The sequence below is a fragment of the Salvelinus namaycush genome, chromosome 5, assembly GCF_016432855.1.
Source record: "Salvelinus namaycush isolate Seneca chromosome 5, SaNama_1.0, whole genome shotgun sequence".
Lineage (NCBI taxonomy): Eukaryota > Metazoa > Chordata > Actinopteri > Salmoniformes > Salmonidae > Salvelinus > Salvelinus namaycush.
The window spans coordinates 24,208,841-24,344,991 of NC_052311.1; the positions used below are offsets into that span (position 1 = coordinate 24,208,841).

The 136,151-nt window shown below is 43.0% G+C and overlaps 7 protein-coding genes across 11 annotated transcripts; 2 read left to right on the forward strand and 5 right to left on the reverse strand.

Moving 5' to 3' along the window:
* Nucleotides 1–9,049: 9,049 nt before the first annotated feature.
* On the forward strand, nucleotides 9,050–15,399 carry LOC120047440 (calcium-binding protein 2-like). The gene is made up of 6 exons (XM_038992968.1): nucleotides 9,050–9,094; nucleotides 14,154–14,184; nucleotides 14,334–14,468; nucleotides 14,671–14,780; nucleotides 14,968–15,115; nucleotides 15,374–15,399. Exons 1-6 carry the CDS (start codon nucleotides 9,050–9,052, stop codon nucleotides 15,397–15,399), a joined length of 495 nt encoding a protein of 164 aa, XP_038848896.1.
* A 5,978-nt stretch (nucleotides 15,400–21,377) lies between these two features.
* LOC120048084 (zinc finger and SCAN domain-containing protein 21-like) lies at nucleotides 21,378–27,380 on the reverse strand. 5 transcript variants are annotated; one of them, XM_038993780.1, is made up of 4 exons: nucleotides 27,109–27,380; nucleotides 26,838–26,953; nucleotides 24,167–24,241; nucleotides 21,378–23,065 (listed from the first exon to the last, which is right to left on the reverse strand). In XM_038993780.1, the coding sequence occupies exon 4, from the start codon at nucleotides 23,058–23,060 to the stop codon at nucleotides 21,888–21,890; it is 1,173 nt and encodes a 390-aa protein (XP_038849708.1). In that variant the 5' UTR covers nucleotides 23,061–23,065; nucleotides 24,167–24,241; nucleotides 26,838–26,953; nucleotides 27,109–27,380; the 3' UTR covers nucleotides 21,378–21,887. The 5 variants fall into 5 exon arrangements, with proteins under 5 accessions (XP_038849708.1, XP_038849711.1, XP_038849709.1 ...); XM_038993783.1 differs by lacking the exon at nucleotides 26,838–26,953; XM_038993781.1 differs by lacking the exon at nucleotides 24,167–24,241.
* A 6,735-nt stretch (nucleotides 27,381–34,115) lies between these two features.
* LOC120047441 (beta-crystallin B1-like) lies at nucleotides 34,116–36,492 on the reverse strand. Its single transcript, XM_038992970.1, has 5 exons — nucleotides 35,925–36,492; nucleotides 35,671–35,789; nucleotides 35,358–35,490; nucleotides 34,989–35,131; nucleotides 34,116–34,821 (listed from the first exon to the last, which is right to left on the reverse strand). The coding sequence occupies exons 1-5, from the start codon at nucleotides 36,012–36,014 to the stop codon at nucleotides 34,650–34,652; spliced, it is 657 nt and encodes a 218-aa protein (XP_038848898.1). The 5' UTR covers nucleotides 36,015–36,492; the 3' UTR covers nucleotides 34,116–34,649.
* A 2,276-nt stretch (nucleotides 36,493–38,768) lies between these two features.
* LOC120046977 (beta-crystallin A1-2-like) lies at nucleotides 38,769–40,031 on the forward strand. The gene is made up of 5 exons (XM_038992527.1): nucleotides 38,769–38,848; nucleotides 38,971–39,089; nucleotides 39,295–39,436; nucleotides 39,610–39,752; nucleotides 39,884–40,031. Exons 1-5 carry the CDS (start codon nucleotides 38,774–38,776, stop codon nucleotides 40,029–40,031), a joined length of 627 nt encoding a protein of 208 aa, XP_038848455.1. The 5' UTR covers nucleotides 38,769–38,773.
* Nucleotides 40,032–52,118: 12,087 nt separating this feature from the next.
* On the reverse strand, nucleotides 52,119–94,403 carry LOC120048086 (catenin delta-1-like). Its single transcript, XM_038993785.1, has 21 exons — nucleotides 94,390–94,403; nucleotides 93,322–93,400; nucleotides 68,769–68,920; nucleotides 66,841–66,909; nucleotides 66,536–66,658; nucleotides 66,167–66,429; nucleotides 65,741–66,037; nucleotides 65,414–65,648; nucleotides 65,027–65,249; nucleotides 64,305–64,497; nucleotides 64,077–64,194; nucleotides 63,824–63,980; nucleotides 62,108–62,176; nucleotides 61,913–62,040; nucleotides 61,630–61,780; nucleotides 61,312–61,504; nucleotides 60,986–61,185; nucleotides 60,819–60,860; nucleotides 60,653–60,729; nucleotides 60,367–60,458; nucleotides 52,119–53,934 (listed from the first exon to the last, which is right to left on the reverse strand). Exons 3-20 carry the CDS (start codon nucleotides 68,913–68,915, stop codon nucleotides 60,399–60,401), a joined length of 2,745 nt encoding a protein of 914 aa, XP_038849713.1. The 5' UTR covers nucleotides 68,916–68,920; nucleotides 93,322–93,400; nucleotides 94,390–94,403; the 3' UTR covers nucleotides 52,119–53,934; nucleotides 60,367–60,398.
* Nucleotides 94,404–98,523: 4,120 nt separating this feature from the next.
* On the reverse strand, nucleotides 98,524–101,308 carry LOC120047442 (zinc finger protein 436-like). Its single transcript, XM_038992971.1, has 4 exons — nucleotides 100,972–101,308; nucleotides 99,966–100,060; nucleotides 99,775–99,862; nucleotides 98,524–99,670 (listed from the first exon to the last, which is right to left on the reverse strand). The coding sequence occupies exons 1-4, from the start codon at nucleotides 101,258–101,260 to the stop codon at nucleotides 98,823–98,825; spliced, it is 1,320 nt and encodes a 439-aa protein (XP_038848899.1). The 5' UTR covers nucleotides 101,261–101,308; the 3' UTR covers nucleotides 98,524–98,822.
* Nucleotides 101,309–117,687: 16,379 nt separating this feature from the next.
* LOC120046978 (smoothelin-like protein 2) lies at nucleotides 117,688–118,479 on the reverse strand. The gene is made up of 3 exons (XM_038992528.1): nucleotides 118,405–118,479; nucleotides 118,171–118,322; nucleotides 117,688–118,048 (listed from the first exon to the last, which is right to left on the reverse strand). The coding sequence occupies exons 1-3, from the start codon at nucleotides 118,477–118,479 to the stop codon at nucleotides 117,688–117,690; spliced, it is 588 nt and encodes a 195-aa protein (XP_038848456.1).
* Between the last annotated feature and the right edge of the window lie 17,672 nt (nucleotides 118,480–136,151).

The following is a 136,151-nucleotide window of genomic DNA, read 5'->3' on the forward strand; positions in this document are numbered from 1 at the left end:
ACCCAATTTACACATAATAGATGTAGGTGGTAATACAAAACACAGGAGGCTGCTGAGGGGAGGACAGCTCATAATAATGGCTGGAATGGAGTAATGGAATGGTATCAAACACATGGAAATCGATTACCATTCCATTTATTCCGTTCCAGCCGTTACCATGAGTCCGTCCTCCCCAATTAAGGTGTCACCAACCTCCTGTGGTACAAACAGTATGTGGCTAGGTTACATTGATAGTCCTTGTTTATTGAACTGAAACTGATTGGAGATCGGCCGAAGTGATGGAGAGTGATGCTCATCATTTATTTATCCTTGAACTATTTGTGGTCCTTCACGATCCTATAGACTAAGGGCTAAGTACTGTTCTGGAATGAGAAGGAAGAGCAGAGGTGGTTATTACTTCTTTCTAGAAAGCAGATGCTTTCAGTGGAATTAAATATCTGTGGTGATGTCATACATGTCCATGTAAGGAAGAGCTTAGAGTTATGCTCTAAGCCAAGCTGTGATTGAGCATAGAGTCTGTGTGCTGGTTTAGTTCACGGCACACAGGTATAGTACCAGTCAAAAGTTTGGACACACTCACTCATTACAGGGTTTTTCTTTGTTTTTACTATTTTCTACATTGTAGAATAATAGTGAAGACATCAAAACTATGAAATAACACATATGGAATCATGTAGTAACCAAAAAAAGTGTTAAACAAATCAAAATATTTTTTAAATGTGAGATTCTTCAAATTAGCCACCCTTTGCCTTGATGACAACTTTGCACACTCTTGGCATTCTCTCAACCAGCTTCATTAGATAGTCACCTGGAATGCATTTCAATTAACAGGTGTGCCTTGTTAAAAGTTCATTTGTGGAATTTCTTTCCTTCTTAATGCATTTGAGCCAATCAGTTGGGTTGTGACAAGGTAGGGGTGGTATACAGAAGATAGCCCTATTTGGTAAAAGACCAAGTCCATAATATGGCAAGAACAGCTCAAATTAGCAAAGAGAAACGTCAGTCCGTCATAACTTTGAGACATGAAGGTCAGTCAATTAAGGAAAATGTCAATAACTTTGAAAATGTCTTAAAGTGCAGTCACAAAAACCACCAAGCGCTATGATGAAACTGGCTCTTATGAGGACCGCCACAGGAAAGGAAGACCCAGAGTTATCTATGCTGCAGAGGATAAGTTCATTAGAGTTAACTGCACCTCAGATTGCAGCCCAAATAAATGCTTCACAGAGTTCAAGTAACAGACACATCTCAACATCAACTGTTTAGAGTAGACTGCGTGAATCAAGCCTTCATGGTCGATTTGCTTCAAAGAAACCACTACTAAAAGGACACCAATAATAAAAAGAGACTTGCTTGGGCCAAGAAACACGAACAATGGACATTAGACCGGTGGACATCTGTCCTTTGGTCTGAGTCCAAATTTGAGACTTTTGGTTCCAACCGCCGTGTCTTTATGAGAAGCAGAGTAGGTGAACAGATGATCTCCGCATGTGTGGTTCCCACCGTGAAGCATGGAGGAGGAGGTGTGATGGTGTGGGGATGCTTTTTTGGTGACACTGTCTGTGATTTATTTAGAATTGAAGGCACACTTAACCAGCATGGCTACCACAACCTTAAGCAGCGATATGCCATCCCATCTGGTTTGGGCTTAGTGGGACTATCATTTGTTTTTCAACAGGACAATGACCCAACACATCTCCAGGCTGTGTATGGGCTATTTGACCAAGGAGAGTGATGGAGTGCTGCATCAGATGACCTAGCCTCCACAATCACCTGACCTCAACCCAATTGAGATGGTTTGGGATGAGTTGGACCGCAGAGTGAAGGAAAAGCAGTCAACAAGTGCTCAGCATATGTGGGAACTCCTTCAAGACTGTTGGAAAAGCATTCATCATGAAGCTGGTTGAGAGAATGCCAAGAGTGTGCAACGCTGTCATCAAGGCAAAGGGTGGCTACTTTGTAGAATTTCTAACATAAATTATGTTTTGATATGTTTAACACTTTTTTGGTTACTACATGATTCTATATGTGTTATTTCATAGTTCTGATGTCTTCACTATAATTCTACAATATAGAAAATAGTAAAAATAAAGAAAAACCGTTGAATGAGCAGGTGTGTATATACTTTTGACTGGTACTGTTTGTGTGTGTGTTTTTGTACCCTCAACTGTGTGTGTGTTTAGTCATGCCTACATGATGTATTTATCCATGCATGCATGTTCATGTTTGATGGTGATGACATGTCATGTTTGAATCTGTACTCATCCCCCCTGCCCTCCTCCTGAAAGGCTGACCTGAACACCTCAATGAAAATCCAATTAGCGTTCCAACAAAGGCCAGGGCCTGGGCAGACACAACTTATCACTACACAAAACCGATCACAGACAGACAACATGAGAGAGAGACAGGGAAAAGGGGGATGGACAGAGAGAGACAAAGTGTTTGTGTGTGTGTGGGGGGGGGGTGATGGAGAGATAGGGAGAGAGAGAGAGAGAGAGAGAGAGAGAGAGAGAGAGAGGGAGAGAGAAAGAAAGAAAGAGAGAGAGAGAGAAAGAGAGAGGGGCAGGAACTCAATCCCTGAGTTTCAGGACACATGATGATAAAACCCCCTCACCTGGACAAACAGGACGAGAGATAGAGAGAGGCACGCACTAACAACCATTGAACAGGGATAGAGACAGAGGAAAGGGAGTAAAGAGAAGGGGAGGGAAATCAAGGGAGTACAAAGGGAGAACAATTTTATTTAGGAAAAGTTAGCTATTTTCTGATTTTAAACTTGGGAGAGAGATAGCAAGTCAAAGCAGAAATTAGAAGAGTCCAGACAAAGTGACTTTAATAGATACAGAACTAGTCAGTTTGAAGTGTCTGTTTAAAAAAATCCACTAGGAAAACTAGAGAGGAGAGGGAGGAAGTGAGAGAGAGAGTGAGAGCGAGAAAGAGAGGGAGCGAGAAAGGGAGGGGGAGCAAGAGATAGAGTGTGTAAGAAAACAACACCGAGATGTTCATGATCATTCCGAAGGATTCTTCCGCCGGAGGAGGTGGTTCAGCAGGGATGAGCTCGCAACACGGGAAAAGCGCAAAACAGGTGTGTGTTTGTGTGTATGGGTGTGTTTGTGTCGGTTTGTTTTCATGTGAATTAATTACACAATGTATAATTTTATTATCTTTTAAATTTGACTAATTTCTCTCTAACTCTAGTGAACAAACATAGATGTTATGAGAGGTTTTAGCATCTCTTGGAGTTTAAGATAATATTGTGTGTGTGTGTGTGTGTGTGTGTGTGTGTGTGTGTGTGTGTGTGTGTGTGTGTGTGTGTGTGTGTGTGTGTGTGTGTGTGTGTGTGTGTGTGTGTGTGTGTGTGTGTGTGTGTGTGTGTGTGTGGATAACCTTCGGGGTAGGGGGAGGGGAGGGGAGTTGAGGGTGAAAAGATGAGTGGATTGATATAGAATGGGGCGGGGATAGGGATCACCTTGCAGGTACGGTATATGAAAAAAGTTCATCTTTAGGGTTTTGTCAGATGTTATGGGATAAAATTAAGAGAAAAAGATTAATTGATGGAGAATACTTGTGAATTTACCTGTGACTTTTACCTCAAACACCAATTTGTTCGTTAGTCAATTATTTTTCAATTTGAAATAATAATATCTGATTCATTTCTTAGTTTGTATGAAACACTTGTATGGATCTGACTCAGTTCCTGACTATCAGTATCAACGTTGTTATAATGGATCTCTCATCTGTACTTTCCCCATGCAGGTAAAAGCAGCGATCAGTAAGAAGGTTCAGAAACAGCAGATTAAGCAGAGGAGGCGGTCCAGTGAGCAGAGTGGAGACTCAGAAGTCTCAGCGGCTGGAGTCAACCCCCCCCATGGTAGGAGGTACAGCCAGACCCCCACCCCCTTCCCCAGAGATAGAGAGAGAGGTACAGGGGATGAAGAGGAGGAAGAGGAGGACCTGGATGTGGAGGACAAGGTGGCAGATGTGATGAAGACGAGTGGTCAGAAGCAGGAAGAGATGGAGTCCATAGACCTGCTCCCTATAATGGACCCAGCATTTGGACCGGTAAGAGCCGGGTCTGCCCTGGGATAGGCCTTTTTTAGCCGTGTGTGTGTGTGTGTGTGTGTGTGTGTGTGTGTGTGTGTGTGTGTGTGTGTGTGTGTGTGTGTGTGTGTGTGTGTGTGTGTGTGTGTGTGTGTGTGTGTGTGTGTGTGTGTGTGTGTGTGTGTCCGTGTGTGTCCGTGTGTGTCCGTGTCCATCCAAGGCACGATTGCAATCTACCAAGGTCCTGATTGAAGTTCTAAGGCCCCCTGCTCCAAATAAAAACGCTGACTCTGTCCCCATACTTTACGGTAGCTGCTTATCCTATATCCCATGTTTAAGTGTTAGCCTTGATGCTAACAGAGTTGTGTTGTTTATCTGTGTTCAGGGTTTATGTGGTAGCGTGTGTGAGGGTTTAAGCTCTTCATTGGCATCTGCTACAATAGGAAACTATAATTCGTAACAGATATCATTTTAAGCCCCAGGAGTAATAAACACCAAACAGTACGCTTCAGAGTCTTGGGGCGGGGGCAGTAGGTTTGCCCTCAGGAGTCTGGTTCCTCCCCTCTCCCCTGGTCTGGCCTGTCCTGCCTGGCCTGCTCTCCCCTGGCCTAGCCTGTCCTGCCTGGCCTGGCCTGCTCTCCCCTGGCCTAGCCTGTCCTGCTTGGCTTAGCCTGTCCTGCCTGGCCTGGCCTGCTCTCCCCTGGCCTAGCCTGTCCTGCCTGGCCTGGCCTGTCCTGCCTGGCCTGCTCTCCCCTGGCCTAGCCTGTCCTACCTGGCCTGGCCTGTCCTGCCTGGCCTGGCCTGCTCTCCCCTGTGCCCGTATTCGGCTCTGGTTCTGACTCACTGAGGCACTGCAGAGTTCCTGTAGTTGACAAGTTGAGTCACTGGATACTAATATCAGTATCTGACACCTGATCAGAACACAATACATCTACAGAATTACCGGCTCTTACACGCATATCACCATAGCGACCAGAGCCTTACTTCCAGTCAGGGGTAAGAGTCAGGTTACATGATGCGTGTCTACCTGAGTCTGTCTCAATACACACACACTTACCACACACTCCGTCCTCTAGGCATGCAGAGCAAACAAAGTGTGTGTGTGCATGTGCTTGCATGCGCGTGCGTGTGTGTTGTTGTGGGGTTGAGCTGACACCCATACTGGTCGTGTGACAGAGAGGTCTAATACTGATACCTGATCAGATGCTGTTCAGAACACACAGAACCAGAAACCCAACAGAGTGACATGATTAATTGACATGATCGATAATAAAATATCAATTAGATATGTAATCAGTTTTAATGGCAGTGGTTGCAACAATGTTTATCCTATCAACAGCATGAGTGTTGTTTACCAGACTTGTCCTGGGACTAGTCCTGATTTACCCTGTGTGTGTGTGTGTGTGTGTGTGTGTGTGTGTGTGTGTGTGTGTGTGTGTGTGTGTGTGTGTGTGTGTGTGTGTGTGTGTGTGTGTGTGTGTGTGTGTGTGTGTGTGTGTGTGTGTGTGTGTGTGTGTGTGTGAGAGATCTTGTTCTTCTTTCCTCGTGAACACCTGAAATCCACAAAAGGATAGTTAAAACCTCTTAAGTATTTTTAAATTTTCGCCTAAAATGACATACCCAAATCTAAATGCCTGTAGCTCAGGCCCTGAAGCAAGGATATGCATATTCTTGATAGCATTTGAAAGTAAACACTTTGAAGTTTGTGGAAATGTGAAATTAATGTAGGAGAATATAACACATTAGATCTGGTAAAACATAATACAGAGAAAAAAACATGCGTTTTGTTTTTGTATCATCTTTTTTGAAATGCAAGAGAATGGCCATAATGAATTATTCTAGCCCAGGCGCAATTTAGACGTTGGCCACTAGATGGCAGCAGTGTTTGTGCAAAGTTTTAGACTGATCTAATGAACTATTGCATATCTATTCAAAATGTTGTATCAAGACTGCCCAAATGTGCCTAATTGGTGTATTCATACATTTTCAAGTTCATAATTGTGCACCCTTCTCAAACAATAGCATGGTATTCTTTCACTGTAATAGCTACTGTAAATTAGACAGTGCAGTTAGATTAACAAGAATTTAGACACATCAGATATATCTATGTCCTGGGAAATGTTCTTGTTACTTGCAACGTCATGCTAATCACATTAGCGCACATTAGCTCAACCGTCCCGAGGGTGGGACACCGATCTGTAGAGATCCTATTTATTAAACAAGGAAAATTTTCCCTTGTGGCTATATAAATAAAATACAATGTGGTTTTAAAGTGGCAATCTGCAGTTGCTACATACATTTTGTGACTTATAAATGAATTATATATACCCATTGATTCTTGAATAATACAACTTCTAAATGCCTAATGAGCTTCAGAACCCAAAATATAAGCTTGTTTTACTCCAATGATTGTTAACAAAGTAAATGTAAACAAACACTATATTGCCTGAAAACATGGTTAAAACAATCATTTTGATATCATGGATGGTCAGTCCTTGCATCCATAGCTCGGTCTATGAATTTGAGAGTTGTTATATTTCTCCAGCCCCATCCGTCAGCTTTTTACTTTTTTACCTTTTTTTACAGTACGGGGAGTACACTTTTTTGTTGTTTCAGCTGCTGATTGCTGCTTTAAATTCTGCCAAATACTTATGGAACACTATATTTTGTACTATATTTTGTACTATATTTTGGACAGAAGCTGTCCTCTAGTGGTATTAAATTGACACTGCAGTGTTGAACTGCCCTAGAACTGACCTAGTACTTGTTAAAGATTCCGTCATGACATGAGCCAAAATGTTCGTTTGATCTAAATCCAAGTCTGTCTCCAAAAGTATAGAGGAAAAGCGGTCGGTTGATCTTGTAACAGACATCTGTCACTCAGTTAATCTTGGCACTCATACTTCTTATCTGCTACTATCACCATACGTCTGGGTTTTAATGGGTGTGAAAGAGAGAGAGAGAGAGAGAGAGAGAGAGAGAGAGAGAGAGAGAGAGAGAGAGAGAGAGAGAGCCGGAAGGGGTAGAGAGGGACATGACCAAACTACAGTATCAAATATTAAATAAATATTTGGCAGAATTTGATGCCAAGTTACATCAGGTAAGCCTCATCTTTGAGTGGTCATGGAATGTCACAAAATGTATATCCTACTACAAATGTTATTTATACAACACACACATGCACACGTACACACGTACACACACACACACACACACACACACACACACACACACACACACACACACACACACACACACACACACACACACACACACACACACACACACACACACACACACACACACACACACACACTCTCTGGATAGTAGTTGGGGCCATCTAGGCACCAATGGGCATAGATCTGGCATCACTTTACCTTCTCCCAATCCTAACCTTAACCATATGGGGGGGGAAACACAAATCTGACCTTAGACGAGCGTCTATGGAACCTAACCCCTAGCCTTATGCCCCCAAGGTTCATCATAAGGAGAATGGTATGCATTAGTAATAAGCTCTACAAAGTCAGGCTACCGTATATTAACATCTGCCCCTGTTGACAATAAATAAATCCTGTAGGTCTCTCTCTCTCTGTCTCTGTCTCTGTCTCTGTCTCTGTCTCTGTCTCGGTCTCTCTCTCTTTCTCTCTCTCTCTCTCTCTCTTTATACAGCATGTAATTCCCGTCAGTAGTCATAGTATTTATTTAGTCATGTGAGTCAGTGTTGTGGCACAGAAACACAGTTTAAATGTTGTCCTGGAGTGTCTGATATTATGTCCTGTGTCTCTGGATTAGACAGCCTTACAGCTCGGATTAGAACCTCTGTAATGCTTTTATCATGCACCAATCAGAGAGAATATTATATTTGACATCCAAGGAAAGCATGAAGATGTGTTTATTGATTTTAAAAACAGACCAATTAGAGCAGTCGCCTGTGATGCGCGTATTTGGTTTGGATATGATTAACACACGCATACAGTTAATGGTGTGTGTGATTCTAACATACGCACATACACACATCTAATGGTAGTCCAAAACAGCAGCTTGCTTCCAGGCTGTTTGAGCATCAGTCTCACTCTTGGCTCTTTTCTTCCTCGCTCATTTGTTGTTTCTTTCCCTGTTTTGCTTCTTGTCTTGTTCTCTTCCTGCTTTCCCGTAGATTTTTATCTCATGACCAGTTTGATTTTCTTTCTCCCTGTCTCTCTGAATGTTCCATCCTTTTCTCTCCATCACTCCTCCTTCTCATCATCTCTTTTCATCTTGTATCACCTCTCTCTCCAACCTGCCCTCAATTTCTCCCTTTCGTTGTTTCTCTCAATCTCCTTACTCTATCCGTTTCTCTTCTTACCCCTCAATCTCTCCCTTTAATCTGAAATGGAGGGATAGGAATTTTTAAATCCCTTGCGTTTGTCCCCTCTAATTCTCTCTATCTCTCCTCCCTCTCTCTGTCTATCTCTCCCCCTCTCTGTCTGTCTGTCTGCATCTCACCCCCCTACGTAGATGTAGTCATTTGAATGGTGTAACAAGCCTTGCTCCAGGGACAGAGAGAAGGAGAGAGGGAGAGGGGTAGAGAGATAGGGGATTTAAGAAGGGGTCAAATTGAGACTTGATGAGTGAGTAGGAGCGAGAGGGACAGAGTAATGCACCGCATTAACTCTTTTCTGTTCAGACATAGAAGTGGGCTAGGTTAATGTTTGTTTTAGGCGACCTTAAACGCAGATCAGGATGTTGTTTATGGGATTTAGGATCTTCTGAGTGTGGATTAGAGGTTCTACTGTATGTTTCATCTCTGATATGAACATCACTTCAGACCACGATGTGACTGGGTGATAGGACCTCCTGGACCCCACCTCAGAACTCTAATCTCGGGTGGGACCTTTGGAACTCCAAAGAAAGGGGGAAGAGAGAGAGAGAGAAAGACAGAAAAAATAGGAACAATAAAAATAGAATAGAGAGGGAGGGAAAAGAGAAGGAGGGTCAGGAGTGTTACTTCACACTCCGAGGAAAAGGGATGGGAAATTGTACTAAGCCATCCATGAAAAACAAAATGAAGAAGGTAAGAGCAGTTATTAGCTTTTTTTTAAAGATATGGGACGAGAGAAGCCTTTGCTTGCTTGCTATTTCCTTGTCTGTGTGTTGATGTGTGTAGTATCCTGGAAATATTGGCAAAATGTATTTTTTCTGCAAAGTACTCAATTTAGAATAGGTGCTGTGCATTTTTAAACAACATTGATCTGAAACAATTCAACGTGATTATTCTGAAAAACTCCAGTAGAGACAATCTATGACGTTTCCTTTTCACTTATATGCATAATGTCTCTGCATCTCTGTACAATGGAGATCTTTCTTTGATTATCTCCGAGCCTGATAAGCAGTATTACTCCCCAGAGATCTTTATCCTTGTGTTTCCTAAAGGGCAGGCCCAACAACCAGATCAATCTTGTACCAGACGTGGATTTTGATTCTACAGTTATTCTCAAGCGCATACAAGCATTTTGTTTTTATAGATCAATGTTGTTGATTTTTTTTAAAGTGTTCTCAAGACACAGAATTCTGTGGCCCACTGAAAAACAGTAAATGCATTTTCAAAAGGTAGTCGCCTTCTCAAAACTTAAATATATTCATCAATTCTATATGCTACTGTCACAATCGCTAATACATTACTCAAAAGAACATGACTGTCTGCAAAAAGATTAACACAAACATGAATTTCTCTTGAGTCTAAGCTGACAAAGCAGAAAGTTAGTGTGTGTTGTTTTTGATTCTAGTGATCAAAATATTTGCTTTGCAGTCACTAAATCATGAAGATCAAAATTGGAAATACAACTATCAAAAGGTGCATAATAATGGGAAATTACAATATTATTCCTGATCAAAAAGAAAATAGAAAATAAGCACACCGCTCAGGAATCCTTCATCAATATCTTCCCAATCCAATGCCATGTATTCAGTACTATACCTTCCATCGGCTGCAGAAACACAATCCAATGCCATGTATTCAGTACTGTACCTTCCATCGGCTGCAGAAACACAATCCAATGCCATGTATTCAGTACTGTACCTTCCATCGGCTGCAGAAACACAATCCAATGCCATGTATTCAGTACTGTACCTTCCATCGGCTGCAGAAACACAATCCAATGCCATGTATTCAGTACTGTACCTTCCATCGGCTGCAGAAACACAATCCAATGCCATGTATTCAGTACTGTACCTTCCATCGGCTGCAGAAACACAATCCAATGCCATGTATTCAGTACTGTACCTTCCATCGGCTGCAGAAACACAATCCAATGCCATGTATTCAGTACTGTACCTTCCATCGGCTGCAGAAACACAATCCAATGCCATGTATTCAGTACTGTACCTTCCATCGGCTGCAGAAACACAATCCCCAATAGAAATAAGGAAGGTGAATACAATGGGAGAACACAACTGATATGAATGTATAGGCCTCAATCCACACCAAAGTAAAGCTCTATAATGGAAGGTCACAACCCACTGGGCATAGACCCCAGTTCAACGTATAGTTTTGATTCACATTTGGTTGAGCTGTCAACTAATGTGAATTCAAAGTGAAATCAACAACAAAACATTACCCATGTCATTGGATTTCGGTTCAAAGTTGGGTGAAAAAAAACGATTGGCAAATTGATTTACCACATTGATTCCACATCATCACATAGATTTGTTTGGGGTTGAAATGATGTGGAAACAATGTTGATCCAACCACTTTTTACACAGTGGGAATGTTTAGGAGTAACCCAAAGTCCCTTAGAAGTCACTCCACTTTATTTTCTGCATATCTGCAATGTTGTAAAAAATCGTACAAATTTGACAGTCCCTGTTGCCTAGAGCTTTCCCTATATTGTACCTTCCATTTCCAATGTTGTGTAGTCGTATTTACTGATTGCCAGAAACAGTGAACACATTTGCAACCTTTTCTCTTCTGATGAAAACAACATGTTAATATTCTGTAAACAAAACACTTTGCATTGAATATTGCATTCATTGATGACAACTGTATTTACAGTTTTGTAAAACTGGGTCTAATACAGTATATGCAATCCAGGCATAAAGGCAAGAAACTTATCAGACATTCTGCAAATGTACTTAAGCATTTGATCATTGTTGGTTTGCTGTAGGTTAGTTTAACCACACTTCCAAAAAATGTTTGTACACAGGTTGAGAAAAACTGTAACTAAACACAACTCTGGTATTATCATATTGACTAGATGTAATCTGTAAGTGTGTTATGTAACACTGTGTTGAGTCTCTGAGTTGAGCAGAGTGTCTGAACACTTACCAGAATGAACGCCCCAATCCAACTCTGAGCCAAGACTGAGCCTCGGAAAACAGAGCAGAGAAAGAGATAGATGAGAGAGTGAGAGATGGAGGGAAAGCATAGGTTCTTGTAACCAATACACAGACCAGCACATAAACAGACAGAGAGCTAGACTTATTGGGCTGATGGTCTGCTGGCTGATAGGGCTTGTCATGTAGATAGAGTTAAACTTCTAAAAGTCTGACAGAGATTGCCAATCCTCCGACCGGGGCCAGGAGGGGCCCCGGTCGGAGGGCGAGGAGGAATCGGGTGAGGACGAGGAATTTAAGGCGCCACTGTCTGCACTGGTCCAGAACTGCACCATGTTACACAGGATCGTGGGACCCGCCTGCATCTTCCTCAAACAGGGCTTTGCAAGCAGCCAGATCGTACGTACACACGCTAGTGAACACATACACACACATACTGAGACACATGCATGCAAGCGCATACTCAATCACACACACACACACACACACACGTACACTTACAATTACATACTAAACTATTCACACACACACCAACACACACACATCATGATCATCTTCCCTTCCTTCTCACCACATAACATTCTCTCCCCAATCATTTCATTTTCATCATGGGACAACCAATCAAACGTGCTATATAAAGTACATACTGCAGGCAGAGAGGAGTCCAACCAAACCTTGATGTGGTGTTGCACTGTGTTTATCACATACAGGGAGATTCCAAGAAGAACATCCATAGTAAAGAGAAAGACATCTACAGGGATTGTCTCTCCCTATATTTCTCTGCCACCAAACAAACTCAACCTAATGACCTACTACACCAAAACAGGCACGACCTACAGTGTGTGGACGTGTGTGTGTGTGTGTGTGTGTGTCAGTAAACAATTCACATTATATGTCCAAGGGTCTTACTTACACTAAACCACCTACATTTCCTAACCCCCCCCACACTACCCAATAATCTGGTTACTACAGTGATTTATGTTTTGTGAAAGTATTTTACCGGGTCCATAATACAAACATGGCTCATACAATGTAATCTGTGTAGATTTAGGTTCAGATATACAGTACCAGTCAAAAGCTTGGACACACACCTCAAGGGTTTTTCTTAATTTTTATTACTATTTTCAACATTGTAGAACTATGAAATAACACACATGGAATCATGTAGTAACCAAAAAAAGTGTTAAACAAATCCAAAATATATATTACATTTTCGATTCTTCAAAGTAGCCACCCTTTGCCTTGATGACAGCTTTTCACACTCTTGGTATTCTCTCAACCAGCTTCACCTGGAATGCTTTTCCAACAGTCTTGAAGGAGTTCCCACATATGCTAAGCACTTGTTGGCTGATTTTCCTTCACTCTGCGGTCCAACTCATCCCAAACCATATCAATTGGGTTGAGGTCAGGTGATTGTGGAGGCCAGGTCATCTGGTGCAGCACTCCATCAATCTCCTTCTTGGTCAAATAGCCCTTACACAGCCTGGAGGTCATTGTCCTGTTGAAAAACAAATGATAGTCCCACTAAGCCCAAACCAGATGGGATGGCGTATTGCTGCAGCATGATGTGGTAGCCATGCTGGTTAAGTGTGCCTTAAATTCGAAATAAATCACAGACAGAGTCACCAGCAAAGAACCCCCACACCATCACACCTCCTCCTCCATGCCACACATGCGGAGATCATCCGTTCACCTACACTGCATCTCACAAAGACACAGCGGTTGGAACCAAAAATCGCAAATTTGGACTCATCAGACCAAATTACAGATTTCCACCGGTCTAATGTCCATTGATCAAGTTTCTTGGCCCAAGCAAGTCTCTTCTTCTTATTGGTGTGCTTTAGTAATGGTTTCTTTGCAGCAATTCGGCCATGGAGGCTTGATTCACGCAGTGTCCTCTGAATTGTTGATGTTGAGATGTGTCTGTTACTTGAACTCTGTGAAGCATTTATTTGGGCTGCAATCTGAGGTGCAATTAACTCTAATGAACTTATCCTCTGCAGCACAGCTAACTCTGGGTCTTTCCTGTGGCGGTCCTCATGAGAGCTGTCATCAAGGCAAGGGGTGGTTTCTTTGAAAAATCTCAAATAGAAAATATAGTTTGTTTTGTTTAACACTTTTTTGGTTACTACATGATTCCATATTTGTTATTTCATAGTGATGAGGTCTTCACTATTATTCTACAATGTAGAAAATAGTAAAAAATAAAGAAAAACTCTGTAATGAGTAGGTGTGTCCAAACTTTTGACTGATACTGTATTATATCTTTAGAAGCAGTGTACTAGATAGATATAATATTTAGTCTAACTTTGCAAAGCATCCTGGTTTACTCTTTCTAATAATGTGTGTCTACTGGCACGCTACAAATCACATGTACCACCTCTGCTATTAAATGAATCATACCATAGCAAAAAGATGTAGATTTTATCAAGCAAAAACAAATGGCAGAATTTCTCTCTCTTCTTTTCTCTCCTGCTTTTTCTACCTTTGGCTGATTGGTTCCCATTGTCTTTGTGATTGAGGCCCATTGTGTATTTTCTAATATCAGTGGTTGAACATTTTGTGTTTGTTGATCTTTAGATTTACATCTGTGTGTTTGACGGCAGTTTTTGTATCAACATGAAAACATGCACGTACGTTGTTTGTCTTGTCGCGGGTACATGAGCAAACAGATTTTGTCGTCGTCGTACGTCTCGTGGGGTTGTGATGTAGTGCGTGTGTGTGTGTTTGTGATGCAGTGTGTGTGTGTTCATGTGCCACTACCAGTCTGCTTATGTGAGTGCCTCTGCTACCTCCAACAGGACAGGGACCTACGACCAGAGGAGATTGAAGGTAGATTTTCCCCTTCTATCTCACACAGTCAGAATCGTACCATGACATGTTTTACAATGTACATTCTCTAATTCTTACCCTGTGAGTGTACTTGTATGTTTGTGTGTGTGTGTGTGTGTGTGCGTATGCGCGTGCCTGTGTGTTTGCAGAGCTTCGCGAGGCGTTTGTGGAGTTTGATAGGAAGAAGAATGGTTATGTCAGCCACAAGGACCTGGGAGAGTGCATGAGGACCATGGGCTACATGCCCACAGAGATGGAGCTCATCGAGCTGGGCCAGTCCATCTGTGAGTCGGATGTCATCATCACGAGACAGCGGAAACCACAGAGTCATGGAATATCTGAAACTCTTGAGTGCTATGGCGGAATTTAGGTTGATTATTGCAATGAATTATGAACCAAGGAAACACAAAATCAAGGAATATTTAGGCAATGAAAGACATATTGTAACCATGAGTAATAGTAGTAATGTTTTTATGTGGTCTGTAGGTGGCGGCAAACTAGACTTTGAGGACTTTGTGGAGCTGATGGGCCCAAAGATGCTGGCAGAGACAGCAGACATGATCGGAGTGAAAGAACTGAGAGATGCATTCAAGGAGGTCTCTCTCTCTCTCTCTCTCTGTCTTTGTCTCTCTCTCTCTCTCTCTCTGTCTCTCTCTCTCGCTCTCTCTCTCTCAGATTGTGTGGTTTCAAAGCTTACAGAGGTGGTTGCTGTCTTTCTCAATGTGAGTAACTGTCACTTTAGCCCCCTTTCTCTCTGTCCCTTTCTCTCTCTCTCACACACAGTTTGACGCTAACAGTGATGGTCAGATCAGTATAATGGAACTGAGGGAGGCTATGAAGAAGCTGATGGGAGAACAGCTGACCAACAGAGAGATCGACGAGATCCTCCGAGACGTGGATCTCAACCGGGACGGACTGGTCGACTTTGAGGGTGAGAGATATGTGTGTGTGTGTGTGTGTGTGTGTGTGTGTGTGTGTGTGTGTGTGTGTGTGTGTGTGTGTGTGTGTGTGTGTGTGTGTGTGTGTGTGTGTGTGTGTGTGTGTGTGTGTGTGTGTATGCTCAACTTCAGTACTGATTTATATTTGTTAGAAGCAGCGACTTGGGTTTTTTGTTGGTCTGTGTATGGGATAATCATGTCTCCTTTTCATTTAACTCTCTTTCTGTCATGATCTCTCTCTCTTTTTACAGAATTTGTTCGAATGATGTCACGCTGAGATAACCATATGGCGTTGTTGTGTAACAACTGGAAAAGGGACCACTACATTTGTAGTGAACAACTGGAAAAGGGACCACTACATTTGTAGTAAACAACTGGAAAAGGGACCACTACATTTGTAGTGAACATTCTTGTTCTACTGACTGGACCTCGGTTTGTTATTTTTTGTAAAGCAGCACTTAAATTGAGTGAACACTTAATAGTAGTTCTACAAATCTTCTAACTCAAGCTGTGACAGTTAAATTGAACATGGATTGGTTGTGACATATCAAAATCCTAATGCTTGGCTGTCATGAGTATCTCTTATCTTTTTAAAGTGTCTTTTTTTTAAGTGAATGTTTTTACTCTGATTGTATGTGTGTTCAAAGGTTCAACCTCGTTTGTCAAATGTGACGTTATTTTCAAGTAAAAAGTTGTCTGTGTTGTTTCTATCGCTGTTTTTATGTGCTATCTTAAATGTAATCATTTCTAAGAAAACGTTTGACTAATTCATTCATTGATGATCATTTGATAATAAAATTAGACACATTTTAATGCAACGTAAGACTAAATAGGGACAGGAATTTAGTTAATGAAAATTATAATTAATGTCTATGATAAATTCACATTCTCCACACACATTATGGCACCTCTTCTGTTCAAGGCAAAGATCACGTGGTGGCATGGAATAGATTAGTTTCAAGGCAAAGAACACGTGGTGGAAAAGATTAGTTTCAACCAACTCAACTGAGCAATTTTATGAACTTCTATGACAATGGAAAACATGGAACCAAGTCAAACGTGGTTTGACACAATAAGCTGTCCTCCTATAGCTCCTCCCACCAGCCTCCTCTGCTATGTATATGCAAAGACACTAGGTTTATGAGCAGCACTGTGGCAAGTTTGAGTCCGGGCTGATCACCTTGAGCTGCTGGGTGTAACAGAAATGAATCAGAGAAAGGGTCGTAGTTCATATGGTGCATGGACACGAACCGAAGCGAAATTGCATAGAACCAAGAGAGAGCTGAAGGTTTTCAGCCACGAAGGGAGTAGAACAGAGTTGAGTTTGGGGGTCGTTTTTCTGTGTGTGGCCACTGCTCATGCTCTCAAAATGTTGGCGCCCGGAGAATACACATTTCCAAGGTGAGCAGGATGATTATGAGATGGAGTTAAGTTGGACTGCCACTGGGCCGCAAGCAAAGTCGGGAGAAGAGGAATGTTGGGACAGGGACACAGAGATCTGGATTTTTGAGGAGCAATGGAGGGGGGAAAAGAGGAAAGTATGAGGAAAGCAGGGGTTGGATTTTTATTTGAGGAAGATGGTGGTAAAAATGGAGATGGGGTGAAGAAGAAGAGTGGTGTCAAGTGAAAACAGAGTGAGCAGTGCACCAGACCGAGTTCTGGAGGTGAAATGGAAGTGAATGAGGGCGAGTTAAGTGAGGTAGAAGGTGTGGTGAAGAGCTCGGAACCCGAGCCTGGCGATCAATGGACATGATAAAGAAGAATCTTGTCCAGTAGGATTTACATTTTTTAAGAAAGTGTATCCTTGTCTTTTGGCAGATCCATTTGTGGTTTCAGGGTGGGTGAGAAAGGAGTTGGGTGCAGTTGAGCCAGTGAAGGTAACCTGTAGCAGACTTGTGATATTTGTTTGTATTCTTCTGACCAGAGGGAGCGGGCGCTCCGTGTCACGCAACTTGAGTCAAGATCTGTTTCTTGCTTTGTTTGCTCTTAGGAACAGGGCACCATTGAAATTAGTGATTTCTGGGGTAGCATTAAGTATGGAGATGGAGCAATTGAAGTTGAAGATTCCTGGTGTTTGTGATGCCCGCCGTTGTGGTGCTAAGTAGACCTGGTGGTGAGTGTGGTGAAACAGAGGAGTCACTGCCGGTCCTGTGTGTGTCAACTGTAGGGGTGCCCACGTTGCTGGGGATCAGATGTGTCCGGTGAGAGAGAGGCAGGTTGAGATGGCTAGAGTCAGAGTAGTACAGAAGGTGACGAATGCTGAGGCAGTGAAGAAAGTAGAGGAGAATGGGTCAAGGGTGAGGGATCCTGAGAGGATCCCTGTGAGTAGTAGATCTGTGCCAGCACAGAGGGAAAGGACAACAAGCGATATATGCATCAGTATGGTTGGCTTCTTAGCATTCATAGGTTATCAACTGTACTGCAGAAATGGTACGTAAATCACCGAAAATAGATGTTGTGGTGGCAGCTGCAGAGAAGTATTGGGTATACAAAATTTGATTTCAGAAAAGTTAAAAGGTGTGTGTTGACTGGTGGTGTTCCATACTTCCAGGCCATTGGCCGGAGCAGATAGGGTCAAAGTAGTGGAATGTGGTGGTGGGTTTTTAAGGTTAGTTGTTATATATTTGCATATATATATTTTTTTGTGGGGGTTAGTTTATTTATTTTTCCACTTTCCCCTTTTTGTATCACTAAGTAAAATGGATTTATATTATAGTCCAGTTGGGGGCGGTAGTGCAACATGTTGGATGCCAACCTCCGTTTTAATCCAAAGAAGAAGAAGCATTTTCATTCAACACGTTACTGGTAATGGCGGGGCCGACGACAAAAGTGTTTTATCAAAGAAAGGCAGCACAGAAACTGTGGTTTCACTCATTTATAGGGGTCTAAACGACTGATGGATATAAACTTTATTGCTAAAGCATACATTACCTAATTTAAACTGCAATGATGCCATCAAAGACACTGGAAGCACAACTGTCAAAGCTACCATCATAAAACAATCAGGCCTCGATAACATGCAAGATTTTGAAAGCCATATGAAAGATTGCATAGACATGTCACGGCGAAATCCTGTCGTGGTTGAATAACAGTGTGGCCCAATTTGTCAGAGAGAGATCAGAGAAGGAGTCTGAGATGGGCAAACCGAGAGACCTGCAGGGAGAATGAACCTGAGAGCCTTCTCAGCTCATTCACAGACCAGCTCAATAACCATAACACTGCAGCTGCGGTACCAAATACAAACCATGTTCCAGGTGATGCTGTGCATGGTACATTTGTCATTTAATTTCTCCGAATTTTTCTGTTTGCTTTTACAGAATATAACTTGTGCTTGCTGAATGATACAACATAACATGTTACTGAATTTACTTCGCTAACGTTAGCTACTGTAATTACATCTCTCCACTGTAGGGCTAATGCAGGCGGTCCAAGAGAAGAAGCAGAGCGATGAGGAGAGCACTCTGGAGTTTGATGAAGAGTTGACAGCTGTATCTTGTTTCGTGAAAGCAGCGCATGACTTGGAGTATGAGCTCACTATGGTAAACGTCAAGCTTGACAATCATCTTCAGGGAGGCGTGTAAAGGTGTGGAGGCCAGCCAGCGACCCTCCAGCCGGGGCACACTGGAGCTAGCTAATCCCAGAAAGGAGGACCTGGGGCTGGGTGATGATCAGGAGGAGCTGGGTGATGATCAGGAGGAGCTGGGGGAGGAGGGCCTGGAGACCCAGGCAGAAGGGACAAACTAACTGTTCACAGTACTGCAAGAACTTCAGTAAGGAGTGGGTCCTGCGCCGCCATCTTAGAAGACACAGAGTGAGGCCAGGGGAGGAAGGGTCTGGCCTCCCACCTGCTGACTCATAGTGGGGCCAAAGCCTACGCCTGCAATGTGTGTGACCAGTGCTTTACACGCCCTAAATCTCTCAGCAAGCACCGACCTAAGCCTAAACTGTTCATGTGTACTGACTGTGGTCAGAAGGCTTTTTCCATTCAGGTGCAGCTGGCCGTTCATGAGAGCACACACACTGGGAAGTGAGCCTTCGAGCCTCTTCCCCCCTCTATCTTCCACAAACGGCTTCTCCACGTGGAGGTACTGGGCGGTCACCAGATGACACACCAGGTGGACCGGACGTTTCTCTGCCCGAACTGCTCCAAGGGCTTCCACTGCGCCAAGCACCCACCGGTGCAGCCTCTGTATCATGACCTTCCACACGCCCAACGAGCTCCGTCACCGGCTGGAGCGCGCACACACCCCTGCCCCTACAGCGGGAAGAGCTTCAAGGCGGACTATGAGGTCATGCTGCACTGCCGAACGCACAACGACGAGTGCCCGTACCCATGTGAACTCTGCTCTTTGAGTTTCAAGCGGACGCATCTCCTGGCATCCCACAATCTCACTCACACTGGAGATCGTCATGTAAATGTGTGAGCTGTGCCAGCGTAAGTTCTCTCGGCCCACTGGTCTGCAGATCTCTGGAAGTTACACCAGAGTGAGAAGCCATACAGACTTCCCTAACCTGGCCCTCCTGGAGGCACACAACCGCACCTCTCACCCTGACCCCCTACAGACGAAGCAGGCCGAGGTACTGATTCAGAGCCGCAGGTGCCCCAAGATTCTACCACGACCAGAGGGGGAGAGAGACCTGTCCACTTCAGCTGCTCTACCCAAACAAGGGAACCCCCAACACAGCAGGCAGCACCTGGTCAGGTTTTGTATCGGGTTCCAATTAAAAGGTGGGTATCATGATTGTGCTCACCCAACAACCTGACACACTTCCTATCCAGTCACCTGCCACTGCCGTATTCCCCGCCCCCATGACGAGCCAGACCACAGCCACACCAGCAGGACCCCTCAAACTACAGATGCCACTTACACCAAACACACCTACCACCACATTGCAACACAAGCCACCAAACCTAGACAGAGATACCCCACCCAGACCCAGGAGGCTTCGCAAATCTGAGAACAAGAACAAGCCGTCAGTCAAAACCCCAGAACCTCCTCCACAACATGACCTTACTGCACTAAATGTCAAGGGTCATCTCAGTCCTAGACAGCAGGGCAGCCAGTGACTGAAACTACTCCTAATTCTGCCACCAAATCCAACCACAAGTCCTTTACCAAAGTTCCGGTCCTGACCTGAGCACGTCCCAATCAGAGAATGAGCCTGCGGCTCCAGGAAAGACCACGGCCAACAGCAGAGCCTCTAGTATACTTGAGGTAGGACTAGAAGCAGGATCAGGGAAAGGGGTAGAGGAAGAGTGGCAGGTGGGAAGAGCGAGGGGCAGATGGGAAGAGAGGGAGAGATTATGTAGCTGTAGTGAGACTCCTGACTATAGCTCCAAAACCAGTTGTAAAGATGTAGGATCTTAATTTGATCACTTTTGGTGGCAAACTTGTAGTGTATTTAAGGAAATAAAAAGGCAAACGTTTGTAATTTCCACTTTAAAATGTCAGACTTGATTTGCATTAACGAAAAATGTCAGCCCCTACAAAAACTGTCCATTAATTATAATCCACATTTCCTGTTGCTGCAGAGTTATTTTCCTGCTGTAGCAAACTGGCTCAAATTAAGATCCTACATCGGTTATTGTACAGGCTCCCTGAGTGATGACAGACTGCTTTTTAGGGTGGATCCTCTGCGTGTTTTCGTGTTTGGATGGGTATGATCGGTTGGATACGTTTGACAACTCGGGGTTGAAGAAAGGACAAATAGGACAACACGGGGAGAGACCAATATTGAACTCTTTTTGTTTTCCGTTGCAAAATGTTTTGCTACAGTACTATGCACTCATTAATATACGACCCAGCTCCCTACTGATCTACTTTTAGACAATGTAGGACCCTTTACGTGACTGTTTCAAATAAAGTATCTCATGTTTGGCTGAAGCTAATGCACTGGTTAGTAATTCATTCCACTTTTCTCTGGTACCTCGCTTCTCACTTGTGGTTGTGTAGATCCATAACTCATAAAACCTTTATTCTCTTTCAGTGTGTACCTTGTTCCAGGAGTGTATAGGCAAGTTACCTTTACCTTGTGGCCATTGGAAACAACATTTAGGCCAGGATTCAATGCAAGGGGTGTTATAGCGCAGCCCACTAGACAGAAGCCGACAATGTGCCTTTCAAAAGGCACTTATGAAAAACGCTGTGCATCTCAGTTCAAGCGTAAACTGCACTTTAAAGTCGCTTATAGTGCACTGCGCTATAATGTACACTGAATTCAGGCCTTAGACTTAAGAAACACACAAATACACAGTTCTTGATCCATGATTGTTTACTTTAACAGTGAAGTAAAGATCATCACATTCACAAAGCACTTCTCTACTCATAAAGGCACTCACGGAGAAAGCTATCTAAGGGAGGACAAACGTTAAATGAAATTCAGTTATCCATTTCCATTTGTCATTTTACTGAGTATTGTGAAAAATAAAATGGCTAAAAATATATATATTTTTTAGGTATTGATAGGAAGTAGAATACAAATATAGACTAGATCATCTCTTCATCTATGATATAGATTTTTCTACACAGCTCCTCAGTTCATACGCACTGTTTTTCATAATGTCATTATTGTCTCTCGATTCATGAAACTTCCAACCCCCTAATGCTGCGAAAAATACCTTCAGTAAGGAATCACCGAACTCTCCCAGCGAGCTCTCTAGTCACCGGCCGTTAAGTCGCAATCCATATTTGATAGTTTGATCGCTGGAGGTAGTACTTGCTGAAACTGGACTGTTATTGTAGGAACCTTTTTCATTTATAAATGTCATGTTTTTCTTGTTGCAGAGCAGGCTCCAGATCTGATGTGGCGGTCCAGACCTCCTTTCTCTATGTAGGTCTTCCCACAGTCTTCACATTCGGACTTGGGCATACTGCCGTGGATGTGGGCCCTGTGCCTGCTGAGATTCCCCCTCTCTGAGAACCCCCTGCCACAGTCTGGACAGAGGTGGGGCCTTTCCCCCGAGTGGATCAGCATGTGTTTACGCATGTTCCCACTGTCGTTGAAGCGTTTGTCACATCTGGGGCAGGGGAACGGCTTCTCCCCGCTATGAGTGCGAATGTGCCTCTCCCGGTCACGGCGGGATATGAAGGCCTTCCCGCACTCCTGGCAGGAAAAGTTTTTGGGCTTCTTTTGGGGTTCTGGAAACGAGGAGACACCACCTCTTCCTCCCTCTCTACCTCTTTTGCCTCGACCTCGTGACGATGATGTTCTTTTCCTGTGCCACAGTGGGGACGCCTCTCGAAGAGCGGGGATGTCAGCATCTGGGTTGTCCTGGAGGGTCTGGGGGTCGGCAGGGGCCCAGGTGGGGTCCTCTTCACCCTCCTTGTCGTCTGACTCCGAGTCGGAGCCCAGGATGGAAGAAAGGGAGCGGCTGGCGGACTCAAAGCCCCGTCGACGCTGGGACTCACCCAGGGCCTCGTCGTCCTCCACGGGGGCTAGCCAGTCTCCAGGGTGCTGGTCCTCCTGTACCCCTGGTTCCGTCTCATCTTCCTCCCTACTCAGAGGACTGGAGCCTGCAGCTGCCGAGGGCTGAGAGGGGGCCTGAAGCTTAGGGAGACTGGAATTCTTTGGATGGAACACTCCTCCAGACTTCTTCAGCTCAGCTTTCTCCTCCTCTCGGGCTGTACATGTTTGGCTGGCTGGATCGTGAAGCTCAAGTTTCATTGGTTTAGAGTCAGGAATCTCCTTGTCTTCACTCTCCTGTTTGGTAAGTAATAAAAGGGATGTGACTGTGGTCTCATACTCCTCCTCTTTGATGTGCGTTGGCCTCTGAAGCTCAGGGTTCGTAACAAATAATTCTGTCCTCTCCTGTTTGACACATGAGGTAGGGAGGGATTCCTGACCTCTGGAGACCAGTTCGACCTTGGAATGTTCCGTTTTGGGCAGAACTCTTTGGGGTGACCCTGGTCCGTGTGAGCTGTCCATCTCCCAGGCCATCACCACTAGGACAAAACAAATGGTATTAGAACACATGACATAAGCATCTTGTTTACATTTCATAACCACAATCAGCTGTCAATTTTTTTTATTTATTCAATGGTGGAGTTCCGTTTGTTTTGCATGGCCAAATTACCAGGTTGGATGGAGATTTCACTTAAAGGCCAATGGAATGGTCCAAAATGTGCAACCCAAAACGAACTCTACCTTTGTAGAAAACCTGTGGTAGCACCAAGTATGCATATAAACCAGTGGAGGCTGCTGAGGGGAGAACAGCCCATATTAATAGCCAGAACAGAGCAACTGGAATGGCATCAAACACCTGGAAACCATGTGTTTTATGTATTTGATACCATTCCACTGATTCCGCTCCAGTCATTATCACAAGCCCGTTCTCCCCAATTAAAGTGCCACCAAACTCCTGCGATATAAACCAGTGTTGGGTTCAAGACCACCTAAAACCAAGACCGGAGCGAATCAAGACCGAGTCAAGACCGAGACTTGGAGGGGGACGAGAGGTCCGAGAGAGTCAAGACCAGAAAAACGTGAGTTCAATTCAAGACCATGACTGTAATTTTGTCAAAGGCATCTGCCATTCAACATTTTGGAGTGACAGTTGAATCAACCAATTACATTTTATTGTAATGGGTGGGATGATTTTACAAAACGTATGGAAACTTCTGCCTTTTGGAAGGCCAACAGGCCACTGTGCAATAGCGAGCAGTAGTTTTACCACGGTCTAGCTAGCTAGCTTTTGTTGTAGGATAGTTTGCAGCGGCTGCAGCAGGTGTTATCAAAAAGAATGTTGTTGCTAATTTGTTAGCTTCCCCCTTTAAAATAATAACTTTCAACATGAAGTTAAGTTTGAAATGATCATCTGGTGAGTGGAACTGTGTTTTTTATTGCAGCGCGCTTGCTGTTGTTAGCCATCTCTTTGAAAATAACTTGTGTGTGAAACATTGTTGCATTTAAACTTTAGATCACGGGTTACTTTGTGTGCTGAACGTGAAATGTTTTTTTGCAATGGTAAGTAATAGTTTTACATTTCGATTGGGAAATGCTTAGCCTAATGGTTTTGTTTTTGTATTCTTATGATTGGGACCTACCGGCTTAATATGTCAGAGTGAATGGACCGGTGTCTTTCCATCGGCCCTATGCAGTGGTGCCTGAAGAAGTGGGTCCTGTGTGACGGAATTGCACCACTTGTTAAAAATCTAAAATCACACTTTAAATACATTAATAAAAGGACACAAATGGGATGTTCTAAGTCCACAACAATGCTTAAACCACATCAGGAGACTATCTTTTAGGTCTGGGAAAAATCAAAAAAATATATTGTTGGAGGGTGTAGTTGCCCTTTAATTCAATTGAGAAAAACAAATGCTTTCCCATTGATACAAATCAGCATTACATCATTTTGTCAGGTAGGCAAGTAAACATTTAATTGTAAAGGTTTTTTGGGAAAGCCTTCATAAATATTCATGCAAATAGCATATGATGACTGAATTGCACATCGTAAATAGCCTACTAACCAAGACTAAGGACCAAATGTTTTCAATACCTGGTTTGCATACCCATTGTTGCCTTAGTTAGCATTTACTGCTAGATATCATGAATTGAAATGTCTTTCCTACCCTACCGGCTACCAATGTAATTCTTCTGTGAGCTGCTCCATGCAACAACCAGTTGGAAGCTGTGCGCTCTTGCTGCCTGCAGATTATATTCGGCTGAAACTAGGATATGTGTAAGCAACTTTGTGCATGATTTCTCTATTGTACTACATAATTAATACACTGTATACCTCCACTACACTACTTTGATATGCAACCAAAGGGATTAAGAAGTGAGTTTAGGCAATGCCCACTGAAAACCCCTTACAAAAAGATTGCAGTTTTGAAACTGCAGTCAACTGTGGTATTTTGGACGCAGTAATTGCAGAATAACTGCAGTTATACTGCACTCTGACTGCAATATTTTTTCATAAGGGACAAAGTTGGTATAGGGCGTATACCTGTGTATAGCCTCCACTACATCATTGGCCCTTTGTGATTTACAAAAGTGCACTCTCACTGGTATTACGGTTGCTGTCCCTTCAGCATCACCAGCCTGTCACACACTGAAGGCCTAGGGGTCCAATAGGTTCGCCACTGCGCAAACATGTCTACTATAGATATAAAGACTATTAGAATTTCTCCCTGTCTCCCCTTACTAATAGTAAGCATGCAACATAGTAAACAATTTACCCCACTCTTCCCTACCAGAGAGTCAAGGAAATTCAGACAAACTTTGAGGATATTTTTCAATGCAAGTAAAGTACAGTAATGTTACAAGTAAAGTAGGAATCCCAGGTTTCAATAGGCAGCAAGATATTGTTTCAAAAAAGGAGTGTATATATTTGGCCTGGCATAGCGTTTTTATGCGCTGACTGAATGGAAGCTGTTAATGATGGGCTCTTTACTCCGCTGGTCTGAAATTACAAGTCCTCACTGTCCGAGACCGGGTAAAAATGTAGCTGACACAGAGAGAAGACCGAGTAAAAATGTATCTGACAACTAGACAAGACCAAGACACTCAATGTGTAGTACTACAACACTGATAAAAACCCTGGACTGCTGATTAAATGTGTTGTCCAATGAGAGGCTTTGAAGACACCGGTCGGCCATATTGTCACTCCCAGAAGGAGCAGTCCTCCATCGGAATGAATGGAACTCAGTACAGTATTTCAATTAAATGTTTCAAGGACAAAATTACATGAATACTGAACAAAAAAATATAAACAAAACATGCAACAATTTCAAAGATTTTACAGAGTTACAGTTCATATGAGGAAATCAGTCAATTGATTAGGCTCTAATCTATGGATTTCATATGACTAGGAATACAGATATCCATCTGTTGGTCACAGATACCTTGCAATTGTGTTTGTTGTCCGTAGCTTATGCCTACCCATACCACAACTCCACCACCACGGGGGCAGCAAAGCGCTCGCCCACAGGACTCCATAAACATGGTCTGCGCTTGTAAGGCCCGTTGGAGGTACTGCCAAATTCTCAAAAATTACGTTAGAGGTGGCTTATTGTAGAGAAATGAACATTACATTATCTGGCAACAGTTCTGGTGGACATCCTTGCAGTCAGGATAAGAATTGTACGCGCCCTCAACTTGAGACATTTGTGGCATTGTGTTGTGTGACAACACCGCACATTTTAGAGAGGCCTTATTGTCCCCAGCACAAGGTGCACCTGTGTAATGATCATGCTGTTTAATCAGCTTCTTGATATGCCACACCTGTCAGGTGGATGGATTATCTTGGCAAAGGAGAAATGCTCAAACAAATTTGTGCACAACATTTGAGAGAAATAAGCTTTTTGTGCATATAGAACATTTCTGGGATCTTTTATTTCAGCTTATGAAACATGGGACCAACACTTTACATGTTGCGTTTATATTTTTGTTCAGTGTATTTAAGTATTTTTGTTGTTGTAGTGGGGACATTAACATTAGTAATCAATAAAAAATGTGCTCATATAAAATAATTTACAATTATGCATTAAGTTACCTGTAATATAAAAACGTGGCGAAAACGAATGTAGACGTTAATAAATGCATGTATATAGCTTCCAATATATGTTTTACAATGGTGAGGAAGTGCGAAGATGGAGGCACGCACGTCGGCTTCAACATAGCGCCCACAATCAGTGTTTTATATAAATATTTTGAACACAGCGCCCCCAATCAGTATTCTAGTGTATATATAAATATTTGGGTAAGACTCACATGGTTCTGGCTTCAAGTGGACTTGTTGTTAATTATGGAAAACGCACTTTCTCCACGTCTTGCTGAGGCTGCCGAGAGAGGGCGGGGTCTTCTAACAACATCCAAATTGCGTGGAACTGCGCGGAAAAGTAGTAAAGTTGTAAACTACTATTATCGCGCATGTACTTAATTTACTAATACGACAGAAAGCCGTAACCGTTGTATATTTGTCATAATGTCGCTTAGCTAAATGTTTAGAAACTGCTAGTAAAATAATTTATTCTCGACTCACCGCATCGTCAATTGACCTTGTTTTGATCAGCTGGAAGATAGTCTGTTGACTTGTTAGTTGCTGGCTAGCTAGATTGCAAAAAGATCCACACGAGAAGCCTCAAGCGTAAACAAAACTGACGAGATCCGCATGACGAAACCACCTGTCAAATTTGATTGTTATTGTTTCCAGTGAATGGTTAGCTATCAAATTACAGGATTTCTGAACCTTCCGAAGGCATGAACATTCCGGAAACGATACTGTTTGGTGGGTGGACACGAACCAAAGAGGAAGAGGCCCAACTCCACAAAAAAAAAACAGTCTCCCTCCAGCAGGTGGCGTTGTTTCGCCCACCAAGCAAGGGGTTTTTGTGTGGAGTGTCGAATTCGGCATCAACAACAAAATAATGGCTTATTTTCTACTTGAGGTTTATTTGATTGGAATAGAAGCTTAAGTTGCTACGAGTGTACTGATATAAATAGGACACGTGACATCCCGGCAACTGAGAAAAAAAACTATTTCGGAGTTGTCTCGAGATTGTTATGCATATTCATGTGTTGAGGCTAGTAGCGTAGCATCTCTCTCTATTGAATACAAGCGTTTGACGTGGAACAACGTCATCGAATATTCAAAAATGTTTACAATAATGAGATGTATCCACCAATCCTAAGAAAGGATGGGTGGGACCTAGACAACCCGCTGTGCCCCTTTGTGGACAACGTCTCCTATTGTTAGGCGGAGAGACATATATCTTGTCAGTATATCCAGAATCTTTACTGGGCCTTCTTCATCTTTGGTATCATGGCGTTCGCTCACTTTGTTTGTACATGCCGCCACCTACTGTACGGTAATTTAAAAGGAAGGGGGAAAGGAAAAAAATCGCACCACCAACTAACCCTATGTCTATATATCACTATTTTAATAAATAATACGAAGAGCCCCACCTATTTTGAGCACCACCTGTTTAGCATGTTATTTTGGCATTAATACATTTAATCTAGAATCGGCTTCCTATTTCGCAACAAAGCATCCTTCACTCATGCTGCCAAACATACCCTCGTAAAACGGACCATCCTACCGATCCTCGACTTCGGCGATCTCATTTGCAAAATAGCCTCCAACACTCTACTCAACAAATTGAATGCAGTCTATCACAGTGCCATCCGTTTTGTCACCAAAGCCCCATATACTACCCACCACTGCGACCTGTACGCTCTCGTTGGCTGGCCCTCGCTTCATACTCGTCGCCAAACCCACTGGCTCCAGGTCATCTACAAGTTTATGCTAGGTAAAGCCCCGCCTTATCTCATCTCACTGGTCACCATAGCAGCACCCACCCGTAGCACGCACTCCAGGAGGTATATCTCACTGGTCACCCCCAAAGCCAATTCTTCCTTTGGCCGCCTCTCCTTCCAGTTCTCTACTGCCAATGACTGGAAAGAACTGCAAAAATCCCTAAAGCTGAAGACTCTTACCTCCCTCACTATCTTTAAGCACCAGCTGTCAGAGCAGCTCAAAGATCACTGCACCTGTACATAGCTCATCTGTAAATAGCCCATCCAATCTCCCTCATCCCCATACTATTTGTTTATTTATCTTGCTCCTTTGCACCCCAGTATCTCTACTTGCACATTCATCTTCTGCACATTCTACCATTCTAGTGTTTAATTGCTATATTGTAATTACTTCGCCACCATGGCCTATTTATTGCCTTACCTCTCTTATCCTACCTCATTTGCACATGCTGTACATAGACTTTTCTACTGTATTATTGATTGTATGTTTATTTATTCCATGTGTAACTCTATGTTGATCTACGTGTCGAACTGCTTTGCTTTATCTTGGCCAGGTCGCAGTTGCAAATGAGAACTTGTTCTCAACTAGCCTACCTGGTTAAATTAAGGTGAAATAAAAATAAATAAATATCAGTTTGCAAACAATGTAAAAAAAAAAAATCATTGAGTTAATAAAGACAACACAAACATGGTCTTGTTTTTGCTTTCTTGAGTAAGGCAGCTCCAAAATGAAGGTGTTTCAGTCTACAGTAGCTCAGTGCTTTCTGCGGTGGTGGGGTAGCCAGCGGAAAATACGGAGTGTAGGGGTTGGTAATGTTCTCTAGTTGCGCCGTGATTGGCTCAGTGTTCTGTCACTCATGGGGACACTACGTCACTGCCAAATCTAAGGGTAGAGCTAAAAAATTCAAGCCCCTTGGGTGCTGCCATAGAGTTACATTAGAAGTGCTCATTCAAGAAGGCTCAAGGTCGTTGGCCACAGATAAAATTATGTCAAATCACATTATATTTACTGTAGCTTTGATTGGACTGATCATGTCAACATCATACTTTCAAAATCTTAGCTAGCAAGCTCGCAGTCATCATCATGAATCAAGTCGACAATCTACTGGCAAATCCTTTTCAATCCTTGTCATATGAAGAGAAATAAGGAAGAGAAATTATAGATAAAACATTGGTGATCATTGGCCATTGGACATAAACATTACACAACAAGTTAGAAACTGCAAATTCAACAATGAGTGGTTTGGAAGGAATCAGTGGCTAACTGCAAGCATTGCAAAGCAATCACTAGCCTGCTATTCAGTGGAGTGGGTGTGTGGTCCAAGTCTGGGTTTAAGGGTCCTCTTTACCAAGCTTAAAAGGATAAACATTCAACATTGGCCATGCTGTCAATACAGCATGACGTCTGTCACATTCAAAAGAACGGGAATCTGGGAAATCTCAGACTTCAGAGATTGGGAACTCTGGAAAAAACAAACTCCGACTGGGAAAATACGTTTTAAACGGTCATCCAACTCGGAATTGCAAGTCGGGAACTTGGGCCTCTTTCTAGAGCCCCGTCCTGAAGATCACTGACGTCATGATTCAACCTTGTTTCCCCCCCCAGTTGCTTTGAAAGCACCATAAATCCAAAGAATGACAGAGTTTGATGACAAAATTTGCCCACGAAGGACCACCGCGCCACCTTGTTCAAGTGAGCACAGCACAACAAGGTGAGTCCAGAAATCTCTTGTATGCTGCTGCATAAATTCTGTAATATGCCAGGGAGATATATAGACTGCAGCTAAGAAAGTAATACCAAGTGTATGTTGTGTAGTAAACTGTTAGTAATCAATGTGCCTCACCCTAATAATTTGGTCCCTTTTCCCCTCATAACTTAGCCTACTGTTCTGACTTGGTGGTGTACATGTAGCCTATAGCCTGTTTTAAAGAAATGTCATCATTGAATATTGTAAGAGCTTTCATTCTATGCTTATATGCCCCCTTTATTTATCCTACGGTTCTGACTTGTTGTACAGGGAGAGTACTATAAGAACAGCCCACGTTCTGAATTATGTCGCTGGACATTTAAAAAGTGCAGAACAAATAGCTAAATTGACTACGTTCGTCCTAGCTCACTCATTAATGTCTTATTTGAAATTACGGATTGCCTCTTATCCTCTCATCGTCCCCTTATGCCATAGTTTGTACATCTCATTTGTCAGTAGAAACCACAATTGTTTAAGCAATTCAGCCATATCAGCTATGCTTTTTTTAAATGCAGTAAATTAGGCTGAATAAACTGTTTCACTGCCAGACAAGGCTCCGCTGATAGCCAGGTGTAGCATTGGTAAGGTGTTGGGACTGCTGTTGGGACTCTGCTGTTGGGACAGCTTTATGTAGGCTCTAAGAGTTTGTGTGCACCGTTTGTCACGGTGCAATTAATGTATTGTTTAGTGTAGTGGCTTTGCTGGCATGCATCAAACATTTTGGGGGGGTGTTTCCTCAGCCCATTTTACTAGCCTGGCTGTCTCTGGCCTGTCGATGCTCGTAAAACATGGGCTTCCCAAACTTTTCTTGTGCGATGCAATAGGAGGTGTACCTGAGTTTTCATCTACGCTATATATACAAAAGTATGTGGACACCCCTTCAAATTTGTGGATTTGGCTATTTCAGCCACACCTGTTACCGACAGGTGTATACAATCGAGCACACAGTCATGCAATCTCCATAGACAAACATTGGCAGTAGAATGGCCTTACTGAAGCGCTCAGTGACTTTCAATATGGCACTGTCATAGAATGCCACCTTTCCAACAAGTCAGTTCATCAAGCTTCATGAAATGGGTTTCCATGGCAGAGCAGCCGCACACAAGCCTAAGATCACCATGCGCAATGCCAAGTGTCGGCTGGAGTTGTGTAAAGCTCGCTGCCAATGGACTATGGAGCAGTGGAAACGCATTATCTGGAGTGATGCTTCACCATCTGGCAATCCAATGGACAAATCTGGGTTTGGCAGATGCCAGGAGAACGCTACCTGCCCCAATGCATAGTGCCAACTGTAAAGTTTGTTGGAGGAATAATGGTCTGGGGCTGTTTTTCATGGTTCGGGCTGACCCCTTAGTTCCAGTGAAGATAAATCTTAACGCTACAGCTTACAATGACATTCAAGACGTTCTGTGCTTCCAACTTTGTGGTAACAGTTTGGGTAAGGCCTTTTCCTGTTTCAGCATGACAATGTCCCTGTGCACAAATCGAGGTCCATACAGAAATGGTTTGTTGAGATCTGTGGGGAAGAACTTGCCTGGCCTGACCTCAACCCCATCGAACACCTTTGGGTTGAATTGGAATGCTGACTGCGAGCCAGCCCTAATCGCCCAACATCAGTGCATGACCTCACTAATGCTCTTTTGGCTGAATGGAAGCCAGTCCCCGCAGCAATGTTCCAACATCTAGTGCAGGGGTTGGCAAACCTTTTGACTCGAGGGCCACATCGGGATTTTGAAATTCAACCAAGGGCCACATTTTTGGGGGACAAATTGTTTGTTAAAATCAATTTGTGGAGGGCCTCCCAAGTGGCGCGGTGGTCTAATGCACTGCATCGCAGTGCTAGCTGTGCCACTACAGATTCTGGGTTCGAGACCAGGCTCTGTCGCAGCAGGCCGTGACTAGGAGTCCCATGGGGCGGCACACAATTGGCCCAGGGTTGTCCGGGTTAGGGGAGAGTTTGGCCGGCAGGGATGTCCCTGTCCCATCGCGCACTTGCGACCCCTGTGGTGGACCGGGCGCATGCAGAAGAAAGTGCTTTGTTTCTGGCCATTTTGAGCCTGTAATCGAACCCACAAATGCTGATGCTCCAGATACTCAACTAGTCTAAAGAAAACCAGTTGTATTGCTTCTTTAATCAGAACAACAGTTTTCAGCTGTGCAACATAATTGCAAAAGGGTTTTCTAATGATCAATTAGCCTTTTAAAATAATATATTTGGATTAGCTAACACAACGTGCCATTGGAACAGAGGAGTGATGGTTGCTGATAATGGGCCTCTGTACACCTATGTAGATATTCCATTAAAAAATCTGCCGTTTCCAGCTACAATAGTCATTTACAACATTAACAATGTCTACACTGTACTTCTGCTCAATTTGATGTTATTTTAATGGGCAAAAAAATAGCTTTTCTTTAAAAAATAAGAACATTTCTAAGTGCCCCCAAATTTTTGAACGGTAGTGGATATGTCCTTTATTGTTACAATACATCTTAACAATATGTGTTAACATATACAGTAACAGTCAAAGTTTGGACACACCTTATGCCAGGTTTTTATTTTTTTAAACAATTTTCTACATTTTAGAATAATAGTAAACACATCAAAACTATGAAATAACGCATATTATTTCTTTATTTTTTTACCTTTATTTAATATGGAATCATGTAGTAACCAAAAAAGTGTTTAACAAATCAAAATATATTTGACATTTTTCAAAGTAGCCACCCTTTGCCTTGATGACAGCTTTGCACACGCTTAGCATTCTCTCAACCAGCTTCATGAGGTAGTCACCTGGAATGCATTTCAATTAACAGGTGTGCCTTGTTAAAAGTTAATTTGTGAAATTTCTTTCCTTCTTAATGCGTTTGAGCCAATCATTTGTATTGTGACAAGGTATGGTTGGTATACAGAAGATAGTCCTATTTGGTAAAAGACCAAGTACATATTATGGCAAGAACAGCTCAAATAAGCAAAGTGAAATGACAGTCAATCTGGAACATTTCAAGAACTTGTGTAGTCGCAAAAACCATCAAGCGCTATGATTAAACTGTCTCTCAAGAGGACCGCCACAGGAAAGGAATACCCAGAGTTACCTCTGCCGCAGAGGATAAGTTCATTAGAGTTAACTGCACCTCAGAATGCAGCCCAAATAAATGCTTCACAGAGTTCAAGTAACAGACACATCTCAACATCAACTGTTCAGAGGAGACTGCGTGAATCAGGCCTTCATGGTCAAATTGCTGCAAAGAAACAACTACTAAAGGACACCAATAAGAAGAAGAGACTAGTTTGGGCCAAGAAACACGAGCGGTGGACATTAGACCGGTGGAAATCTGTCCTTTGGTCTGATGAGTCCACATTTTTGGTTCCAACCGTTGTGTCTTTATGAGAAGCAGAGTAGGTGAACGGATGATCTCCGCATGTGTTATTCCCACCGTGAAGCATGGCGGAGGAGGTGTGATGGTGTGGGGGTGCTTTGCTGGTGACTATGTCAGTGAGTTATTTAGAATTCAAAGCACACTTAACCAGCTTGGCTAGCAAAGCATTCTGCAGCGATACGCCACACCTCCAGGCTGTGTAAGGGCTATTTGACCAAGAAGGAGAGTAATGGAGTGCTGCATTAGATGACCTGGCCTTCACAACCCAATTGAGATGGTTTGGGATGAGTCGGACCGCAGAGTGAAGGAAAAGCAGCCAACAAGTGCTCAGCATATGTGATAACTCCTTCAAGACGGTTGGAAAAGCATTCCTCATGAAGCTGGTTGAGAGAATGCCAAGAGTGTGCAAAGCTGTCATCAAGGCAAAGGGTGGCTTTGGAAATGATCTGCAGTGCTCAGCTCTGACTTCATATTCTCCTATCGATATGTGTATTTTGATGACCTTTTCATCAACATTGACTAATCTGTACTGATATGATTTTCATGTTATGACCTGTTATAGCACTTTTATTCATACAGTGTCATCTTGGTCATGAGGGTTATCGGTCACAATGCAAAGACAACGTTTTGAAATCAAGATTTTCATTTTTATTGAAAAGTTGGCCAGGATTCTGTACAGCAGAGAGGGTGTGCGATACACAGGGTTAGGAAGTGGGGGGTGGATATTGAAACTTATTTTCCCATGGTGCATCATACCCTGAGCCGAGAATCATGTGTAAAACAGCAAGATATTTCTCGTTCCCTCTTTGGTGCTGCAATGGACTGCAGGGGAAAGGAATGGGGGACGAAAAAGCTAGGGGGGATGAAGGAGGGAAAAGCTAAGGTCGGACCACAGGAGAGAAAGAGAAGAGTAGAGAGAGAATGATGGAGGGGTTGTCTTCAGGTGTTCTGTAGCCAGGTGGTCCTTCAATTGAGGTTTCAAAGAGTGGGGGATTTTTAACGTCAACCCTCTCCCTTGTTGTTTCAGATGGTATGCTTCAGCCAGGGGTTCGGCAAGGCCTCAGACATCTCTCCCCCTCTCTCTCTTCCTCCGCCCCTCTCCCTCTCTTCCGCTCTTTCTCTTTCTCTCCTTCCCTGAGCCTCACTTGCTGGCCATGGTGTAGCATCCCTGCTGGTGCCACTGCATGTCGCGGATACGCCTCACGGACTGGAACTGGGGGTGACGGGCGCCGAACTCGTTGAAGTGTTTGAAGTCGCCCTTCTCCAGAAGGTACTGGGAGCCGCGGTATCCGGGGAACTGGTAGCCCACCCAGCTGAGGGGAAAAAGGAGAAGACCAAATTATGTCACTAGGCAAGTCACTACGTATGTCACTAAAATAACAGCCGTTCTCCTACAATCTTTTCATTCTAGATCTATGTGTTCTTAGTTGTGAGTTTAAACTCTGTTAATTCCTTTTTCCATCTCCATAGCAACACTTACGTTCCGCAGCTGACCATTATGCTGCCGACCCTGTCGGTGAAGCCGTAGGAGAACAGAGACGGAACGTCATCGTCCATGATCTCCATCTTACGGCCCTTGAATTCCCCAACCTCGTACAGGCAGATCTTGTGCTTCTCGGGGTCCTGAGAGAGAGAGGGGAAAGGAGAGAGGTGTGTGAGAATGAGGGAGGTGTTCAGAAGGAGAGAAATGTACAGGAGAGAGACAAAAATGGAGAGAGAGTAAAGAAAGGCAGAGTGAGAGATCAGAGGGTAGCAAGTCACAAAGAGAGAGGATGTGTATAAGTGAGAAAAATTAGAGAACAGATGACAGAGAGAGAGAGATGGTGAAAGGCGAGAGGAGTGTCCCCACCATGCGGACGGGCCTGAAGGACAACAGGTAGTCGTTCTTCTGGCAGTTGCTCCAAGAGTCCCAACGGGGGAACTCTCCCTTCTCCAAAATGTAGTGTTCGCCACAGAAGTTCATCTGCTCGAAGCCCACAAAGCTATACAGGATAGAAAGACAGTGTTACTTTATTAGACAGCTGTGTTTACATATCTAATTAGGATTTTAAAAAACTGTAAATGATACTGCTACTTCTACCATTATCCATCAAAGCTACAGGAATAGCAGGACATTAATAGAAACTAATATATAGTATAAAAAACTGGAGAGGTTGACTTACGGTCCACACTCAATGCGGAGGGAGCGGACGCGGTCCATGCCCATCTCACACACGTTCATGCACTCGTTGCTGATCTCGACCATGCGACCCTGGAAGTTCTCCTGGTCGAACACAAACATCTGAGGGGCAAACAGAGAAAGAGAAACAGACATAAGTATATCATCAACACAGATAGTGTCTGGCTGTATCAGTGATCCAATGATATTCCATTAGATTGGAGCCAGGAGAAGTCCTGTTAGTTGGGGACTACTTGCCTTGTAGGACATCATGCCCATCTCAGACTTCTTGCTCTGAGCAGCTTTCCCGTCGGTCTGGGAAGCAGCCTTGGACTTATCACTGGACATGATGACTGGAAGAGAGAGAGAGAGGGGGATGAGAATGAAACAGTCTCAAAACAGTCAAGAAGACACATCCAACGTGTTGGGAATACAAAAAATGTATGGAAATAGCAATAAGGGATGAAGATGGAGTGAATGGATGCTATCAGGGGAAGAGGGATATTTGGGGTTGGGGATGCAGTTAACATGTTTAATATAGTGATGTATAATATGAATGTAACATAGCGACTTCTAATTACTGATTTCAAAGTCAAACTGCTGCTGAACAGCTGCTACTCATCTTTCTCCACCTACTCCCTTTACCTGTGTATGCAGGTGCCACCATGTGTATCGTGTGTGTCTGCTGCTCTTACCTGTGTGTGTGATCTGCCTCACTCAGAGAGTGTTTGTGGCTCAGAGCGCGCCCCGCCCTTTTATACGCTGGCGCCCAGAGGAGGAGGATTAGAGACAGAGAAACAAACCTGCTGAGGTCAGAACCACGAGACAATAGAACCACCGCATCATCAGAGAGGGACAGTCAGGGGGCGGGGGGGGGGGGGGCGGGGCAGCCACAGGGACCAATGAGATCCATAGTTCATTGAGAAGGATTGGAGGGGGGTTGATAGTCGAATACTGTACATGATGATAGGGTCTAACCACAAACAGATACAGTATCTGAGAGATAGAGACATAACACTGTACCAGGATCTGTGATAAGCAACTGATGACGTTTTTCGCACTCTTGTATAACCTTTGACAAAGACCTGTACATATATTGTGTTCATGGTCATAATAATATTGATCCTATGTCATTTTGAGGAGCACATTTCCCACGCTCAATAAGGTAGAAAACTAAAGAATAACAGCAACAATACAACAAAAAGTAGAACAAACTATCACAATACATAAAACCATTACATACTAATGTAAAATATGTTGTTTTTAAGTGATCAAACATTAAAAGCTAGCTTGAATAGGTAGGAGGATATTTACTGAATAGGCTCACTATTAACATGGGAGGACATGTGAAGTGTGCTAATCATCTGCTCATAATCAGTACCAACTTCTATTACAAACAGAACATTTCTGGTCATGTCTTCTCTCTGAGTCTCGTCTCATCCCCATCGGTTTTGAAACAGTTGAATGGGAGCTCAAGCCTGAAGCAAGTCATTAACACATATTTTTTAATTGATGCGTTATTGGACCTCACATTATCAAACTACCGGGTTTTGATTAAGAGAGTGTTAAGTCTATAAGGTGTCAGTATGATTTCGATGAGGTGTGAGGAGTGAAGTTGTGTGGTGCATTTTTTGGGGGGGGACTTTACTGTGCTTAAGGGGCCAGGGTACCATGTATATGACTCAAGGATGGATGGGGACTCACAAGGATGTGTGTGTGTGTGTGTGTGTGTGTGTGTGTGTGTGTGTGTGTGTGTGTGTGTGTGTGTGTGTGTGTGTGTGTGTGTGTGTGTGTGTGTGTGTGTGTGTGTGTGTGTGTGTGTGTGTGTGTGTGTGTGACCCATGGAATCTGTGAAAGGGGGCAAAACATCTCTGTGTTGTCCTATGTGTTTAGTGACTAATGAGATACTATTACATATAGATGTCAAACTTTCTAATTCTCAAACGTTTCTATCCTGTCCATATTCAATTATAAACATATTTGTATACTGACTTTTTCTCTCTACCCAAACGGTGCCTGTGCCCCTTTAATCTCCACATCCTCCACCTCTATCCCGGCCTTTGTGACTGCCACACACCGGACTGCTGACCAGCACGAACTGACCGGGCCGCTATTGTTCCTCTCCCATTCAGGGCGAACCCCGATCGCTGTGCACAGAGAGGACTGACGTTCCATAGTATATGCTGAGCTGGCGTGTCGCGCAGTTTCGATGGAATGACAGGAAAGAACAGGAGCGCGCTGTTGGCCAGTGTTCTAGGTGGGAAAAAGTTATTGTGCGCGTACCAAAGCCCTGCGCCATGGACGCGCTCCAAGGGGCGCGTTTCTCGTTGGTCCATATAAAACTGAAGCGCCAGGTTCTCTCAAAGCTATACGCGAGATAGCGTTAGGCGCGTGCCACTACCGAGCTCATCACGAATAAGTGCCAAACTAGGTAAGGTGCCAACTCCGTAACGCATTTAATGCAAATTATAGGGACAGTCAGTCAGATAGGTCATAACAGGCTTATTCAAGACGCGTTTACACATTCATTTAAAACTCACCAAAAGCACTAACCCTGAAACAACACGTTAACCTGCAGTGCACATTGCATAGATTGGCTACATAATGTATAGACTCGTTTAACTGATCCGTGGCTCCATATTGCCTATTCTGGTGTAGCCTACAAACTTGGATGGACAATAAACGATCTGATGTTTTACTGTTAGTTCACAATAATCTCGATTTGTTGCGTATTATTTATTTTATACGATTGGCTATAACAGGGAGCGAGCTTGTTAGATAAAATATCGTGTAGCTTTATCATAGATTAATTGATCGGCATTAGTATGACTTCAGCTCATTAGAGACTGTGCAGTGACATTTTTTCCAAATAGTGCATAGTGGATAGGAGAAGTGTTAAAGGGGAAACATTTTAGAGAGGTTGTTTCCCGAGGCATGTTCACTTGAAAACCAGTGTGAAGCCTTGATTATAGAATAACATAGAATGTAATAAAATATAATGTTACTCTGTCTGTGTGGATTGTTGGCGTTGAGGTGACTTATAGAGTGTAGGAGAGTTGAGGAGACTGTGTAACGGAACGTTTGACTCTTGCCTCTTAGGTGTAAAGATGTACAGAACCACTAGATCACCAATGATGCAATCCCTTGTCAACTCAGGAATGGGCGTGGCTCCTTTCTTCAAGGTAACACACCTTAGAGGAGCACATACCTTTGCATAAGTGGGATGGGCTCTGTCACCTTAAATGTCCCTCTTCTCATCTTCCATTTCTTCTCCCTCTCCCCACCCATCTCTCTCTCTCTGTAGGTGACTGTGTTCGAGCAGGAGCACTTCCAGGGCAAGTGCCAGGAGTTCACCTCTGAGTGCTGCAACATCCACGAGTGTGGTCTAGACATCATCCGCTCCATCAGAGTGGAGAGTGGAGCGTGAGTTTCACACTGTGTGTTTACGCCATCTGTTTAGTGGGAATGTTTATTTATGGACAGAGGAATCCAGGTGTGTAATCTGTCTGTCTGTGTGGATGAGTGAGTTATTTTGTTTATAGTGGCTGGTTCAATGTGGGTGTATAAGATGGTAGTTCAACGTGTAAAATATCTCAATGTGTAAAATATCTCTCTCACCCCCCTGTAGCTGGGTGGGCTTTGAGCACCATGACTTCCAGGGCCAGCAGTTCATCCTGGAGAGAGGAGAGTACCCCCACTGGGACGCCTACAGTGGCTCCCTGTCCTACCACGTGGAGCGCCTCATGTCCCTGCGTCCCATCTACTGTGCTGTGAGTACCACAGTGTGTGAGAAAGAGGAGATGTGAAAGAGAATCAATGCATTTTTTTTTATGTCTGCCAAACGGATACATTCTATTAAGGCCTTCCTTGAGAAACTCCCAAATTCTTGGAATAAGGTCATATTTATGTGTGTGTATGTGTAACCTTCCTCTCTTTCTCTCAGTCCCACATGAGCAGTCGTATGATGATCTTTGAGAGAGAGAACTTCATGGGCCGCAGTGTTGAGCTGTGTGACGACTACCCCTCCCTGCAGGCTATGGGCTGGTCCATGCCCGAGGTCGGCTCCATGCACGTGCAGTGTGGCGCGTAAGTTAAAGTCTATTATTCACTACACACACACCACATGTTAGCAAACAGCTGTGGTTTAATACTTTGCGCACACGAATGATATACTAAACCTTAGTGTTAAATGAATATCCCCTATCGCTATCCCCCAGCTTTGTGTGCTACCAGTACCCCGGCTACAGGGGCCAGCAGTACATCATGGAGTGTGAGAGACACAGTGGAGACTACCAGCACTGGAAGAACTGGGGCTCCCACTCCCAGACCCCCCAGATCCAGTCTATCCGCCGTATCCAGCATTAAGAGGGGCTAGAGGCTGAGAGGCCCACGGACAACAATCCCCAGCCCAGACGCTGCTCTACCCCTTACCCCCCCAACGGGAAGACCAGCTGCCCCTAATTACCGACTCACCACATAACACTGACACACACAGCCGCTCCGAGGTACGATGAGACTATATCGCACCGGTAAAGCACAGGAACACACACACTGACATGACTGACATAACACACTGTTTATTTTTATCAGGGTAGAGCACCCACACACAGACACACACCTGCGCTGTACTACCTGAACCCCGAACCCCTGTCCAGGTCACCAGGGCTGAGCAGAGCCACACATCCTGCTCGAACCAGAGGTCAACGCATCAGCAGACACCAGTTTCAAGATGGCGACCACCGTAGTGCAGCTCTAATGTGATGTGTGTAGGAGGTTGAACCAAAGGTTAACTAATAAACTCATGTTCACTTCAGTCACTCAGGCCTGTCCTATCATTATGCGGTGTGTGTGTGTAGGATCATCTATAATAAACACCATATGGGATTCAACATAGCAGCGTCTCAAGATGTGCTATTTGGGTCTAATGTAATAAGCCAAGGGCTTGTACACTGCATGTCAAACCCTCTGATAAACATAGATATAACATAAAAACTACTTAAAATAAACCTGTTGCTTTAAAAAAAAAAAAAATGAATAGCCTTGCTGTATCCACTCAGATTACTGTCACCACTTAAAGACACTACAACACCGTGATAAACATCTCAGCTATTTAGGCCGCACTTAAAATATATTCACACAAGGACACGTTAAGAATATCTTTAATCTGGTTTTTAAATAGAAAACAGTCAAACACCTGGGGAGAACAGTAATAATGACAAACCTGACGTGATTCCATTCTAGAACAATCCGAAGCAGAATCGGAAGATGTAGGCCTGTGATGATCGACACTCAACCAATGACAGTCGACAATTGCTGTGAAACTGAACTAACAGCAGTGTAAAACCTGATTTGTTGGCAACTCAGAACGTAACATTTGCTATATGAATGAACCCAAACTCCTCTGCACAAGAGGCAAATATAGCTGGTGTTTTTCCTACACGCGTCATTGAAAACTTTAACACAATGATGTTGTAAAGGTCTGGGCAGTGAGATGTAGACAAACAGCACAACTGACCCACAGTGTAAAACACATTCATAATTGACGATCTAAGTGCTGAAAACTAGAACTCAAGCACAGAGCTCTAAAGACAAGGTGAGGTAGAAAAAAGGTACAACAAAAATGTCCAATTTTTTTTTCAACATCCAATCGTCCTCTTTTAACAATTGGTAACTTGGCAGAACTCAACCACACAATCATGCCACACAATCATGAAAACTCAGATTAGAGTTGAGTGTGATAATCTGACCGATAATGTAGGATACCGTGTGTATGGACTCAGTCAGAGCAGAGATGACATATATCCAATAAAAGGGGAGTGGTCCAACTCTCCTCCAATGACATCAATCTCCTCTTCCTCATCAGAACTAAGCCCCTCCCCCCAGGAGCCAGGCAGTATGATAGGAGGGACTGGGGAGGCGCTAAAGCCCCCCAACACATCCACTTCCTCTTCCTACCAGCTTCCTGTTGACCCTTCGATGTCCACCTCTCGGATGGAATGTGAAGGATGGGAGACTGGAGGCTTTTACTATCCCAGAATGCATCTGAACTGAGACCTTCCACTCTCCGATTTGGATTGGTGGGTTGTGGAGTTCGGTCTGTTTTTCTGCTCTGTCATCCATTCTTCTCCATCTCCTTCTACATCAATACTTTCATCAGAATCTTCTATCGCTCTGATGTCTTCAACATCTATTTTGTCCATCCGGGTCTCCCTCTCTTCTGTCTGATCAGTCTTTCGTGGTTTAAACATGGCCCATCCCGTTTCCTCTCCATCTTTCATTCTGCACTGTGTCTGCAGGACTTCCCTGGTCTTCTGGAAGGCTGAGGAGGTGGTTTCCTGGATGACATCGACAGCCTCCTCCTCCTCTGTTGTCACTTCTTTCCCAGACTCCTCTCTGTCCTCTGGGTGTACCTGCTCTCCACAGGCTGGGGCTTCTGGAACAGAGATGGGAGGGTGAGGTTCTGAGAGCGTTTGGACCAGCGGGACTACTTCTACTTCTGGACATGAACTCTTGGTCTCGCTCTCCTTCCTTCCATTTGTCCTCTCCTCCTTTACTCTCCTACTCTTCTTTCTTGTCCTTGCTGGGTCTGATCCCTTTTCCCACTCCAGCTGAGGCTTCTTCCCTCCTCCTCTTCTTCTGCTTCTCTTCTTTGTTTCTGCCCCTCGGCTGGTCTGTTCTGCGGGAAGGCTGGTCTGTTCTGGTGGAACTGGAGCAGATGTAACCTTTGCGCACACACACCATTGACGTTTTTCTTTCTGGGTGGTCTGCCTCTCCCTCTCTTCACTATAGCCACTGCCCCAGACACTCACCTCACAACCTCCTCGCCCTGTCTGATTGGCTGGGCACTCTGACCTCTGGGGTTCTGATTGGGCTGATCGGGGGATTGGGTAGGGGTGGGGTTTTCTTGGTAGTGTCAGACTGCTGCTGGCCGGGCCTTGGTCTGAGAGATGACAACACTGACTATAATTAGACCACTCAGCCATAAAACACCTATACAAATTATACACGGCTAACAATTTACTGAAGAATGCATGAAGTATACTGAGTAAATAGTAGCAGATGTTTCATAACATCAAATGTTGAGGAAAGTCTCTCACCTGAGATTTGATCTTCTCAGCCGACCTGATTGTGCGGTTGACTGGGGGTGGGCATTTGCCTGTGAGAGACTCCGCCCCTGGTAACACAGCCTTCTCCATTCTGACAACGCACACTGCAGGCTGGCATGGCATCTTGTTTGTTTGTACACACACCTGGCAACGCATCAGTGACCTGATTGGGCAGTTTGCTGGGGGTAGGCGTTTCCCTGGCAGCATCCTCGGGTTGGCATAGCTCCTCGCCTGTACGGACAGACACACCCAGGAACACATCATCCACATCCGGCAACGGACCACTCACAATCTCGCAGTTCCTCGTATTCACGGAGTACCCTTTCTTTATCCTCCTCTTCTTCTTGATTAGTAGTCTGGTCCTGTCTATGTTCCTCTCCCCATGACGTTTCTTGGGCCAGACTATAGGTTGGATGTTGATCTCGCCTCGCAACCGTCTTCTGGTCATCACCTTCCTCTCTTCCCCTGGGCTGGGTGGCAGACTGGTAGGGGGTAGAGCTGAGGTGGGCTGGACACTGTTAGGAGTTGAGTATGGAAGAGGTGATGTGTGAGAGAGAGGGAGGTGTGTGTGTGCGGGGTGTGTGACTGTGCTACACTGCTCTACGTGGGCTGTGTGTGTGTAGCTGGGTTCTGGTTGAGGCATGTATACCTGGTCTAGGTGTGTGTTACTCTGCCCAGTGTTAGAGGTGTGTGTATAGGCTGTGTGTGTGTAGCTCTGCTCTTCTCTGACTTGAGTGCTCTGAGTTCTGTGTTCAGCTGTGCTGGTCACCATCTGGGCTCCACTATAGTTCCTGAGAGCGGTGTAAGGCTCCGAGAGGCTGGCTGTGCGCCGAGCCCCCTCTCCCTGTGCCTGTGCCACTGGGTTGGATGCTGCCACCTGCTGCTCAAACGACCTGAGGAAGTGATCCAGGATGTCACTCAGCTCACTCTCCACATGCTGCTGCAGCCCCACTTCTGAGGAACTTGGCACTTCCAGAACGGTCACCCGCACCGGTCACCCCGGGAACAGCATCCATGGCGCTAGGAGCTGCTACGGCAACGCCCCTGCCGGCGTCCTGGAGACCACCACAGGCGAAGTCTAGGCCCATCATGATGTCCTCCAGCAGGCGGTCAAACTGCTCGGCAGAGTCCTCCTGGGGAGGGGGGGCCAGAAGGGGGAGGGGGGCAGTGTGGACGAGGGACGGGGCAAGGGTCAGGGAGATGGGGACGGAGTTGGGGGGTTGGATGGTGATGTTGTTTTGTAGGTCAGAGCCTGGTAGAGTTGCATGGGTAGGGCAGGGAAGGGTAGGGGTAGGGCAGGGCATGGTAGGGGTAGGGCAGGGGCAGGGGAGGGGTTTGACCTGACTTCTCTGCTTCTTAATCACTGGGAAGCCATCCTGAAGGAGAGGACTTTACTGTGACTAAATGTAACTTAGCACACAATACACTATTATTACAATTTACAGCATGGGGAAGTGAAGAATGCACAAACACAGTTATAAAACCCAATAGATATGTCATGACAGAGGTGTGTGTGACTGTATGTGAAGGCAGACAGATGTCACTCACCGGGACAAGCTGCTGCCCTGCATTCTGTTGGCCCCTCCCTCTCTTTCTGCCTCGCCGCGAGGCTCCACCCCTCTCCTCCTCCATACCGGTGATCTCCCACATCAGCTCCCTGGGCTTCAGGTAGTTTACTGCTGATCATGCCACCACCCCTCCCATCCTGCAGGCTCGGACCCCCCACTTCCACAGTCTTGCTCTCTGGGACACCTCCATCACCAGCTGCTCAACCTCAGACCCCTTCTTCACGGCTCCTCTCACTCTACCACCACCTCCTCCTCTCTGCCTCCTGGCTCTCCTCTCAGTTCCCCCCCTCTTGAATCCTCCCACCCGCCTCCTCCGGCCCCACCTCCCTCTCAGGTTCTCCTCCTGTGGTTGGGAGGAAGTAACTGATGAATCCAGCGATGTTTCCCTCGAAGCGCTCAAACCCTTCTGCTACTCCCTCCCCCCTGATCCAAGGCCTTCTCCTCCTGGTAGCCCCATCCTCCATGTCTGGGGGTCAGAGGTGATTATAAGTGTGTGTCTCCATACCGTCCGCTCGGAGCACCGTGTCACAGAACTGTCTGCACCTCTGCTGTCTCTGAAGCTCTGCCAGGAGTAAGGCCTCAAACCCTGGCCTCTGATACCGCCACATTCACTAAAAGAGAGAGGAGAGTCGATGGAGGGATGAATGGAAGAAGGGTGGGATATAGGTTGTGAGATGAAAGGATGATTTACTACAATAGGCTTATTCAATTGAATTTGTTAATTAGGCTACATCAGATGACACATTTGCCAATCAGCTGTAAAAAAGCATTTCTCTGAGTTCAAATTAAAGGCATAATAACTTAATAAAAGTTTAAAATGTAGGCCACAATCATTTTCTGTTATGGGAAAATATTAAGGCATCGATTGTCAGCTGAATTGCAATCTACTTAATTGGTCGCACACCTGCGGTGAGTTGACAGATGGCTGACAAGTTACAATCACAGCCAAATTAGAACGTTAACTGGCTAGCTGTGCGACGCGCACCATCTACCAACACTCGACTCAAGCAATGAGTATATAGATATTATTTGAAGTGGTGAAAATAGTTTGTTGAAGTGCACCCTCCATTAGCATGATATAAATAACGGATGCTTAGCCGTGTGATTAGCTAACTAGTAAACGTAAATTAAAAGACAACATATTGCAACAGCGGCTAACGTTAGCTAGGCTAGCTAAAGTTAGTTTACAGAAATAAAATCATGCATCACTTTACTCACCTTTATCCAGTCATTCGATATGTCATTTTTCTCAAATAAAATAAGACGTCAAAGCATCGATAATGCTAAGTGCATAAAAGATGATTTTTTTCTCCCTATATTTAACTCTTAATTGACCGAAGGCTAGCCTCCTTGTGACTGACAATTTACAGATGTCACTGATTTGACGCTGAATAGCAGGGTTGCCATGTTACGAGTTCATATACACCGGAGGGGTGTGTGTAGTACTGTTTTGTTGTTGTTGTTATAATGTAGAATAGTCTGTATACATACAAGAAGTACACAAATAGACAATGATAACATATGCTAGGGGGTACAACAAATTACAGATTATACAAAGACCTTAAAAGAAACACACATATTGATTGTTTTAACTGCTTTCTTATTCGAAGAATGTTGAATGGTCTTATTAATGTACTGCTCGAATTCCTTATAGAAAACACGGAAGAGTGTTTTTTTTATTAGTGAATTTACATTTATGAATATGACATTTTCCATTAGCACAATTAGATTTGAGGTAAAATTGTTTTTCTTTATCTTTATTATGGTTAAGGAAACACGAGCAGCACATTCTCCCATAAAAAAACAAAAAGTCATCAAGAATATTAACAATTATAAAACTGTGAATATCTTTCCATAATTGTTTTACATGTAGACAATGCCAAAATAAATGTGAAACTGTTTCTGGATGCTCAACACAAAAAGTACAATCAATGTTAATGTCTTTTTTTGAGTTTCTTCAGGTAATGATTCACAGGGTTATACTTATGGATCATTCTGAAAGAGACCTCTTTGACCTTGTTAACAAGCAAGTATTTGTGTGTTAACAACCAGACTTTTTCCCAACAGATATTAGTGACCAATGTATTCCAGTATACATAAGGACATAAGGAATGGATACAATATCCCTTTGAAATAAAGCACGTATAGATCTGCTGTTCTGAGGGAGCAAGGAGAAACACAATTTCCCCATTGGAGAGTCAACTGGATTAAGCAAGGGTAGGTCAAGAAGGTAAGGTCTGGCTACACCTCTAAACAACATGAGAGTTCCAGATGGAATAGCATCAAAGACTATGGCGAACTCTCTAGGTGTTACAGGGATATTGTAACGAGATAAAAATGTAAAACTATGTTTAAATATTAACGACCACGCAAAGAATACTTGTCTATGAAAAGCAGATAATGTTGCAGGACTCTTATCAATGTTATAGTTACAAATAACATAAAATTGAGGCCACCAAAACGGGAGAAGATATGAAATTCCAAATTGAAGTTGGATTCTTTAAAACATATTTAGCCCAATTTATCTGTAGGAAAATTTAAAAAATGGAGACCACCATATTCATATGAGTTCATAACGACAGATTTCCTAATATAATGTGTACGATTTTTCCAGATGAAGTTGAAAAGCACCTGATCAACCACTGTACCTATTTTATTGTCAAGATATAGGGACTGGGCTGCATAAGTACGTCTGGAGATACCTTCAGCTTTAGAAAGCAATACTCGATCTTTCAAGGATAAACCCCTCTGCAACCAATGGTTCAACTTCTTTTTGTTTTTTTCAATAATAGGTATAAAATGTAATGAGCATCTTTCCTGTTGATCCTTAGATATGGTAATCACAAGGTATGTTACGTTTTCCTTGACTGGAATATTGCATATAGAGGGTATCACACAGTCTTTAACAGCAAACAATTCACACTTATTAAGGTTTAGGCAAAGACCAGATGCTTTGGAAAATATATTTATCACATCGAGTGTGTAGTACTGTTGAGTATGCTGCAGCTCAGCGGAGTCACGTCAATCAGGATTAACAGCACGCGCGCATATCATGACAAGTGATGTGAGACTCAACAAGGAACAGCAGCACTAGCTTCATAATTCTCACTCAACATTATTACTTGCGTGGTTTTTTGTATCCTGATCGCCCCCAGTCCTACCAATCATTACAGCAAGGGAGAGACATCCATTACATCCAACAGTGTAAGAGAGAGGATCCATCAATGTGCTTTCTATCTGAGTATGTAGCTAGCTAACATTGGCCTGAAAGTTGAATTCAGGGAGGAAGCAACGTGGCGAGGACAGAGTAACGAACAGATTTAACACGCTAGTTTACTGTCTAGACACGATTCAACTGTCAGAATGCCAGGTAAATGGGGGGAGATTTTGTAAAAACTAGGAAGAAGAACGGGGTATAATGGAATGTATTAGCATCGTGGGAGATGACCGAAAAGGTTGTAGGTATTGCAGATGAAAAATGCGAGCCCACCACGCCGATCTTATTTCTCATTCACAAACGGAGAAACAAGAGAAATGCTGCTCCATTTTCTAATGCAATAACATTGTTTGATTCAGGAACTACATTTGTATGAGTATAACAGTTAAACAATCATCATTACAGATCGCTGCACATTTTGCATGCCACTCCAGCATTCCAACTAGATCACCTGGGATGCGTTGAAGACATGTCAAAGAAGGGTATCAATTTCCCCAGAACAAAATGTACAGCGCTCATGAATGAAGTTATAGGGCCCGCAGTGCATGAGGAACTAATAAATACAATTGTGAATGAGTCTTACTCGTTGATTATTGATGAAAGTACGGACGTCACAACTGTTGATAAAACAAGTTTACTGGAGAACTGAGACGAAGTAGAGACTCTGGACAGGGTGGATAAGGTTTAATTAAAAGCAATTTATTCAGAGGTAAAGATATCTGAAATAGCGTGCACGGACCCTTTCATCAAGCTCAAATGGAACTATCCGAAAGAAGCCCAGATAACAGAGTGCATAGACATTTTATACAAAGATAGAAAGTAGGTTGAGTCTGGAAGTTCTTGTCCTCTGGTTGGTTCTGGACAGGTTGTTGTCTTCTCAGATTGGTCCTGATGAGCTGGGCGTCATCCTTCTGAGTCTTATAGCAAAAGTTCTTTGTTATCAAATGTTCAGCTAAACAGGAGATTTTGTGTGTGCGTAGTCAGCCCTCTGTCCTTGAGTATGTGTGTGTCTCATTATTTCGTGAAATGCGGACCCAAGCACCATTTTCTTATCAGTGTTTATGAAAGGTTTACGTCAGCCCTCTGTCCTTGGGTGTGTGAGAAACCCTGCTTAGAAAGAAGTTAGTTATAACAATGTAATAGCAATATGCTTGTGTTATTTTAAATGGTATTTATTACACAACCAAGAAGCAACTGCAACTTCTATGGGGATCACCAACATGTACCTCCTTTGGCCCCTCACTGGCTGGAACCCTGTTTCTGAGTGTCCCATAAAGTCCAAGAAATGGCTTCAACCTGGTAGTGGGGCTCCTGGTTGGCCTAACCCAGCACTTTGGGGGTGAGCAGTACACACCTCATATCTGTCTGTCCCTCTACTCTCTGTAGATCAACATATGGGTAATGGCAGCAGCAGCACCAACTTGTGTGGGGATCATTTCATCCTAGATGGATGGCTACTACCAAACTAGCACTACTGTTTTGGTGTACTTATCTCTATACATTAATTTACATTTATTATGAAATAAAATCCAAAAAGCAAACTGTTGGGGACTTTAGTTTTTCATACTCCAGTTTAAAGGAATACAATTATTTTAGAGCAATGTGACTTGAATTAACACTATTTCACAATGATTAACATTGTGTTAACACCATTTCACAAGAATGTTTTCTGAAAAAAACATACCTCTTAACCATTCACTATCCATCACTTATATAGTTCAGATTAAATCATTTAATGTGATGAACCAATAAAAAGGGAAAAATGCAGAGAAGAAATTTGACCATAAGTATTTAGATTGCACATTTATCCAATAGTTCTCTCCATAATGACAAACTCCTCTCTAGCTGCTGAAAAAAAAAGTTGGGCAAGTTTTCAGGCCTTTTGGGTGGGTTTTGAGTGGTCATTTGGCTACAAATTTTAGCTTGACCTGGCAACACTGCTAAATGGGTTGCCACAAATGCACCTGTAGAGAAAAGCCATACGGTCTATGAAAATTCTCTATTTGTGTAGTGTGTACTGGACTGTAAACTGTACAGACGAGTAATTTTTTTTAAACCAAAACTTTATTCCCCCTCAATTAAGCATTTTTCACCCAAATTACAATTATTGTATTAATCTAAAACAATTAACTGTGTGGATCTAGGCCAGGCCTACTGGAATTTAAATCATTAAATACATTCACCGTCAGTGACAGACAGTTATACAGGGCTAATAAATCTAGATTAAGACATTAGAGCATTGTAGTATAATTATAGCCTAGTAATGGTCCAGACTCCAGGTTCTCATAATCTGCACATTATATATACATAGCCCAAGTGGCTGTTGAATAGAACAGACATAGGGACACAATTGAGTCAAAGACAGAAGCCTCTGGGAGTCACATGCAGATCTAATCATGATCTGATTATGAACTTCACCGCAAATTCCACAGGGAGATTCTAAAAACCTTTGATCCACCTTCAAATAGAATCCTATGGCACAGGCAGAATTCATCCGAATTCCACGACTCAAGTTCAAAGGGTTCCATTCCCAGTGTATTCCAAAGGGTCAGTGAAAAGGACTGGGTTTGAGGGTGAGGTATCCTTGTGCGGTTTGGGTCTAGGCCAACGTTCCTCAAATTTCTCAAAGAAGAGTGGATCGGTGAATGGCCCAGAGTAGATAATGTGCTGGATTAGGTAGATGATTGCCACGACCATTGCACTGATCAGAAAGAACGGTATGAGCGGCCGCAGGTGAGCCCACACGACCCCCACCTCATATACTAACGATCCCAACCCACCTTGGTTACCAGTGTGAGTGGTGCGGCGAGACGAGTCTGGGAACGTGGTGGGTGAACCATCCTGCGTGTTGGAAGACGGGGGAGAGAGGTGATCCATAGTGGAGTAGTAGAAAGAAGAGTGATGCAAAACTTTTTCAATATTTAAGTTATTTGTAGCCTGTGATGTCTCCAGTTAGGCTAATCATCCATGGAAAAAATAAATGCAAAGAACATTCTGTAGTTCGAGTCACTAATCTCTTGCACCACACACTTCCTGTGCTCAGTAGCTGTTGCTCTCTCACACAGACACTAGTTACCCCCAGTGCTTGTCAATAGTCCATGGCTGGTAAGGTTTAGCCCTTTGCTCCAAGTTTGACTTGAAGACTTGAATCTTCATGGGTCTGAAGTCAACATGTTTAAATCCTCACTAACATGCCATCTGGAGCAGGTGGTGTTCCCTCTTTCTCAATCTGTTCTTTAGTTTTCCTTCTCCTGCTCTGCTGTGTGGATTCTGGAGAAACATGACACTGCGCATGATTGAGAGAGCAAATGAAGGAGAGTGGCATCTTTAAATAGCTCTAGTACCAAGTGACAGGAGAGTGTGCAACAGGGGAGCAAGGAGAGAGAATCTGCTGTATTAAGTGCCCTCAAATTTAGGGAGACACACACACTAACACTTATTCGCTCTCGTATGCTCATACAGGGGCAGACTTAGTGATTTGGAGGCCCTAGGGGGAAGAATAATTTTAGGACCCTTGTAGGTATATTTAAAAAATATTTGATAAAACATAGATTTTGGCCTTACTGCTAGTCAAAAGGAAGTGTTTAGAAGTGTCCTATACCTGAGATATAAGCTCAGAATTTATTTTTTTACCATGGAATTAGCTGTATACCTTTGACGGGGAAATGCCCTATTCATTTTTCAGCCCGGGACCGGGTTACCTTCAGACGAGCCCCGTGACACTTGTTGGGGTCGCAGAGCAAAACGGAGAACACCAGTATTCGTGAGAGTTACAATTTCTAGGCCAAACCGTTCGGACGCTACAGAGGTTTTCGTGATGTCTCCTGGTCTGACAAACATCGCTGTAGCGCTGAAGTCAGCAGATGCAGTGGATTGAGACGCAGCCCATGTAAAAAAATATATATATTTTAAACAGATTAAGGGGCTTGAGCTGAGAAATGTTCTATGCCCAGCTCATGAGGCCCCTGCCTCCTCCGCCTAATGGTAAGTCTACTAGTGCGCTCACACACACTTGAGGCTTCATGATCCAGCCTTCAGCTGTAGTTAAACTGCATAAGCTGTAATGTCTGTCTGCCGAGATGTCTGGAATACTGATAAGGGTTTTCGAGTGGACATTGAGACACTTTGAAGCGCTCATGTTCATTGGTCACATCCACCCTGGTATCGTCTCACAGCGTGAGACATGAGTCAAAGAAGGCTGAGCACATTAAACACTCAAATTTCATCTGTGGCCAAAATGTTCCCCAGGGTCACATCAGCCTGTTAGGTCACATACAGCAATGTCTAGGACTTACTGGCCAAGGTGTAGACTCAAAAGCAAATTCAGAGGGGTAGAAACCCCTTTCAGGCATCTCAAATGTAGTAGATGCATATTAACTGAGTGAGGCACAAGACTGAGCAGACCACCCGTAGCTCAAGCCTTCATGGTTATTAAGGCGGGAATGTGTGTTTGAGTTAGTTTGTCCGGGTAACCAGACTCCCTAAGCTGTACCCCTTTAATTAGACATGTTTATCCCAAGTACACATCTCTAGCTGTCACATGCACACAAATCTTATCAAATCTGGTCTGAGAAAAGATCTTTATTTTATAAAACAGTATTGCCAGTTACATATTCTTACTGAAAAAGAAACTTTTCAGAACCAAGGCAGGTATGTTCATCATTGTACATGAATAGGCAATAATAACGAGAAATGATGCATGTGGAATTGGTCTCTTGCCATTCAAAGAAAGTGGTAAAAGCAGAATAAAAAGTATAACAGGTTGCATATGCTTCACCCATCACTCCCAACAACCACTCCCAAATCAGAAAACAAAATATTAAAAACACGGGCACAAAATTAAGTCAAAGCACAAAGAACAGATCTTATATACCAAAATGTGCTTTTAGTGTTTTCCCCTTAGCCTGGTCCCGCTGTGTCTACACTCGAGTCCCCTCTGAGGGAACCAATTCTCTCAATACGTAACTACAAGTGTCATTTATAGAGAAGTCCAACCTCATTCTCCTTTTCAACCATTGGTCCATATCAGCGGCACATTGCTCTGTCCGGTGTAACAGTAAGTACTGACTGAACTATAGTGCGATTAGCGTTATAGGTGGTTCAGAGCATTGCAGAGAACTGTCTTTTATTAAAACCGACACTAATAATGTCTAACATGCAGAATAAAGAATCTTGTGAGTTCTATGCAATACATTTCTAACAACCCATCCAATTGAATAGGCCCCAGGTCTGTAGTGGGGTTCTGTATAGTAGTGTGGGGAATGAGTTCCTAGTGTTGTAGTTTAGTGTTGGAACGTTATCTAGGGCAATGTAGGACTAAGAGCTGTGGTGCTTTTTAACAGTGTGTGAACTGTAGTATTCCAGCTACCTGCACAGCAGAAGCTAAATCCACACAGCCAAAGTTAACATATCAGGAGGGTAAGACAGCAGTCTAACGGTCATTTCTTTACATTAGGGGAAACAGACACGTTAAAAAAAAAGATTATCACTCGACAAAAGATGCAGTTGGTAAATCTGTAAAAGCCACAATTGAAAAGGACAAATAAAATAAATATTTGCCACAGGAGTAGAAAAACACATGAAAGCACAAAATGAAATCCTTTAAAACAAACGGTCATATGGGTTTTGTTCGTTAACGAAGCTCTCACACACATCCATCTCACACAGATCTCCTGTATGGCACTCACACACAAACACCGGCCTTAAACTCTCCCAACTAACCCAAAACCAACCAGACGAAGATAACTAGAAGAGATTAAAATAACTCCTATACAGACACTCTGAATCTATGAGGGCCGAGCCCCATTGGTCCACCAGTCACTTCCCACTCACCAATCCCAATCTGGGCACTATTTAAATTAAAATCAACCTTGAAGGCAGACACCTCCCTTACCAATCAAACATGTCCTCTTTTTATATACATACCCTACAGATATTTAAAAATAAATTCATCTCAGGATGCAGGTGATGGCAGCAAATCTGATTCACGACAACACACATGGATGAGTATGAGGACGATAAATCTAACGAACGCTCACTGAGCCAAATGTTGGATGTAAGTAACCATAGAAACAACAGAAATAAACAATGATTGTCAAACAAAGATGATTGCCTTGAAAAAGGGAATATCAATAAAACTTAGAGATAATATATTTCTGATGCTACTATGATCCGTGTGTGTGTGGTGTCAGTTTGAGTGTTAGATTTCTGATTGCAACACAACTGCTTTCTTTGGATGCCAACCCTCATCTTCATAACCACAGACTTGTGATGGAAGGAGCGAAAGAGGGGGATGAGAGCAAGTCTGTGGGTCTCTCCTCAGTAGCAGTGGTAGGGCAGGGGCAGCTCACTCTGGGTGATGCACACTATCAGTTTTTCTGGAGGGAGAAGAGAATGATTGGCAATACATTTGATTAGTGCATGTGTTTATACTTCAAAGAGTAAAACGCAAACGGTACACCCAAGTGGATTCTGTGGTGCAAGTATGTGAGTCTATACACAATATGCCAAAATGCAAGTGCCTACAGTATTTTGTTAAGGTATATGATACAGCATAATACACAAGTCCACATAGCACACCAGTGTGAAAGCCTCTTGGGTATTCAATGTTCCCCCTGTATTTATCATTGCGCCAAATAGTATACACGGAGTGTACAAAACTTTAAGAACACTTTCCTAATATGGAGTTCCACCTCCCCCTTTTGCCCTCAGAAAAGCCTCAATTCATCAGGGCATGGACTTTACAAGGTGTCAAAAGCAGTCCACAGGGATAGTTGCCCATGTTGACTCCAATGCTTCCCACAGTTGTCAAGTTGGCTGGCTGTCCTTTGGGTGGTGGACCATTCTTGATACACACAGGAAACAGTTGAGTGTGAAAAACCCAGCAGTGTTGCAGTTCTTGACACTCAAACCAGTGTGCCTGGAACCTACTACCATACCCTGTTTAAAAGGCACTTAAATATTTTGTCTTGCCCATTCACCCATACACAATCCATGTCTCAAGGCTTAAAATCCTTCTTTAACCGGTCTCCTCCCCTTAAACTACACTGGTCGAAGTGGATTTAACAGGTGACATCAATAAGGGATCATAACTCACCTGGTCAGTCTCATGAAAGAGCAGGTGTTCCTAATGTCTTGTACATCGAGTGATATATACACACACACATACTTATATATATTATACACACATATATATATATATATTATACACATATTATACACACACATATATATATACACACATATATACATATACACAAACATATATATATATATATATATATATATGTGTGTATATGTATATATATATATATGTATGTGTGTGTATATGTATATATATGTGTGTGTGTATAAATAAATAAATATACACATATATGTATAAATATATATATTATGTATAAATAAATATATATATACATATATATGTGTGTGTATATGTGTGTGTATATATAATATATATACACACACATATATATTATATACACACACACACATATATACAGTGGGGCAAAAAAGTATTTAGTCAGCCACCAATTGTGAAAGTTCTCCCACTTAAAAAGATGAGAGAGGCCTGTAATTTTCATCATAGGTACACTTCAACTATGACAGACAAAATGAGATTTTTCCCCCCAGAAAATCACATTGTAGGATTTTTAATGAATTTATTTGCAAATTATGGTGGAAAATAAGTATTTGGTCAATAACAAAAGTTTCTCAATACTTTGTTATATACCCTTTGTTGGCAATGACAGAGGTCAAACATTTTCTGTAAGTCTTCACAAGGTTTTCACACACTGCTGGTGGTATTTTGGCCCATTCCTCCATGCAGATCTCCTCTAGAGCAGTGATGTTTTGGGGCTGTTGCTGGGCAACACGGACTTTCAACTCCCTCCAAAGATTTTCTATGGGGTTGAGATCTGAAGACTGGCTAGGCCACTCCAGGACCTTGAAATGCTTCTTACGAAGCCACTCCTTCGTTGCCCAGGCGGTGTGTTTGGGATCATTGTCATGCTGAAAGACACAGCCACGTTTCATCTTTAATACCCTTGCTGATGGAAGGAGGTTTTCACTCAAAATCTCACGATACATGGCCCCATTCATTCTTTCCTTTACACGGATCAGTCGTCCTGGTCCCTTTGCAGAAAAACAGCCCCAAAGCATGATGTGTCCACCCCCATGCTTCACAGTAGGTATTGTGTTCTTTGGATGCAACTCAGCATTCTTTGTCCTCCAAACACGACGAGTTGAGTTTACCAAAAAGTTCTATTTTGGTTTCATCTGACCATATGACATTCTCCCAATCTTCTTCTGGATCATCCAAATGCTCTCTAGCAAAATTCAGACGGGCCTGGACATGTACTGGCTTAAGCAGGGGGACACGTCTGGCACTGCAGGATTTGAGTCCCTGGCGGCGTAGTGTGTTACTGATGGTAGGCTTTGTTACTTTGGTCCCAGCTCTCTGCAGGTCATTCACTAGGTCCCCCCGTGTGGTTCTGGGATTTTTGCTCACCGTTCTTGTGATCATTTTGACCCCACGGGGTGAGATCTTGCGTGGAGCCCCAGATCGAGGGAGATTATCAGTGGTCTTGTATGTATTCCATTTCCTAATAATTGCTCCCACAGTTGATTTCTTCAAACCAAGCTGCTTACCTATTGCAGATTCAGTCTTCCCAGCCTGGTGCAGGTCTACAATTTTGTTTCTGGTGTCCTTTGACAGCTCTTTGGTCTTGGCCATAGTGGAGTTTGGAGTGTGACTGTTTGAGGTTGTGGACAGGTGTCTTTTATACTGATAACAAGTTCAAACAGGTGCCATTAAAACAGGTAACGAGTGGAGGACAGAGGAGCCTCTTAAAGAAGAAGTTACAGGTCTGTGAGAGCCAGAAATCTTGCTTGTTTGTAGGTGACCAAATACTTGTTTTCCACCATAATTTGCAAATAAATTCATTAAAAATCCTACAATGTGATTTTCTGGAATTTTTTGTGTACCGATGATGAAAATTACAGGCCTCTCTCATCTTTTTAAGTGGGAGAACTTGCACAATTGGTGACTGACTAAATACTTTTTTGCCCCACTGATCTACAGGGGGCCCCAGTCTTGATCTGTCCAGTGCAGAGTCCATAACATGAAACAAAACTTAAAAAGAGAATGGCCTGAGTTCAGGAGTCAGATAGAACCATTTTACACATATATATATATATATATAATATGTGTATATAATTTATATATTTATATGTATAATATATATATATACACACATATAAATATATAAATTATATACACATATATACACACACACACACATATATATATACACACACACACACACACACATATATATATACACACACACACACATATATATATATATATACACACACACATATATATATACACACACACACCAAAAATACATGCAACAATTTCAAAAGAATCTGAGTTAGTTCATTAGGAAATCAGTCAATTAAATAAATTCATGTCCTAACCTATGGATTTCACATGACTAAGCAGGGGTGCAGCCAGCCAATCAGAATGAGTTTCTCCCCACAAAAGAGCTTTATTACAGACAGAAATACTCAGTTTCATCAGCTGCGGTTGTGAGACTGGTTGGACTTAATGCGAAACTCTAAAATGATATTTAGGCGGCTTATGGTAGAGAAATTAACATTTAAATTCCCTGGCAGCAGTTCTGGTGGACATCCTTGCAGTCAGGATAAGAATTGTACGCTCCCTCAACTGGAGACATTTGTGGCATTGTGTTGTGTGACAACACCGCACATTTTAGAGAGGCCTTATTGTCCCCAGCACAAGGTGCACCTGTGTAATGATCATGCGGTTTTGTCAGCTTCTTGATATGCCACACCTGTCAGGTGGATGGATTATCATGGCAAATGAGAAATGCTCACTAATAGGGAAGTAAACATTTGTGCACCAAATTTGAGATTTTTTTTTTGTTTGTGTATTTGGAAAATTTTAGGGATCTTTATTTCAGCTTATGAAACCAACACTTTAAACCTTACGTTATATTTTTGTTCAACGTGTGTGTGTGTGTGTGTAATATCTACAGTGACAAGAAAAAGTATGTGAACCCTTTGGAATTACCTGGATTTCTGCATAAATTGGTCATCAAATTTGATCTGTGATTATCTAAGTCACAACAATAGACAGTGTGCTCAAACTAATAACACAAATGATTGCATTTGTCTTGTCTATTGAATACATAATTTAAACATTCACAGTGTAGGTTGGAAAAAGTATGTAAACCCCTAGGCTAATGACTTCTCCAAAAGCTAAATTGGAGACGTTTAGAGCTGCCCTGCCCTATAAAAAAACCTCACAATTGGAGTTTGCTATTCACAAGAAGCATTGGCTGATGTGAACCATGCCTCGATCAAAAGAGATCTCAGAAGACCTAAGATTAAGAATTGTTGACTTACATAAAGCTGGAAAGGGTTACAAAAGTATCTCTAAAAGCCTTCATGTTCATGAGTTAATTTAAGCAGACTGTCTATTGTTGTGACCTAGATGAAGAGCAGATACATTTATGACCAATTTATGCAGAAAATCAGGTATTTCCAAAGGGTTCACAAACTTTCTTGCCACTGTATGCATGAACAGTTGAAGTCGGAAGTTTACATACAGCTTAGCCAAATACATTTAAACTCGGTTTCACACAATTCCTGACATTTAATCCTAGTAAAAATTCCCTGTCTTAGGTCAGTTAGGATCACCACTTAATTTTAAGAATGTGAAATGTCAGAATAATAGTAGAGAGAATGATTTATTTCAGCTTTTATTTCTTTCATCACATTCCCAGTGGGTCAGAAGTTTACATACACTCAAATAGTATTCGGTAGCATTGCCTTTAAATCGTTTGACCCAAGTTAAACATTTTGGGTAGCCTTCCACAATAAGTTGTGTGAATTTGACCCATTCCTCCTGACAGAGCTAGCGTAACTGAGTCAGGTTTGTAGCCCTCCATGCTCGCACACGCTTTTTCAGTTCTGCCCACATTTTCGATAGGATTGAGATCAGGGCTTTGTGATTGCCATTCCAATAACTTGACGTTGTCCTTAAGCCATTTTGCCACAACTTTGGAAGTGTGCTTGGGGTCATTGTCCATTTGGAAGACCCATTTGCGACCAAGCTTGAACTTCCTGACTGATGTCTTGATGTTGCTTCAATATATCCACATCCCTCATGATGCCATCCATTTTGTGAAGTACACCAGTCCTTCCTGCAGCAAAGCACCCCCACAACATGATGCTGCCACCCCCGTGCTTCACAGTTGGGAGGGTGTTCTTCGGCTTGCAAGCCTCACCCTTTTTCCTCCAAACATAACAATACGATGGTCATTATGGCCAAACAGTTCCATTTTTGTTTCATCAGACCAGAGGACATTTCTCCAAAAAGTACGATATGCAGATGCAAACCGTAGTCTGGCTTTTTTGTGGCTTCTTCCTTGCTGAGCGGCCTTTCAGGTTATGTCGATATAGGACTTGTTTTACTGTGGATACAGATACATTTGTACCCGTTTCATCAAGCATCTTCACAAGGTCCTTTGCTGTTGTTCTGGGATTAAATTTGCACATTCATCTCTGGGAGACAGAACGCATCTCCTTCCTGAGCGGTATGATGGCTGTGTGGTCCCATGGTGTTTATATTTGCTACTATTGTTTGTACAGATGAACGTGGTACCTTCAGGCATTTGGAAATTGCTCCTGAGGTCTTGGCTGATTTCTTTTGATTTTCCCATGATGTCAAGCAAAGAGGCACTGAGTTTGAAGGTACGTCCACAGGTACACCTCCAATTGACTCAAATGATGTCAATTATCCTATCAGAAGCTTCTTAAGAAATGACATAATTTTCTGGAATTTTTCAAGCTGTTTCAAGGCACAGTCAACTTAGTGTATATGTACACTTCTGACCCACTGGAATTGTGATAGTGAATTATAAGTGAAACAATCTGTCAGTAAACAATTGTTGGAAAAATGACTTTTGTCATGCACGAAGTGCATGCACTAACCTACTTGCCGAAACTATAGTTTGTTAACAAGAAATTTGTGGAGTGGTTGAAAAACGAGTTAGACTCCAACCTAAGTGTATGTAAACTTCCGACTTGAACTGTGTGTGTGTATGTGTTAGATAATATATATGTGGACACCTGCTCGTCGAACATTTCATTCCAAAATCATGGGCATTAATATGGAGTTGGTCCCCCTTGATGCTATAACAGCCTGCACCCTTCTGGGAAGGCTTTCCACTAAATGTTGGAACATTGCTGCAGGGACTTGCTTCCATTCAGCCACATGACCATGAGGGAAAATCGGGCAATGATGGGCGATTAGGCCTGGCTCGCAGTCGGCGTTCCAATTCATCCAAAAGGTGCTCGATGGGGTAGAGGTCAGGGATATTGTTTTGGCATTGCTGGATTACTGACAGGGCACATGCCCATTGCTTTTGTTATGTTTGAGCATAAGAACACAAATGGCCATGGCAAAATGTATAGAATTGGAAATAGGAAATTAACTTTCACACAGCAATATTCTCTCTCAGCGCCATGGGAAAATGTTTACAATTAGAGAATTAAACCATTTTTAAACTAGGGGAAACACTGATGGTATTGTATACTACTAGAGTATTCATACCGCTGAACTTCAATCAGTTTTCACTGCACACTATACGGTCTACAAAACCAAGGTACTGAAATAACACAATATTGACACAGTGTTACAGCAGAGATAGGTAATAGGTATCAGAGACAAAAAAGACAAAGGACAGAGTCCATGCAGGACAAGAGGTGAAACGTACCATGCTGTTACATGCAGAGGGGGAGAGGGGGGCTAACCATCGTAGGAGTCCAACAGAGGCAGTGAACCCTTTCTGCCTCCATACACCCCACGCTGAGACAGAATGAGAAAGACAGAAAGAGCGGGAGATTGTGAAAGTGAGAAATATACTGTGAGTAGAGACGGTGGTCGTCAACCAAAAGAAAATAGAGACGTTTTAAAAAAGGTGTGAAGGAGAGAGAACGGGTTAAAAGGCATGTGTGTTTAAGTTAAAGAAACAATGTGTACATGGCAGGGGTGTGTCTTACCTGTAAAGTGTCTGTGGCATTGAGGGAGTTGTCCAGAGTGTGTCTCCTCTCCATCTGGTCCAGTGTAGAGTAGGCTTCTAAGATGTAGGGAGGAAGAGCATAAATCCCCGATAAAAATAATGTATTACCTGGGCTAAGCTTTGTCAGGGTTTTTTGGGATACTCACCAGGCCCTAGGTCATTCAGTGGAATCATATCCCTCTTCTCCCCTGTCGAACAAACAAAAGCCATTACATTCTGTTTGCTTCCCTAAAGTTCCTACAGTTTATGTCTAGCTTTAACTTGCTGTTAAGGTGCAAGTCTGATGCAAATACAACTCTATTCCAAGAGTCACCTCTGTCTAGCAGTGGCATGGTAGTGTCCTCATAGGTCCCATTGGTGCGTGTAGAGGGGCCGTTGGCGGTGGGGTTGAGGTTCACCATGAAGTCGGTCTTCTTCCAACCATCCTTCTCCAGGGGGCGCCGCAGATCTTTGTGCCCCCAGACCAGCTGTAACACCTGGCCTGCCCCACGCACCTCCCGCTCAGACCGCTTACTGCAGGACCAATAGACATACACGCCGTTAGACATGTACTGTATGAACACTGACCTATCAGTCACAAACGGCAACAAAATAACTTGTTAATGAGCAGTTCAGTTCCACACGCAAACACACTCTCACCCATCCTTGTTGATGAGTACCAGTCTCTCGATGCCTTGGGAGGCCCTGAGGGTCTTGGCGGCCTCCAGGCTGTTGCCCAGCACCTCAGTGAGCGTACTCAGTACAGACACCACCGTCTCCTCAGACAGAGGTCGTGCCGATTGGCTCTGGCCACCCGGCAGGTCTGCCACCAGGTGGGGCACAGCGTGCTTACCTATGGGAGGACAATACATCCACTCTTTAGTGTATCTGGGCAAAAAAATGTAATCTATCTGCTGATGAAAAACGTATTTCCTCATGAAATTGTCATAACATACGATATCTGATACACCAACTTACCGAGCAGCTCGCGATTGCGGTTGTCGATGGCCAAGTTCCTCAGGGCTCCCGACATGGCTCTGACCACGCGGTCGTTCCCATGAGCCAGCAGCTCTGCCATCATGGGCAAGCCCTTCTCCAGACGCACCGTGGCCCGGATATAGCGACCATACTGAGGGACAGAGGGGGAGAGAGAGGGAGTAATCTGCGACCAATGCCATTGGGGTAATGCTATGGATCAGAAAATGATAGACAAGACAAGGAGATTCAGGTAAAGGTGAGAGGTGAGAGGCTGTCCACTCACAGTCCAGCGTCCGGCACACAGGTTCTGTACAGCCCCGGCTGCGGCCTCCAGCACTGAGGGGTTCTGGCTCTCTCTCAGCAGCGACGTGTACACACGCACCACCTCTGGCTGGAACAACAGCTCATAGCCTGGTAGGAAGAGGGATTTCAGTAACTGATTCTGTGTCCACTGTTTTCGTATGGTGTTTTGACTTACCTTTGGCAGGCATCGTCCTCTTCGGAATATCAACCTGGTCCACACTCCCGTCATCCGCATCCTTCTTACCTGGAGAGAGAGGATGATGAGTGGGGATGAGGAGAGGACAAAACGATCTGGAGCTCATTCTGATTGAGGTAGATGTAAAAATACATTTTATGCGCATCTGAATCTGTTCCACCTCAGCCCTTTAATAGATGCAGAGTCTCCTCAGAAAGACATCATGGTATCATGCACTAGTTGAACAGCATGCACTCCGTTTGTCACGTCCCATTTACAGTAAAGGCAATGTTAAGACCAGCCAGCGTTAGGAAAAGCCCTTATTTAGCCACAGTACAGTACAACACCAAGGCGGCTGCGTTTACGGCAGCCCAATTCTGATATTTTTGACGAATCACATCAGATATTTTTCAGCGCTGATCTGATTGGTCAAAAGACCAATTAGTGAAAAACAAGATCAGAATCGGGCAACCTGCATAAACGCAGCTGAAAAGAATCTTACCTTTGGAAAACCACTCATCTAAACAGGACAGGAACACAAAAAGAGGATGGGTAGAGGACAGAGGGAGGGAAGGAGAAAGTGAAAAACTGAAATAGTAACCCAGCCACCAACAAGCACAAACCCATCAGAACCACAAGAGCAAACCCCAGCCCATGGCACCCAATCATCACATACAAAGTAGGATTATGTTTCCACTAACCACAGATCTAAGGTCAGTCTAAATCTCACAGCCCTTTTAATGAGTAAGGACTGGGGAGAGGGTGATCTGATCCTAGATCTGGAGTTAAGGGAAACTTTCTACCTCTAGCCACAGAGAACACACAGTGAACTATGACCTTTAACCCATAAGAGTTTAAGCCCTGCTCGTCAAACATCTCAGTCCAAAACCATGGGCATTAATATGGAGTTGGTCCCCCCTTTACTCTTCTGGGAAGGCTTTCCACGAGATGTTGGAACATTACTGCGGGGTCTTGCTTCAATTCAGCCACAAGAGCATTAGTGAGGTCGGGCACTGATGTTGGGCGATTAGGCCTGGCTCCCAGTCGGCATTCCAATTAATCTCAAAGGTGTTTGATGGAGTTGAGGTCAGGGCTCTGTGCAGGCCAGTCAAGTTGTTCCACACAGGTCGACAAACCACTTCAGCACTGACCTCGCTTTGTGCACGGGGGTATTGTCATGCTGAAACAGGAAGGGGCCTTCCCCAAATTGTAGCCACAAAGTTGGAAGCACAGAATCGTCTAGAATATCGTATGCTGTATCGTTAAGATTTCCCTTCACTGGAACAAAGGGGCCTAACCCGAACCATGAAAAATAGTGTATTTAAACCCTTATTTTTGTCATGAAACAGTCTCCATATACACTCACATCCATTTTTGTCTCGAAGCCTGTGGGCATCCTAGAGCAAAACCACCAACATTTTCATGAGTCTCACCTTTAAACTGGTGGACGCTACAGACAGAATTTGACATCTTCTGTACCGACTGACTTCAGACGAGTCCCAAGACGCGTGTGGGGTTTGGACGCTACAGACGACTTTATGAAAAGACCGATTTTCAGGATGACTCATGGTCTGACAAGCTCTAGCGCTGATTGAGATGCATCCAATGGGGAAAAAACAGATCTCTAGCTTAAACAGATATGTTTATTTTGCTAATAAGATTTCCGGGGGGGGGGCGCGGACATCGACCTTTTGGGGTTACAGACCAGTTACTGACCTTTGCCCTTCCGTGAGCCAAAGCAGCCGGCCTTGTTGGAGCCGGGGGCGGGGCCCTGGTTTAGGGGTGCGGCCTCCTGGTAGCGCTCGCAGCCGGGAACCTCTCGGTGAACCTGATAGGACAGATTCCTCAGCAGACAAACACTGTTCTCCACCAACTGCACAGAGACAGGGAGATGGGAGGTTTTAAAGGGTCCTTACTCAAGTAAAATTCATCAGCAATCGATTAGAAGCTATGGGGTTGAGTTAAACACCTTGTTGTCCACATCTTTGCGGTTGATCTGTGATTGGACAATGTACATCAGTGAGTCCACCAATCCTGCACACTCTCTCAGCTTCCGCCTGGCCTCACTACGTTCTGAGCTCACGTTTCTGAACAAAACAAAAAATATATAGTTACAATGTTAAGGGTTCAACATCCCCAATACATACTCCCTTTGTCCGTTCATCTCCTGCTGTCCGTTTCCTCTCCCTCCACGTACCTCAGACAGCCAGCTGTGTTGGTGAGGGCCGTCTCCCACTCCAGGTGGCGTGGTTTGAGGCTCTCCTCCCCTCCGCCACTCCCTCTCTCCCAGCCAGAGTGCGGCACCATCACCTCGTCTGAGAGGGCGTGTAACGCGTGGTCCACGATCTCCATCTTCACCAAGTCGTGAGACGATAGGTTCCACAATGTGCCTGAGGAAGAAGAGGGAGATGCGTCCATCATCTTCATGACTCTGTTCTCTGATTGGGACCAATAATAAGGAATTATAGTAGAGGTGATAAGGCTGAAGTATAGTAGGAATACTACACGGTAATGTTTTCCTGTCCCATAACTAGTACTGTAATAGAGTAGTTATAACAGTCAGTCCCTCCAGAATTCCAGGATTACAATTGGGGCAAAATCAAATTCCTGCATATTATGAGGGCTATTTCCACATAAAAAACGTCAAATCTCAATATTAACACATAAAACGGAGCCATCACCGCAGTACACAAAGAGTACTCGTAATTTAAACTCTTCACCGCAAAATCACCGCATATGGTTCAATCAAACCACACGTCAAACTTTGCCGTCTGTGCATTTTCGCCACAAATTGGTAAAAATCATTGCATATTGCTATGCAAAATTACAGAATTGCCGGAGCAAAATCAAGCATTTTTGCCAGCATACAGCACAAAAAAATCCCTTTGAAATCTTGGAGGGACTGAACAGTAGTATTACCTGTAATGGTGTCAGTGAGGTCTTGGTCTCTGGCCTTCCTCAGTAGCCGGACTAAGGCGGGGATGCCGTCACAGTTCTTGATGGCGATCTTGTTGTCGTGGTCTGGTCCGTACGAGATGTTCTTGAGCGCCCCGCAGGCCGAGTGGTGTACATCCCTCTTGGGGTTGTCCAGCAACGAGACCAGAGAAGGGATCCCCTTTAAACGACGCACCTCCGATTTCACCTACATAACCAACATGGTCACACACCAAACCCATCCTAAAACACTGACAGCAGTACTTTAACACTTGTAATATCCATAATTTCAATACAAATCAGTGTCTTTGCTAGTATACAAGGTTTGTGTGTGTGTGTGTGTGTGTGTGTGTGTGTGTGTGTGTGTGTTACCTTGTCGTTCTTAAAGGTGAGGTGCTGGAGGAAGGCAGCAGCATTGGTTTTGACCGGGTCCAGCCTGTAGTTCAACATGGCGATGACCTCAGGGAGCTCCGGCTGTCTCCAGGATGTGGGCGGACCCTTCCTCAGGGTGCTGTCCAATGACGCCATACTTCCTCTCTCCATGTTGAGGCCCCAGGTGTAGGGGTCGACTCCTCCCATGTCCCCTTCCAAAGTGTCCTCACAACTCCTAAGGGACAATTGGACAAATCAGACGCGAATTAATTGGTGTGTGTGTGTGTGTGTGTGTTGTACATACATATCCGAGTGGTGTGTGTCTACCTGAGCCTGCGTCTGTCCAGTCCTCCTGGGCCTGGGCCTAGTCGTGGCATGGTGCCGTATCCTGGATGCATGGTGGGAGGAGCCATACTGTACTCCACATCATCATATCCCAGACTCCTCTGGTCATCCTCCATGCCATAGTGGCCCTGGTGGGCGTAGCGCCTGCCCCCCATCTCCAGGGCACTTCCCATGCCACTCACCCCTCGCCCCACCTGGGGCTGGGCTGCGTAGGGGTCCAGCTGCTGTCTACTGGGGGCACGGTACCCAGAGTCAAGGGTCCTGTACCCATCTGCAGGTCTGGAGAGAGACAAAAGAACAATTATACCAAAGATAGGAAATCTTCACAAAGGAATACAAGCATTTTTCTTTCTTTACAGTGCTTTTTGGCATTTTCACAAACTTTAATGACAGTGGCAGTGGTCTGACCTGTAGCGGTCGTCCATGCGTGTGCCTCTGCTCAGGCTAGCGTAGGCCTCAGAAGGCGGGGCACTCCTGTAGTCGTCATAACCCCCCGCGGGACCGTAGTGGTAGTTCCTGGGGACCGTGGCTGTGGGGTAGTCCCCCCCTCCACCCTGCCTGTAGGAATGGTCCAGAGTGGCACTGTAACCGCCCATGCCCGAGACAGACACTCCCCCGTCAATGGACATCGAATCAGAGGGCAGGACAGTACGTGAGGTGATCACCTTCATCTGCAGAAGAGGAAGTACATCACCATGAGACAGGAAGTTGTAGATAATCGTTTGTCATCCATGGAGGAAATTATTTTCAGTTACAGTACAAAGTGTGTGTTTATACCCCGTTCCCTGCACGCCGTCCATTGGATCCATCGTCTGAGAAGGCGGAGTGTACTTCCTGGGAATCACCTTCTGGTGTGTAGCTCTCATCTAGAGCGCCATGTGCTGGGTCCACCATCCTGTACTGTTAACACAGAGCATCACACACAGAGCATCACACACAGAGCATCACACACAGAGCATCACACACAGAGCATCACACACAGAGCATCACACACAGAGCATCACACACAGAGCATCACACACAGAGCATCACACACAGAGCATCACACACAGAGCATCACACACAGAGCATCACACACAGACCTGTGTCCCGTTAATGTATCCCTCACTCAGTTTCAGTCGTTCTATGTCTGCATCCCCCAGACGCCCGTTCTGAGGAGGAGAGAGAGAAACAGTCAACCAAGAGAACTCATATCCACAGGCGTCTTTAGAGACATTATAGAGGATCCAACTGGGTTGTAGTCTAGGCTAAAACATCTCCCTACAATCACTCGAACACTGCTGGCGTCATGACAACCAAAGAGACCCTGTTCTCTCAATACCTCAGTCATCGGCCACAATTGAATACTTTGAAAATGTATCCTTCCTTTCCTTCTCCCTTTGAGGTAATCAATGCCCAAACCATTTCTTCTTTCACCACTCATTTCATGTTAGACCACTTCAATGAAGGATGGATAGATGGGTGGAGGACAAAAAAAGGTGGGTCCATGGCTGTAGTGCAGACTCACATTTTTTTTTATAACTATCCCAAGATAGACCCCAGTGTCGTTTCCAATGGGAGCAAATTAATCAGTAGGTAAGGAGTTGGGCAGAGCCAAGCACAAGCTAGTGAGATCCTATTGGCTCGTTCTAGCATGTATTTGCATATTTCTGTTGGACAGCACCTACTCTGTGAAGTGTGCTTGTGCAATAACTCAATTCTCCCTTGCACTCAAACTTAGTCAACTGTTTGTAACAGATGCTAGTTTTGGAAACAGAAAACTACAGGGAGGTCAAGTTTCAAAGAGAAAATTAGCAAAATGCCGGCCAAAATCCATCTTGCTCCATCCCACTGGGCTTCCCAGCCCACTGGGCTTCCCCTCACCACCTTATTTGGTAGTGAGTGGAAACGCCAAGAGGATGCTTCACATTTATACATCCGATGAAATATCTGCCTCATTGTTCAATCTGTGCTATAGCTGTGTGGCTGTGTGTAGTGCCTACTCTGTCCTCAAGGGGTCAGGCCTGTTCATCCACTGTTACAGGAGGAAATGCATATTTCCCTTCACATTCTAAAGCTGTTATGTTAACAAGATGTGTTAAGCACCAAGTTTTTGTCTAAACGTGGAATTATACTTAAAACTTGGAAGTCAAATTAGATAAACAAAGACACCTGAACCGTGAGAGGCAACACCCACCCAGTGACAGTCATGAAACATTGCTTAACACACTGACTAAGCGTGGTAGAGAATGACGGGACAACCTTAAACCAATTAGCCCTGCTAGGATGATAAAAAAAACTTCAAAAAGGCAACCCCTTCACCTTCCCAAACAGCCTGTGTTTACACAGTAAAAAAAGAGGACTTCTCCACGTCCCATCATGGCTCTAAATTCATGATAACACGTAGCGACTTCACTGCTGTGGACAAACACATGATTACATAACATAGGACATAATTATATTATGAGTTCTTGAAGCAGTTCCTCTTTTAGTTGATACGGTGTATCGTTTAGAATGATGATCTTAGTGGTAGTATGAGGCTGCATGCATGAGAACTGACTGCAGCATTTCAGGTGCAGTTTTGACCACAACATGCTGGGGCAAAGATGAAAATAGCTGTAATTACATGACAGAGGCCTGCAAAGGTATGCAAGGGTGGTATGAAGGTTTTGTGTGAATGTGTGGGGGTGCAGTAAGTGTGGTGGTGAGTGACGGCGTTATGCAGAGGTACGTGATGGAAAACGCATGGCCTGTTAAAGCTGTAGAGATATGTAAACACACACACAGTAGTGTGTTAAAGGATAAGGGCTGAAATGCAACGCTCAGATACCACACAATTCACGGCACCAGTGGAGGTACGGAGGGATGGATTATGGGGTTGGATGCGATGGATGGAGGGTGATAACAGCAATCACTGGATGGAGGGCTGGATAGAAGGAAAGATGAGGGATGACTGGTCTTTCCGCCGGCATCTAGAAACAGCCCTAGGCAATCTCCCCTGGGGAGACGTGGATGGGGTCTGGGCTGTTACCTGTGTGTGGGGGAGGGGGCGGGACGGGGGGCTGAGCAGGCTCACTCTCCTCCTCTCCTCCTCCAGCGCTCTGGTCAGCTGTTCAAACTGCACCTCCTGCTCTCTCACCGACTCCAGGAGAGCCGCAGCGCTCTCGCACTGTTCCATACACTCTACAGAGAGAGCACACACACACTGTTCCATACACTCTACAGAGAGAGCACACACACTGTTCCATACACTCTGCAGAGAGCGCACACACATACTGTTCAATACACTCTACAGAGAGCACACACACACTGCTCCATACACACTACAAGGCTTGGGCAGTATACCGGGGTATTTTTCAATACCGTCAAAACTATTTCTTTAAAGTTTCTCAATGCATTTTTATATTTGTAAATACTTTTAAAGTAAATACGTGCAGTCAAATTGTGCAATTCGTTAGGAGATAAAGCAGATTGCGTTCTTCATGTCACCTGTCACATTGTACATTATGAAGCTTACCGTAGTTCCCCAGAACAGTCACGCGTTTGTTTGTAAATAGCACAACGGGGAAAAGCGGAAGCAGTTGAGTCAAGCTGTGTACTGACAAGGGTCACATTTTATATTGAAATTCAGTGTTATGCTTCAATAAAGTGATCAGGGACGGGACGGGCAACTATAGTTTTCCTTCACAGGAAATACATTAGTGCAACACAGTCGGCAGAAAATAGCTTCATTTTCAGAGGACAACAGAAGTGCAACTATTTGGCTGGTAGTCACACAAGTAAATGAGCTTACAATGAAAAAGCAAAGGTCTTTTTAGCAAAAACTATGCATGGCCATATTTCTAATGTTTATCATAGGAAATATAGCTGGCTATATTCTAATGTCATACTTAAAATGAATCTTGTATTTTACTGGTGAAAAGTAGGCTGGCTACACCGACAAAAGAAGCTACACAGTCAGAGAAATTCCGCTGATAGAATGCCGGTGAATTCTCATCCGAGTAGAGAAGTGCAACTGAAGCACAAAATGAGTGATGCCGAACACAAATTAAAATATGCATTTTAGATCTGCGTTTACAAAAACGCAGCAAGATATTTCTTAAGCATTCCTTTTTCCTGTGTGAAAAACACAGAGTTCGGCGTTAACTCGACCTCTAAGTTTAACTTGCTCTTATCTAATTAAGTGCATTAATTAATAAGGTGACGGGTCATCATAGTGTGCTAGCTTTCTGCCGTGTTTGAGAAGTCAAAGCCCTTTGGATGAGTTATTTGTACATCTGACACTGATATCTTGATTTTCTTTTATCTCCATTCTCCGCCCCTCCCCCCTCTTCTGAGCAGAGCAGGCAGGTCCGTTGCCCTAGCGACTCCAGACAGACCGCGTGTACACATGCTGCTCCTTCAGACACGTATGCGTACATTTTTTATTTGAAAATATTTTTTTTTACATTCGCTTGTAATAGTCCTTGTAAACTCACAATAATTACATTCGGTAGCTCCTACACACACACATTATATATATATATATGTATATGTATATGTATATATACATATACATATATACATATACATATATACATATACATATACATATATACATATACATATACATATATACATATATATATATTTCACTTCAGTTTATTTTAATTTGCACTCATTACCATATTTAGCTAGTAGCCTCCATGGAAATTCACTACTACTTGTGGTAATTTTGTTAGCATTCTGTAATAGACACCCAGTGTTTTTTGGCACCCCCTTGAGTACTAAGCCAGTAATACCGTAACTTCCGGGATGAGAGAAGGACGGTATGAAGATATGTTTGGGCAGTATCCAGATTTTCCTACACTCTACAGAGAGAGCCACGTTACACACACACTAAAGGGAACCCCACACACACACCCTCCATAGTAGTATGAAAAACACTAAAGCAAAGAGCAGGAAGCCTCAAACCTCATGAAATCCCTAAGGTTTGACCAGCTATCAAAGGTAACTATGTAGTCACGATAACAGAACTAACTTCAATACCAGGTTTATCACTACACGCGATACCATCACTATACTTGATTCCAAAACAATGTATGAGCCAGTCACAGAATAGCACTTGAGCCAGAGAGAAACTCAGCTACTGCTCTGTTCAATCACTGGGCATCTTTTGAGTTCAATATCGTCACAATTGAAAAATGTTAAGTCAATAGTTTAAAGACAGCCATGTATGCATTAATGAATCAATTATACAATCATAATCAATTTGACTCTGGTAAAAACAAACTACTAAACAACAATGGTAATAATTTGAATGGTAAATCTCTATGTAAACTATTCTCGCCTGTATGGACGTGGTATTGCGAACAGTAATGAACATTTTCAACATTTCGTGTTGCATTATTCAAGTGTGTTAACTTCTGTGCAGCATGCGTGGGATGCTAACAAAGCAGGCCAGACAGCTCTAGCAATGAATGAGTAAGTGGAGCAGGTACTTTGCTCTTCGCGCTATAAAGGGGCTGCACTGAAACAGACTCACATGAAACACATTTGACAGAAGTACCCGAACGTAACAAACAGGAGTTTTTTTTGTATCGAAAAAGTAGAGAATTTTCAGTATTTCTGTGCAACACTAAATAGAAGAGCAAAAAAGCAGAGATATACAAACCTTCACCAAGAGGCGTGGCTTTGGAGAAGAGGTGAGAGGTCAGGCCAAGGTCAAAGGCTGAGCCCTAGTTGCAGGAGCTCATGGGTAGAGTAGATTAAGTTTGCCAAACCACAAGGCCCAGAAAGAGGAGGATATGGATAAGGCAAAAGATACTGCAGAGGGGGACAGAGAAACAAAGGAAAGAGTGAAAATGCATATTTAAACGTTTAAGACTGCAGGAAGATGATTGCTAAACACTTGAGTATGTAGAGTTGAACACAAGTGCCGCTGAGATTTTTTTTTTTTAACTCCTGTTCACTCCGCTATCATCCAGAAGGCAAGGTCAGTACAGGTGCATCAAAGCTGCACCGAGACTGAAAAACAGCATTATCAAGGCTATCAGACTAAAATAACCATCACTAGCCAGCTACCACCCAGTTACTCAACCCTGCACCTTAGAGGCTGCTGCCCTATATACATAGACTTGGAATCACTGGTCACTTTAATAATGTTTACATATTGCTTTATTCATCTCATATGTATATGCTTTATTCTATTCTACTGTATTTTTAGTCAATGCCACTGACATTGCGAACTAATATTTATATTAAAAATGCACACTATATCTGTGAACATATCGTCCGATATTAGCTAAAAATGCCAACATCGGTATTGGACCAATGTCTAGTTTAACAGCGATGTGAAAAAATTGTCAAAGTTGGCGTGCATACCTATATAACGTAATGACGCCACGTAAAATTGTGCTATACGTGCAACACAGCATTCCTAACCTAGCCCACAATGTCTGCTGTGTGGCTGGAGCAGTCAACGAGTCTAGCAGCCATTTGAAAGAGTAACAGCAAGACAACTCAAAGGTGAAATCCATCAACGCCAAGATAATGGAATTCATTGCACTTGACAATCAACTGTTTTCTGTCGTGGGTGATGTTGGCTTTCGCGACTGGTCACGCATCGGTACACACTAACGTTACCAAGTGCGCTATTGTTCAGATGTTGCCCTACCGGAGTTACACAGTAATAGCGTCACTGCTATTAGCTTCACAACATACTATGGAACGCCGTTTGGGTCTTTGTGTGTCAAAAAAGATTGACAATAACACTGTGTTTTTTGACAAGTTAAATAAGCTTTTAATTTGAAATGTCAAATAAACAGTTCTATTATAGAATGTTGTGTGTTCTGAATTTCAACATGCAAGCCAAGCGCCACACTATCAGTAGCACTGTCAAAGCTGTACAAAAAAGTCACCAAACAAGCAAACACCGGCCACGAACTGTGTGTTTATAATACCGCGTTGGTAATAAAGCATTATTTGTTCGACCGCAACTTCTGGGGTAGCTAGCTAGCTTAGTACCTAGCTAGCGCCAATACAACCAGCCTGAAAACAAGAAACTGCAGTCATTTTCACTATTCTTAGCAATGATTTAGGAATCCTTGTGAGTAAGTATTAGCTAGGTAGCCACTTGTTCGCCTATTGAAATTGAACTTCAGTTCATGAAAATAAATAGCTAGCCAGCTACTTAACCCTGTTGCCCGAAGCTAACGTTATAAACAGCCAGCTAGGGTCACCTGGCTAGTGAGACTTGACCTGACCGGGTTGTGTAGCTAGCCACAATAAGGATTAGCCTTCAAAATAAAAGTACCTCTTTGAATGTGATGCAGAAGGTTACAATTGGTGGAATCATGCCATATTTAGACTATATAATGTTAAACAAGGTTGAAATGTGAAGCAATGAAATGGGGTATCAGTCTACTGTGACACCCACAGAACACAACTGTGAAGAGTTTACGCAAATATTAGCGTTGTAGCTCTTATCGCGGGAGTGCGACTGTGTGAAATCACCTCCCCAGTCAGCCTATTGTGTGTATTGACATTCATATCGCACTGTACAGCTTTACCTAAGAATTGGAGATCAATAACATGGGCTAACAGTCTACTCAATACACAATATATTTTTTCCCCCAATGTCTTCAGAGTTATCACTCCAAAACATCCACGCAGTATTGTTTTTCCTCTGGAATAGTGTTCAATACACATAGGTTGACAATAAATGTGGCTCAATTCACAGTTGTTTCAGAGGCCCGCAATGCTAATTTTCTCTGGGTGTCACTGAGTAGACATACCCCATGTCAATGACCAACAACCCATAGGTAAGGCTGTACAGTGAAATAAGTATGCCCCAATGCAATTTTAAAGTATAATACATCAAGTGTGATTTCAACAGATTTTTCAAATAAACAAATTATCGTCTTTTGTTGATTTTTATATAACATCCCAAAACCTCATGATCTTTTCAATTACGGCATGAATCTATTTGTATTCATTTGCATCACTGTTAATGACATACTTTTATTTTGTAGGCTAACTGCAAAGTCCACTTATTTAAAATGACACCTACCCCGTCCAAACCCAGACGATGATGGGCCAATTGTGCACCTCCCTATGGGACTCCCAATCACGGCCGGCTGTGACACAGCCTGGATTCGAACCAGGGACGGTAGTGACGCATCTTGCACTGAGATGCAGTGCCTTAGACCACTGCGTCCGTGTGTGTGTGTGTTAACTATTTAACTGTACTAAAACGCTTAAAAAGGCTGCAAAAAAAATTGATATCGGTATCAGGTTTTTTGGCAAGGAAACTATTGGATATCGTATCGACCAAAAATATCATATCGATGCATCACTAATTTATTTCTTAATTCCATTCATTTACTTTTATATATGTGTGTATTGTTGTGAATTGTTTTTAGATACTACTGCACTGTTGGAGCTAGGAACAAGCATTTCGCTACACCCGCAATAACATCTGCACGTGAACAATAAAATGTGATTTCTGTTAATTTGGTGAAACAGCCCAAATGGCTATCCCACCAGACAATACACACACCTATATTACACTAGCTTTAACAGTATAGTAGCTGTGGTTCAGTTGAGACTGCAGCTCTTGTCTGGGCCAGACAAAACACATTGTCAGCAGAGAGACAAGAACACCAACTCCCAGGATCCATCTCTCCTCTCCTTTGTTTAATGCCCTCCAGTACGGTCCGTCCCTCCCCCAGCCCATTTCTCACTCACTCTCCCAACCTCGCCTTAAGCCCCATCGCTCCTTTTTCTCTCTACCAATCGCAATCCATCCTCCTCTCCCCCTCTGTCAACGTCCCCTCTTTCATCCCTCTCCCTCACTGTTTTTCGTTCCAGCCTCTTCAGAGCACACAATAGAACGGAATACAGTATTATCAGAGCCAGACAAACAGGCTCAGACGGTAGTAATTACTCTTATCTGCTGATAAAACATCTCATGCACCCACTGGTTCCTGGTTTAAAAAAGGTTACTATACCAAGGCTCCACACACAAACAAGCACAGACATACACCTGTCAAACCGGTTTGGCTAGGGAGGGGCATGGGGAGACCGAGGTGACCACATTTCTTTGTCTCTTTCGGTCTGACACACATAGACACAGGACTCTTGGTATACTACTGCCTCTCTCAACAGCTACTGAAAACCAGGAGTAAGAGCTGTGGTTTAAGGGTCAGCCACATCGGGAAATCTGACTGCCGATGGGTACTTTGCACCTGTACCCAGAGAGTCGTCAGTTAACAGTTAACAGTGATTATTATTTGACCATGCTTGTCACTTATGAACATTTTGAACATCTTGGCCATGTTCTGTTATAATCTCTACCCGGCACAGCCAGAAGAGGGCTGGCCACCCCTCATAGCCTGGTTCCTCTCTAGGTTTCTTCCTAGGTTTTGGCCTTTCTAGGGAGTTTTTCCTAGCCACCGTGCTTCTACACCTGCATTGCTTGCTGTTTGGGGTTTTAGGCTGGGTTTCTGTACAGCACTTCGAGATATTAGCTGATGTACGAAGGGCTATATAAAATAAACTTGATTGAACAGTTTTACCTCCGATTTGCTTCTTTTAAATACTCATGGCCACAAGGTGGCAGTACGGTAGCTTGTTTGGCTTGTGTCTGCTGTTGCTAAGGTACGCTAACTGGCAAGCTACACTAACGTTGCTCGCTAGCTATTTTGTAATAAGCCGTTGTTGACACTAACCAGATTGCTACAACTAGATAACTAGCAACATCCTTATATCACAATGGATTTGTAAAAAAATATACAAAATATTTAAAAAGCCGCTACCTGTCGAGAGTCAATGGAATAGCTAGCTATGTTGTGCTAAATGGCTTTACTAACCATTTAGTTAACAGGTAGCAAGAGAAATGGCCGTATGGGATAATGGAGAGTGAATTAAATGATTTCTTCATCTTGATAGATTGCTAGCTTGGTAGAGCATTTAGTGTTGTGTGTATTGTGCTTCCTGGCTCAGTAAGAAAGCTAACGTTAGCTAGCTAACTAATGAAAAGGTGCACATTAACAACCTAACAAAATTCCTTCTTCTAGGACAAAAGTCCTTAGCAGATGTAAAGATTTTCTTTAGAAAAACAAACTACAACAAAGTTGCATATTTTAACAATTGATGAAAAGGGAGTGGTTTACACTGAGAAAAGTTCCCTCTGTCAGCGCATACACTGATTGGCTCTAAGTCAAGTTCTCTGCCACTGACGAGCATTTCGATTCTACAAGTAGAAACGGCAGGGGTGTAATCAATACTCAGATTCTGTTGCAAAACATTAATCCAAAAGGAAAATGCAACCAAGAGTTTTACCAAATGACCGTACGACAGATCACATTTTCACCCTGCACACCCTAACTGACAAACAAAACAGAAAAATCTTCAAGCTTTGATAAATTAAAAAAAGGCTGATTCAATTTGGCATGAGGGCCTGCTATGGAAAGTAGTGTTGGGGGAAAAACATGACATAAAATGTCTTTCCACAGGACCAGGTGGTGAGACAGGGATGCAGCTTAAGCCTCACCCTACTAGAATCTGAAGTCAAACATCTGTTTGCTGAGGATCTGGTGCATCTGTCCCCAACAAAGGAGGGCCTACGCAGCACCTAGATCTTCTGTACAGATTCTGTCAGACCTGGGCCCTGACCGTAAATCTCAGTAAGACAAAAATGGTGTTCCAAAAAAGGTCCAGTCGCCAAGACCACAAATTCCATCTAGACACCGTTGCCCTAGAGCACACAAAAACTACAAACCTCGGCCTAAACATCAGCGCCACAGGTAACTTCCAAAACTGTGAACGATGTGAAGGCAAAAAGGGCCGTCTAAGCCATCTAAAGAAACATACCAATTAGGATCCGTCTAAAAATACTTGAATCAGTTATAGAATCCATTGCACTTTGTGGTTGTGAGGTCTGGGGTCCGCTCACCAACCAAGAATTCACAAAATGGGGCAAACACCAAATTGAGACTGCATGCAGAATTCTGCTAAAATATCCTCCATGTACAACATAAAACAAATAATGCATGCAGAGCATAATTAGGCCAACACCCGCTAATGATCCAAATCCAGAAAAGAGCCGTTAAATTCTACAAATATCTAAAAGGAAATGATTCCCAAACCTTCCATAACAAAGCCATCGCCTACAGAGAAATGAACCTGGAGAAGAGACCCCTAAGCAAGCTGGTCCCAGGGCTCTGTTCACAAACACAAACAGACCCAACAGAGATCCAGGAGAGCAACACAATTAGACCCAACTAAAAATCAGGAGAAACAAAAAGATAATTACTTGACACATTGGAAAGCCTTTACAAAAAAACAGAGCAAACTAGAATGCTATTTGGCTCTAAACAGAGAGTACACAGGGGCAGAATACCTGACCACTGTGACTGACCCAAAATTAAGGAAAGCTTTGACTATGTACAGATTCACTGAGCATAGCCTAGCGATTGAGAAAGGCCACCATAGCCTGTCTTCCCTTGAGAGCCAGTCCTGCCTATGTGCCCACTGCCCACAAAATGAGTTGGGAACTGAGCTGCACTTCCTAACCTCCTGCCAAATGTATGGCCATAGAGACACATATTTCCCTTAGATTACAAAGACCCACAAAGAAATTAAAAACAAATCCAATTTTGATAAACTCCCATATCTATTGGGTGAAATTCCACAGTGTGCCATCACAGCAGCAAGATTTGTGCCCTGTTGCCACAAGAAAAGGGCAACCAGTGAAGAACAAACCATTGTAAATACAACTTATATTTATTTTCCCTTTTGTACATCATTACAACACAGTATATAGACATGACATTTGAAATGTCTTTATTCTTTTGGAACTTGTGTTATGTTTACTGTTAATTTTTAGCTTATTTCACTTTTGTGTGTTATCCATTTCACTTGCTTGGCAATGTAAACATTGTTTCCCATGCCACTAAAGCCCCTTAAACTGAAATTGAATTGAAAGAGCGAGAGGTGCTGACAAAGGGGTAAAAAGGTGAAAGGAGGAACAGAGGTGTATTGTGAAATGGGAAGGGAGGGGGGGGGCTGACTCACAGTTTCACCTGTGGGGGACTGAGTGTGTGAGAACGAGAAAGAAGCAGAATGAGAGAAAAATAGTGTGAGAGAAAGTGTCCGAGCCACAGAGAGCAAAGGTGGAGATCAGGCCAGCATGGAATGTGATGACATCACTGAGTAGAACTGCCCTTTAAACAATAGAAATAGTACCTCTAGCTGCCTCGTCGGCTCCCGTCTGATGACTCACCACACACACAAATTCCGTTCCACGTCTATTACAGGCCGATTCCGCTCCCTTGTTGCTTTTTTTTTTTTTTTTTCTCCAGAAGAGGAATGGTGGATGTGAAAAAAATAAATTAAAAAAGAGGTAGGATGGATGACAGACAGGGCCAAAAGAGGCAGCTAGAGATACAACTTCTATTGTTTAAAAAAGGGATTAATATTTCTCAAGCGGGTTGTTTTATTTTGGAATAGAGGGGTTCAGGAATCAGAGATGAGGGGTGTGAAGAAGTGATGAGGATGGATGACATCATTTTAACAAACACACAGCCAAAGGCCACTGCCCACCTGCACAAACTCTTGTCCAGTAACACATGCCCTTATATGGGAAGACGCAGTACAGCAGCACAGAACTGTTGTTATCTGCCCTACAGTCAGGAGAGAAAGAGGGGAGGAGGAGGGAGAAGATAAGGAGTGCTGAATAAAATAAAGTGAAGCTTACATTCCTCAGACTGTGTCGGGTCAAATCGCTACAAAAGTCCCTAGTTAAGACACAACAAACCGTAGTAGGAGAACTGTGGGTTCAATATGGAGACAGTAACATCTCAAGGCAACCCTCGGTCACAGTGACCCATTCACAAAGCGAGCAAAACCCAGTCTGGCATTCCACAGTCTCATTCATTTAGTGAAACCCATCATTACCACTCAAATCCAAATGTTTGTTATCATTTACAAATAAGGAATGTGTGAGTGATTGAGCATGTTTTTTTGGTCATTGGTGTGTGGGTCTGCGTGTCTGAGTGTAAACCACAGAGAGTGGGGAATTCGCAGCTGTTCGTTTGGGAGGCCACTGGAACAATGAGAAGTTTGTGTGAGTGAGCACAAGCGTGAAAGCGTTAGTGTGGTTTAGGCTGTGTGTGTTTAAGGGGGGCTGAACTTCCTGATTTTGCCTCTGCTTCAATCATCCATCATGTTGCACACCTTTTAGTTCTCCTTAAATGCTTTCAATATTTGTATTGAATTTATAAAATGTTGTGCAATTGAAATTGTTCAATATTGTCCCTTGTATAGAGGCCAGATTTAGACATAGCTACATAAACTTGGTGTTGAAGACAGGGATGCAAACTGGTGAGGGCCCAACAAGGCAACACTTTGTTGCACCGAAACATGCAAAAACCATCCCTGTTCGGGGGAAATGCAGGTTAACTAGTGGTTCATGTGACCCTAACTCACAGCTAAAAAAATGTAAAGAGAGCAATCCAATGTTATTAGTTGCCTAGACTACTGCAAATGACGCTTAAGTCTTGAGAAACCCCCCCACTAATATTACAATTAGCCATGACAGCCTTTATAATAGAACGCTTGTGACCACACACACAACTACCTAAATATTGCACTTGGGACAACACATCTTAAAGTAGAAATATAATTAAACAAAAAGGCATTCTTTTTGCTCTATTATAGTGGCCACTATAGTCGACGTCGATCAAGTGCACAAGGCTACATGTGTGCAAAAATAACGTTGACTGAGTAAAAAAATGTAATAATCCCCCCTCACTCACACGTGTTACTGTCAAGTGCAACACGACAAGCCATATCTTTGGGCTACACTGCACGTTATTACATTGTACACTTTCTGCCTGTGGACATGTGTTCTACAATGTGCCAGCAGAGCATGATACCCTTTGTTGGCATAATTGATCTCTTTCAGGCAGAGAGTACACCTGGCATACCCCTTTTTATCCACTGTATTGAAAAAGTGAGAAATAGGGAAAGTGTGTGGTGTTCCTTTCACCTCTATAGCGGGATCCAGATTAACAAGTATAGCTGGACCGGGCTTAAACAAGCAACGCCTCATTTTCACCTAATTCTCTCATTCTGAAAATTAACCAGAATTTAATGGCTTTCGCCATAAAGCCTTTTTGAAATCTGACACAGTGGCTGGATTAACAAGAAGTTAAGCTTTATTTTGATGTATTACACTTGTGATTTTATGAAAGTTAAATATTTATAATACTGTCGGTTGAATTTGGCGCTCTGCAATTTCACCGGATGTTGGCCAGGTGGGACGGTAGCCCATAAGAAGTTAATGGTGGCAGGACCCATCTATGTGAAGCTAGCCACAATAAGGATAAGCCAGAAGTGGACTTTGCGGTTAGCCTTCAAAATAAAAGTATGGCATAATTTTACTATTTGTATTCATTTGCATCACTGTCATTTACAGTTTTATTTTGAAGGCTACACGCAAAGTCCACTATTGTGGCTAATCCTTATTGTGGCTAGCTTCACAACACATAACCCGGTTATTTTTTTAAATATTTATTTTAATGAACTGAAGGTCAATTTCAATAGGCGAACAAGTGGCTACCTAGCTAATACTTACAAGGATTCCTAAATCATTGCTAAGAATAGGGAAAATGACTGCAGTTTCTACAGGTCATTGTTTTCAGGCTGGTTGTATTGGGGCTAGCTAGGTACCAAGCTAAAGTTAGCTACCCCAGAAGTTGCGGTCGAACAAATGATGCTTTATTACCGACGCGGAATTGTAAAAAACTTTGAGCCAATTTTATTACCATAAGCCTACTACATGCATTTCAAGGTAGCGTGTACAGTTTCAGCATAGACAATACGTAGCTATTACAAAAGTGCACATACTCAGACACACTGAGCGTTGATTGCTCATAGCAGAGAAAGCCATGAGAAGACAGATTTAGACATTGCATACAACAATTCCTTTCATATCCTGCTGTTCATAGAAATAACTCAATATACCAGTTTCTCAGTTATCGCAGGAAACGAAGAGTGAGTTTGGGCGCAAAATCACAAAATTGTGTCAACCCATTCCCGATATTAAACCCTAGTGTGTTGGGTGTGCATTTTCCCTCTGAATTGCTGATTGCCTGGGTGCTGCCAGCTATGGGCAGGATTGAAATAAACCCACATTTAAGGAAAACTGTTACGTACCCTTCATTCAGTGACATATAGTACCAGTCAAAAGTTTGGACACACCTACTCAATCAAGGTTTTTTCTTTATTTTTACAATTTTCTACATTGTAGAATAATAGTGAATACAACAAAACTATGAAATAACACATAGGGAATCATATAGTAACCAAAGAAGTGGTGAACAAATCAAATATATATTTGAGATTCTTCAAAGTAGCCAACCTTTGCCTTGATGACAGCTTTGCACACTCTTGGCATTCTCTCAACCAGCTTCATGAGGTAGTCACCTGGAAAGCATTTCAACAGGTGTGCCTCGTTAAGTTAATTTGTGGAATTTCTTTCCTTCTTAATGTGTTTGAGCCAATCAGTTGTGTTGTGACAACCCTGGAATGAGTAGGTGTCCAAACTTTTGACTGGTACTGTACCTTTTTTTGGACGAGACCGACAGACAAATTATCCTATTTACACTCTAGTCGTTTCAACCAGATACAGTTGAAGTTGGAAGTTTACATATAACCCTACGTTGGACGTATTAAAACTCGTTTTTCAACCACTCCACAAATTTCTTGTTAACAAACTATGGTTTTGGCAAGTCGGTTAGGACATCTACTTTGTGCATGACACAAGTCATTTTTCCAACAATTGTTAACTGACAGATTATTTCACTTATAATTCACTGTATCACAATTCCAGTGGGTCAGAAGTTCACATACACTAAATTGACGGTGCTTTAAACAGCTTGGACAATTCCAGAAAATTGTGTCATGACTTTAGAAGCTTCTGAAAGGCTAATTGACATAATTTGAGGCAATTGGAGGTGTACCTGTGGATGTATTTCAAGGCCTACCTTCAAACTCAGTGCCTCTTTGCTTGACATCATGGGGAAATCAAAAGAAATCAGCCAAGACATCAGAAAATAAATTGTAGACCTCCACAAGTCTGGTTCATCCTTGGGAGCAATTTCCAAATGCCTGAAGGTACAACGTTCATCTGTACAAAAAAATAGTACGCAAGTATAAACACCATGGGACCACGCAGCCGTCATACCACTCAGGAAGGAGACGCGTTCTGTCTCCTAGAGATGAACGTACTTTGGTGCGAAAAGTGCAAATCAATCCCAGAACAACAGCAAAGGACCTTGTGAAGATGCTGGAGGAAACGGGTACAAAAATATCTATATCCACAGTAAAACGAGTCCTATATCAACATAACCTGAAAGGCCGCTCAGCAAGGAAGAAGCCACTGCTCCAAAACCGCCATAAAAAAGCCAGACTACGGTTTGCAACTGCACATGGGGACAAAGATCGTACTTTTTGGAGAAATGTCCTCTGGTCTAATAAAACAAAAATAGAACTGCTTGGCCAGAATGACAATTTTGTTTGGAGGGAAAATGGGGAGGCTTGCAAGCCAAAGAACACCATCCCAACCGTGAAGCACGGGGGTAGGATCATGTTGTGTGGATGCTTTGCTGCATGAGGGACTGGTGCACTTCACAAAATAGATGGCATCATGAGGTAGCAAAATTATGTGGATATATTGAAGCAACATCTCAAGACATCAGTCAGGAAGTTCAAGCTTGGTCGCAAATGGGTCTTCCAAATGGACAATGACCCCAAGCATACTTCCAAAGTTGTGGCAAAATGGCTTAAGGACAACAACGTCAAGGTATTGGAGTGGCCATCACAAAGCCCTGACCTCAATCCTATAGAAAACATTTGACCCAAGTTAAACAATTTAAAGGCAATGCTACCAAATACTATTTGAGTGTATGTAAACTTCTGACCCACTGGGAATATGAAAGAAATAAAAGCTGAAATAAATCATTCTCTACTATTATTCTGACATTTTACATTCTTAAAATAAAGTGGTGATCCTAACTGACCTAAGACAGGGAATTTTTACCAGGACTAAATGTCAGGAATTGTGAAAAACTGAGTTTAAATGTATTTGGCTAATGTGTATGTAAACTTCCGACTTCAACTGTAGAATAAAAAAAAAACATCTCTATGTCGCTTTAAGCAGATTCCTAGTCGACTTATCGCTGCATCATACCCTTTCCAAGTAAGCAGTAAGATATTTTAGCCTTAAAGCCTATCGGAAGTCAGCTGTGAGTATCGCTGAACAATAACATTGCTGCCCCCCCCCCCCCACCCTTCCTAAGAAACAGGATGTTATGGATTCTCCTTTAGGGATGAATGAAGGCATGAGTGGTCTTCACTGAAGATAAGCAGCAGGGTGCGCACAAGCCTTTGTTCCACACCCGATTCAGCTCTTCAAGCTCGGTTCTCTTAATTCACTGACCTTGACTGGACTATGGGGTATAGCAACAGTACAAAGTTGCCACTAATTTCACTGCCACTACCTGTGGTTACTGTTCTTTCGCTTCCATCTATGATTTGAGGCTTCTACCTTCATCCCTAACCGCCCTCCCACTCGTGTTGAGGAAGTAAACTAATCAATAAAACCTGTAAGAGGAAGAAAAAGCGGATGCTACTGCAACAACCAACCATTACCTCAACTGCACTTTAGTCAATATCTCTAGGTCACCATGTCAGCAGATAAAAGCAGAGTGCCTTAGGCTCAATGATACAGAATACATGTGCACTCAGACGCACGCAGGCCTGATACAACACTGACACACCACGAGTCATATCATCCTGTCTGATTCTGCAGCAGTCAATGTGACTCACCCTAGCCAGGAGACATCTGAATACAGCGTAGCTTTCATGCATTAGTTATTAACCCGAAACCTTGGTTACTTTTTGGGTTAAACAACTAATTGACCAACGTCCGTTTAATTATTTGATTTCCATTTTGCTCAGGTTTTTTCTATGTGCTCAATGCACAGTTTCTGTAGAGATCTCACATTTCAGGCTTAATCTGATTGATGTAGTAGTTTCCAACAGGCAAATTTTCCACAGTTAATTACCATGTTTTCTGCACTAAACTACAATGACCATAATCCATTGGTTGCCCGCCTACTTATCCAGTCTGTGCTGAGCACTAAGCTATAATAATAGGTGTGGAAAAGAGACGAGAGAACGTGCGATCTAGAGGGCTGGAAAGCAGTTGCTTTGCGAGCTCTCTACCTGAAAAAACATGGCCTACATTGCCTTCAGAAAGTACTCATACCCCTTGACTTATTCCAATTTTTTTTGTGTTACAGCCTGAATTCAAAATTGATTAAATATATTGTTTCCTCACCCATCTACACACAATACCAAATAATGACAAAGTGAAAACATGTTTTGACATGTTAGCAAATTTATGGAAAATGAAATACAAAAATCTAAATGACATAAGTATTCAAACCCCTGGGTCAATACTTTGTAAAAGCACCTTTGGAAGCGATTACAGCTGTGAGTCTTTCTGGGTATGTCTCTAAGAGCTTTCCACAACTGGATTGTGCAACATTAGCCCATCATTATTTTCAAAATTCTGGTTTTAGATCATTGCTAAACCATAATTTTCAGGTCTTTCCATAGATTTAAGTCAAAACTAACTTGGCCACTCAGGAACATTCCCTGTCTTGCTAAGCAACTACAGTGTAGATTTGACATTGTGTTTTAGGTTATTGTCCTGCTGAAAAAGGTGAACACATCTCCCAGTGTCTGGTGGAACGTAGACAACCAGGTTTTCCTCTAGGGTTTTGCCAGTGCTTAGCTCCATTCCGTTTCTTTTTTATCCTAACAAACTCCCAAGTCCTTAACGATTACAAGCATACACGTAACATGAAGCCGCTACTACAGTGCCTTCGTTAGAAAAAGTATTCAGACACCTTCCCATTTCCCACATTTGTTACATTACAGTGTTATTCTAAAATGGATCTTAATTCTCAATCTACACACAATACCCCATACTGAGAAAGTGAAAACAGGTTTAGAAATTTTTGCAAATGTATTAAAAATAAACACCTTAATTTACATAAGCATTCATACCCTTTACGATGAGTGTTCAATTTTGAGTAAGGTGCATCCAGTTTCCATTGATCATCCTTGAGATGTTTCTACAACTTGACTGGAGTCCACCTGTGGTATATTCAAATGATTGGACATGATTTGGAAAGGCACACCTGTCTATATAAAAAGGTCCCACAGTTGACAGTGCATGTCAGAGCAAAAGCCATGAGGTCAAAGGAATTGTCCGTAGAGCTCCGAGACAGGAATGTGTCCAGGCACAGATCTGGGGAAGGGCACAAAAACATGTATGCAGCATTAAAGGTCCCAAAGAACCGTGGTTTCCATCATTCTTAAATGCAAGTTTAGAAACTGGCACCATCCCTACAATGAAGCATGGTGGTGGCAGCATCAGGCTGTGGGGATGTTTTTCAGGGACTGAGAAACAAGTCAGGATCGCGGGAAAGAGATCCTTAATGGAAACCTGCTCTAGAGCACTCAGGACGTTTGTAAAAATAAAAATAAAAAAATAAATTTAAATACATTTTAGAAGGCTGTAATGTAACAAAATGTGGAAAAAGTCAAGAGGTCGGAATACTTTCCGAATGCACTGTATGCTTGGAAATATGGAGTGGTAATCAGTAATGTATTGGATTCGCCACAAACACAACAATGATCTTTGTATTCATGAAAAAAGTGAATTGCCTGGCAACATTTTTTGCAGTATTACTTTGCTTAGTTGCAAACAGGATGCAAGTTGGGAAATATTTTTTATTCTGTACAGGCTTCCTTTTCGCTGTCAATTAGGAAGTATTGTGGAGTAACTACAATGTTGTTAACTTCTTATGGCTGCAGGGGCAGTATTGAGTAGCTTGGATGAAAGGTGCACAGAGGTGCCCAAAGTAAACGGCCTGCTCCTCAGTCATAGTTGCTAATATATGCATATTATTATTAGTATTGGATAGAAAACACTCTGAAGTTTCTAAAACTGTTTGAATTATGTCTGTGAGTATAACAGAACTCATATGGCAGGCAAAAACCTGAGAAGTTCCACTTCCTGTTTGGATGTTTTCTGAGGATGGTAGATTTTCAACCAAGCTCCCATTGAAATTACAGCGAGATATGGATGAGTTTTCTACGGCTTCCACTAGATGTCAACAGTCAATAGAACTTTGTCTGATGACTCTAATGTGAAGGGGGGCCGAAGGAGACAGGAATGAGTAAGCACTGCCATGAGGTCACCACGCGCGTTCACGTGAGAGGCAGCTCCGTTCCATCGCTCAACTGAAGTCAATGTAATTCTCCGGTTGGAACGTTATTCAAGATGTATGTTTAACAACATTCTGAAGATTGATTCAATACATCGTTTGCATGTTTCTACGGACTGTTACAGAACTTTTGGACATTTCGTCAGGTTTTAGTGAAGGCGCTTTCCTGACGTTGGATTTGTATACCAAACACGTGACAAAAATAGCTATTATGGACATAGATGATGGACATTACCTGAAAAAACCGAACATTTCTTGTGGAAGTGGGAGTCCTGGGAGTATATTCCGACGAAGATCAGCAAAGGTAAGTGAAGATTTATAATGCTTTTTATGAGTTTTGTTGACTGCACAATTTGGGCGGGTAACTGTATGGCTTGCTTTTGTGGCTGAACGCTATTTTCAGATTATTGAATATTGTGTTTTGCCGTAAAGCAAATCTGGTGCAGTCCATGAGGAGATGCACTGCAGTACTTAATGCAGCTGGTGGCCACACCAGATACTGACTTACTTTGATTTTGACCCCCCCCTTTGTTCAAGGACACATCATTCCATTTCTGTTAGTCACATGTCTGAGGTACTTGTTCAGTTTATGTCTCAGTTGTTGAATCTTATGTTCATACAAATATTTACACATGTTAAGTTTGCTGAAAATAAACGCAGTTGACAGTGAGAGGATGTTTCTTTTTTTGCTGAGTTTACTAACAGTGATTGTCAGACAGCATAGGCAGCAGCTCTATAGCCGCGAAGTGGTAGGACACACAAGCTCACAGAACTGGACAGCCAAGTGCTGATGTGCAAAGCGTGTAAAAATTGTCTGTCCTCGGTTGCAACGCTCACTACAGAGTTCCAAACTCTGGAATCATCGTCAGCACAAGACCTTTTTGTCGGGAGCTTCATGAAATGGGTTTCCATGGCCAAGCAGCCTCACACAAGCCTAAGATCACCATGTGCAATGCCAAGTGTCGGCTGGAGTGGTGTGAAGCTCACCATTTGCAATGCCAAGCGTCGGCTTGAGTGGTGTAAAGCTTGCTGTCATTGGACACTGGAGCAGTGGAAAAGCGTTCTCTGGAGTGATGAATCACGCTTCACCATCTGGCAGTCCGACAGACCAATCTGGGTTTGGCGGATGGCAGGAGAACGCTGCCTGCCCCAATGCATAGTGCCAACTGTAAAGTTTGTTGGACGAATAATGATCTGGAGCTGTTTTTCATGTTTCAGGCTAGGCCCCTTAGTTCCAGTGAAGGGAAATATTAATGCTAGTGCATATGACATTCTAGATGATTCTGTGCTTACAAATTTGTGGCAACAGTTTGGGAAAGGCCCTTTCTTGTTTCAACGTGACAATGATCCCGTGCACAAAGCGAGTTCCATACAGAAATGCTGACAAGATCGGTGTGGAAGAACTTGACATGCATGCAGTCCTGACCTCAACGAATACCTTTGGGATGGATTGGAACGCCGACTGCAAGCCAGGCCTAAATCGCCCAACATCAGTGCCTGACCTCACTAACGCTTTTGTGGCTTAATGGATTCAAGTCCCCGCAGCAATGTTTCCACATATAGTGGAAAGCCTTCCCAGAAGAGTAGAGGCTGTTATAGCAGCAAAGGGGGCACCAACTATAATAACGCCTTTGATTTTGGAATGAGTTGTCCACATAATTTTGGCCACGTTGGCCATAATTTTGGCCACTCTGCTGCACCTGCAACTGTAGCAACACGTCTGAATATCTGACATGTGCGCCAGTGTTAGACGATAAATTAGATTACAGTCCTTCGTGTTGATTTAAGTGTGTGTTGCTGGTAATAAGATTAAGGAATTAGACTATTAATCCACTTACCTCCACGCACACACTAAACCTCCCAAACACTGTAGTGTACACACACACAAACTTAGCCTATGGCGCATGAGGCGAATAGTGATGGCACTGCAGTGGATAGTTGCCGTCTTACAGGCTCCTGACCAATTCTGCCATTTTGTGTGTTTTTACTCTGATCTTCATTTTGGGGTGCATAACGTTTCTGCCACATCCTATGATTGAAAACAGCTTCTGGACATCAGAACAGCGATCACGAACGTCAATTTTTATGGAGATTTCTACTAAAACAAGTCAGCAACTCTGGCAGTTATTCTTACCCCAGACCAGGCCTGATCCCCGGGACTTGAAAGAGAAGGGGGTTAAGAGAGGCAAGCAAGGTGGCGTCATTATTAGACTAAGTCGGCGAGCATCTAGACCGCCATTGCCCTCTGTTGTGTTGGTGAACGTAACTGAACTGTAATATCCTGTTTCTCGTAGTCGTGGCTGAACATGGACATTATACACCTCACTGGCTTTTCCATGCATCGTTAAGATCGGACGGCAGCCTCGGGTAAGATGAGGGGTGTGTCTCTTTTACCAACAGCTGGTGCAAAATCTCTAAATGTTAAAGAAGTCCCAAGTTCTTGCTCACCTCAGAAGCTGCAGATCAGACTATGTAACAAAAGCGTTCTATATTTTTCTGTATAGGGCCATTAGAAAACAAGAAAATGCACATCCAGAGGCAGCGTTTCTCAAGGCAAGTGATTTTAATGTAGGGAAACAAATCAGTTTGACCTCATTTTTACCAGCATGTCACCTGTGCAACTAGACGCAAAAAAATATATTTAAAAAAAGAATTACTCTACTTCACCTTTACTCCACACACAGAAACCCATACAATATGACCATAACTCTATCCTCATGATTCCTGTTCACAAGCAAAATAACTCAAAACAGGAAGTACCAGTGACACGCTCAATTACAGTAGTAATCCAATGAAGCACAGACTGGAATATGTTTACATGTTTCACATCAGTCACCGGCTTCATTAATAAGTGCATCGACGACGTCGTCCCCACAGTGACTGTACGTACATATCCAAACCAGAAGCTATGGAGGCAACATCCACACTGAGCTAAAGGCTAGAGCTGCGGCTTTCAAGGAGTGGGATACTAATCCGGACTTGTATGAGAAATCCTGCCATGACCTCTGAAGAGCCATCAAACAGGCAAAGCTTCAATAAAGGACTAAGATCGAATCCTACTGCACCGACTGACGCTCAAAAGTGGTAAAACTTGCAAACTATCACAGATTACAAAGGGAAACCCAGCCTCGGGCTGCCCTACCAGACGAGCTAAATGCCTTCCATGCTCGCTTCGAGGCAAGCGACACTGAACCACGCATGAGAGCACCAGCAGTACCGGACAACTGATCGCGCTCTATGTAGCCAATGTGAATAAGACCTTTAACCTTTTCACATGTGAGTTCCAACTATTATTACCGGTCACCCCAGCGTGAGTTTTTTTATGCGTGTGATGTCAGAAAGCACTCAATGTTCCAAAATGTGATTGTTACAGGACAGTTAACCCATGCTGCCCTCAAACCAAGGCATGCTGCCTGCAAATTATAAGCTGTTTCAACTTGTCAATATCAAATTATTTTCTAACCAGTTTTATTTTCTACCAACAGTTTGAATTGAGGTATGTTCTGCCTCATCATTCACATAGAAGTGATCAATTTCACTGATGCGGGCAATTTACATTTGAGGCGTTACTGAGCAGGACAAACCTCTATTCGACCAGAGCCCAAGAACAAACTTTTCCTCCCTGGCACATTTTCCGGCTGGCGCCTGCATTGCCTTCACTACTAACAACTTTGGACATGTGAGTTCCTATCAAAGTAAGTTCCTTATTACGTTACCATTATAGTTTCTGTATATAGTGTCGTCATTTCTACTGTAGCACACCGTATGCATGTATGGAGCATTATGTATTTACTGTTATATTCACATTTTCAAGCACTGCTGACAAATCATACATTGCATAGATTGTAATGGACACGTGTGTAAAATACTTTTTTGAAGGTTGTACTGATTATGATGAGCTAATGCTAAGCTAATTGTCAGCTATGTTTTTTGATATCATACAATGCATTCTGGTTGTCACACATGTCAGACCAAAGACGTTATAACAAAACGACGTTAACTTCTCTAGGATAGGGGGCAGCATTCGGAATTTTGGATGAAAAGCATGCCCAAATTAAACTGCCTGCTTCTTGGGCCCAGAAGATATGATATGCATATAACTGGTAAATATGGATAGAAAACACTCAAAAGTTTCCAAAACTGTTAAAATAGTGTCTGCATATAACAGAACTGATTTGGCAGGCGAAAACCTGAGAAAAATCCATTCTGGAAGTAGTTTTTTTTGTTGGTTTTGTAGTTTACTATTCAATGCCATTACCGTATCCATTGACTTAGGACTCAAATTGCAGTTCCTATGCCTTCCACTAGATGTCAACAGTGTTTAGAAATTGTTTCAGGCTTGTATTCTGAAAAATGAGGAAGTAAGAGCAGTCTGAATGAGTGGACCCTAAAGTGTCACAGAGCTTTTTCATGCGCGCGACCGAGAGTGCCTTTCTTGTTTACCTTTTATATTGACAACGTTATTGTCCGGTTGAAATATTATCGATTATTTAGGCTAAAAACAACCTGAGGATTGAATATAAACATAATTTGACATGTTTCTATGAACTTTACAGATACAATTTAGATTTTTTGTCTGCCTGTTTTGACTGCGTTTGAGCCTGTGGATTACTGAAGAAAACACGAACAAAACTGAGGATTTTGGATATAAAGAGACTTTATCGAACAAAAGGAACATTTATTGAGAAAGTGAATGTCTGCTGAGTGCAACCATATGAAGATCATCAAAGGTAAGGGATACATTTTCTCTCTATTTCTGACTTGTATAACTCTTCTACTTGGCTGGTTACTGTTTGTAATGATTTGTCTGCTGGGCTATGTTCTCAAATAATCGTAAGGTATGCTTTCGCCGTAAAGCATTTTTTAAATCTGACACCGTGGTTGGATTCACAAGAAGTTCATCTTTAAACCTATGTAAAATATGTTTTGTTTTCCAAATTTTTTATAATGAGTATTTCTGTATTTGAATTTGGCGCCCAGCAGTTTCACTGGCTGTTGAAGAGGTGGGACGCTAACGTCTCACGTACCTAAGAGAGGTTAAGGGTTACACTTTCAGAAATGAATGATGGTAGATCACACACCCCCTTCAACATGCATCCTGCAAACAGACCCAAATCATCTTGTAACCTTTCATTATCGCTTGACGCTAAAAAAACACACGGCGGGCGCGCACAAATACCCATCATCTGATAACTTACTGTAATTGCTATAAGCTAATTAATATCATGGTTTCTGTCAGCCAAGAATTAACTAAATATGACCGCTTGTGTTAGGTCACGCTTTCCTCAGTTAGTGCTACATTTTGCAATGTAACCTACATTTTTCCGGTTTGGATGAGAATTGTGTTATGCCGTCTCTACTTCTGTGAATGTCTGAACATTGCATACCAAAAAACAGCTGCTCACATTGAGGACATTACATTTTAAAAACTGTTTGTGCAAAACACTTGTGAAAAAAAAATGTGGCCAGCTCAAACACTGACTGTTGCGTCAATCGTAACTGGACATTCTAAATAAGTGTTCTAATCACACCGGTTTGAGCGTACAAGGCCAGGCCCACTGCAAAATTATCAGACCCGTGTGTTCATACGTGTCAAAGGGTTAAAACAAGTAAACATTCCACAAGGCTGCAGTGCCAGACTGATTACCAGGACACGTACTCAGAGCATGAAAATACCAACTGGTGGGTGTCTTCACTCTTCCTCAACGTCAGCAAGACAAAGGAGCTGATTGTGGACTACAGGAAACGGAAGGACGAGCACACCCCATCCACATCGATGGGGCTGTAGTAGAGCAGGTCGAGAGTTTAAAAACTCTGTCCACATCACTAAGGAATAAAAATGGTGCACACACACCTTCGAGAATGCACGGCAACACTCTTCACCCTAAGGAGGCTGAAAAGATTTGGCATTGGTCCTCAGATCCTCAAAATGTTCTCCAGCTGCACCATTGAGAGCATGTTGACTGGCTGCGTCACCGCTTGGTATGGCAACTGCTTGACATCCGACCGCAGGGCGCTACAGAGGGTAGCGCGTACGGTCCAGTACATCATTGGGCCAATCTCCCTGCCACCCAGGACCACTATACCAGGAGATGTCAGAGGATGGCCCTAAAAATAGTCAGACTCCAGCCACCTAAGTCTTAGACTGTTCTCTCTGCTACTGCATGGCACCGATGCACCAATTCTGGAACCAACAGGACCCTTTACAGCTTCTACCCCCAAGCGATAAGACTACTAAATAGTTAACCAAATAGCTACCCAGACTACCTGCATTGACCCTCTTTGCACTAACACTCGACTCATCACATTCGCTGCTGCTACTGTTTATCTATCCTGTTGCCTGGTCATTTTACCCCTACCCTATCTATATATCTACCTCATACCCCTGCACATCGACTCAGTACTGGTACCCCATGTATAAAGCCAAGTTATCATTATTCATTGTGTATTTATTCTTTGTGTTATTATTTTTACATATTTCTCTGTGTTGGGCTCGTAAGTAACCATTTAACTGGTAGTCTACACCCGTTTACGAAGCATGTGACATAAATGATTGCTTTAAAGACTATAACCTGTAGACAAATCATCTGGTCACACAAACATCGCCTGTAGAATATCAACAATCTCAGCTACTTCACAACAACTAAAACATGGTCTGTTAGTGTACACAGACACACTCGGGTGCTCTCCTGTTCCACCTGCACTGCATCACAGTGAAGGTCTCAGGGAGATCCCTTGTTGACTGTTATCAGACTGAGGAACACCTGCAACGGCACCAGACATGACTGATATACCCAAATGAATTCCAACATCACCTCACGGGAACAAGCAACAAACAGTGACCTAACTGCCTTCCTCGGCTAGACATGAAATACAAATGCGAATCATTACAACCCAATATACGGGGTTGGATCCTTCTTATTCAAAGCACATGTCGACAGTTCATCCCACCCAACCTTTTCCCTAACAAAACAAGTTCACTCAGGAACCACCGGAACAGGTTAGCTGACAGGGGAAAAACACCTGTGGGGGGAATTCGACTTGAAGACCACCCCAACCACAGTTATATGCAGCCATACACATTCCATAACTGGTAATGACAAAAACAACCAAAGGCAATAGCAAACACATCTAATTAAATATGGTCAAGGGAGAACTTGTTCTTAGTTCAGGCTTTGGTTTATCTTATAATCCTTCACATGGGGAGAAAACATGGGACAACTCAACCACCCTTACCTGTATCGGGTGTAGTCAATACTGAATGCTTGCTTGTCCCCTCGTTTGAAGTGGGGCTGTTGTCACCACACTTCAGATACTATAACGACAAAAACATAGGAGTTACCGCGAAGGTTTAACAGTGAAAATGTTAAGTTAAACACTCCAGTCTTGCTAAGTGACTAGTCAAATGAGTTGCCCGGGAAGCACAAACCAAAAAGTTAGGTTATTTTTGATCAACCAGCCATACTAACACGAAAAACACTTAACTAGCTATTATCGTTAGTCAGCAAGGACATTCATATGGCAATCGTGCCAAAATAAGTGTTTCGATTTTTTTGTATCTACAAAATGTTATTTTGCTTAAATTGATAGGTTTAACAGCAAGTTGAATGAGGTCGATTGAGGCCAGGGTTATGTGAAATTCAAACAAAAGATCAGTCGGTGCATGGGTATTCAGGGAACGATGGCTATCTGGATTTTCAGATGGGTTTTCATCCAAACAGTAACAGTCACAGTAACTAGCTACATTGAGCAAATAAAAACAATGGAATACCGTCAGCTAACTAGTTATGAATTAACGTTACAAGGATGCAGCAAGTGTATTTCTAAAACTCGCGGGCTAGTTCGTTTGGTTGACCAGTTAGCCACTGTTAGCTAACAAGAGGATTAGCTAACCAAGTTATCGTTAGCTGGCTAGCTTGTTTGACTAGCTAACCAGTTTACTATCCATCCGTGGTGTGCGTAGATTAGCACAAACTAGCTGGCAAGCTAACGTTAGTTGCTAACACACCGAGCAGTCTTGAGTTTGAATTTAAACGAACCTTTGCGCGCTGGTTAAAATGTTTGGTAGCTAGCTAGATAATAGGTCCTCCGCCTCCACTTGAGGTAGACACTGGCCTACTAGACAGACTTCAAGCTGGCTATCCGTGTAGAGCGGAATTTGGGCGTTTTAACCCCAATCACGGGCATTGGAAAAGTCGTGCTGATCTGTGCCCCAGTGACCACTCCTTGACGACACTGCGGTTTGTGAAGTAAAACACTTCCAAACGATCCATTCAATAGCCTTGTATCTTTTATTTTACTTACATACCCGTCTCGTATTCTCGGCCTCTTCCCAACGTATTTATTTTATCCCCGTTTCTGCTTCTTCTTCTTCTTCTTTCCTGGTTTCTCGGTCAAACTCGGTCGGAGCAAAGCAACGGGACAAATACATGGGGGCTAGAGGGCGGGCATAACAGATACATTTTACCGTAAACACGGATAACAGTTGGCCGAACAAGATTCCGCCCAAGTAATGGTGTCACAGGTTGCAGAATGAATAGTCAGGAGCACACAGCACACTCGAAAATGTACTTCTCCACAAATATCCAACTGAATGGACATGAAAAAATAAATCTATATATATTCAATTGGTATGGGTTCAAAACTTGATGTTGAAGTTGTGAAATGTCCCAGACTCTCCCCCCATGTATCTTCTGCTTGGATAGTTCAATCTGAGCCACTGACTTAATCCCATTCTTTAACTTTCATTTGTGGTTGAGTTGGATAAGTGAATCCAACATACTGTATCATTTGCTAACTTGTCAATAAGTTAATAGGCTATTTATTGCGTTTCAAAAGTGATATGGAATTGTTTTTGGTTGTCAAATATCATGTTTAGGATAGTTATCTTCTGCTTGGATAGTTCCATCTGTGCCACTGATTTTGTCTGGCTTTAAACTCTGATACATACAAACAGAAAACAGAGTTAAAACATGTGCTGACAAAACGGTATTTGTCACCCTGTGTAAGTGCATGGACTGCATCGGTAGGCTGTGTGTGTCGCATGAAACTGTCTGCCCATGTGGTCAAAATTGTCCTTTATATCCTTCTGACGTTTTATGATGAGCATTTACATCAAACAGTTACCTAAGTTTACCTCATGCTCTGCTAGCTATTTGCCTTAAAAGCACCGTGGAAGCTTTAGTAAAGTCAACTGGCCAGATAAACAATATCAAATTGCGGGATGTGTGTGTGTGTGTGTGTGGGGGGGGGGGGGGGGGGGGGTGGAACAATGTAAGGAATGTCCCAATTTCCTGAAGATTCCTGAAGAGACCCCCATGACGGTGAAGAATCTCTAGGCTAAAAGCCACAGTACAAGATTGCTAAAAGGAGGCAATGCTGCACTCTAGAGGTAAAACTACAAACAACTGTTTACTGTTATATACAGTGCCTACGGAAAGTATTCAGCAGACCACTTGATTTCCACATTTAGTTACTTATTCTAAAATTAAATGTAAAAAAATCCTCAGCAATCTACACACAAAACCCCATAATGACAAAGCGAAAACAAGTTTTTGCAAATGTTTTAAAAATAAAACGTTAAAACATACCTTATTTACATAAGTATTCAGACCCTTTGTTGTGAGACTCGAAATTGAGCTCAGGTGCATCCTGTTTCCATTGATCATCCTTGAGCTGTTTCTACAACTTGATTGGAGCCCACCTGTGGTAAACTCAATTGATTGGACATGATTTGGAAAGGCACACAGCTGTCTATATTAGGTCCCACAGTTGACAGTGCATGTCAGAGCAAAAACCAAGCCATGTGATCGAAGGAATTGTCCATAGAGCTCTGGGACAGGATTGTGTCAAGGCACAGATCTGGGCAAGGATACCAAAACATTTCTGCAGCATTGAAGATCTAAGAACACAGTGGCCTCCATCATTCTTAAATGGAAGAAGTTTGGAACCACCAAGACTCTTCCTAGAGCTGGCCGCTCGGCAAAACTGAGCAATCGGGGGAGACGGGCCTTGGTCAGGGAGGTGACCAAGAACCTGATGGTCACTCTGACAGAGCTCTAAAGTTTCTCTCTGGAGATGGGAGAACCTTCCAGATGGACAACCATCTCTGCAGCAATCCACCAATCAGGGTTGTATGATAAAGTGGCCAGACGGAAGACACTCCTCAATAAAAGGCACATGACAGCCCGCTTGGAGTTTGCCGAAAGGCACCTAAAGGACTCTCAGACCATGAGAAACAAGATTCTCTGGTCTGATAAAACCAAGATTGGCCTGAATGCCAAGCTTCACGACAGGAGGAAAGCTGGCACTATCCCTACGGTAAAGCATGGTGGTGGCAGCATCATGCTGTGGGGATGTTTTTCAGAGGCAGGGACTGGGACACTAGTCAGGATCGAGGGGAAAGATGAATGGCGCAAAGTACAGAGAGATCCTTGATGAAAGCCTACTCCAGAGCGCTCAGGACCTCAGACTGGGCTGAAGGTTCCCCTTCCAACAAGACAACGACCCTAAGCACACAGCCAAGACAACGCAGGAGTGGCTTCGGGACAAGTCTCAATGACCTTGAGTGGCCTAGCCAGAGCCCGGACTTGAACCCGATCGAACATCTCTGAAGAGACCTGAAAATAGCTGTGCAGCGATGCTCCCCATCCAACCTGACAGAGCTTGAGAGGATCTGCAAAGAAAAATGGGAGAAACTCCCGAAATACAGGTGTGCCAAGCTTGTGTCATACCCAAGAAGGCTCAATGCTGTAATCGCTGCTAAATTTGCTTTAACAAAGTACTGAGTATAGGGTCTGAATACTTAAATAACTGATATCAGTTTTTAATAAATTAGCACAATTTTCAAAAAACCTGTTTTTGCTTTATCATTATGGGGTATTGTGTGCAGATTGGGGAAAATCTAATCAATTTTAGAATAAGGCTGTAACATAACAATGTGGAAAAAGTCAAGGGGTCTGAATACTTTCCGAAGGCACTGTATATATGAGTATTGGCTTAGTGGTGCAGCCACTGAGTCAGAAAAAAAGCATTTGCTCATTCATTCCTTCATATCAAAACATAGTGTTTATTCATTTCGGCCAGAGTATGTTACTTACTAAAATCTACTCATACAGTAACTTTATGTGTAAACAGAGTGTAAATCAGGGAGATGGGGAGAGTAAGAGCGACGGGACAGATGTGGGTTCCAGTCTGGGGCGGGAAGTGTGAGAGAATGTATAATTGTTTTTGTTGATATACACTAAACACAAATATAAACACAACATGTAAAGTGTTGGTCCTATGTTTCATGAGCTGAAATAAAAGATCCCAGAAACTTTCCATAGGCAAAAAATGCTTATTCTCAATGTTGTGCACAAATTTGCTTACATCCCTGTTAGTGAGCATTTATCCTTTGCCAAGATAATCCATCCATCTGACAGGTGGCATATCAAGAAGCTGATTAAACAACATGATCTGGGGACAATAAAAGGCCAATCTAAAATGTGCAGTTTTGTCACACAACACAATGTCTCCAGTTGAGGGAGCATTGGAATGCTGACTGCAGGAATGTCCACCATAGCTGTTCCCAGAGAATGTAATGTTAATCTCAGAGAATGTCATGTAAATTTCTCTACCATAAGCTGCCTCCAACGTCGTTTTAGAGAATTTGGCAGTACGTCCAACCGGCCTCACAACCGCAGACCACATTGTGAACCACGCCAGCCCAGGACCTCCGGCTTCTTCACCTGCGGCATGGTCTGAGACCAGCCACCCGGACAGCTGATGAAACTGTGGGTTTGCACAACTGAAGAATTTCTGCAAACTGTCAGAAACAGTCTCAGTGAAGCTCGTTGTCCTCACCAGGGTCTTGACCTGACTGCAATTCGGTGTCGTAACCGACTTCAGTGGGAAAATGCTCACCTTCGATGGCCACTGGCACGCTGGAGAAGTGTGCTCTTCATGGATGAATCCTGGTTTCAACTGTACCGGGCAGATGACAGACAGCATGTATGGCTCGTGTGGGTGAGCGGTTTGCTGATATCAACATTGTGAACTGAGTGCCCCATGGTGACGGTGGGGTTATGGAAGCAAATCCTGGAAGCTAAAAATGTCCCAGTTCTTCCATGGCCTGCATATTCACCAGACATGTCACCCATTGAGCATGTTTGGGATGCTCTGGATCAACATTGTCGACAGCGTGTTAAAGTTCCCGCCAATATGCAGCAACTTCTCACAGCCATTGAAGAGGAGTGGGACAACATTCCACAGGCCACAATCAACAGCCGGATCAACTCTATGCGAAGGAGGTGTTGCGCTGTTTGAGGCAAATGGTGGTCACACCAGATACTGACTGGTTTTCTGATCCACGCCACGCCTTTTTTTTTTTAAGGTATCTGTGACTAACAGATGTATATCTGTATTCCCAGTCATGTGAAATCCATAGATTAGGGCCTAATGGATTTATTTCAATTGACTGATTTCCTCATATGAACTGTAACTCAGTAAAATCTTTGAAATTGTTGCATGTTGCGTTTACATTTTTGTTCACCGTGTATGATTATTGTTGCTCAAAAACATTGTTAATTTATGTAATACTTCATATACTTTGCTTTGGCCACAGTGGAAACAACCAATTTATGCCAATAAAGCTTATATTGAATTGAGAGAGAGAGAGCGAGCGAGAACAAGAATGAGAGAATGCTGAAGAAAAATAAAGAACCTTAAGCTCCACTGGCCACCGGTGAGTTTGGGTGTCAGAGTGTCAGCGTCCCTGCCTGCTCTGGGTGTGTGACCATGTGTCTGCGCAGGTTGCTGGGGTTGTTGAAAGAAGCTCCACATTGGGAGCAGCTGTAGGGTTTCTCCCCAGAGTGGGTCCTCAGGTGGATGGTCAGGCTGCCATTCTGGGTGAAACCCTTCCCACACAGGGAGCACATGTAAGGTTTCTCCCCTGTATGAATACGCATGTGGACCCTCAGTGTCGTCTTGTTGACAAACGAGTTCCCACACAGGTTGCATATGACAGGCTTCTCTCCTGTGTGGACCGCCCGGTGGCGGATCAAGTCAAGCCGGCGAGAGAAGCGCTTCCCACAGTCGCTACAGAACAACGGCTTGGTACCATGGGGGACGTGGTGGCGCTGGAACTGGTTTACAAGACTAGGGCGCCTCACAGTCACACCCCCTGTTACCAAGGTTGTTGTTGGGGTCGTTGGGGTGGTTTCTAGGGAAGCTACCTGTACGATTTTCAGACCCCGTCCTCCTGTATCCCCTCTCGGCAGACCCCCTCTGTCACTTTGCAAGCCCCTCATTTGGGGGTTGCCTTGCAGTGGTTCCCCAATAGAATGAGTATTCAGCTGTATCTGATGGCTGACTGTGTGGTCCGGCAGCAGACCAGAGTGTGAGGGCAAACTCTGAAGTAGTTCTGGGGCTCTGAAGAAAGGGTAGTTCTCAGTACTGGTCACGCTGCACAGCGCTTCTTCACCTCGACCATGACCGTGGGGGTCGTTCATGCTGTATGGTCCCTCATCGTGACCTAGTCTCTGGGTGGCATGTTCCGGCTGTGGTGTCACCATGGTAACATTCTCACCACAAATATCGTCATGACCTACGGGAAACAAAACGATAATATCATCTGGTAGTTATCTGGCTGTCAATTGTCTATATACCATCCTATCATCTTCTTCCTTCTCTTCTTCGTCCTCTACACACCTGCATCTGGCCCACATCCTCCAAAGTCATCCTCAGGACCCTCCTCATCTTTTATCAAGATGACATCTGGACTCTCCACATCTGCACACTGAACCATACAACACACACATTTACACAGACATGTAAACATTTCTAGAGTAGTAGTAGCCTATGTCAGCAATGTGTGATGAGTTGTTAATATTGCCACTGACCTCTTTTTTGACTGTGGATGGTATCTCCTCTTCCCCTATTGTAATAGGGGCATCATCCCTGCTGTAAATGGATGTCTGGTGCTCAGGTGTCTTATCTATGAGGGAGAGCAAAGGTCAAAAACCATTCCTCTTCCAACATATTATGTTCAATTGACTGGAGTGTATTCATTAGTCGGATTCAGTTGCAAAATCTGTTGTCCTAGAGAAAAACGTTTACTTTAGGAAGCAAATGGAAGCAAACAGAGCAAACTGAATAAAACGAGGAGGGTCCAAACTAAATTTGGACAATAGAAACTGTTGTTTATGTTGCAAAATGGTTTTCGTTTCGAGTAAACGGAATCCAACGGAATCCACCCAGAGATGATGAGGCGAAGCCAGAGGGATAACTGGGCCCAAAATCTGTATTTTCCAGCAGGTGGCGATTTTTTCTCACCAAGCGAAGTCTTTGTATGGAGGTGAATGAAAGTGTCGAATTTGGTTAACAAAAAAATGTATTTCTTATTTGCTATGTGTGGCTTATTTGATCGAATATACGTGTTGTAATGGTTCGGTTGTTAGGAGTGTACTAATATAAGTAGGACACGTGACATTCCGGCAACTTTGGAAAAAAACACTTTATATCAGAGTTGTGCCTGGTCGTCACTAGTTACCTCAAACACAAAGTCCTAAACCCCGCCCATTTCTACTACCCATCTTCTTAAAATGTGATTTGAAACCAAACCCTAACGACATGTCTAACATTAAATTAAGACCAAATAGCAAATGTTTGTTTTCATACATTTTTATGATATAGCCTATTTTGATTTTGTGACTTTGTGCCCGTTGTTCACATGCGTATCTGCCCTCTCGTTGGCTAGAACGGTCCCACCTGATAGTCTCCTCCCGACTGCCTTCCATTTTTTAAAGAGATTGTGTTAGAGCGGCCACTAGAGTATCTGATTAATATAATGGATCATCTGTGATACACCTATGGCTCCCAGATAGCAGTTTGAGAGCCTCAACCAACCTGCGAGTTTCCCCCGAGGCTTGCATAAAGTTCTGCTGAAAGAAAAGCGACTGCCCCGCGGTGTACTCGCCCTTTGTAGTCGCAGGGTGAAAAGCTCGTTCTTCATCACCTTCATCCTCATTTTCAGAGCTTCGTTTTCTTTGTAGCTGCGAGAAACCTCCAACTGCAAATCAGCCGAGCTCTCGGAAAAGAGTTGACTTATCTCGTCAACGGCCGCTCTAGCAAGCACGTCCATTATCGAGGCAAGTTGTGTCTGTAAAGACAGAATAGCCTGCATGTTTGTTAACATCGATAGCTGACGAGATTAACGACAGAGGGAGAAATTGGAAAAGATCAGACAAACTGTGACGCGTCTGTCTGTGTACACAAAACGACTTCCGGTGAATAACGCAGCTCACCGTAATTATACGAAGACGTCCGCTGACTTTTTTGGGAGTAGCAAATATGGTGTACTAAGTCACCACAGAATCGTTGGAATGAACGATCATTGATTAGTGACATTGGTGGGAAAAGTACTCAATTGTCATATTTAAGTAAAAGATAACTTAATAGAAAATGACTCAAGTGATAGTCATCCAGTGAAATACTACTTGAGTAAAAGTCTAAACGTATCTGGTTTTAAATGTACTGTGGTGGAAAAGGTACTCAATTGTCACATTTGAGTAAAAGTACAAAGTAAATGCTATACAACAAATTCCTTGTATTAAGCAAACCAGACGGCACGATGTTCTTGTTTTTTAAATTTACGATCAGCCAGGGGCACACTCCAACATCCCAACATATAATTTACAAACACAGCATTTGTGTTTAGTGAGTCCGCCAGATCAGAGGCATTAGGGATGAAAACGTATTATATAGACAGGTGTGATTTTAAACCAAACCTTAACCACACTGCTAACCTTAAATTAAGACCAAAAAGCACATATTTGTTTTCAGGAATTTTTAAGATAAAACCATTTTGACTTTTTGCCGTGACAACTGTACAGTCGTGGTCAAAAGTTTTGAGAATGACACAAATATGAATTTTCACAAAGTCTGCTGCCTCAGTGCCTTTAGATATTTTTGTCAGATGTTACTATGGAATACTGAAGTATAATTACAAGCATTTAATGTGTCGTGTTGACCCTTCTTTTTCAAGACCTCTGCAATCCACCCTGGCATGCTGTCAATTAACTTCTGGGCCACATCCTGACTGATGGCAGCCCATTCTTGCATAATAAATGCTTGGAGTTTGTCAGAATTTGTGGGTTTTTGTTTGCCCACCCGCCTCTTGAGGATTGACCACAAGTTCTCAATGGGATTAAGGTCTGGGGAGTTTCCTGGCCATGGACCCAAGATATCGATGTTTTGTTCCCCGAGCCACTTAGTTATCACTTTTGCCTTATGGCAAGGTGCTCCATCATGCTGGAAAAGGCATTGTTCGTCACCAAACTGTTCCTGGATGGTTTTGAGAAGTTGCTCTCGGAGGATGTGTTGGTACCATTCTTTATTCATGGCTGTGTTCTTAGGTAAAATTGTGAGTGAGCCCACTCCCTTGGCTGAGAAGCAACCCCACACATGAATGGTCTCAGGATGCTTTACTCTTGGCATGACACAGGACCAGTGGCGTGCCGTGGGCCTGGGGCCTGGGCCTTCAGTGAGGTCCTACACAGTCCCACCCGAATTAATCCACCTCTTATTACCATCATTATGATGCCATGGCTCTAGACACTCTACATTTAGACGTCGGCGTCGGGCGACCTCTCCTTACAATGTCTAACTTTTCTTGAAAAGTTTGTCTTGAGAATGGCGTTATAATTATATCCTCGACCAAATCGATATCTTCTCCTCCTTCCGCCATTGTGGATTGAAAAAACAGCTTAGTAGTACGCGAATTAATTTGTTTATCAAATTCAGTTTCCTAGTTCTGCATAGACCTGCCCATAGGACCTGCCTCTCAATATTGGTAATCCAATCAAAAGACGTGCACGCACTACGCCTGCTAGCTGGCTCCTGTGTAACACTGGAGCCAGCCAGCAGGCGTACAATAGCCAACTCTAAAGCTGATTGGTTGACACTAAATTTTCATTTCCATTCACTTTAAGCTACAAGCGCCCGCACTGTTGATTCTGAAGGCCTGAGGGCAGATTTTAGACCCCTGGCAACACATGATGGCTGAATATGATTTGTCACAAGCCAGCTCATAGCCTGTGACAAAAATGAGGGGACACGAACAACAGGTATAGGCCAATTTAAAAGTGTTCTTTATTATAAACAAACTATTAACTTAAACTAAGAAAAAGGAATGAGGTGTGGAAGTATCATGATGTAAGGTGTATGTAAAGTGCATGGATGCGTGAATATGTGTGTGAGAACATGACTGAGTGAAAACTATGCAAAACTACAAAGGAACAAACAAATCATGAGCATACCTGGAGGAGCAGAGAGAGAGAGTAGTGATTAGTGACAGTTTAAATACTTAGAGCCCAGGTGACTCCAATCACTAACGACCCTCCTCTGCCTGCAGGAGGAACCGCCCCTGCACTGCAGAGGAGGAGCCGTGACAGATTGGATAAAAGATTTAACATAAAGACCAGTCCTCCAAATCTCAACCTGGGGCTGGAAGCAGTGCAACCAAGAGGAAAGCTATGAAATGAAGAGTATAACTCTTACTCTGGGGAATAATTTAATACATATTTGTGGGAAAATATATTAAAAAAAAAAAAAAAAATTATTCTGATGATGTTTAGGCCAGCAGAGAAGACCTTGCTGGCCCTGACGCCCCACCACTGCACAGGACTGATGGTAGCGCTCACCTTGTCTTCTCCGGACAAGCTTTTTTCTGGATGCCCCAAACAATCGGAAAGGGGATTTATCAGAGAAAATGACTTGACCCTTGTCCTCAGCAGTCCAATCCCTGTACCTTTTGCAGAATATCAGTCTGTCCCTGATGTTTTTCCTGGAGAGAAGTGGCTTCTTTGCTGCCCTTCTTGACACCAGGCTATCCTCCAAAAGTCTTCGCCTCACTGTGCGTGCAGATGCACTCATACCTGCCTGCTGCCATTCCTGATCAAGCTCTGTACTGATGGTGCCCCGATCCCGCAGCTGAATCAACTTTAGGAGACGGTCTTGGCGCTTGCTGGACTTTCTTGGGCGCCCTGAAGCCTTCTTCACAACAATTGAACCGCTCTCGAAGTTCTTGATGATCCAATAAATGGTTGATTTAGGTGCAATCTTACTAGCAGCAATATCCTTGCCTGTGAAGCCCTTTTTGTGCAAAGCAATGACGAGGGCATGTGTTTCCTTGCAGTTAACCATGGTAGACAGAGGAAGAACAATGATTCCAAACACCACCCTCCTTTTGAAGCTTCCAGTCTGTTATTCGAACTCAATCAGCATGACAGAGTGATCTCCAGCCTTGTCCTCGTCAACACTCACACCTGTGTTAACGAGAGAATCACTGACATGATGTCAGCTGGTCCTTTTGTGGCAGGGCTGTAAGGTCGCCACCAACTGGACGGGGGTGAAAAAATAAATAAAAGTAAATTCCATACGGGAAGGGGAAATTAACGTTCATCCTCACGAACTACAATTTTTTAAATAATAATTAACAAAAAATATATACATTCCCACTCCTTCAGTCATTCGAAAACTCAAATGAGACAACACGAGACAGTTTTCCATGTAGTTCCTCGGGTGTGAAATCTTTTAGTCCCAGAAATAGTTCAGCTGCATAAACGTGTTTTATTTATTTATTTAACCTTTATTTAACTAGGCAAGTCAGTTAAGAACTTATTCTTATTTACAATGATGGCCTACCAAAAGGCAAACAGCCTCCTGCAGGGACGGGGGCTGGGATTAAAAAATATATATATATAAATATAGGACAAAACACACATCACGACAAGAGAGACAACACTACATAAAGAGAGACCTAAGACAACAACATAGCAAGGTCAGATGATGTCAATCTGTCTTGACTTCTTTTCAACTTGTTAAGTGCCGTTTACCACCATCGCTATAAAAGACACAAAGTGTCCTGCTGGTGATTCGCAGGCTGAAGTATGTTGCAGTGTAGATCTAATGGCATTCACTACCATCGGACCTTTTGGACTTCCTACCCTTTTTACCGTCTCCGCATAGGAAACAGACTGAACTTCCCTGATTTTGGCAAACTCACTGTATTTGGGTATCCAAGGATGTCACCTCATGTTCTCCACCACAGTTACAACCCTTTCCTACTTGGCCACTCTCTTCAGCTAAACAGTCTCAATCATAGCGATTTTCCCCACACATCCCACATCCCGGCTCCTTCTGTCTGCAGACTCTTCCCATATGTCCAGATTTATTACATCGCTTACACTGAAAAGGTTTGGATAAGAAGGCTCTAACTGGATAGAACACATGTCTCAGCTGCACTCGGGTCATGAGGGACTCCATATAAAAAAACACAAGGACCTGTGGTGACCCATCATACAGGGGCCTTGTTTTGAGCCCCAGCTTTTTAGCAAAGAAGTATGTATTTTTTGTGCCTGTTTTGCATGTTATTTTGGCATTAATTCGTGTCACATATCAGTTTGCAAACATTGTCAAAAAAAATCATCCTTGAGTTGCTATGTTGTTGTCTTGGGTCTCTCTTTATGTACTGTTGTTTTTTCTCTCTTGTCATGATGTGTGTTTTGTCCTACATTTTTATTTAATTTATTTTTAATCCCAGCCCCGGTGTCCGCAGGAGGCCTTTTGCCTTTTTGTAGGCCGTCATTGTAAATAAGAATTTGTCCTTAACTGACTTGCCTAGTTAAAAAAAAGGTTAAATAAAAAATAATAAAGCCGCATACAAACATGGTCTCTTTCTTGAGTAAGGCAGGTGTTTCAGCCTAGCTCAGTGCTTTCTGTGGTGGAAGGGCAGCCAGCGAAAATACAGAGCGTAGGCATTGGTAATCTTCTCTAGTTTCGCCGTGATTGGCTCAGTGTTCTGTCACTCATGGGGACACTATGTCTCCACAGAATCTACAGGGAGAGCTAGGCAGTTCAAGCCCCTTTGGGTGCTGCCACAGATTTACATTAGAAGTGGCGGTCCATGAAGGCTCAATGCCATTGGCCACACATAAAATGACGTCAAATCATGTTATATCTAACGTAGCTTTGATTGGACTGTTCATTTCAACGTCATACTTTCACAATCTTAGCTAGCAAGTTAGACAAGTAGTCATTATCATGAATCACGTCAACAATCTCCTGGCAAATCCTTTTCATATGAAGAGAAGTTATAGATAAAACTTATCAGCGCTCATCGGCCATTGGACATAAACATTACACAACAAGCCGAAAGTCGCAAATGTAACATTGAGGGGTTTGGAAGGAATCAATGGCTAACTGCAAGCGTCACAAAGCAATCACTATTTTGCTTCTCTTGCCTGCTATTAGGTGGAGAGGGTGTGTGGTCCAAGTCTGGGTTTTAGGATTTAAAACATCTGTCTGAAAGGGTCTCTTTTCCAAGTTTAAAAGGATAAACATTCACATGCAACACCATGGACCAGAAAAGGTTGAATACAATGGCCATGCTGTCAATCTGGCATGATTTCGGCTGCATTCAAGACAACTGGGAACTCAGAAAAAAAACTAGCTCCGACTGGGAAAATACGTTTTGAACGGTCATCCAACTCGGGCCTCTTTCTAGAGCTCCGACCTGAAGATCACTGACGTCATGATTCAACCTTGTTTTTTCAGAGTTCCCAGTTGTCTTGAAAGCACCATAAATGCAGAGAATGCCAAATTTCGATGACAAAGTTTGCACACAAGGACCACGGCTCAACGTTCAGGTTAGCACAGCATAATTGTTTTATTTAACTGGGCAAGTCAGTTATAAACAAATTCTTTTTACAATGACAGCCTAGTGGGTTAATTGCCTTGTCTGTCTACAATTCTTTTCTCGGTGGTTTAACTGCCTTGTCTGGCCCCGCGGGTAGAACAACAGTTTTTTACCTTGTCAGCTCGGGGATTCAATCCAGCAACATATCGGCTAAAATCGCCACTGACAAGGACAAACGACTCTTCTCCTTCCTGCTATTAACCACATTATTCATCAAGCGTACATTGACCACTCCAGGAATTTCATTTAATATTTCAATGTCAACTTCTTCCAAAACTCCAGAAATTACTAATTTAATAGGTGCCCTGCTCCGTAGCTCAAAGCACAACACATGATAATCTCCAAATTGAGAGAGATCCATGTAATTCCAGTTGATACTGATTTTACTTTGCTTTCTCCACCACTTTGGATATTTTCATTGGATTCACCAAGTCGGGTGTACATAATCCCAGAAACGTACTCCTACCAGATACGATGGGGAATCATCGACACTTTGTTTTATTTTTAATATGAATTTAGCTTATTTTCTCATTTCTTTGGACAAAAGTCCATTCAGCATTTCCCATGTCATCCAATTCAAGCTCCTACATCCAGCATCTCTTATTAACTAGACCATCATCCTTTTCAGTAGAAAGTGCAAACAAGCCTCCCGGGTGGCGCAGTGGTCTAGGGCACTGCATCGCAGTGCTAACTGCGCCACCAGAGTCTCTGGGTTCGCGCCCAGGCTCTGTCGCAGCCGGCCGCGACCGGGAGGTCCGTGGGGCGAAGCACAATTGGCATAGCGTCGTCCGGGTTAGGGAGGGTTTGGCCGGTAGGGATATCCTTGTCTCATCGCGCTCCAGCGACTCCTGTGGGGGGCCGGGCGCAGTGCGCGCTAACCAAGGGGGCCAGGTACACGGTGTTTCCTCCGACACATTGGTGCGGCTGGCTTCCGGGTTGGAGGCGCGCTGTGTTAATTAAGAAGCAGTGCGGCTTGGGCGGGTTGTGCATCGGAGGACGCATGGCTTTCAACCTTCGTCTCTCCCGAGCCCGTACGGGAGTTGTAGCGATGAGACAAGATAGTAATTACTAGCGATTGGATACCACGAAAATTGGGGAGAAAATTGGGGAGAAAATGGGATAAAATTTTTAAAAAAGAAAGAAAAAAAGAAAGTGCAAACATAACAACACAACATTACATTCTTAAAGGGCAGGTTGTATGATATATTGCCACAAATCTAATGCAGATTGATGCTATTCCATCTTTATACAAAAGTTCCTGAAAAAAATTATACACTTCTATTTTTGCAATTTGAATTAGATTTTATCAAAAACTCATATGCCAACAAAGGGAAACTTAGTCAGTTGCCTAACCGAATGCATTCAACCGAAATGTGTCTTCTGCAATTAACCCAACCTCTGATTAACAGAGAGGTGGGCTGCCTTAATCGACATCCATGTCATAGGCGCCTGTGAATTAGCTGTTGTTGACAGATTTCTTCACCTTACCAGCTCGGGGATTCAAACCAGCAACCTTTCGGTTACTGGCCCAATGCTCTTGGCCTAGCGGTTAGCGAACAAGCTAATTGGTGGTGAGTATACCGGTAGCTTGACCATAGATTACTGTTTATGTATCTAGTTATGTATATTTTGATAATCATTATCACTAGTATTGCTAGTGTAACGGATGTGAAATGGGTAGCTAGTTAGCGGTGGTGCGCGCTAATAGCCTTTCAATCGGTGACGTCACTTGCTCTGAGACCTTGAAGTAGTGGTTCCCCTTGCTCTTGCACCAGTCTTTTGTGGAGCGATGGGTAACGATGCTTCGTGGGTGACTGTTGTTGATGTGTGCAGAGGGTCCCTGGTTCGCGCCCGGGTCGGGGCGAAGGACGGACTAAAGTTAAACTGTTACACTAGCATAGCTGACGTTAGCTTGCTTGTACCAACTAATGTCAGCCTACCTCAATACAACTCGGATTTGGCTTGACAACACAATAACATTAATAAAGGAAGGCAAATAATTAGTAGCAAAACCGTTTCTCATGATTATGATGTTGCCAGATTGACTTCAGATGTAGTATAACTTTAGACAACTAACTAAGATTGAGGAGACCACCATATTTTAGCAAGCTAACAAGAGCATTGCTAGCTAGTTTTGATTAACTTTGGTAGTGTGATGGAACATTATATGTTGGTGCTTTTCTATTTAGACATTTCTGTGTTCTATGTTTGTGCTTTTCTAATAACTGTTTTCTGTGTTCATGCAAGTGACTGTTTGAAAGAACCCTCACTATCAGTATCTGCAATTTTCCAGTACGCCCAGACCCTTGTTTTGAGAACGAAAGATGAATGAAGCAAACGTTAATGATTAATTCATTTTGATTAAGCTAAATCATGCAAATATGACTTGTGTGCAGTATATAAGAGAACTAACGGGACTACTGGTACTTTATGCATCTAAGTTTGACTGTGACCTCTCCAGCTTGCTGACAATAAAGAGTGATTAATTTAATATTGACTTTTAGTGTCCTGTGTAAAAATTTCCACAACAATTTGTCGTCGTGAACTGGATCAGTGATTCCACCTGTGGAGCATCCCAGGGAAGGTCTGCGAGGGAGACACCGGTGCCGCATTCCCTAGTGGGAAAGCGTAAGGGAATTTCCTGTCCGACCAAAGATGACATGGACCTGCCCAGACCAGACTTTTACTGAGAGCTGCCTGGGGTAAGATACCAGATCCGCAAACTTCTGAGGGACATGTCTTCTGAATTTCCGTAAGTCAATTAATAAATTATAAAAAATTAAATTCAGGCGAGAAACGCATTAAAAGGTATCCATAGTCTTATAGAGAGAAGGATATTCACTAGTTTTATGAGAAGACTAGAGCGAGGACGTAACGGTACCATGGAAAGCCCCGCTGACAGCTGTCTGTATATAAGGGCAGAGGGCGAGACCCAGATGCAGACAGAGGAGGCAGATGGTTCGAGTCTCTTGATATTTATTAGTATCCAAGGGGCAGGCAAGAGAATGGTCGTGGACAGGCAAGAAGATCATAACAAGGTCAGAGTTCAGGAGATACAGAGTAGGAGGTACAGAGGAGGCAGGCGGGTTCAGAGTCAGGGCAGGCAAGGGTCAAAACCGGGAGGACGAGCAAAAGAGAGATAAGAAAAAGCAGGAGCACGGGAAAAACACGCTGGTTGACTTGACAAGACAAGACGAACTGACACAGAGAGACAGGAAACACAGGGATAAATTCACCGGGGGAAAAAAGCGACACCTATCATCGTATTTCCATGCCACTAAATTTGTGTAATTTAGACGAAACAGTCACATTAGCCTCCAAGGTGCCACCCATGTCTAGGGCACAAATAAATATTGGATGCAGCTATGTTGGTACTAGCTAACTCATGCCTGACTACAACAGTGTACTAACTAGCAGCAACAAACTCAAACCATATCAAAACACAAACTCAAGTCATATCAAAACACATCACAGTTAGTTGCATAGTGTAACTACGTCACCGGCCTGGATCTAATCAAATCTGGAGGCAGTCAGTCTGTAAAGCATAGATTTAGCTTACAAACGAGATTAGGTTATTTCTCGAGCTACTTGTTATGTTTATAATTGAGGGATGATGACAACCATTGACCCTGTTTTTCTGTTAAAGAAACTGCACAGTTGGGTGCCAGACTGATGCTTTGGTCATGAACGGATGCCGGGACCTACCAGAAGGAGCAAAGGTGGGTATCATAACATGTCCAGCAATGTGATTGCAATGGTTTAGCAACCTCCAAAAATGATTTAATTCACTGTTCACTTGCTATTTTCACAGCTTGTCAGGCAAGACCTCAGAATAAAAGTGTGCCATGCAACACAAGTACCCTTGTGACACCTCTATTGTTGCCAGAGTCAAGCGCGATTCTTATGAAAAGAACACAAAGTCTCTGATAGTGACCCTAGTTACTGCCCTGGTGACACATATGGCTTCATCAACAACAACAGGCACATTGTGTTCTGTGAAATGTGAAACATTTTATAAAAATATACCCGGCTTGATAAAATAGTAGGCTAATTCCCCAGCCAACCAGATACAGCCAGTAGATGTTAAAAAAAAAGAAGCTTGGTCCTTTCTTTAGAACAAAATGCAATTTACCACTTGGCTGTCTATTATATCACCCTGTCACAGGCCCTCCCAGTCAATACCACCTCATAAGATTGCTTGCTGCAGTTGTTCAAGAGATGTCCAGTTTGCAGCCGAACATGCAGCATAGAGAAGACCTTCAGGAAGGGGGCCGTCCTTCGCTGTGAGCGTTCCTATGAATGGATCAGTCAGCCACATGTTGGCGAGTATCCGGCCAGCAACCTTCACCTGTCAGTGGCAACAGCTTTCACAGGCTCATCATTGGTACAAATATAGAAGGTAACCCACTTCATTACTTTGATACATTTGAAAACCCAATTGTGAAACATAATGTATATAAACTGACATTATTTGTTGCTTATTTTCTGCCTCTTAGATGCATTTAATGTCCATGGGCTCTGGCAAAGACCTCACCTCCAGCCTCACCTCTTGTCTGCTCACCGACAGTCGTCGATGGTAGCGTAGGTAATATCTGACACACAAGCATATACCACAGTGCCTTCGAAAAGTATTCAGACCCCTTGACTTTTTCCACATTTTGTTACGTTCTAGCCTTATTCTAAAATGGGTTAAATAAAAAATAACCCTCAGCAATCTACACACAATACCCCATAATGACAAAGCATAAACAGGTTTTTAGAAATGTTTGCAAATTTATAAATAAAAATGTAAAATACCTTATTTACATAAGTATCCATTTAATGTTGGCTTCACTTGGCTTTCCATATAAATCCTTCCATTAAAAAAGGAACCTGGATTTTAGTCACTTTCTCATTGTAAAAACAACGATGGTGAGATTAATGCTACCGCTATTCATGGGTTAATTATCTGTGCCTGCGTTGGCCACAAAGGCTACAGAAAAATTGCATGCATCCAATGTATTTAGTCAGGCAATGTCCACATTATTCTCACATATTTTAGAATGTAATAATAATTTTTATATCAAGGCCTAAAAAATGCATTATTCTTAAAATGTTAATGGCCTACTTTTTCTTTTACACTTTTTGCATATTTTTGGGGGGAGAGGGGTTCTATAGTAGGTCCTATATGTACAATTATAGAAATTATACAATTATATTATATTGTGTTTCTTCAAAATTACAATTAAGTGCTTGAAATAGTCCCTGAAAGTCCTTGAATTTGACTTGCCAATGTCTTTATGAACCCTGCTTAAAGGATGTATAGTCCTAAGCCTATGTTGTTGTATAGGTGGAGTTATGGGCCAATTTGCATATATTCCCTTTTATTCCCCTAGTCTAGTACACATGTGGAACTGCATAAAAATATTTTTAATTTTGCTTTCAAACCATTTTGGAGTTTTGATCCCAATGTCAAACATTGGCCCAATTATTTATAGAAAGACCCTTATAGACGTTCAATGTCTACTATGATGGTAAAGGTTTATCTTGATTTTGTGTAACAGTACGAGAAATTCTGATGTGCTGAACTGCTAATAAGTTGTGTATTTCAAGGCTGCTAGTGGTTAGCTAGTAGGGGTAAGCCAGGGGTGTAAAAGGGGCTATGCTAATAACCTCAACGTTTTTATATATTTTTATATTTTCTGTGCCTAAATATTACTTAAAAAACAATAGGACTCGCTGTATGATGTGAGTCTTCAGTCTTCACTCCTGATCAAGTCACATTTTCAGTATTTGCGCCCCTTGCCCTTAGGCCTGGACTGTCATCCGGCTCTTCGAGTGAGTGTATGGCGTGTTGTTCTGGTTTGTTGTCTGCTCTGCTACTTACAGATCCACCCGGTTAGAGAGAGCCACCGACATCCACCAGGTAAGAACATGGCAGTGGCGTGCCGTGGGCCTGGGGCCTGGGCCTTCAGTGAGGTACTACACAGTCCCACCGGAATTAATCCACCTCATTATGATGCCATGGCTCTAGACACTATACATTTAGACAGAAACACAGTATAACCAGGCGTTGCGTCACCTTGAAATTGACAAATTGACATTTTTGGGTAAACAGTGTTTACCCAAAAACATGACACAATCAATGAGTCTTTTCTATATTTCCCTTCACCTTTTCATTGTGCAGCTCCGTTGCCCTGCGCGCTTGTTCTTTGAGCTGTAGATCCACTCCGGTGTCCCCAAAAGTTTTCAAAAGCACCATTGCTTGTTTGGTGTCTCGTTGCTGCCTTGGTTAGACAACTCAAGTTTGCAAAGCCAGTGTGGCTCCAAACACCAAATCGATCACTTGCAAATAATAGGCATTCCCAGCAGTACAGTTTGCAGTGCTTCTCGGAGCCAAGGAGCCTGTGAGCCATTGACAGCGCTCGTAGTTGAAACTTTGAAAGTGGTGAGCGAACGAAGCCCTTTCCCGCCTGTGACAGGCTTTGTGGCGTCGGGCGACCTCTCCTTACAATGTCTAACTTTTCTTGAAAAGTTCGTCTTGAGAATGGCGTTATAATTATATCCTCGACCAAATCGATATCTTCTCCTCCTTCCGCCATTGTGGGTTGAAAAAACAGCTTAGTAGTACGCGAATTAATTCGTTTATCAAATTCAGTTTCCTAGATCTCCATAGGACCTGCCTCTCAATATTGGTAATCCAATCAAAAGACGTGCACGCACTACGCCTGCTAGCTGGCTCCTGTGTAACACTGGAGCCAGCCAGCAGGCGTACAATAGCCAACTCTAAAGCTGATTGGTTGACACTAAATTTTCATTTCCATTCACTATAAGCTACAAGCGCCCGCACTGTTGATTCTGAAGGCCTGAGGGCAGATTTTAGACCCCTGGCAACACATGATGGCTGAATATGATTGGATAAAAGATCTAACATAAAGACCAGCCCTCCAAATCTCAACCTGGGGCTGGAAGCAGTGCAACCAAGAGGAAAGCTATGAAATGAAGAGTATAACTCTTACTCTGGGGAATAATTTAATACATATTTGTGGGAAAATATATTTAAAAAAAAATTTATATTCTGATGATGTTTAGGCCAGCAGAGAAGGCCTTGCAGGCCCTGACGGCCCACCACTGGAACATGGTGTGACTTTCTGTAGATTTCTCCAAAATCCAGTGTGGTCGCCCGGGCAGTGGGTTTCATCCTTATTGTCTCACCCACCTCCAGCTCTGGTATGTCTCAAGCAGTCCAGTCGTAGAAGACGTCTCGACAGAAGGCGTTGCGCTGCTGTCCATGTTTTCGGGGTGTGTTCCTCCACTGTAAGATGGCTTTCCAGGGGTCGTGTCCGTTATGCAAGGCCTTGCGTAACAGTTCTTTTTACAACCTTGACAGCTGACTCTGCCTTGCCATTTGCCAATGGGAGCTTTGGAAAGGAGGTCATGTGGTCAAACTCCCATTCTGAGTCGAAACGCTTGAGCTGTGCAATGAGTTGTGTGCCATTGTCCGTGATGACCTTGTCAGGCTGACCTTGGCTTGCGAACTGCGCCTTGCAGCGCTTTATGACTGTCTCTGCAGACAAGTCAGGGAGCAGTTCAATCTCCCAAAAGTCAGAGTAGTGATCAATGATGAGAAGATCGTACTTTTGTCTGTGACTGAATAACCATGCTGACGATCTGCTAGGGCCTTGTGGGTAATTCTTGCAACATCATGGTTTCATTTTGCTGTTCATGCGCGTGCTCGTCGCATGTGGTACAGCTGCTGACAAAGTCTTTAATTTCTGCCTGCATGTTTGGCCAGTATAATGTTTTGCATGCTTGGCGGGAGCATGCGTCACCTCCAATGTGACTGGAGTGCCAGGAGCTTCACATCGTGGTCGAGTTCTGGTTCTTTGTCAGTGTCACCGCAGCCTACAATCAGGATATCATCAACGATGGGTTCAATCCCCTTGAGCAAGACAGTAACTCGTGCTGCTTCCGGTGGTCAACCCCAGGCACCACAGAGACACTAAACGGGAGCTTGAGCCAACATATTCCCACCCCAGCATATTGGATGACTCATTCATATTCCATTCACCCATCTCAATGTAACATCGATAGGTCTAGGCTATTACATGATAATCGAAGTTGCTCTATATGCATCATGAGGTTGCTACAACCTAGCCTAAAAAAGCCTACAGGTCGAGAGACAAATTGGAGCCTTGCAGACTCTTGCCTGCATCTAGCTTATCTGGGGTGTAATCATTAGTCCACACAGTTGCAAAAATGAACGAGAGTTTCTATTGGACAAATTGAGCTAGGTCCATCCCCATTTTGTTACATTTGCTTCTGTTTAAGAAATGTTTGCAACAGACTTGATTACTTCTCGCATCTACGTGCTCTCCTCCTCTCACCTTTTCCCTTTGCTTGTGGACTTCAGTGCACAACACAACAGCTGTCTGTGACCCTTTCGGGAAAACTATCCAAGCCAAAACTTCATACCATAACTGCTAACCTCTACACAGTCCACATCGTTGTCACCATATTAGGGATGGATCGAACTTTACAGGATGGTTACATGGTGGAAAATGGGGGAAGGTCATGCTTGTTCAATTTCAGTCAAGGGGATCGAGATGCACAATCGAGAGCATCGTGTCGGGTTGTATCACCGCCTGGTACGGCAGCTGCTCCGCCCATAACCGCAAGGCTCTCCAGAGGGTAGTGAGGTCTGCACAACGCATCACCGGGTGCAAACTACCTGCCCTAAAGGACACCTACACCACCCGATGTCACAGGAAGGCCAAAAAGATAATCAAGGACAACAACCACCCGAGCCACTGCCTGTTCACCCCGCTATCATCCAGAGGCGAGGTCAGTACAGGTGCATCAAAGCGGGGACCGAGAGACTGAAAAACAGCTTCTATCTCAAGGCCATCAGACTGTTAAACAGCCAACACTAACATTGAGTGGCTGCTGCCAACATACTGACTCAACTCTAGCCACTTTAATAATGGAAAAATTGATGTAATAAATGTATCACTAGCCACTTTAAACAATGCCACTTTATATCATGTTTACATACCCTACATGACTCATCTCATATGTTTATACTGTACGCTATACCATCTACTGCATCTTGCCTATGCTGTTCGGCCATCACTCATTCATATATTTGTATGTACATATTCGTATTCATTCCTTTACACTTGTGTGTATAAGGTAGTTGTTGTGAAATTGTTAGGTTAGATTACTTGTTAGATATTACTGCATGGTCAGAACTAGAAGCACAAGCATTTCGCTACACTCACATTAACATCTGCTAACCATGTGTATGTGACCAATAAAATTAGATTAGATTAGATTTGATTTTGGGGAGGGTTTAGTATTGTTTTTGATCTAGTCCAGCGGAGGATCATTCAGATTCAAATCAACTTTATTATCCCACCAGAGGGAAATTCAATTGGTCATGTGCTTAAAAAGACGGTACATAAAACATAAAGACACAGAAACTACATAATAGAATTCATGTCATTTATAATTGATTGAATTTCTATATTTCTCAGTGTTTTATGTAAGTTACTTATTAGGCTATATATCGATGTGGGCCCGATGCCACCACTCATCTCTGATTCTCCGCTGGGCGTGCAATATCAAGTGTGCCTATTGGCTATTTAGTGTGGTCTCGATGAAAAGATCCATAGCTTGCAAAGAGTTGCAAAGAAAAAGCCATATCTCAAACTGGCCAATAAAAAGAAAAGATTAAGATGGGCAAAAGAACACAGACACTGGACAGAAGAACTCTGCCTAGAAGGCCAGCCTCCCGGATTCGCCTCTTCACTGTAGACGTTGAGACTGGTGTTTTGCGGGTACTATTTAATGAAGCTGCCAGTTGAGGACTTGTGAGGCATCTGTTTCTCAAACTAGACACTCTAATGTACTTGTCCTCGTTCTCAGTTGTGCACCAGGGCCTCCCACTCCTCTTTCTATTCTGGTTAGATCCAGTGTGCGCTGTTCTGTGAAGGGAGTAGTAAACAACGTTGTACGAGATCTTCAGTTTCTTAGCAATTTCTCACATGGAATAGCCTTCATTTCTCAGAACAAGAGTAGACGGAGTTTCAGAAGAAAGGACTCTGTTTCTGGCCATTTTGAGCCTGTAATCGAACCCACAAATGCGGATACTCCAGATACTCAACTGGTCTAAAGAAGGCCAGTTTTATTGCTTCTTTAACCAACACAGCAGTTTTCAGCTGTGCTAACATAATTGCAAAAGGGTTTTCTAATGATCAATTAGCCTTTTAAAATGATCAACTTGGATTAGCTAACACAACGTGCCATTGGAACACAGGAGTGATGGTTGCTGATAATGGGCCTCTGTATGCCTATGTAGATATTCCATAAAAAATTTGCCGTTTCCAGCTACAATAGTTATTTACAACATTAACAATGTCTACACTGTATTTCTGATCAATTTGATGTTATTTTAATGGACAAAAAATGTGCATTTCTTTCAAAAACAAGGACATTTCTAAGTGACCCCAAACTTTTGAACGGTAGTATACATGGGTGGTCTGTCTGAAGAATAAATCAAAAGAATACATTATAATACACATTGACGTTTAATGTTCCTCTGCACAAAGTTCCAAAACACAGCATGTTAAATAATGTTTAAAATATCACAACAGGTTACAATTGACACACATTGTTGGAATCTGAGCATAATTCCAAACCTTCACAAAGCCAGCTTTTCAATACACAGTAGTAATGTGTCACTCTTTAAGAAATGATGCTCATATACGCTACACACACACTTGTGTTGAACACTGTAAGACTCTACTTCATGATGTAGCTTAAGTCTTTCTTAATCTCTCTGAATCTCTCTCCTTTGGTCTTTTCAATGTATCTTTAGCATTAGCTTAATAAGCCTGCGCTTCAACTTCTCTTTCCTCGCTCTCTTTCTCTTTCTCTCCCTCCACCGCTGAGCTCTCCTCGGTTTCTTTCTCTTTCCCATCTTTTCCTTTGTTCTCCTCTCCCACACTCTCCTCCTCTTTCTTCTCTGTAGTGGTTTCTACCTCTCCGTCGGTCATCTTTTCACTCTTCTTTTCCTCTGCTGTGTCCTTCTTCTCCTTTTCTTCCTTGTCCTTCTTCTCCTTCTCTATTTTGGAGAGGTGATGACAGAGGGCCTGGACATAGGTGAACACACACATAGGATCTGGTCTGTTCCCCATCAGGAGCATATCACCAACCTCCAACAGGGGGTAGCAGTCAGCCATGGTCCTGAGAGAGAGAGAGAGACAGAGAGACAGAGAGACAGAGAGAGACAGAGAGAGAGAGGATGATTACTTTACAACACACACACACTCAGACACAAACACACACACACACATACAGCTTCGTACTCTGCTGTGTTGAAGGCCAGGGTGAAGTTCTTCTCTTTCTCAGATGCGTTCAGGGCTGAGAAGTCAAAAGCATCTGGGAAGAAGCGATGGATGAGTGCACAGAACGCCAGCCCATCACACCATGAAGATGAGAAGTTCTCTATGGAAACACCCTGGGAAAGAGAGGGTGGCAAGCAGGGTTATGGTTCCCCAGATGTCACCTCTTATGTCTCTTGTGCATGACCATCCCCTCACCTCATAGTTGCGTGTTTTGTTGGCACACCATGAAAGCACTTTCTGTTTGATTGATGCCCCACTTGCCACAGCCATAGATGATCTCTGAAGTTTGAAGTTGGGGACAACCGGTGTCCTTAAAATAAATCAAAAGACAAATACAACTCTCCCCATTAAAATGTTGTTATATTAATACAGATTATAGATTTAATTATACACATTGGAACACATTATACATGTCAGAACTTACTCAGGTGCATTTTGCTGGAACTTTGCTATGATGTCATTTTTTCTGGACATCCTGGCAGAGCGGGCAGAGTTCCGGGGTCGGACCACAGAGGGGGCTGCAGAGGATGGGGTAGAGGCGGTGGGATTCAAGCCACTCTTTCTTTTGGTCTTCCCTTGCTTCTCCACCTCTTTGCTTTTCTCTTTAACCTTTCCTCCTCCTGCCCCTTCCTTTTCTTTTACTGCTTTGCTCTTGTTGTCTGGTGCCTTCCCTTCCTCTGCCTCTCCTCCCTCTCCCTTCCCTTCCTCTCCCTTCCCTGCATCTCCTTTCCCTGCAACTTCCTTCCCTGCCTCTCCCTTCCCTGCCTTTATTTTTCTGTCTTTCCTATTCTCTTCATCTCCTTTTCTCTTTTCTATTTTCCCCCCCTTCCCCTCTTTCCTGGCATTATTTTCTCCCCCCTTCTCTTTGTCCTCTTTCAGCTCCTCTTTCTCTTTCTCAATCTCTCCTTTCTTGACCACCTCTTGCCCCTTTCTATTCTTGTGCTCCTCCATCTCTCTCTCCCCCTCTCCGTTCACCAATTTGTGGTCTTCTGTTTCTTCGGTGTCTGCACCATGACACGGCCCTTCCTCACCCTTACAAGCCTCTTCACCATTAACCTCATTGGTGTCGGTTACTGGCTGAGACTCCTCTATGTTTTCAATGCTAGCCCCTGTTGCCTGTTCTGGAGTTTTCACCCTATTAGCCCCTGACTTGACCCTATGACCTTCCACTGTGTCCTCCGTCAGGTGCTCTCTCTTCGGGGGGCCACACTCCTGGACTGGAGCTTCTCTCTCTGTCTGAGAGACAAACCAGATAAGATTACAATTGGCAATTCTGAGCACTTGAGGTAGTTTTGGTTAGGATTATAGGACATAACTGTTGTCAGAGACCTGATTTTAAATCAGTTGTTGAGGGGAGAGACTATGTAAAGTGACAGTATACATAGTTAAGTACTTAAATAGGAAATTAGTCTGCTTCACTCCAGGGAATCCCCATAGCTACTTTGGTGCTCAGAACACATGCCCCCGGCTGTACAGAGTTGTTTATGGCTGTAATATTACACACATGTCTATCATAATGTTTCATGACTTTAATAAGTTACAACTGAAACATATTACATGTTTATGTTGTTTTTATGTAATGCAAATATTCAACTTACTTTTAAGATATATAACGTTGCAGATAATACAGTATGTTGGATTTATGTTAGGTAAGTGCACTTGAGGAACTGTCCCAGGTGTCACTCCTGGTCATGTTTCAGGGTAGTGACTCATCAGTGGAAATAGGATGGACACGTGTGTGTGTGTGTGTGTGTGTGTGTGTGTGTGTGTGTGTGTGTGTGTGTGTGTGTGTGTGTGTGTGTGTGTGTGTGTGTGTGTGTGTGTGTGTGTGTGTGTGTGTGTGTGTGTGTGTGTGTGTGTGTGTGTGTGTGTGTGTGTTGAGAGAGAGAGAGAGAAAGGCAGCAACATTCCTGTGCCAGAATTTGACACAGGAACAGGTGTTGCCCAGCCATGACCACCACCAACCCCTCCCACTATCTTCGCTCCAAATACTACATTGGACCACATCGCAAATACAACTCTGCCACCTCATGGTAAAACTACATGGCTCATGTTGTATGTGTTTTTGTTTCTTGAAAAAAAGTGTGTATTTGTTTGTCTGTAGGTGGTTGAGGTTTGTCTCTGTATGCCTATTGTCTTGGTGTTGTCTGTATCGGTTTTGGGTGTGTTTCCTTCATCAACACACACACCTGGTTGTTGTTGTTGTCCTCTATCTGGTTGGCTGTTGCATCGTTCCCAGAATCCTCCTGGTGGAGTGATACATCGTCCATGGTTTGATGGACTTCCTTTGTCTGTTTGTCCAACTTCTTCTGAAGCATAAAGTCAAATCAGACTCTTCCTTTCCAAGGTTATTGAATTGCTCCTGATCATTCAATATCTATGTTCATTCAACGCCCATTCCATCAATCAGTGTAGCCTCAAAGTTCTAGGCAGAAATCTCTCTTGCTCTCTCTCCCTCTCTTTTTCTCTCTTTCTCTCTCTCTCTGTCTTTCTTATATCTCTCTGTCAGTGCTCTCTGGTGTGTGGTTAGTGAGTGCCCCCCTGCCCCCCTCCTGCCTTCGCTAGGATTCCAAGTCACTTTATCTGACCCTTTGAACAACACAGGTTCCAGAAATAGAGCTAGTGACATCGGCACAGTCCAACAGCCAGGACAGCTGCATCTGCTCTGGAAACCATGGGTACACAGATACATACACACACAAACATGCATAAGTACACACATGTATACGTGTGTGCAAATACACACATACATAGACAGACAGACACACACACACACACTCACACACACACACACACACACACACACACACACACACACACACACACACACACACACACACACACACACACACACACACACACACACACACACACACACACACACACACACACACATTATAGTCTCAAGTCAAGCCCTAGCAAACAGATTTGCATAGTTGGGACTCTACTCAAATTAAATTGAATTCTTACCCTGATCCCAATCACCTTAATGGCCTATTTAATCTCAAAGTAAATGCAGTCATTCAGATATAAGAGTTAACAGAAATAGTAACAATCAATACAGTTCACAGTTCAACACACATACATGGAGTACAGGACATACAGAGACCAACACTTCCACGTACACATGCAGTGAATCTTTGATGTTGATAAAAGCGTGTGAGTTGAGTGGTAGGAGAGGTGCAGCCCTTACCTTGTGTGGTACCTGTAGCCCTCTGGGTTCGCTGTGGTCACTGTGTCCTGCTTTCTCTCTCTCTATTAAGTCAGTGTCCACTTCTGTCTGTCCTGTTTGTCTTAACACCTCTCTCTCTTTCTGTTTTTCTGGCTCTCAATACAGTGTTAATAAACTGCAGCGACTAGTATATCAGTAGGTGTGAATATACTCGGTCTCTCTTTCCTCTCTGGCTCTTTTTCCTTCTCTCTCTCTCTCTCTCTCTCTCTCTATCTCTCTCGCTCTCTCTCTCTCTCTCTTTCTCTCTTTTATTCACAGCAGAATGCTAATGTCCTGTAATGTCCAACCAGATTCGTACTGATATACAGTGGGGTCCATAATCAAATAGAAAATTATATTATTTTATACTAATACAATTGCTCAGAGAAAAATCGAAAAAAGATAAGGGTCAAAATGATTACTTCAGCACTCTATCCTTGTGAGGGTAACAACACACCCCAACAAATTATGAGATTGGAGATCACGTTGGGAGGGATCTTAGATCATTCCTCCATGCAGAATCTTTCCAGATCTTTGACATCCTTCATCTGCGCTCATGTACTGCCCTCTTCAATTCCATCCACAGGTTTTCAATGGGGTTCAAGTCCGGAGACTTGGCCATTGTAAAATGTTGATTTTATGGTTAGCCATTTCTTTGTGGATTTTGATTAGCAATTGGGGTAATTGTCTTGCTGGAAGATCCACTTCCTGATGATTTTTTGTTTTTCATCAGAAATGATTGCTTATAGGTCGCAGTTGTAAATGAGAACTTGTTCTCAACTGGCCTACCTGGTTAAATAAAGCTGAATATATATATATATATATATATATATATATATATATATATATAGGTACCTTCATGTGTGTGTAAAATATTACTTTTCTCAGATGTTTTAATTTATAGATTGTATGTACATTTTAGTGAAGTAAAATAGTTTTGGGCGCAAAATTATATATATTCATCGTTTGGCATAAATGGAATGTTCGTTTCCTGTATGTTTAATATGTGGTTGTCTCACCTAGCTATCATAAGATGTTTTTATTTATTTAACCTTCATTTAACTAGGCAAGTCAGTTAAGAACAAATTCTTATTTACAATGACAACCTACCAGGGAACAGTGGGTTAACTGCCTTGTTCGTAACTGGCCCAATGCTCTAACCACTAGGCACTAACTGTAAGTTGCTCTGGATAAGAGCACCTGCTAAATGACTAAAGTGTCAAACGTAAACGCAGTGTTGGAAAAGAGTAGAGTAAAAGTAAAGATACCTTAATAGAAAATGACTCAAGTAAAAGTGAAAGTCACCCAGTAAAATACTACTTGAGTAAAAGTCTAAAAGTATCTGGTTTTAAATATACTTAAGTACAGTGGAGGAAAAAGTTCTCAATTGTCATACTTGAGTAAAAGTAGGAAGTAAAAGTAAATGCTATACATCAAATTCCATATATTAAGCAAACCAGATGGATGGCACAATTTTCTTGTTTTTTAATTTATGGACAGCCAGGGGCACACTCCAACACTCAGGCATTATTTATAAACGCAGCATTTGTGTTTAGTGAGTCCGCCAGATCAGAGGTAGTAGGGATGACAACGCATTATATTGACAGGTCTGTGAATTGTACCATATTGCTGTCCCGCCTGAGCATTCGAAATGTAACTAGTACTTTTGGGTGTCAGGGAAAATGTATGGGAGTACAAAGTACATATTTTCTTTAGGAATGTAGTGGAATAAAAGTAAAAGTTGACAAAAATATATAAATTAAAGTAGGCTACAAATACCCCCAAAAATGATTTGTTAGAGGTTATAACAGAACATGTTCATAAATGACCAGCATGGTCAAATAATAATAATAATAATAATAATAATCGGTGCTGCCAGCATTGCTGCAGAGGTTGAAGGAGTGGGGGGGTCAGCCTGTCAGTGCTCAGACCATACGCCGTACACTGCATCAAATTGGTCTGCATGGCTGTCGTCCCAGAAGGAAGCCTCTTCTAAAGATAATGCACAAGAAAGCCCGCAAACAGTTTGCTGAAGACAAGCAGACTAAGGACATGGATTACTGGAACCATGTCCTGTGGTCTGATGAGACCAAGATAAACTTATTTGGTTCAGATGGTGTCAAGCGTGTGTGGCGGCAACCAGGTGAGGAGTACAAAGACAAGTGTGTCTTGCCTACAGTCAAGCATAGTGGTGGGAGTGTCATGGTCTGGGGCTGCATGAGTGCTGCCGGCACTGGGGAGCTACAGTTCATTGAGGGAACCATGAATGCCAACATGTACTGTGACATACTGAAGCAGAGCATGATCCCCTCCCTTCGGAGACTGGGCCGCAGGGCAGTATTCCAACATGATAACGACCCCAAACACACCTCCAAGACGACCACTGCCTTGCTAAAGAAGCTGAGGGTAAAGGTGATGGACTGGCCAAGCATGTCTCCAGACCTAAACCCTATTGAGCACCTGTGGGGCATCCTCAAACGGAAGGTGGAGGAGTGCAAGGTCTCTAACATCCACCAGCTCCGTGATGTCGTCATGGAGGAGTGGAAGAGGACTCCAGTGGCAACCTGTGAAGCTCTGGTGAACTCCATGCCCAAGAGGGTTAAGGCAGTGCTGGAAAATGATGGTGGCCACACAAAATATTGACACTTTGGGCCCAATTTGGACATTTTCACTTAAGGGTGTACTGACTTTTGTTGCCAGCGGTTTAGACATTAATGGCTGTGTGTTGAGTTATTTTGAGGGGACAGCAAATTTACACTGTTATACAAGCTGTACACTCACTACTTTACATTGTAGCAAAGTGTCATTTCTTCAGTGTTGTCACATGAAAATATATACTCAAATATTTACAAAAATGTGAGGGGTGTACTCACTTTTGTGATATACTATATATACAAGCTTCACCAAAGCCCTTTTTTGACTCTCAGATCAATTCAGTGTCTATAAATGAATTCTCTGAGAGTGCTTACAAAACAATTCTTAGTTTAATTTATAGCCAAGATTCACCCCTCTCAACTTACAAAGAATCCTTTACCCGAAAGAGGAGTATCCTATCGCTAGACAGCATCAGCTATAAATCATCGTTCAGTTTGATCTCCCAAGACAAGGTTTCAATCTCATGCTTGGTACTTCACTGTCTACCAACCATTACCTCATCCAATGGCATATATCAATTGTCATTTGAGATACTCCCATCTCAAATACACCCCCTCCTGGATAAACTCAGAAAAGACAGTGAGCCTCTTAGGTCATATACTAGATCAAGATAAGGGCAACCTCAGAGGGGAAATACAATGGTTCCAAAAACTGCCAAACTCCTTCCCCCTATGAGAAAAGTAGGGAGTGACTGGCCTACAGACATTGTATGAGATAACTAACTGGTTCCCCATTAATAACGCCATCCCGTCACATGGTTTAAGATTATAGTTACAGACACATTCATAAGAAAACAACTTTCCATTCTGTCCTCCTCCCCTTCTGATATTCTACATAGCACCACATGGTTTAACAGATACATTGACTTATGAAGACAAGCCTGACCTCTCCCCTCTCTGGCCCCAAGTTACTAATCCCTAGCTCAGAAGGGAAAATGCACTGTAAACCCTATAGTCCAAAGGCCACCATTCTAATGACAAGTATCTCACAAGCATATGATGAAAATAACATCTTATCTATCTATGTTACCTAGCTAAATCTGATTCTGCCACGACAGTTGTATGGCATTGAAGCTTGTTTGGAGGTTTGTTACCACAGTGTCCAAAGAAGGGCCAGATGTATACAGAACGGTGTTGTCTGCGTAGAGGTGGATCAAAGAATCCCCCGCAGCAAGAGCGACATCATTGGTAAAAACAGAGAAAAGAGTCGGCCCGAGAACTGAACCCTGTGGCACCCCCATAGAGACTGCCAGAGGTCCGGACAACAGGCCCTCCGATTTGACACACTGAACTCTGTCGGAGAAGTAGTTGGTGAACCAGACGAGGCAGTCATTTGAGAAACCAAGGCTGTTGAGTCTGCTGATAAGAATACGGTGATTGACAGAGTCGAAATCCTTGGTCAAGTCGATGAAGACGGCTGCACAGTACTGTCTTTTATCGATGGCGGTTATGATACCGTTTAGGACTTTGAGCGTGGCTGAGGTGCACCCGTGACCAGCTCGGAAACCGGATTGCATAGCGGAGAAAGTACAGTGGGATTCGAAATGGTTGGTGATCTGTTTGTTCACTTGGCTTTCGAAGACTTTAGAAAGGCAGGGCAGGATGGATATAGGTCTGTAACAGTTTGGGTCTAGAGTGTCTCCCCCTTTGAAGAGGGGGATGACCGTGGCTGCTTTCCAATCTTTAGGAATCTCAGACGATACAAAAGAAAGGTTGAACAGACTAGTAATAGGGGTTTCAACAATGGCGGCAGATAATTTTAGGAAGAGAGGGTCCAGATTGTCTAGCCCAGCTAATTTGTAGGATCCAGATTTTGCAGTTCTATCAGAACATCAGCTGTCTGGATTTGGATGATCAAATCAAATCAAATGTATTTATATAGCCCTTCTTACATCAGCTGATATCTCAAAGTGCTGTACAGAAACCCAGCCTAAAACCCCAAACAGCAAGCAATGCAGGTGTAGAAGGAATAACTCCCTAGAAAGGCCAAAACCTAGGAAGAAACCTAGAGAGGAACCAGGCTATGAGGGGTGGCCAGTCCTCTTCTGGCTGTGCCGGGTGGAGACTATAACAGAACATGGCCAAGATGTTCAAATGTTCATAAATGACCAGCATGGTCAAATAATAATAATCACAATAGTTGTCGAGGGTGCAGCAAGTCAGCACCTCAGGAGTAAATGTCAGTTGGCTTTTCATAGCCGATCATTAAGAGTATCTCTACCGCTTCTGCTGTCTCTAGAGAGTTGAAAACAGCAGGTCTGAGACAGGTAGCACGTCCGGTGAACAGGTCAGGGTTCCATAGCCGCAGGCAGAACAGTTGAAACTGGAGCAGAAGCACGGCCAGGTGGACTGGGGACAGCAAGGAGTCATCATGCCTGGTAGTCCTGAGGCATGGTCCTAGGGCTCAGGTCCTCTGAGAGAGAGAAAGAAAGAGAGAATTAGAGAGGGTATACTTAAATTCACACAGGACACCGGATAAGACAGGAGAAGTACTCCAGATATAACAAACTGACCCTAGCCCCCCAACACATAAACTACTGCTGCATAAATACTGGAGGCTGAGAAGGGAGGGGTCATGTGGTGATGTGGATGATGTGGTATGCATGCCAGCAAGCCACTACACAACACTAAATAACACATTGATTGCACTATAATAGTGACCAACGGTGCCCACAAACTGTTAGGGCCTACATAAAGCTGTCCCAACAGCAGAGCTTTCTTTTCAGCACCATGGAGTGAATCCTTACCACTGGTACACCTGGCAATAAGCTGAGCCTTGTCTGGCAGCAAAACAGTTCATTCAGCCTTGTTAACTGCCTTTTTAAAAAACATACAGTGTATTCGGGAAAGTATTCAGAGCCCCTGACTTTTTCCATATTTTGTTACGTCACAGCCTTATTCTAAAATGCATTAAATCATTTTTCCCCCTCATCAATCTGCACACATTACCCCATAATGACAAAGCAAACAGATTATTTTTAATGTTTGCAAATTTTTATTTAAAAAAAAGACTGAAATATGACATTTACGTAAGTATTCAGACCATTTACTCACTACTTTGTTGAAGCACCATTGGCAACGATTAAAGCCTTGAGTCTTCTTGTGTATGACGCTAAAAGACTGGTGCACCTGTATATATGGAGTTTCTCTCATTCTTCTCTGCAGATCCTCTCAAGCTCTGTCAGGTTGGATGGGGAGCTTCGCTGCAAAGCTATTTTCAGGTCTCTCCAGAGATGTTTGATCGGGTTCAGGTTTGGGCTCTGGCTGGGTCACTCAAGGACATTCAGAGACTTGTCCCGAAGCCAATTCTGCGTTGTCTTGGCTGTGTGCTTAGGGTCGATGTCCTGTTGGAAGGTGAACCTTCGCCCCAATCTGAGGTACTGAGCGCTCTGGAACAGGTTTTCATCAAGGATCTCTCTGTACTTTGCTCTGTTCATCTTTCCCTCAATCCTGACTAGTCTCCCAGTCCCTATCGCTGAAAAACATCCAAGCAACATGATGCTGCCACCACCATACTTCACTGTAGGGATGGTGCCAGGTTTCCTCCAGATGTGACGCATGGCATTCAGGCCAAAGAGTTCAATCTTGGTTTCGTCAGACCAGAGTCTGAGTCCTTCAGGTGCCTTTGGGCAAACTCAAAGCGGGCTGTCATGTGCCTTTTACTGAGGAGTGTCTTGTGTCTGGCCACTCTACCATAAAGGCCTGATTGGTGTAGTGCTGCAGAAATGGTTGTCCTTCTGGAAGGTTCTCCCATCTCCACAGTTCTCCCATCTCCACATCTCTCTGGAGCTCTGTCAGAGCCCTTCTCCCCTGATTGCTCAGTTTGGCCGGGGCAGCCAGCTCTAGGAAGAGTCTTGGTGGTTCCAAAATTCCTCCATTTAAGAATGATGCACATACAACAGGTGTGTGCCTTTCCAAATCATGTCCAATCAAATGAATTTAACACAGGTTGACTCCAATCAAGTTGTAGAAACATCTCAAGGATTATCAATGGAAACAGGATGCACCTGAGCTCAAGTCTTATAGCAAAGGGTCTGAATATTATGTAAATAAGGTATTTCTGTTTTTTCTTTTGAATAGATTGGCAAGAATTTCTAAAAAGGTGTTTTCACATTGTCATTATGGAGTATTGTGCGTAGATTGTTTTATTTAATCAATTTTAGAATAAGGCTGTAACATAACAAAGTGTGGAAAAAGTCAAGGGGTCTGAATACTTTCCGAATGCACTGTAGCTGATATGGCTGACTTACTTAAACAAATGTAGTTTCTACTGACAATTGAGATGTACAAACTATGGCATAAGGGAACGATGAGTGGATAAGAGGCAATCCGTAACTTCGATTAAGACATTAATGAGCGAGCTAAGACGGATGTAGTCAATATAACTATTTGTTCAGCACTTTTGAAATGAATTCAGAACATGGGCCGTTCTTACAGTATTCTCCCTGTACACCAAGTCAGAACTGTAGGATAAATAAAGGGGGAATATAAACAGACAATGAAAGTTCTTACAATATTCGGTGATGGCATTTATCTAAAACAGGCTATAGGCTACATGTGCACCACCAAGTCAAAACAGTAGGCTAAGTTATGAGGGGGAAAGGGAACAAATTACTAGGGTGAGGCACATGGGCTACTAACAGCTTACTACACAACATACACTTAGTATTACTTTCTTAGCTACGGTATACATATCTCCCTGGTATATTACATAATTTATGCAGCAGCATACAAGACATTTTTGAACTCACCTTGTTGTGCTGTGATCACTTGAACAGGAAGGTGGCGCAGCGGTCTTTCTTGTGGGCAAATTTTGTCATGAAACTTTGTCATCAAAGTCTGGCATTCTCTGGATTTATGGTGTTTTCAAGACAACTGAGAACTCAGGAAAAAAACAAGGTTAAATCATGACGTCAGTGATCTTCAGGTCGGAGCTCTAGAAAGAGGCCCGAGTTCCTGACTTGGGAATTCCGAGTTGGATGACCGTTCAAAACGTATTTTCCCAGTCGGAGCTAATTTTTTTCCAAGTTCCCAGTTGTCTTGAACTCGCTGAAGTCTGAAATTTCCCAGTCTTGAGTTTCTAGTTGTTTTGAACACGGTAGAAGTCATGCTTGATTGACAGCATGGCCAATGTAGTCAACATTTTCCTGGCCCATGGTGTTGCGTGTGAATGTTTATCCTTTTAAGCTTGGAAAAGAGACCCTTAAACTGAGACTTGGGCCACACACCCTCTCCACTGAATAGCAGGCAGGGGAAGCAAAATAGTGATTGCTTTGCAACTTTTGCAGTTAGCCACTGATTCCTTCCAAACCACTAATTGTTGAATTTGCGATTTCCAACTTCTTCTGTAATGTTTAAGTCCAATGGCCGACGAGCACCGATACATTTGATCTATAATTTCTCTTCATATGACAAGGATTGAAAAGGATTTGCCAGTAGATTGTCGATGTGAATTATGACGATGACTGCTTGTCTAGCTTGCTAGCTAATATTTTGAAATTACGATGTTGACATGATCAGTCCAATCAAACTACAGTAGATATAACATGATTTGACATCATTTTATCTGTGGCCAATGATCTTGAGCCTTCTTGGATGGGCACTTCTAATGTAAGTCTATGGCAGCTGACTAGTTCTCCCTGTAGATTCTGTGGTGATGTATTGTCCCCATGAGTGACAGAACACTGAGCCAATCACGGTGCAACTAGAGAAGATTACCAACGCCTATGCTCTGTATTTTCCGCTGACTGCCCCTCCATCACAGAAAGCACTCAGCTAGGCGGAAACACCTGCATTTGGGAGCTGGCTTAGTCAAGAAAGCAAAAAAGAGACCATGTTTGTATTCAGCTTTATTAACTCAATAAAAATATTTTTACATTATTTGCAAACTGATATGTGACTTGTATTTATGCCAAAAGAACAGGAAAAAAACAGGCATCAATTGTATTTTTATTTTTTTGAATTTAGTATTTATTTTTTTGCTAAAGCCCCACCTGCCCTAAATGACGGGTCGCCACTGGTCTTAATAGCTATCATATGTCTGTCATGCCTTTCAAGTTACATATTTATTGTGCAAGACAGACCTCAGGCTGAAGAGCAATGCTCGAGGCTTGACAGTGAAGTCAGTGGCTGACTGCCTGCATGCCTGCCTGACTTTTTTATATATATATATATATATATTTTAAAAATTGCGTTTGCAAGACCACTGTGTTCTGGCTATATGTGGTGTCAGCAGGGCGCGGGGGTGTACGAATTCAGGGCAAATCAAAGAGGATTGCGTTCTGGTGGGTCCTTTTTTGTACACTTTTCCAATAACAGACCCATGCTTATAATAATAGCAACAGACAACTTACTACCTATTTGCTAGTAACAACGCATTTTAAAACCCATTTACAATAAAAACGGTAGGACACAGAGGGATTACTTCTGTTAGACTGGACCAAAATCTGTTTTCGATATAATTTAAATTCCTTCATTGATGACATTGACAAGGAGTGGCATGATGCTGACACAAACAGACTGGCACCCTACGCTCACAGGCTACTTATGTTATGTTAGCTGATGTGAAATAACACATCGATAATGTTGGTACTGGTTCAGTGGTTGGTATATCTGTTGCGGGTTTGCCTTCATGTCGAGCTATAGCTAGGCTATTCCCCGAAATTGTAACAAGTTTCCCATATGACAATATGCTTTAGTTGAGGGAAAGTGTAGTATTCTGTTGAACACAGTTGAGAAATAAGCTCATTACCAGATTGATTTGGCTCAAGTTGAGATGGACTGATACAAAAGCAAAGGCTTACTTAACGGTTCTGTTAATCATTGTTCCAAATTTGTATTGCTGCTGCAGCCTGGCGCTAGTCATATCTCCAACCGTGACGTGACATAGGCTACGTAGGCTACTGTATGTACACGGAGCTACACTAACAGCGCAACATACACTGAGTATAGAAAACATCAAGGACACCTTTCCATGATATAGACCAGGGTTCCCCAAGTTATCTGAGCAAAAAAATATTTTAATTGTGGAATTTTCAATGTTGGACATAAAAGACTGAAAACACCAGGAAATCAGCTCCAAGTGATTTGCATTTAAGAAGACTGTTCGCAAATATTCCCACGCATAATAGAGAGACACGTGATCGTATACAAATGTAAGCAAGGTTTGACATTTTTATGTTTAAGTCAAACATATCTGTTTGGGCTTCTTGCGGTCAATTTGCAGTCTGCAAATTATTTATAGGCAAATTATGTTATGGCCCCCGACCATAAACACCAGAAAAAATCGGCTGCGGCTGAATCTATTTGGTGATCATTGACATAGCCTGATCAGTTGAATTCAGGTGAAAGCTACGATCCCTTATTGATGTCACTTGATACATCCACTTCAACCAGAGGAGACGGGTTAAATAATATTTTTTAAGCCTTGAGACAATTGAGACATGAATTGTGTATGTGTGCAATTCAGAGGGTGAATAGGCAAGAAAGACAAAATATTTAAGTGCCTTTGAACAGGTTATGGTAGTAGATGCCAGGTGCACTGGTTTGTGTTAAGAACTGCAATGCTGCTGAGTTTTTTTCCGGGCGTATCAAGAATGGTCCATCACCTAAAGAACATCCAGCCAACTTGACACAACTGTGGGAAGCATTGGCGTCAACATGGGCCAGCATCCTTGTGGAATGCTTTGGACAACTTGTAGTCCATGCCCAGACGAATTGAGGCTGTTCTAAGGGCAACTCAATATTAGGAAAGTGTTCTTAATGTTTTGGACACTCAGTGTAAAATAGCTAATGATCTCTGTTCATGCTTGCTCACATGTCAATGTCATGATGACTCTTATTCTATTCGGTCTGAACCTGCTGCAGCCAAGGATTCAGAATCTGCTCCTATTCCCTGTTTCATGGCAGTCACTCCAATGATAGCTTTTGTTCAGTCTCGTCTGTATAAAATAAGCTGCGTATTATTACTCGGTTACATCAAAATTGTTTTGGTTGTAAGCGTGTTGACATGAATCAGTTCTAAAACTGCTGTCACTACTGTTAATTCTATTATAGTGGCTGTTTGAGTGACAGCTGTTGTTTGCAGGGTTGTGAGTTGGACTGATGTGTTGGGGTGACAATCATGGTGTTATAATACAGTTGAAGTTGGAAGTTTACATACACCTTAGCCAAATACTCAATTTTTCTCAATTCCTGACAGTTAATCCTAGAAAAATTCCCTATCGGTTAGGATCACCACTTTATTTTATTGTAAACCCAAGGACACCCTCCCCTCCCGCTCCTCCTAGACCAGCTCTAAAAAGGGAAACAAACACACACTTTAAAAAGGCCATTTCAACCCTCGCTCCTCTGTTTCCTCTCCAGTTTGTATATTATATACAGTTGAAGTCGGAAGTTTACATACACCTTAGCCAAATACATTTAAACTCAGTTTTTTACAATTCCTGACATTTAATCCTAGTAAAAATTCCCTGTCTTAGGTCAGTTAGGATCACCACTTTATTTTAAGAATGTGAAATGTTAGAATAATAGTAGAGAGAATTATTTATTTCAGCTTTTATTTCTTTCATCACATTCCCAGTGGGTCAGAAGTTTACATACACTCAATTAGTATTTGGTAGCATTGCCTTTAAATTGTTTAACTTGGGTCAAACGTTTCGGGTAGCCTTCCAAAAGCTTCCCACAATAAGTTGGGCGAATTTAAGCCCATTCCTCCTGACAGAGCTGGTGTAACCGAGTCAGGTTTGTAGGCCTCCTTGCTCGCACACGCTTTTTCAGGTCTGCCCACAAATTTTCTACAGGATTGAGGTCAGGGCTTTGTGGTGGCCACTCCAATACATTGACTTTGTTGTCCTTAAGCCATTTTGCCACAACTTTGGAAGTATGTTTGGGGTCATTGTCCATTTGGAAGACCCATTTGCGACCAAGCTTTAACTTCCTGACTGATGTCTTGAGATGTTTCTTCAATATATCCACATAATTTTCCCTCCTCATGATGCCATCTATTTTGTGAAGTGCACCAGTCCCTCCTGCAGCAAAGCACCCCCACAACATGATGCTGCCACCCCCGTGCTTCACGGTTGGGATGGTGTTCTTCGGCTTGCAAGGCACCCCCTCTTTCCTCCAAACATAACGATGGTCATTATGGCCGAACAGTTCCATTTTTGTTTCATCAGACCAGAGGACATTTCTCCAAAAAGTACGATCTTTGTCCCCATGTGCAGTTGCAAACCATAGTCTGGCTTTTTTATGGCGGTTTTGGAGCAGTGTCTTCCTCCTTGCTGAGCGGCCTTTCAGGTTATGTCGATATAGCAATATGACGGCTGCGTGGTCCCATGGTGTTTATACTTGCGTACTATTGTTTGTACAGATGAACGTGGTACCCTTCAGGCGTTTGGAAATTGCTCCCAAGGATGAACCAGACTTGTGGAGGTCTACAATTTTTCTTCTGAGGTCTTGGCTGATTTCTTTTGATTTTCCCATGATGTCAAGCAAAGAGGCACTGAGTTTGAAGGTAGGCCTTGAAATACATGCACAGGTACACATCCAATTGACTCAAATGATGTCAATTAGCTTATCAGAAGCTTCTAAAGCCATGACATCATTTTCTGGAATTTTCCAAGCTGTTTCAAGGCTCAATCAATTTAGTGTATGTAAACTTCTGACCCACTGGAATTGTGATACAGTGAATTGTATGTGAAATAATCTGTCTGTAAACAATTGTTGGAAAAATGACTTGTGTCATGCACAAAGTAGATGTCCTATCCGACTTGCCAAAACTATAGTTTGTTAACAAGACATTTGTGGAGTGGTTGAAAAACTAGTTTTAATGACTCCAACCTAAGTGTATGTAAACTTCTGACTTCAACTGTAGATACGTGCTAGGACGTAGAGGGATGGTATCCATAGAAATAGATAAGGACATATAGGGTTATCTTCTCTTCCCAATAGCCCATGAACCTTCCTCCATCTACAATGTTGAGTTGATGAACATTGCATGCATCCATTATATTTCTATGGGATTCCCTTGCTCTAAGATGATCCATTCAGACATGTGGTTGATATCTTGATGCCCTCTCTCTCCCTGGCCCCCTGAAAGAGGAAGTGGACAGTGCTTCCTGGCAGTGGCAGGAGAAGTGTGATGGTCATGGAGAAAGAGAGACTCGTGGTTGCTGGTTATTATAAAGATGGTTGTGACAAATTCTGCCCGAAAATCTGCTGACCAGTGCAGTTTGGGGCCAGTAACTTGAAAACAGAGTCTATTTACATCTGGCATGTTGACCACTAGTTCCCCCAGACTAAAGTGCGGGAGAGGAAGAGTTCCAATACATAAGTCTATCTGCCATATGAACTCTGTCTTTCAAAGATAATTAGTAAAAATCCAAATAACATCACAGATCCTCATTGTAAAGGGTTTAAACACTGTTTCCATGCTGGTTCAATGAACCATAAACAATTAATAAACATGCATCTGTGGAACGGTCGTAAGTTATAAGGTCACAGTTATGAAAACTTAGGACACTAAAAATACCTTTCTGCTGACTCTGAAAAACACCAAAATAAAGATGCCCTGCTCATCTGCGTGAACGTGCCTTAGGCATGCTGCAAGGAGGCATGAGGACTGCAGACGTGGCCAGGGCAATAAATTGCAATGTCCGTACTGTGAGATGCCTAAGACAGCGCTACAGGGCGACAGGACGGACAGCTGATCGTCCTCGCAGTGGCAGACCACGTGTAACAAGACCTGCACAGGATCGGTACATCCGAACATCACACCTGCGGGACAGGTACAGGATGGGAACAACAACTGCCTGAGTTACACCAGGAACGCACAATCCCTCCATCAGTGCTCAGACTGTCCACAATAGGCTGAGAGAGGCTGGACTGAGGGCTTGTAGGCCTGTTGTAAGGCAGGTCCTCACCAGACATCACCGGCAACAACGTTGCCTATGGGTACAAACCCACCATCGCTGGACCAGACAGGACTGGCAAAAAGTGCTCTTCACTGACGAGTCGCGGTTTTGTCTCACTAGGGGTGATGGTCGGATTCGCTTTTATCGTCGAAGGAACGAGCGTTACACCGAGGCCTGTACTCTGGAGCGGGATCGATTTGGAGGTGGAGGGTCCGTCATGGTCTGGGGACGGTGTGTCACAGCATCATCGGACTGAGCTTGTTGTCATTGCAGGCAATCTCAACGCTGTGCGTTACAGGGAAGACATCCTCCTCCCTCATGTGGTACCCTTCCTGTAGGCTCATCCAGCATGACAATGCCACCAGCCATACTGCTCGTTCTGTGCGTGATTTCCTGCAAGACAGGAATGTCAGTGTTCTGCCATGGCCAGCGAAGAGCCCGGATCTCAATCCCATTGAGCACGTCTGGGACCTGTTGGATCGGAGGGTGAGGGCTACGGCCATTCCGCCCCAGAAATGTCCGGGAACTTGCAGGTGCCTTGGTGGAAGATTGGGGTAACAGCTCACAGCAAGAACTGGCAAATCTGGTGCAGTCCATGAGGAGGAGATGCACTGCAGTACTTAATGCAGCTGGTGGCCACACCAGATACTGACTGTTACTTTTGATTTTGACCCCCCCGCCTTTGTTCAGGGACACATTATTCCATTTCTGTTAGTCACATGACTGTGGAACTTGTTCAGTTCATGTCTCAGTTGTTGAATCTTGTTATGTTCATACAAATATTTACACATCTTAAGTTTGTTGAAAATAAACGCAGTTGACAGTGAGAGGATGTTTCTTTTTTTCCTGAGTTTATTATGCATAAGATAAATCCTATCACACATGACAAGTCATGGATCTGAATAGGATGGGAATGTAGGATCTCTCTGACTCTGTATGTTTGATAACTGTTTCTTTATGTGTGATAGACTGTATGTTTTTATCTCAACTCTCTCTTTCTCTGACTCTATTTCGCTTTCTCGCTCTCTCTTGTCTCAATATCTCTTTCTCTCTCTTTCTCTCTATTTCTCTCTCCCTCTTTCATTCTCTCTCTCTCTGTCGCAATTTCTCTCTGCCTGCCACCTCTTTCCCGGGGCATTTCCGTAGAGAACTTCTCATCTTCAT

Excerpts from the sequence above, each read along its gene's own strand:
- LOC120047440 (XM_038992968.1), top strand. The coding sequence starts at position 9,050 with ATGGGAAATTGTACTAAGCCATCCATGAAAAACAAAATGAAGAAG. Across the intron at positions 14,469-14,670 it reads CGAGCTGGGCCAGTCCATCT|GTGGCGGCAAACTAGACTTT; the intron begins GTGAGTCGGATG and ends TGTGGTCTGTAG. Across the intron at positions 15,116-15,373 it reads CGGACTGGTCGACTTTGAGG|AATTTGTTCGAATGATGTCA; the intron begins GTGAGAGATATG and ends CTCTTTTTACAG.
- LOC120048084 (XM_038993782.1), bottom strand. The coding sequence starts at position 23,060 with ATGGCCTGGGAGATGGACAGCTCACACGGACCAGGGTCACCCCAAAGA.
- LOC120047441 (XM_038992970.1), bottom strand. The coding sequence starts at position 36,014 with ATGTCCAGTGATAAGTCCAAGGCTGCTTCCCAGACCGACGGGAAAGCT. Across the intron at positions 35,491-35,670 it reads CTCCGCATTGAGTGTGGACC|CTTTGTGGGCTTCGAGCAGA; the intron begins GTAAGTCAACCT and ends TATCCTGTATAG. Across the intron at positions 35,132-35,357 it reads CCTTCAGGCCCGTCCGCATG|GACCCCGAGAAGCACAAGAT; the intron begins GTGGGGACACTC and ends TCTCTCTCTCAG.
- LOC120046977 (XM_038992527.1), top strand. The coding sequence starts at position 38,774 with ATGTACAGAACCACTAGATCACCAATGATGCAATCCCTTGTCAACTCA. Across the intron at positions 38,849-38,970 it reads GCGTGGCTCCTTTCTTCAAG|GTGACTGTGTTCGAGCAGGA; the intron begins GTAACACACCTT and ends CTCTCTCTGTAG. Across the intron at positions 39,090-39,294 it reads ATCAGAGTGGAGAGTGGAGC|CTGGGTGGGCTTTGAGCACC; the intron begins GTGAGTTTCACA and ends ACCCCCCTGTAG.
- LOC120048086 (XM_038993785.1), bottom strand. The coding sequence starts at position 68,915 with ATGGAACAGTGCGAGAGCGCTGCGGCTCTCCTGGAGTCGGTGAGAGAG. Across the intron at positions 61,505-61,629 it reads CCGCAATCGCGAGCTGCTCG|GTAAGCACGCTGTGCCCCAC; the intron begins GTAAGTTGGTGT and ends GTCCTCCCATAG. Across the intron at positions 60,459-60,652 it reads ATGCCACAGACACTTTACAG|CGTGGGGTGTATGGAGGCAG; the intron begins GTAAGACACACC and ends ATTCTGTCTCAG.
- LOC120047442 (XM_038992971.1), bottom strand. The coding sequence starts at position 101,260 with ATGTTAACAAACATGCAGGCTATTCTGTCTTTACAGACACAACTTGCC. Across the intron at positions 100,061-100,971 it reads GCCTCGGGGGAAACTCGCAG|ATAAGACACCTGAGCACCAG; the intron begins GTTGGTTGAGGC and ends TCTCCCTCATAG. Across the intron at positions 99,671-99,774 it reads AGGATGTGGGCCAGATGCAG|GTCATGACGATATTTGTGGT; the intron begins GTGTGTAGAGGA and ends TGTTTCCCGTAG.
- LOC120046978 (XM_038992528.1), bottom strand. The coding sequence starts at position 118,479 with ATGGCTGTGGCAAGTGGGGCATCAATCAAACAGAAAGTGCTTTCATGG. Across the intron at positions 118,323-118,404 it reads ACAAAACACGCAACTATGAG|GGTGTTTCCATAGAGAACTT; the intron begins GTGAGGGGATGG and ends TCTCTTTCCCAG. Across the intron at positions 118,049-118,170 it reads CTGGCCTTCAACACAGCAGA|GACCATGGCTGACTGCTACC; the intron begins GTACGAAGCTGT and ends TCTCTCTCTCAG.